We start from the raw sequence: 124,690 nt of genomic DNA, 5'->3' as shown, positions 1-124,690 counted from the left end.
GTGTGTGTGTGTGTGTGTGTGTGTGTGTGTGTGTGTGTGTGTGTGTGTGTGTGTGTGTGTGTGTGTGTGTGTGTGTATTCAGCTGCATTATGGGGACAAATCGGCAAGTCTACATCACATAGCTCACATTTTTACTCTTTGACTTTCGACTGAGTAATCTTTTTATATAGTTTTATTGTAGGTCTTGTTTATTTGTGTTGTTTTTATACGTTCTACGGTATTTAATTGTTTTATTGTATATTTTATTGTCCATTAGGTCACACATTTTTATGTCTGATGTACAGCACTTTCCTGAAGAGAGGGTTTTTCAAGGGTTCTTGGTAACACTAATGGTTCCACTAAGAACCATTGTGATCCAGAGAACCCTTTAAAACGCCTTTTCTGAATAAAGGGTTTTAAAAGAGTTAATGGTGGAATACTCCAAAAGGGTGGAACCAAAAATGGTTCTCCTATGAGGACAAGCCGAAGAACTACTTACTTACTTTTATTTCTAAGAGTGTAGTTCCCTCAGAAAGAGTCATCTCCACAAAACCTTTTTACACACAGCCTGTGTGTTTTTTTTTTTTATATATCCAGCTCTTCATTTTCAATTTGTGTTATTTTATTTTGGCACAACAGCCTGTCTGACACTGCTCCTTTAATATTAATTCTACATTTTTGACATGTCTTTTTTGTCTGTTGTGTCAAACAGGGAAATACCAATGAATCTGATTTGATTTGAACTGACTAAGAAACTAACTAACAATGTCTACCATCGTGGAGTTTTCACAGAAAATTGTCTTTTTTTTCTTTTGCACAATAAAAAAAGAGAGAAAATGCACAAAGTGTCCACTTTTAACATGAGCTGAAAATTACAGGTTGTCTCACTCCTACACTGCTCGACTCTACCCTCAGTAATTATACTTCATATGAAGCATACATTTGTGCAGAACCAACACTTACCAGGCACGGTGAGACTTTTGCTCATATAGAAATGCTGATAATAAACCATTATTGGACATACAGCCACACGACCACTTCCCTAAATTGCCACCATGTTGGGGTGGAGAGACTGGGGCAGTAGACCATGGTTAGTTCGTTAAAAAATCCTATGAAATGATTGCATGTGTGCTCATCCTCAATATTCTCCAAGTCCTTTCCTAAAGGCAGACTGTATTTTCTGTTGAAACAGTAAACGATTACATCTCAGACACAAGAGGATCATTTAAGACACTTCATCATCATCTAGCAAAACAAGCCTCGATAAGTAAATGAAGGTAGTGTTTTCCACCACATGCATGATGAGGCCCGAATGAGGCTGGAGCCTTTCTTTTCCCCTGACCTTTACAGCGTCACCGCTACATGTTGCTCATCAAGATTGTATCCACTTTTTTCATTACCATGCACATAAACCACAAGTACACACACACACTGACCTACAAGCAGCAATCACACACTCCAAGACATGACCAGGCCAGAGAGCATGATGGGAGCCTGAGGGCTAAACTATTCAGCCACCACCTTACAGCTTTACGGCTGACTGCTAATATACCAAGCATGTACCAACAGCCACACACACACACACACACATAACACACACACACACTTTGCTTCATAGCTTGATTGTCAAAGCTGCTTTTCATTATTAAATCCAGGACGTAAGATATGAACATCAGTCATGTTTGTTCTGCACTGAAACAATATTAGGGACTAGAATGTGATTCTATCATCTAATCTAATTTATCGCAAAGATATAAGAACTTAAACATATGAATAGCCATGTATGTACAACATTTTAAATTGGCATAAAACATATATAGCAATTTATTGCAAAAGCTGTGACTGCGTCAAAATCAACAAATAAAAACAAAATGAGAAGATACTCATTTCAGAAAACAATCTTCAACATTGAAATCAATCAATGATTCGTGCATAACCTAAACTGCAGCCTTTGAAATGTGCTAATTGTAACTTCAATGTGAAAATTATTCATTGTTCAGCCATAGCTTGTTTACATTCTGATGTATTCCTGGACTGGGACACTTAAACGACACCAAGCTGCCTGATATATCCAGCCATTGGGGCCATAAATGTACTCCCGGTGTTTGTGCGAGGCTGCATAAATGGAGATGGATGCTTTAGGAAGGACAATTGGCATAGAATCAATGCCATAGCAAGAATATAAATGGGAAGCAGTTACAATGTTCACACGATAAATCAGGAAAGGAAAAAAAACAAAACAAAAGATGACTGTAGCACAAATAGAAGAAAATAATCCCTAAATTATTTTATGTCATTATTTCAAATTAGGTTTTTCCATCAATAACAACCAGAAAGATAGTAGGCTTTCATGGGTTATAAGATAAGCACTGGAAAAATGTCACATTTTAAAAGAACATCTTTATAATAGAGCTTCTTTTTACCCAGGTTGACCACAGTAGCTGCATGTGAATGAAAAAAAGGTACAAAACTTCACACAGAGCCAGTTTTCTGCCCTCAGCAGCGCCCGCTGTGACCATATGGCCTCAGTGAATTAAAACATTCCCTATGGCGAGACAGGAGGGACACACAGGGAGGAATCTGCTGTGGAAAAGCACTCAGGAAATCACTAAGGAAATCTACAGAATAAAAGCCAGAGTACCAGGGAAATGTCACCACAAAAGGCATCTCACCTGTTATTCTACCCAACAACCCCAACTTTTGCCTTCATATAGGTTAATTTCTATCTGAAACTTCGTATAAAACTGTATTAGCGACTCCTTGGTGAATGATTTAAAAAGTAAACCGTCACATCTTGACAAATCTTCACTGTGACAGATTAAAAGACCCAAATAAATAAAAATAAAGGGCGCAGGGTGACAATTAACCAGGGATGTATTTCCCACATTTCCTCATTATATAATCCAAATAAGGACAGGATTGAGAGAGGCAGATTAACTATACAGTAACAGGTGGATGGGAGGATTGATAGGAGCAGAGGTGGAGTGGTCGGTCACAATGGAAGAAAGTGCACCTTTGACTCAGCCTAAAGCAGCTTTTACAACCATTAATCTATCAATCAGGGGAATAATTAACATACATTTTTTATGACATAATGCATTTAGCATCTGCAACAAACACAGTCAGAATAAATTGGGGGTGGGCGGAGCAGAGAGAATACAGGCTGGGGAACAAGGTAGTGTGGGACACATACTGTACAGGCGAGTCAAAGCAATCATCTGCGGCCTGGCAGGATAATCACTGCAAAGCTCCACTGTCCCATTCACGGAGGATAAAACCCACTGGATTAATCTGTAGGCCTACAGAACACACACACAAACACACACATGCAAACACAGAGATACCTCACAAAACTTACATAACACATCGACCACTCTGCCTCTGCATCTCTTTACTTTCCCCTCTCTCATAATGTACATGCAACACACACAAAAGCACACATGTACACACACACACACACACACACACACACACACAGGTTTGGTGCAGCTATTCTTCTGAGGACACAACATTGACTTCCATTCATTTGGACAGTCTAAACAAAATGTAGCCACAACCAGTTCACAGCTAACCCTAACCTTAACCTAAACACAATTCAAATCTTAGCCCTAAACTTAACAATGTCCTCAGAAATTAGGTTCTGCCTTATTAGGACCAGGTTTTGGTGACTACTGGTTCTCACAAGACCAGTGTTTATACCAGAAAATGTCCTACAGAGGTGGTAAATACAAGTACACACGCACACGCACTCCACACCCCCTCCTTTCCTTATTTTCTCCTCTACTCTCTCGACATGAGCACATTCAAATGGACACCTGTCATCATGCTGTTCATTTATACACACTCACACACATACATAGTGGTGAGGCACATACAGCAAAGAGCATGCACAGCCACTTTATTAGGTACACCTGTTTAACTGCAAATACAGTACAGACATACAGACATCGATCTGCTGAAATTCAAACCAAGCCAAGGAATGGTGGGGGGGACGTGACATTTAACTGAGAATGGTCCAAAAGGCCTTGTTGATGCCAGAGGTCAAAGGTCAATGGCTAGAGGGGTTCAAGACAACAGCAACTAAAATATATGAATCATAACAATGAAGGGATGCTCGGTGAACCTTGGAACAGATGGGCTACAGCAGCAGAAGGTGGAGTGTGTACCTAATAAAGGGGCTGGTGAGGGTATATCGGTATGCCTACTGTATGTATGAGACGTGTATACACATGGATGCACAATGCACATTCTGCATAATATGCATAATGATTAAAATATACACACATACACACGCTAACAACAAGAGAACAAATGGTTGTCGGGGGAACTTTAAAGGTTGATTTCCATATGCAGTTTTTCCGTTTTGCTCTCATTCGTGCGTGTTTAAGAAAACTGTGTTGAAATGAACAGTATTTGCCACTTTACTGTCAAAGTAAATCAGCCTGAATACCGACAGCAGAAATGCCTGTCATATGTCGCCCACATCTGTGCAGTCATACATGTGAATGATTAAAAAAACACTGTGAAATCCTGAACCAAGATGTAGATCCTACATTTTGTCTTTGAAATCCTTATAATAACTTATCTGGCACAGTTTTTTATTTTTTCCATCATCAGGCTTGGGGAGGATATGAAGTTATTCCATTAAAGCTGCATGTAAATAAATTCTGGTGATTTTTGTTGTTGTTGTTGTTGTTTTTCTTATAGATTCCTCTGATTGGTCTTTGTGAAAAGAAACGATGTCACATTATTTGCATGGAACTCGCTCCAGACTCAACTGAAGATGTTTGACCTGATTTTACTTGGAGCCTTGCATTCTATCGTATTAGAAAGACAGCGAGAAACTTAAACTACTACTGTGACCTCAAGTCCTGCACTTTAAATGTCAAGCGTACCGTTTTGTCTAAAATGGCTGTTTATGACCTCTCTCATAAATCTGTACTATTCACTATGACGTGCGCTGCTGACCTCTTTGGCCACGTTACCGTTGGAAAAAAGAAATTTCAATCTCAGTGGATTATTTATTAAAAATAATAATAATAATAATAAAAAACGCAATACCAGAGCTGCCTGAGAGAGTGTTTGTGTGTATACAGTGGCACACAAACAACGACTTGTTGTCATGTTTTTACTGGGTTCACGTCATGTTGCTGCCTCCGTCTGTCTTGACACACAAAACAACTCGCTTCCTGTGTGCAGCGTGGTACTGAGGTGCGGTGACACAAATCTAAACATTGCCATACAGAGAAATATAAATACAGTGATTTGTGTGAAGCGTTGTGCAAAGCGATTCGATAACGATTGGAACTGACGTTTGTTTGTAAAAGTTACGCACTACATCTTTAAGTCTCAATGAAGTCAAGTCACCGTTTAAATCAAGTTAAAGTTGTGTGAGGCACAAAGATCTGTAAGAAACAAAACTGTAAGCTAAGCCTGCTGCTTGCTTCAATTATAGTTTCCTTTCTTTGAAGTTTTCCTTTCTTACTTTTTTCTTTGACCATCACCAGCAAGTCTCCACAGACTCACATCCTTTTTCAGTTTCACCACCACCAACAGTGTCTGAGCTTTGAGGATTCTATAGCACAAACCTCTCAAGTCAGATATCTCTTCCCCCGATAAAAACTACAAACTGTGTGATGCTTATAACCAGCCAGTGATGACAAATCATTAACAAGTTTAAGGAGTGCAAAATCCAAAAAAACAAATTCCATTGGTGACAATTTATGGACTGCAAATGTCAACCCTCTGCTCTGCAGTGTTTTTTTTTTGTTTTGCTGAAACCTCAGTAAGTGAGCAACAGGCACTGAAAAACAAGACTGTGCATTGTTGGAAATGACTGCATTTCTGCTGGTGGCATTTTTTTTTAGCTGATCAAACTGAAATTCAATGAGGACAATGGAGATAATAGAAAACTGAATATGTAACAAGAGCAACATTTAGCAGGCGCAAACCAAGGCCACTCACTTCCCCACAGTGTCAATACACTCCCTTATGATTAACACATTTATTTTGTATCCGGATCACCACCAACATTTAAACTTGTGGTTTAAACGGAAAAAAAGAGTGCTGAGGAGGAGGAGGAGGAGGAGGGGTGTGGTGATTATTTGTGCTCCCAGGTTCATGTTCTTCCCAGCATCTCATCTCTAGAGAATCAGAATGACATCTCTGATGAGATGTTTACAGTAAAACAGGACGGTGATTTTCCTTCAAGGTGCCCGTTCAGTGACAGCATAACTCAAAATCTGCAGTCACAGAGCGCCTGGGCATGGACACACACACAAGACTTGTTGTAGACGGTGTTGGTTGCTGTATCAGCTCTCTTCCTGGTGGCAGTTTCGCAAGTTCTTTAAGAGAGGCTGAACATCTGATATAAACACGGACCTTGTGAGGACCAAAACCTGGTCCTAGTGAGACAGAACCTCATTTCTGAGGAACTGGGTTAAGTTTAGGGCTAAGATTTGAATTGTGGTTAGTTTAAGGGCTGGGTTAAACAGGTTTGCACAGTTATAGCTGTTCAAATCTGTGTGTGTGTGTGTGTGTGTGTGTGTGCGTGCGTGTGTGTGTGTGTGTGTGTGTGTGTGTGTGTATGCATGTGTTTACTGTTACATTACAGGGACTGTTTTCTTCCTGGAGATCTTTTGAGGATTTGTTTGTAAGTCCTCACAACTTTAAAGGGCTTTGAGGGTTAAGAATTGGTTGTAGGGTTTGTCTCCGTGTGTGTGTGTGTGGCGAGTATTGTGGAGCTGTCCACGGTGCTGAACACGATGCCTTATGCACGAAGCTTTTTCTTCTTCGTTTTTTTTTTTTTTTTTTAATTATATTATTTCCCGAGGCTGAACCATCCCCTAATTTAACCCTCACAACAAACAACTGCCTTAATTCTGTACTACGTTAAAGACGCAAACACTGGATCAGCGCAGAGCAACATTTACACTGATTTATACTTGAACACACGCAAAGACCGAAAGGCGACAACAAACACCAGACAATCACAGGACTGTAAAACAATGAAGAACATGTCCTTTTATGATAAATAATATGAACTTTAGAATTGTGTTTAAAAACAAACTAACTTTAATTAAATGCTGTTCTGTATTAAACAGTCTGATGCGATAGAAAATAAATACACGAGTTAAACTTACCTGCTCGAGTTTCCTCTGCTCGTGCTTTTCTCTTGTTTTCCTCCGTTTGTTTGGATTTGCTTGGACACTCGGTGAAGCGTCCGTCTGTCCTGATGCTCCGTTCAGCGGAATTGTCCCCGGTGAAAAGACGCCGCCCTCCGGCCAAGCGAGCGTCAAGGAGCTGATGTTTAAACACTCCACACTTCCTGTTGGTGTTTGACAAAATAAAACCGTGATGGGAGGAACCTAGTGATCACAACGGCGCTTTAGACTGGTCTGTAAAAACATCTCATATGATACCGAATTGGTCATAACATACATTCTTTGTTAAATAACAAGAAAAATCTAAATTAAAATCCACTTAAATGTGTCTTTGCCTTTTTGTCAATAAAGCACATTTCGTGAATTACGGCAGAGAATCAAGGTGCTGCACAAAAACGAAGTAATTTATACAAAGTTTAAACATACAATGCATTACACATTGTTCACAGAATGATTAAAATACATTTAAAAAGTAAGAAAAGAGATGGAACTCGTAAGAAGGCTCTTTTTAACAGCCTACAATGTGTATCTTAGATTTATAGAAGTTTGTTAGTTTGTTTTTTCGTTTATAGGTTTGTAGATTATTTTTTAATGCTTTTATTTTGACGGTCAGGTCTTCATACTTCCTGTGTCGTTGTGATAATTGATGCCGCTCACAAAATGGCCGCGCCCTCTGACGTCAGACGCAGAGGATAAAAGGTAGGGCAGCTCAGCTGCTCAGATTAGAGTGAAAAACAGGTGCGAAGATACATTGAGAATTATTGTATTCAAGGAAATATATAAGAATATTCGTCCTGGTACTGTCTACTCTTTAAAAAAAACTGTGTGAGGGACTGAGATTAGAATTAAAAAAAAGTTTATCCATTTGTCTGTGCACTAAATATTGTATTGTGACCACCTTGTCAGTATGATGCATGTAACTTCAAACACCATCCACTTTATTAGGTACACCTGTTCAACTGCTCCATAACACAAATATCTAATCAGCCAATCAAATGGCGGGAGTTCCAACTGAGCACTCTTGATATGATACGCAATACATGGTCCATGATACCAATAATATTGCGATATAATGATTCTGTTAAATAATTATCTTTATGAATCTTTAGGCGGGATGATAATTGTACCACTTCATCATTCTTGTCACATGATTTCCATTTCTGGTCTTAATGAAGTTTGAAGGAAAATGCACATCATGGATGAAACAACTCATACTGACAACATCCAGCATCGTAAACAAATGCTGTTAATTATTCCTGTCACTCTGAGTGAGACTGATAAAAGACATGCTGTGAAAAGACGAACGGTTAGGGGAGATATGATTCTATCCCTCTCCTCCTCCGCTCTATCTGTCTGCGACCGTTTCTCACCTCTCTACCAATTGTCACTTTAGTAATTTGAATGTTGAAATCTCTTCTCCTTCATTCCCTTTTTGTTTTACCCCACACACTCAGATCCAGCATCATATTGTGTGTTAAACAACACAGTAATGAAGAATACTTTACAGTTATTATGCCTAACCAAGGTTTTGTAATGTTCTACATTCAGAAGTTGCTATCCTGTCCTGGACACATTAACTTTACTTTTAAAGCTTTTTTTCACAGCAAGCTCAAAGTTAACTAGCCATTTCATGTAGTTACCTCCAGGTGTGATAAGCAGCATCAGTGTGCATCTAATCTGTACCGGTGATGGATTGGCTTAATCCACATATGGGTACAATCTTGAGCAGCGCATTGATGAAACCATCAAAGCCCCTCCTGAAAACAGACGATCCAATAGCCATCAGACTGAGCACGGTGAATCTCTCACTGAAGTGCTTTTCTGTCTCTCCATCTCCATCTCTCTCCTCCTAAGTACAAATGTGTGAGCAACACACACACACACACACACACACACACACACACACACACTACATCCATTAGGAATAAATAAATCACACATTGATTTCTTTCATGTGTAACAGAGGCTGTTGCTCTGGCAGACAGAACGACTGTGAATTATGAGAACATGCACAAAGGAGCTATGAAAAGATTCTCTGCTCAACGGTGATGTGAAAACACGCTCACTGGCCACTTTATTAGGTACAATGTGCTCGTACTGCTACTATCTTTAGCTGTTTGGAATAATAGAAGTTATTTATCACATCGTTCATTCAGTATCGGCATTTGTGGAGGCTTAACGACATAAAAATGCATTGAGAATGAGAATCAATGAGACCAGCTTGAAATCAAGTCAAAGATCATTTTATCCGGCAGTCAGATGTTAGATCTTTTGTACAGGCCACCAGCGAAATTGTATGCACAAGTAAGTGATAAACTGAATGGTTGAAATAGCTAGTGATTTAATTGAATGGTTGAAATGGCTCACGGCTAAAAGTGACTTGATAGATGGTTGAAACACCCAGCCTCCCTTTCTCCTGATCATCTTTCTCTACATCGTAATAATTAGAAATGATCATCCAGAGTAAAAAAGGTTTGAGCTGATCAGGTAAGGACGTGCTTAATGATGGAGCTCATTTATGACAAATGGAGGGAGAAAATTCCTCTTGCGATCGTCTACTTTCGTATTGTGCGGCATATATAGTTTTTCCTGGAGTCACAGGGTGATAAGGTGTATTTATGTTTAATATAAGGCTAAGTGCTTATTTCATTAGTCCTGTCCTCGTTCTGGGTGAAGATGTGCTTGTATGACCTCCTCAACCATTGTGTGTGTGTGTGTGTGTGCACAGACACACCAATGTCGGTTCATGTGTGCAGTCAGCAGAGATGCGATATTCCCAGAGTGAGGGCAGAAAGCTGAAGCAGCATCACTGCCCCGCACTTGTCTGAACATGCCATCGATCGAGCCGCTCTGCTTTCCGCTCCACCCTCCATTATCACTTACATACATATTTCAAGTGGTCCGCTCTTCCTTAGAGCAGTTTGTTGTGCTCTTAGAAGACATCTCTTTTGAACTCATATTAATTAATTTCAAGTGCGGTATATTGGAAGCTTGTGTATGTCGCCAGGTCAAAAATTCCAAATTTTAAGCTGCAGTGCATCTATTTTTTGGTATTTTTTGTTGTTATTGATGTTACTATTCTGCCTCTGTTTGGTTTTCTTAGACATAAATAATGTAACATTATTTAAGAAGCATTTTTTGAGCAGTGTAATTCACTTTCTGTGGGCACCCCTTTGTGTTTTCAGTCATATTCCCAACGTGTTTGCAGCAGTTTCGCTTTACTGGTCCAGTGTTGCAGTTGTCTCAGTCTCGACACAAAACAAATCACTTCCTGTCTGCAGCACCCAAAACGACATTGGGTAACATTGCTATACAGAGAAATATAGAGTTGCTTGTGTGAGGCATTGTGTGAAAGAAATCACCCATCAGCTTTACAGGTCTTTTCTTGTTGTAGCACTGTCAAAATCTGCCTTCAGTGCAAAGAAACATAAACAACTGAAAGAGCCTGAAAGTGAGTGGCACAACAAACGCAATTAAGTGAGTCAATATTGCCAGAGTTGTAGAGATGGAGAGATAGCCTCAGGTTATGTGTCCCGTATGAGACGAGTGTGTCTCTGTATTTTAATATCCTGTGGATGAAACTCGACAATCACCTGTTTTTTTCCAGCGATCCCGCTCACCGCAGCTGCCTGTAACTTGCAAAAGCCGTGACAATGTGTCTGAGGGGTACACGAGGGCACAGAGAGTCACACATCAGTCAACATTTACTGTGAAATGCAACACAATCAAAACAAATTGTAACTTACGACTATACAAAATGGTAGTGGATATTAACACGGAAGCGTCAGTCCTACAAGAGAATCACACAGTGCTTCTGAAGTGAACAGACAAACAAATTCTTTGGACAATGATAGGGGTCCTAGCAAATTCTGATGATGGGAATTAGAAAAACCTATTAAGGACATTCAATTTTGCCATAATTCATGGTTTAAAAATTCATGGTTTAAAAAACAATACAAGTATTACACCTACTCCTCAGCTCAGTTATTTAAGCGTGAAGATTTCAGAAATAAACTCACAACAATGACTCATTGAGTATATCATGTTGACATGTATGCGATGTCCTGTGAGACTCGAGTGTCCTGCTCAAAGACATGTGGCTACTGTTGGGTGTTTTACTGTGACGAGGTCTTCTCTGCTGCTGCAAATGACACATATTACATAGACAAACGTTTTAGATATAACCCTTCAAATGGTCTTCCGTAATCAGTCAAATTAATTGCGTTCATATCATAAATGTTAATACCTCAATGTGAAAAAACGTAGTGGTTCCACAGATATTTAACAATGCTTGTTCTTTAAAAAGCCGGTAAGAGTTTGTAGTTACTTCAAGTCTAAAACTCCTAACTTTTTAAGATTCATCAATGCACACACAGGGATACAATTGTCCAAGTTGGTTTGACTCCTGACAGAGGCACCACATGTAGGTTTGTGTTTTTGTCAGCAAAACGTTGCTGAACAAACCGCGAGTCCATCCTCTGGGCCAAACAACCACAGACAACACATCTCTGCGATTCTCGGTATCCTTACGCAAACACAGAGCTCCAGCACTGTTGCCGCACAAACCTTCAAGATCCACACAAATGATAAATGGATATCTGGCGAAAGCAAAAAGAGGCTTCAGCCCTGGAGGTCAAACATCCGGAGGCAGTGACTGGAACAGCAATAGGCCACAAAACTTACAGTCGTCCTAAAGAGGAGAGAAGACAGGAAACGGGGTGTGAGGTGAACAGTTTTGTGGAGTTCAGCAGATTTAATGCGCAAAATACAAATATGCCTTTCCCGAAGAAAGGGTTTTTCAAGGGTTCTTGGTAACACTAATGGTTCCAGTAAGAACCATTTTGATCCAGAGAACCCTTTAAAACCCCTTTCCTGAATAAAGGGTTTTAAAAGGGTTCTTGGTGGAACCCCCCAAAAGGATTCTCCTATGAGGACAAGCCGAAGAGCCTCATGGTTCTGCTTAGCACTTTTATTTCTAAGAGTGTAGGCGATAAGACAACTTATTTTGGGAGGCAAAGAAGGTATGGTAGTTCTGACCTGCGGTGCACTCCCGCCAGGGCAGTGTCACGAAGGGGGAAGAGTTTGGGGTACATGGTGGTGAACATGGCTTGGCTGCAGCGATGACAGTGGCCCAGCGGGAACTGCAACAGGTCCAGCAGACTCCTTGGGAGGGTGATGGGAGGCAGCAGATTCAGATCTAAATACAACACAGGAAATGCTTGTAACAGATGGTAGAGACTGTATGTTTTTAATGCTTCATACACAGAGGGTACCGTCACCCCTTACCTGTCGGGCAGTGGTGGTAGATGCGGTGCAGAGTCCTCATGGCAAGCTCCTCCAGCGGAACCACGTTATCCGTCTCTGAGCCGACCACTTTGACTTCAGGTGGCAACCCTACCAGAGCTTGACTCAGTGCCTCGCTCCGGTCACTCTCCAACACACGTGACGACACGCCACACCTGCACAAAACAACACAGTCCAACAACAGTTTTTTATTATAGTGTGCAAAATGATATTAACTACATTTCTTCAAGTTTCTATCATAAACGTTATGTGGTATATCTGTTCAACTGCTTGTTAAGGCAAATACATTAACAGTCAATCACACGGCAGCAACTCAGTACATTTAGGCATATAGACTTGACATGGCAGCCTGGTCTGAGTGTTTAAGAAACTGCTGTTCTACTTAGGTCTTCATGCAAGAACATCTTTAGGGTTTACAGTGCAAAATATTAGAAGAAAATTGTATTATAATATACATTATATGGACAAAGGTTTTTGGATGTCTGACCATTACACTAACAGGGACTGTAATAACCCATTCACATACTTTTTACAGGATCTTATATGGAGTTGGTCCCTGTTTTGCAGCTTCATCTAACCACGTCTTCATAGTCCTTATTGGAATAGAAACTGTTACCACCAAGTTGGAGGCACACAGCATTGTCCAAAATGTCTTGGTATACTGAAGTGTTAATTAAGAATGTCCTTCATTAGAGATAAGGGGCCTAGCCCAAAACTTGATTGAAACACTTGAATTCAAAACTAAACAGGTGTGGCCAAATACTTGTGTGCATACAGTGTATATGGTTATTGAATGATTACAGCAGGAAACCACACCTGGTGTCCTGTGTACCTAATAAAGTGTCAGGAGACGTGGCATCTGGTGTGGTCTCGAGCCAAGGCTTTTCCTTCTCAAGTTCTACCGTGAAATCAATATATGGCTAAACTACTTCATAGTACTCCATATCAACCTGAGGTGAGCTCAGCTTCAGCTAATGTGGTTAGCTTCATTACCCGCTGCAGCCGATGACCTTGTTATACAAGTAGGAGGGGAGGCCTTTCAGGTTCACGTTGCTGTCCACAAACACAAACTGAAGCTCTCGTGACCTGCCCAGGTCTGAAAAACAAATATGTTAACATTGCCTTGCTCCCCACATGTACATAAATCACTATGACAACACAAAAATAAATCAGGTGATGTGCAGACCGAGCGGTAGAAAGGTCAGCTGGTTGGCAGCCATGGAGAGCTGGTTGAGACGGTGGAGCCAGCAGAGCTGACGGGGGAAGTGGCTCAGCAGGTTGTGGTCCGCAGTCAGATTCTGCAGGGACAGACATCGATGTAGCCGATCAGGCAAAGACATGAGCTGGTTCATGGACACGTCCAGAGTCTCCAGGTCCTGTAGATCACCGATCTCTGATACCATCAGGCAAACATGAGAGAGATGGTCAGAGTCAGTCTTTCTTGTTTTATCTTTACTGAGTCATTTTATCAAAACAGTTTAGACTGACTAAACCCTTTGTAAAAAAAAATGTAATGCTGACTATCAACAGGTCATTTAATGTCACATTCATGTCTGGAATAAAGTCTGGAATCAAAAAAGACACTCAGAAAATCAGGCTGAAATGTGGGGGCACATAAGTGTTGACAAGTCAAAGAAATCAGACAAACACCTGGGTCTTCTTCTTATCAAACAGGTTTGTTAATTGAAATGAGCACATTTCAATGCTTAAAACAACTGGAATTAAACATGTCTAACCAATTAAGGATCACAAATAATTGTCTGTATGTAAATTAGTAACAACTGAAACATAGTAGATGGACAACATTTTTACATTCACATGACTTATCACCAGTGATTTTTAGTTATTTGCAAATTTACTGTGACTGAAAGAGAATTGTAATTTTATTTTTCCTTCATTTAGCCATATTGCTGTACAAAATAATAATAAAAAAAATTACTAATTGAAAAATATGCCATTAAAAAAACAATTTATGTGGATATAAGCATTTAGCTGTGATGGATTATGTTATGTATCCATGTTGGACACATTCAGTCAGTCGCAGCAGCTCTGATCAACCCTCCATCAGTCCTAATTTCATTGTGCACTTCCAATTGCATAATGATATTTAATTTCCTTTCTTTTCCCTTCCTTTATTTGCATCAAACACAGTGTGAACAGTTAGGTTCTCTTAATAACTTGTTCTGTCAGGCTTTTCATTTCTTATAAATCTCTGTCGCCCCCTGCTGGCAGACAAGATACAAGTCAACGGCAGACAGTAGTTTAACCTCAGAAAGGTCAATGTCCAGTTTGCAAAACATGACTTTGTACCACACAAACTGACAGAATCTGTTATTAAGTGAGTGAAGCAGGTGAGCTGTTTGGTGCATAAATGGACAAATATATTTGATATAAATATACAAATAGTGATAAAGGTAACTTGAATTACCTGGAGGAAGACATTTCAGCTGGTTGTTGGACAATCTCAGTTGCCGCAGTGACCTCAGTCTTCCAAACGCTGGACAGAGGAACTGGAGGGCATTATTGCTCAGGTCTAAAGATTGAAGCCTGGCCAGGTTTCCAATTGCTGGAATCAAACCACACAATCATCAGGTTGATTCTTTAAAATTAATTAATTAATTTATTTAAAAAGACATTAGTTAAAGAGTGGCATGTGTTCATCATGACATAATGGACTGCTTACCTTCAGGAATAATGACTATGTTGTTTGAGTGCAAATACCTTGAAAGGAGATAGAAAAATCACGATTTGAGTCGACCAAACCATTTGATATGTTACAGGACACTGTTGACCAATATATTCATGTCACTGAGGTTAAGCTTTCAAGTGTTACGCATTAATTAACATGTCTGTCAGAGTTAAAAAGGATTACAGCACATAGAAATTACACATAGGCCACATTTACATTGCAGGTCTTAGTGTCCAATTCAGATTTGCTTCTTTTTTGTTTCCCCTGCTTACACTTTCATGGGTGAAATCTGATTTGTGCTACATGGTAGGAAAAGTGGGTCACTCCATACAGTGTAAATGTAGCCATAGTTCATAATGCAATTATTTTTGACTGATATCACAACTGCAATATGATTTTGATATGATTCTGCAGCACTCCTGTTTTGTCACATATTCCATCATTATCGAATAAATGTAGTGTCTTTTGATTTGAATTAGGGCTACGACAATTAACAGAAAAATCAATTATCTCTTATCGTCAGCTTTTTAAATGTGAATATTTTCTGATTTCTTTGGTCCATATAACAAATAATTGATTAATCATTTGGGTATACCCATCAACATTTTTCAGAAGGTTATGGACCAAACAACTAATTGATTAATTGAGGAAATAATCAACAGGTGTGGAGGCCTAGCAGTCAATAACAAAACACACTGTTATTTGCTGTCAAATAATGAAATTGTAAAAACAAATAGAAAGATTAATTGTACAAAAATTCGAGTTTAGCAGAGTACTCACAGTTCAATTAGATTTGGGAGCTTCTGCGCAAGATTGTCAGGCTGAGGGAGGGAGAGACAGACAGACAGGAACAATAAGTAAAATACATTTATTTTGTCAGCCTGCCCACTGCAGCATGTGCAAAATAACAGTCAGTCAGTCACTCTGCCATTTTTGTTTACACAAGACTATACAATAAACTGCATGACATGGCATTGACACTGGACAAAGTGAACCCAGCATATGTGTGGATTTACCAGTGTTGTGAGTGAATTCCTCTTCATGTAGAGTCTTTCCAGAAACTGCAGACCTTCATCTTTTAGCAACTCCACGGGGAAAATATTCAGGTTTCTGTAGTTTAAAAACAGGTTTTTGTGGCGATCCTGCTTGGCCATGAATATCGTCTCGTGGAGTTCAGTTCCCATTGTTGTGGAGACTTCCTGATGGAGAAGACAGCAATGTCTCCTTCTTCTATGGCATTACTGAAAGATAAACAGGGGCAAAATCACAATCAGCACACAGACTTCATTCAATTCAATCGATTGCTAACTTAGGGTACAGCCAATCAAACCAAGGCTTATACTGAACTTGTGTGCCAGTAGTGCAACCTATTTCAGTGCCAGATGTTCTTAGCTTAATAAAAACAACTTTTCTTATGAGTGTTTTGTTACTGTTTTCGTTCCCATGTCATTCAAATGTAATAAATACATCTTGGAAGCAGTTCAGATATTTAATTTCTCACTTCTGTGTCATTATCCATCTTTCATATAGTGCATTGTTTTAAGAAAACAAAAAAGAGCGACCCTCACGTGGAGGATAAAGCGGTAGAGGATGATGTATGGATGGATATCTCATGTGATACATGTTTTTAAATCCACTACACATCGCTCTCACAATCGTGATAACGGTCTGAAAATCGCGATGACATTGTTTTCCCCCCCATATCGCTAATCCGGAGTATTACTGACTGCAGTTCCTGTTTGTGTGAGCTTGACGGACACATCTACAGAAGGTGTTCAGAAGGGACACACCTTCTCAGAAAGAACATCCACATTCAAACTGTCCTTTTTCCCACACGACGTCAATGGGAGCGAGAAGAAAGTGTTGCTGAAGCCTGATGTCACTATCATTCCAAATACCGTTAGCATGCTAGCTAAAGTTTCTGCCCCGAGTACCCTACGTTCAATGACAAGACATTCGGTATTTACCTGAAGAGAACACGGCTGTTTTTATTTCATTTTAGTTCCCACATACGCTCAGTGACACTGTTGTAACTACGGCGTAACTTTAAGCATGTAAACACCTAAAGCTATGGAGGTAAAGGGTTGTTTCACTGCCGGTCGTAAACAACGTATGACGTAACGACGACGTCGACCCGTTTTATTCTTCGTCTCGTTTTAGGGACACTGGGGACCGGATGCGCCAGCTGGCGGTTTGCTGCCACCTGCTGTCACAATAGCACATGTACGCATTTTGTGCCACAAGTCTTATTTTATGTCTTTTGTTTAATGCTCCCACTACGTCATTCAAAAGTTCAGCTGAATAACATAATTGCTTATATATATATTTTTTTCTAATTTACACATGAGTTCCACAGATGTAAAGAACTTAATTTGAACTTCAAAACTATTGCTATCGTGAGTGTCTATTTTACTACTTTTATTATCCTCTTTCATTTTGTGTCTTGAGTTCATTCTTTCATGTCTGAATGACATGTTGGCATGACAAAAAAGCACCTTGAATCCTTTGAGTTCTTTAATTAATGTGGACATTATTCAGTCTATTCAGAAGTTTGGTATATTCGCTACATACTTTTGGAAATATTCAAATTAATTGAAACACCGTTCACATTTTCAGCTACTCCCTGGTTCCACATACCTCAATGTAGAAGCTTCATTCAAACTTGTGCTTGTATTTTTTTCTAATTTACACATTTCTCTATAAATAGTGATTGAAAACATATTCAAAGACACACATTTTCAGGGTCATCACTAGTTCCACAGATGTAAATGTAGAAAACTTCATTCAAACTTCAAAATTTTAGGCTCAGTTTGGACATAATTCAGTCTGAATTTTGGAAAATATTCCAGGATCTTACATTGGTGTGTATTGTGTGGAAGGTACAGAGCTGGAATAAAGAGAGGCTGTTCTCTTCAATATCACTCTCCGTACATGATTTTCTACCAGCGTGTAGACAAATTTGCCTTGTTTCATACAATGTGACTACCATAACTGCTCTGCATTTAATGAGGTGCCCGTCACTATAGCAACCACAAAGTGCAAATACGTAAGACAGAATAAATGTAACTAAATGTAACCACACCCTCAGAAAAAGACGAGTGATTTCTTCAGTCACAATAAAGCAATCGTTCACCGCTGCATCGTATTTGATTGTGACTTTTGTGAACACATTCTGCTGCAATCAGTTTGCCTTTTAATTCTTTTGACAATTTGTTGTTTTTCTTGTAGGCTAACTTTGGCATACTTGGCTCCTTGTTTGGTGTCAAAATGCCGACGTAGATTGTACTCTTTGACGACCACCTCATAAAAGACATACCGGATTTTCTCATTTGTGGATATTTCAATCTCAATTTCATTCGTCGCATGATGTATATACAATGTTACACTGCAAACTAGTGGCAGGATGCCATCACTTGTAACACAATCACAATGCATTGTAATGTAGTTTATGGTCAACACAGCAGCATAGACCTTGCGGGCCACATAAAATGATGTGGCGGGCCACATCTGGCCCCGGGGCCTTGAGTTTGACACATGTGCTTTAAAGTTATTATTTTAAAAATCCTGCTATCTAACAGCATTGCACAAAAAAATCCCCAGTAGCAAGCGGTGTTGAAAAAGGAGCCCGCAAAACAGTTTGCATACATTTTTATTCATCTTAAATCTTGTGTAGAAAAAAGAACAAGAGAAACAGACATTCTCTTTCCCTTCAGCCATTGTCCGAGTACTCAGAATATATTGATATCAGGAAATATTCTTACAACAGCATGTACAAAAGAAAACCAAAAAAAAATTAAACCTTACTATAACAGATCATTTAATTTAAAACACGAGTTGGAAAGCGATGAATAATAATTTATACACATCAATATCTGAGTAACAAATTGGGCATTGTGTAATGAAAAAAAAAAAAGAAATTTGTTCTATTTTACGTCCGCTCTGTGAGGTAATCCAGTGGTAAATAAGAGGTAAAAATCAGACCACAAACTGTGAAATACCCATTCTGACCTCATCACATCAGTCCAATCTGGCACCAGATCACTGCAGTGAATGGTCTGCTGTGGTCAGAGTGGGCCAGAGGACTCCGTCCACATCAGCACCCACATCACTGAGACTCCCAGGCTGAAATTACAAAACTGCCTTGTGAGAAAGAAGACTCACAAAGAAGAAAAAAAAAAAGAGGGAACAGTAAGGATGATTTCTAATGGGTTTACAATCACCATAGCAACATGTCTAAGCACAAGCAGCAGTACCAAATTCCTGTAATGGCAGTAAAATAAACCCCTCGAGAGTATTCTGTCAACAGACATGAAGGAAAGAAACAAACAAACATTTTTAATTTGATCCACAGTCACCAGAGTTGTCTCTATAGCAACAAAGTACAGCTCAAACACATCTCATATGACATTTGTCTCACTGGTACCACACTCATTAAAAACAAGAAACAGACTGCTCTCTGGAAGGATTTAAGCCCATTCGAGTGTGAGACAATGCAGACTAATGTCATCCTTTTTTTGGGGGGGGGGGGGGGGGTGCAAAGGGACAATGTCCTACCCCTTTTAGCAGACATCCCATAATAGTTTTGTATGTGAAGTGAAGTAGTATGATTGGTCAGTTATGTTCTCAAACGACGCCCTTTCCCGGATCCAAACAAAATGGTAGCTGGAAATTATATAATTGTAATAAATGTTTCTATTTAATTTGTACGATAACAAAAAAATAGACTTAAAGATTTAGTATGAGCTACTTTATATTATTCCCAGAGCCCCAGTTGGAACAAGGGCCTTGGAGTTTGCATGTTCTCCACATGGGTGCGTGGGTTTTCTCTGGGTTCGCCGGCTTCTTCCCACAGACCAAAAACATGGTGAATGGTTGTTTGTCTATGTCTGTATGTGGCCCTGCGATGGACTGGCGAACTGTCCAGGGTGTACCCCTCCTATTTCCCTATGTTAGCTAAGATATGCAAAGCACCCCCCTACGATCCTCTGGTGGAGGATAAAGCGATAGGTGATGGATGGATATTAGTCCCATTCAAAATAAAGTGGTAACATTTTGTTGATATTTCACAGCTACCTGGACAGCAACATCTTTCATGAAGATGGTTCAAAGAGGATTTGAATGTTCTGGAAATAACAGAACATTATATAATAGTAGACAATTTTACAATCTGGGTTTTTTTTTTCAGGGGGTGTCCTTCGAGTAAAAAAAAAAAGAAGGATGCATTCAGTAATGAAATTGGAATGCATGCAAACAAACTGGGACTAGACTTCAAGCTGAAGGTCTGAACACAGAGCAGTGTGAAGAGGAGATGGAGGGTGTGGAGAAATGGTAAGAGGTCAGGAGGTTTTAATAACGCGGAGAAACACAACTCGTCTGACAGCAGAGTATCCGAGAAATACACCCGTCTTCGCATCTATCCAAAAATCCTCATCGCGGTTACCGAGACCTCTTTCTTATATCAGCAGCAGCTGTTGTTGTTATCTGTTCAAGAACTGAATAATAACAAGAGATCTTCATATGAGCTAAAACCACGGACAGAACGGTTTGGTTTGTGGTTTGAATTTGACCATATTGACCATATATCATCACAGACAGACGACAGAGATGAGATGCTTTTCTGTACATGTGAATAAACTGAAGAAAAAACAAAATGAAAGAAAAAACTGAGGTAGATGAATGGTTGAGGGAGTATTAAGAAAACTGTACCCCTAAAAAGCAAAAGAACATGAGAGGGAAAAAAGGAACTTGTGGGGAATTTGTACAGTGATTTACACTTCACATGAAAAGAAACACAAGAAATAAGCGAGAAACATCTGGGCTGGGAATCCAAATAAAGTTTGGATGAGCCTTTATAATCTGTTCCATGTGGTCCTTCCTCTCGGATTATACAGTTACAGTTGGTACTGTGCAAAGGTGCCCTTTTGAAGGTGGATTCAGTTTTGTAGGAAAATAAACAAATCCAGGAAGGAGGAGGAGCTCGTCAGCATTTGTTCATGGTATTTAGTGTCAATTCTATTTTTCTGAAAGCATTGTTAAAAAATATTCTCAGTGCTGCAAGATAATTCCACTCATTTCTCAAACCAACTTAAATTTCAGCAATCTTATAACAAACACGGTGAAAAAAGACATATATGGATTTGTCCAGCAGCACCCTTGATTCAAGAGACGTCGATTAAGTGAAATTATCCAAACACTTGCCTTCAGAAAAATATTTGTTCACGCTATTAAATAAATTCTATTTTACTTTGTATCCAGAAACCAGTGACACTACAAGACACAGATATATGGAAACCTGACAGTGACAAAAAAACAACAAATAAGGGTTATCAGACTCGTCAAACTGAGCTCATTAGTGAAAGGAAAATACAGTGGAAAGTTTAATACAATTCTTAAAATAATTCTGATTTATTTTACTCTTCTGCTTTCACTTGCTCATTTTATTTTTAATGACACCAGTTTTCCTTTTTTTTGTCTTAACACAAATTAAATCAATTAATTATCCTGCTTTCTCTGCACTTACATGAAAAGCATTTATTTGTGGTGATGCTACAACAAAATGCTTTAAATAGCATTAGCTTGCCAAATCTGTTAGGTGTGTTGACAAGGTTTTTGAATAATAATGTGTGAAAAACAAGCAGCACTTGAATGAAACAAATCTGCTGACTATTAACAAAAATAAAGAAAAAAAAAACTAGCTAGTGGAGCAGAGAGGTTAGATTGAATTTTTTGAAATTTTAGCCACTGAGGGACAAAGCAAAGGAAAACAACACAAAAGTGTGTCTTTTAGCTGTTGTTCGACTGATCCGATAACATTTTACTGCATTTTGTCACTATTGAGTCTCCATATCATAAGTGCAAGCCCATTTTTTTTTTTAAATTTCAGACTGATATAAGAGTGCTCTGGTCTAATTACTTGAGCAGAGAAGATGCAATAACAGCATTGGAAGGGACATCAAATCAGACAAACAGAAGACAGCATGTCTCTGGGTGTGACAGCAACCAAAAAAAAGGATTTAACTTCTCTCTTAGACCTGAGATTTAGGTGGGACTCAGCAGTTGATGTTTGACCTCCAAGGATGATGATGGGTAGAGCTGGTCCAGTCCAAACCTTAGAGGACTGAGGTCTTAACATGTCCTGGGAGAACACTGATGGTCACTGGCACTACTCGTCCTCTAATCTGATGGAAGGGACGTAACCATTGCAGTGCTTTTGAAAACACAAGGTGAATTGTCAAACACAGAAATGAAACTAGGTCAGATATATATGTATATAAAAATGGACTGTAGTGGAAAACGTTCATAGATCCAACCTGAAGGAGTTCTCTTTTTATATATGCGTGTATATATATATATATACGTATATATATGTGTGTATATATATATATATATATATATATATATTTATTAACTATATTACAACCACAAGAGAAATAAAGAATAGCAGCCTCTTTCTGTACACAATAAATGTCTCCAACCATATAAAAGTTAAAAAAGTGACACAAATTACTGGTGTACATAAATGCTCTGCCCATGTTGAGATGGTGTTAATGTAAGGTGACTATCTAGTCCAAAAAAACTTTGTATGTAGCAAGGATGCCTCTGAGCATTGAGCACAACCCAACTGAGACATACAACTAGAGTTGTTTCCCCCCATTTTTATACATTTCCCTTTGCAATCTTCATCTTTATTTCTTTCTTTTTTTGCTTCTTTGCTGATTGGATTTGGCAGTTAAACTGTAAATAAACAGCACTGTGACTGGATGTGGCTCGATTTCAGACGCGCCGATCTAACTTCAAGGTCTACGATATCAATCTGATAGAATAGAGGAGCTGTACAATATTGAATAGCAACACAAGGAGTGATGCAAGACTGTAGAGGGACGTCAGAACCGTGTGAAAACAGATCAAATTTTGGCAACGAGTTTGGCAGATTTGACCTCTCTCCCTCTGGTTGTTAAGTTTCAGCAGACTGGCTGTTAACCTGGCATTACGTGGACACCCAGCCTGCAGAGCACAAGACGACTGAGGGAGACACTGACCTCTTTTTTCATTTGATATGCTTCACCATAATGCCCGCCCAAAAGCCATCAAAACGCCATGTCTTTTATAAAGGCCTTTTCCCATTTGGAAATACATATAAAAAAGTAGCAAACAACAATTTATAAAATAAGTTCAGCTATTAACAGAGAGAGAGATACTGAGATTTCTCCCAATTCTTTTTTTTTTTTTTTTATATCACTTTTTCCTTTCCTTCACTCAGCAGCAAGGGCAGTGTCATACCTGACAGCCAGCTGGTAGAAACCAAAAGTTAAATAATATGGAAAAAAAAGTGTGTGGAGTTACAGCAGAGCATGAAATAACATTTCTTTCTCCACCTTCCTGTGAGTCTTTGCTCCTCACCGAGTAGCCACACCCAGCTGGTAGACGGTAGTGTCTTATCTAAAAATAACAAACAAAAAAACAAAGAGAGATATGCCCCACTGTGACATCGGCCTCTGTTGAGCAGCAGGAGGCAGGGTTTGCAGTCTGGTGGGTGTCCCTGTCCTATCAGCAGGCAGAGGACTGCGGGAGGGGCATGGCACGTTCATTTTTGCGCCCTCCGTTCATGTGCGCATACGGCGGCAGTTCTTCCAAAGACGGCCGCATTGCAACACCTGCACTTGTCCCGAGCCCCGATCCTGCTGCGAGACTTGGACCCGACAGCCCGTTGGCCGCCTGCTGGGTGGACGCTTGCTTGTCCATGGCAGCAGCTGACGTACAGGGAAAGGAAGGGGAGGCGGGGCTTAGTGACGGGGCAGGTGGAACCTCTGAGCTCGGTGAGGGTGGGGTCTGTTGGGGGGTGGGGGGTGGCTGCGGCTGTGTGGAAGAAGGGGGGTCCAGGGGAACGTCATCCATGGTGTCCATTTTCTCCAAGTGGACCTGTTGTGGGTTTTCGGTTGGCTTGTGATCAGCGCTGTAGAAGAAACTAACCTCTTTGAAAGACGGTTCGAGTTCGTCCTTTATGCTGCTGATGATCTCCACAAAAGCGGGCCGCATCTTAGGATTGTACTGCCAACACATTCGCATCAGCTCGAACCTACACACAAACCACACAAAGGTTAGGTCAGTCAGTGTGACACAGGAGCTTTTAAGACTTTTAAGACCTTCTCAAAATATTTTAAGACCTTATCACCCTTCAAGCTGTAATCGGCAACACAAACTTACAAGACTAAACTAAATCTACAGAGCACAACATTACGAAGGAACTCATAAGCTGGAAAGGAACAAAGCATGAAAGAATAAATTAAACCAAAGGCATGGTTTATTAAAATAAACAAGTAACACTTGCTGCATGTTCACTGTCACAAGATGTGTGACGTCACGCGCACGCGCACGGCCCCGAGCCGATCTTACAGGGAGCATGCCTATGCATCATTGTTTTTAACAAAAGCAGGGAGGAAAATAAATACATTCATGCATACTTTTTGCAGTCAAACTCTATGGACAAAATGTTATACCTCATGAAATTTTAATACTTTTTAAAGGCCTTAATTTTCCAAATTGATTCATCAACTTTTAATACTTTTTAAGACCCCGTGTTCAACTTTAACAATGTCAGTGAAGAAGAAAGTAGTTCTCTCCTCAACTTCTTATTGGCTGATAAACACAGTGGCTGCTATCTCTCTCAACGGCGACACCATAATGCCGCTGTAATTGCAGACTTTAGGTCCGATGGGCGGTATAATCTACCCGGGGCGCGGCTGGCAAGGGATAGACACTAATGTGAGCCACTGGAGTTAGATGTACAGTGCAGCTGTCACAAAGTGCTGAGTAATTCAAATAAAGCACACCACCTTATAAACAGAATCATTTGATATTAACTTGATTGCGCACACATAAACAGCACACTCCCTCTCACCAGCACAAATGAAGATCATCATTCTCACAGCAAACCCCTTGCAGCTTCACATTTGTTCTCCTCATGACTCCCCTATCGTCAGTGTTTTGTGGTCGGTGGCCAAATAAATTTTCCACATTCACTACTCCTTTGATGGGGCCTTTTTCAGATTGAGTGCAAGCACATCACAGAAGTCAAAAGAGCCCATAGTGACAAACAGGCCGCAGATATCTAGAATTGTTTCAATAGCTGTGAGAATGAATAGAAGGGACTAACTAGTAAAGCAGAAATGATAATCAGGACACAAAGCAAGAAGAGAGAATGTTTGCTGCTGGCAGTTAGCTTGAGGTGCTAATAAATTAGTGTGTGTGTGTGTGTGCGTCTCTTACAGCATGTCAGGACAGTTCTGAGGTTTGTCCAGAAGCCCGCCCTCCATGACAAAGCGCAGAACCTGCTCATTGGACAGACCCTGGTAGGGCTGCTCTGCCAGAGTGGCAATCTCCCACAGTACAACCCCGAACGACCTATGGAGAGGAAATGACGGTAGGGGGTAAACAAGTGTGTCTTCCATTATCACAATTATGATCAAAAGACATTTTCTGAGAGCAGTACACGCAGACAATTAGGTCCCCATGTTTGTTTGTTTGTTTGCAGGTTTGCTTACCAAACATCAGAGTTAGTGGTGAAGACTCCGTCTTTCAGAGACTCTGGTGACATCCAGCGCACGGGGAGCAAACCCTTGCCACCTTTGCGGTAGTAATCTGTCTCATAGATATCTCTGGTCATGCCGAAATCTACGAATACACACAAACACACACAAAGAGAAGTCAAGCACTGACAATGTCATCTCTCATCTAAGAGGCTTCTTCAGTTCTGACTGTCTGGTGGAAAAATCCAGGCATTTAGCCTCCGAAGGCTGAAAAACCTGTCTAGAGGCTCGTTAAGTTGAACAATGCAGATCGTTCAGCACGCTGACCCAGTTTCAGGTTTTTGCTGTTCACCTGAATCAAGATGTGAAAGAGGGTCGCTGAGACAGAGTCTGCTATTGTGTGAGTGTTGGAGAAAGTGAACTCTAGTGGCGTTCACTCGGTCTGAACGCTCTGGCTGCACGAATCAGAGTTAAAATTGTCTTATGCAATATCTGTCTCTACTGTCCTTGGAGTTCTTATTGTGAGTTCTGCACAATGACATCTGTAGAGCAAGACGATGCACCTCTTGATTACTTTTAAAAAATAGTGCAAAAAAAGTGCAAAAAGAACTGACATAAAATAAAAATTGACATGCCTGCAGTCTGAACCTATCCTTTGTGTAGGCATAATCTGTGCTGGTATAATAAACCTGTAAAATGCCACACTCTAAAAGTAATTTAAGTTCAATTCATTTCTCAAAGAGTTTAAACATTTGAAATTATTCAGTTTTATGAGACATATACGACAGGAAGCAAATGGTCCGTATTTATACTGTGCCTTTTGTAGTCATGATGACCACACAAAGCGCTTTACCTCCAGTTTTTATTGGGAGGAACTTATGGTCGAGTGTGTTGCCCAGATGAACAACAGCATGTAGACTAGGACAACTCTCTTGTACCAATCCAATTCTGGATTATACATACGTTAATGTTTTGTCTACCTGTGTAGATTATATTAATGTGATGACTTTTGTGTCTTGATCATCACCCGTTTCAGTTTTGTAGGTGGCAGTGAACTCTGACCTCCCCGTGGTGCTTTACCTCCTATTTTAACGGCGAAGTCCTCGGCCACCATGCAGTTCCTGGCTGCTAGATCTCTGTGGACAAACTTGTTGGCGTTGAGGTACGCCATTCCATCGGCGATCTGTCCTGCCATCTGAAGCATCTTTTTCAGTGGAGGGAGAGATAGGCTCGACCACTGTTGCTAGAGATAGACAGACAAACAGGACAGAATTGTCAGTATCTCCATAAATAACAAGGTCTTGATGATTATTATAATATTTGTGTTATCTGTGTACAGGATAGGGTTAATCAGTTGAGAATGCTGAGTAAGAATTTCAGAAATCTGGGCCGAGGGATTTTTTTTTTCACCGACACCGACTAAATTTCACCAACACCGACTAAATTTTCCAGACTATTATAACACAGAGACAGAAAAACACACCACAAGATGACTCTGCATTTTCTGGGGGGAAATGCACATGTTCTACTTGGAATTTCTGTCTCTTATTTTGTAAAGAATCTCAAACCTCTGTGGCTATGATAGAATTACCCTGCACTGCAGCTTTACTCAGCAAATTCATAGAGGCTTCTTATCATTCCACTTCTTTTTTCTGGAATTCCTCCAAATGTTAGACGACTCCATTTATCATGTTTTAAGTAAGTCATCAAATGTCTTGAAGTCCTGGAAGCAGGCAAAGGACTATCACAGCTTGAAAAATCCAAGGAGAAACACAGCTTCTTCCCTTTATAGCACTAGTTGAATCCCATTATTAATCAATTACTAAATGAATTGCCCAACTATTGTGATAATCAATAATAATATCACTTCACAATAATAAATACAAGCTTTCAGATATTCCAGCTTCTTACATGTTAATATTCCGATGGACATTTTTCAACATTTAAGGGAACAAACAAGTATTCGACCGATAAAATAATACACAGATGAATCGATTATGCCCAAGATGGCACTACTAAACACTGCTGCTGTCTTCCACTATTTAAAAATAATGTGCAAGATGTTTATTTTTATTATTATGATTTGTTTTTAATACGCTCAACTACAACAAAGAGGTAATAGAGAAATAAAGGCTAGATGTTTAATTTTCATTAACTCACTATAATAAAACCACCAAAACCACCAAAACATCATCACCATGATAAACCATTACCCTGAAAAGGGAGGCTGATCAACACCATTTGTCTCTACACATTTCTGGTGACTTGGTTGGGGCAAAAAAAAAAAGATAATAAATCAGACAGTACCTCTTTAGGTCGGAGGGAGCGTAGGTAACTCTTCAGGTCTCCTCGTGTCATCAGCTCCATGATAACCAGAGTGGGCTGGCCCTGAGAAACCACTCCCAGGAGACGGACCTGCAATGAACGCAGCACATCACCATGAGACATGAAGAATGAATGCACAACCTTGTCTCCTAGAAAAGGATATGACCTTGTTTTTTTTGTTTTTTTTCCATCATTCTGATCTCTTGAATGTGTGCATTTGTGTGTGTTTACGCACCACATGGTGACAGTTAAACTCTTTCATGACGGAGGCTTCGTTGAGAAACTCGATCCTCTCCCTCATGCTGGCCGACTCGTTGACGGTCTTGATGGCGACTCTCGTCTCTGGCTCGTCCTTGACCACGCCCTTTGCCAAGCCCTCGTACACCATGCCGAACGAGCCCTGGCCGAGCTCGCGGCTGAGGGCGATCTTCTCCCGCGCCACCTCCCATTCGTCTGGTACGTACACTACACAGAATGAAATGAAATGTCAAATGAGGTCTTTATACCGAGAAATACCTTTTCAATTCAGTTCCTGACAACACACAAAACAATTCCACCCACTTTCTGCAGCACTGAAGTACTCGGGGTTGACAGAGGCATACAGGACTCCATTCCCAAGACGGTCACTGTTCCTGCTCCAAAACAACAAAAAAAAAGCATTTACAAACACACAAACTTATACAATACACCTCTATGTCCAAATGCATGCACACTTTCCAAACATTTCCCTTTCAAAGCATACAGGGATTACAGCAATTTGATGGAGCAATAAGTGACTCAAGATTAAAACATTTGCAGAGATTATTCCTAAAGGGATCATTACAGCTTGGCATTTGCTCACTTCCTACAGTAATTCGCCAGTTTGTATTACATGCTTTTGTATTTTATTTCACATGGGTAGGATTTTTATTTATTCATTTATTTATAGGAAATTTAAGTGTAGATTTAGGTAAATATTTTCACACAGAGGAACTTTATTTACCACTAAATTGTAATAGACTTTTTGCATGATTGGGTTTTTATGTTTTGTATGATTGGGTTTTTATGTGATTTGCCTGATGTTTCCCTGAGATCTTTGTTTAAGTTCAGTATCATTGAAAATAAGATTCTCCCTAATTGACGTTTAAATTATTCTTACATAAAAAAATTGAAAATGCCTCTATAGTTCTCTAGTTATCAGTTGTGCTGGTTTGATTTAGCTTAGCTTGGTGACTCAGGTTAAGCAAACTTATATTTATACTATTATATTATATTTTTCTGACACACATTTCTATTCGTTAAAATGAAATATATTGTATCATTCATTCATTCAAACAACAGTGGTGCTCTGTACCCAAAACTACAATCACACACCTTTTCTTGTTGAAGACCACCAGCATTGTGACGAAAAGGCAGATGAAGAGGATGATGGCGACCGGAACAAAGATCATAGCATAGAGGGCGTTTTCATATCCTGTTGGGTCAAAACATATTTGGATTACAGCGATTGTTATAATTAGCATCTTTTAGGTATTATTAGAAACCGTGAACAGACAGAGCGGCGCGACGATGAGTGAGAATGCAAGTCTTACGTTCAGCCACATAAAGATCCACAGACTGTGTCCAGGAGCCGTTGCCAGCCAGTGACGTGGCTCTCACTCTCACAGAGTAGTTTCCCGGACTGAGGTTGGAAAGCCGAACGCCACGCTGGGCTTGATACATCTGACCAGAGACGCACTCGTGTTTTTCAGCCTGACACACACACACACCACAGAGACAAAAAAAAAGAGAAAGCATATTATGGAAAAAGTTGCGATGATCCAAAGAAGAATCCAAGGCCTGCTGTTTTTAATCCTTACAGTGCAGTAAATATTCACAGAGTTTAAAGTGAGAAACCTAATTTACTTCATTGCTCATAAATAATAAGATTCATCAATCGTCACTGGGCCAGATGATTGTATAATATGGCTTGATGTAACCAGTTGACACTTAAATAGCAGATCGTTTTGGTTGATGACTATGTTTCTAATGTTTCACTCTTTTTTATGTACCGAGTGAATCTGCTCTGTGTCCAATATCTTATTCTGCCCTCTTCCCTCACTCCACGACTCTCCAAAGCAAAAGCCTTGGCCACCACCTGCTCCACCTTTTGCCCTCAGGGAGGCGATATAGGTCAATTAAATTATGCCCAACCAGATTAATTATAAGGGTTTTTTTCCTCCCCAAGACCATCCACTCTTTCAAAAAGCACACACACTGATCATAACACCCAAGAATTTTATTGGACAGCAACGTTTTATGTATGCCTATTTGTATTTCCTTTATTTATATTACAGTGACATACTTGTTTTTTGATAGGTACGTTTGTTTATGATTGGAATATGCCAACACATTATTTGTTTATAATATGCTAATTGGAATGAGGTACTTTTGTTCAAAAAAGGTTTCTATTCTATATATTTTATTTTATCTCTTGGATACCGGATATCTTACTTCTATGTTTGTTCGGACAAATGAAGATGTGTCTGTGAAGTCATGTATGAAAAGGATATATATTTTATTTCAGACAGACAGAGAAATCAAACAATATGCATGTCAAATTTTAGGTTCACATTCCTTAATCCTTTTTAAACTCACCAGGTCCTAATTAATGATGTCATCTTACCTCAGTCGCTAGTTTAAACTTGATCTCGTACATCAGAATGAGTCCGTTGGGGTGAGAAGGTTCAGGCCAGCGCAGAAACACCCAGTCCTCATGGCCCTCCCAGGTCACCGGACCCGGTATGTCGTCGGCCTTTTCTGTAGAACACAGGAAAACAGGTCACCAAAAAGACTAAACATTGAGATCATTAGTAGTTGATATAACCAAAAAAAAAAAAGAAAAGATGACCCTGTGGTTGCGAAAACATTTCAGGTGCATTTCTTTTCTAACCTGCAGGCTTGGTTCTGGAGAAGACAAACTCTGCTGCACTGCAACGCTGAACCTGTCGATTGCAGGCGTGTATGTCAATGCGGTATACCGTGAATGGCTGCAGGCCAGAGATCTGCAACTCGCGCTCCATCACAGATTTCTCCTTGAACTCGTACTCCCTGTCTGCTGGCTCCACGTAAGCGGTGGTGCTGCTGTTGCCAGCGCCTTGGAGAGGAGGCACAGTGGTGCTGTTGGTGTGCTGACGGTTGTGGCGGGAGTGAGTGGCGTTGGCGATGCCAAAGAGATCTCTACGGCGACGATCTGGTGGCCTGGAAGAGAGACAGAGTGAGTACTAAAACATCAAACTTATAGTTATTCATTTTACTCTCCAAAAGTCAACAATGACTTGAAGTCATTTAATTGTTTAGTAAACGGTAAATGAAAGTTTAACATTACAAAAAGATGCCGAAGGTTTATAGAGTTATAGAGGTTTATGATATATCACAAACAAGTAGCATTTGTTCATTAATATCTTAGTCTTCATATAGATGCCAGACTTATTGAAAAACCTCATTCTTCTCATTCAGCTTTGAGCGTGTGAGTGAGCTGCTTTCGTTGTCATGTGGCAGTAATTTCACAAGATGGGACTAAACTTGGTAGGCAATAAATGAAAAGAACAGCTGAATTGTTTTGCACTTTCAAAAGCGACATTCAGCGTAAGCCAACATGTGACATACCACAGCCACTGCGACAACATCTGACCAGAGTGCAACAGAAACTTACCAAGCTGCTCCTCAGGCATACGTGTTCAATTTTATGTTATTTGTTTTAAGGGAAGAGGAGTTTTTGTATAACCTCACAACAAAAAAGTTTTGTCATGTGGACCATTAGTTTCATCGAGAGCCAAATATGAAGCATTTCCATCTTTTCAAATAAACATATCTTTCTTTCAGAGCGACTGAACAAAATAAATGATTCGTACATAAATCATATTTGCTATCACCAATAGTTTCGAACAATTCTATCAAATTCAAAAAACAATCGCATCACCAATTTACAAAGTGACACACTGCAGAGGCTAAGGGGGGATTAAAATGAAATGCAATGTGGTGACCACGATTTTCTCAGAGGAACCGAGAACATCTGCAAAACATCGGCAACAGGAAACTAAACAACATCAACTGGTCAGAACCCTGTGTGTGTGCAAGTAAATTTGATGCAGGTGTCTGATTGTACGACGAAGCACACAGAGTCCTACAGCAGCAAAAAGACAGAGAGATAAATTGGACCCACTCCATCCTATTTTTTTTTTATTATTATTTTATTTTTTACATATGCTTTATTGTACAATGACCCTAAATAAATAAATCAAATACTCATTTAAGCTCTGTTTATAGCTTGTGCTAATTCTGGTCCTTCTCAGGGTAGCTTTGACCAAAAACACTGCAGTTGATAGAGAGCAGGTGCTTCTTTGGTCTAATACAAGACAACTACACTTCTACTACAACTGCTCAGGTGCCCCTGGTGGAATGATAGCTATTTCAGCAGCCACAACTTCCTATGCTGAAAAAAAACCAAAAAAAAACAAAAGAGTCTAAAAGAGAATTAAACAATAAACACCATAAAACACTAGTCAATAACAGCAAAGATTACATCTGGTGATCCATCTAGTATGAAATGAGTGAGTCTGTCAGTGCTCATTTGATCAGAGGAACTCAGGGAGAGCTGCTCCGCCAAAAGTGTATAAAGATGAACAGTATAGTGGTCAGTGCATACCTTAGCTATAGCTTATTATGACAATATGTAGCTTACCGTGGTGTAAAGATTGAGTTGTGCAGGAAATTTTCAAAGACTTTTCGGTAGGAGGCATCAGCAGCTTCTGCCTCCAGGTCCTCCACTGACTTGGGGCAGGGACAACACGGACCTTTATCTGCCCCCTCAGTATCTGGCTTCATAGGCTTGGTGTCCTCTTCCTGATCTCCCACACCGATAGCAGCGATCCTTATGGGGATCTTCAGCTCTGCAGGGGAGAGGAGAAGGATGGGTTTCATTACCGGTACAAGATTAACAGCTGGCAGTAAAGTTGGGTGTTTAAGAGTGTGTGTGTGCTTGTATTTGTTACTCTTGAGGGTATTTTCTGGCATAAACATGTTGCAACCAGTAGTCCTTGTGGAGAACAAAACTGGTACCTAATGAAGCAGAGCCTCTTTTCCTGAAGAACTGGTTAAGTTTTGGGATAAATAATGAGTTTACATTTCTATTTACTATTAGTTTTCCTCTGATCTGATGACTACTTAATTAGCAGTGCATCTATTACCACAAGGTGGCAACAGCAGCATTTGCTTGTTGGTATAGTGCACATGTGTTTGCAGAAGTGATTTCATTTACTGGGATCCTTGAAAACACCTTGAACCTGTTCCTCTTAGCTCTGTACCTGCAAGGAGATATGGCACATGAGCCATAACGTGCTTGTGCGAGAGAGTATACCTTTGGAGCAGTAGTTGTGCTGGTACAGCTCTCTGTCTTCAGCTTGTTGCTGCCATCTAACCAGGTAGTATGTCTGGTTTCCATTTGGTGAGACAGGGGGAGACCAACGCACTACCAGCTGCGTTGAGGAGTTAGAATATGCTCGCACATCCTGAGGCATGGAGGGCGCTGAGAAAGAGAGAGAAAATTCTGAACTCAGTATCATCACATATGGCCCTTTGATAAAACCTGATTTCCAACAGCCTCTATGAAAGCCCTCTCCTTCAGGGTGGGTTGCAGATTCTACCCGTGCAGATGTCACATCTGACATCACAGAACTGCTGGGTCTTTCCACTGCAGCTGGATTTGTTTAAAGCCGTCTTGCATTTCATTTAATTGTATTATAGTTTTAGTAAATACATTTTGTCCATCTCTTTGAATTCCAGCTGTGTTTAGTCAAAAGTCTTTTCAGCTACATCCCTTTACAGTGCACCAGGATCAAAATCAGAAATGTTACTCCAATTCCAGTGCCACATGTATTAAAAAAAACAAGGAACGTGAACAGAATATTACCTGTCAGACAGTATGTTAATAATACAGTTTAACAAGTGAAATCTCATGTCCATTATACGCTCATATAGTTCAGTTCTCAGCCTACAGACTGCGTCCTTTCTCTTGTCAGAGTATAATGTTTACCTGAGGGGCTGGTCCGGATGTAGACCACCTTGCTCTTGGCACTTGGCATATGTTTGTCTTCCACCATCAGCGTGATGGCTTTGACAAAAATGGCGTACTGCGTCCAGGGTTTCAGGGCAGACAGCAAAACTCCGGGGTCGGAGTCCTTTTCTGGTCTCAGCTCCACATCCACCATGTTCCAGCTGTTGGAGCCACAGCCATCCTGCCCCTCGAACTCTGTGATGTTCTGGTACGGTCTGGAAGGAGAACAGACGGTTCATAATCTATTAATAAGAATGAAGTCATGTTAATTACAAACCTTTTGGCTATTTTTGTTAATTGCAGTTATTCAATCCATCCATTCATTATTTAAAACGGATGTAAACAAACCCGTTATAGTGTTAGATCTATTTCGATCCACATCATTTCATTTGAGGTTTGACTAGATGAGAGCTCACTTAATTATTAATCATCTCCTGCAACAGTTGGATGGCTCCAAAGAATTTGTGCAGATTTAAACTGGTAATACTTTATATTTTTTTATCTATTGTTAAGTATAATAAAGCTAGGAAAACTGATTTTCTATTCCTGTCACAGCTAATGGTTGGGGATACTGTAGTACTTACGCCTCCTTGTAGTAAACAATAAAACTGATGAGGTCTCTATAGTCCGGGGGCCGGTACCGTTGCCAGGTCAGTTTGATCCTTGTGTTGCTGGTGCTGTTGGACTTAAACTTAAGGATCGTACTTTCACCTGGCAGGAAGCAGAGCAGAGTTAACATCAAAGTACTTCAATATGTTTCTCTTAAAATGTGCAGGAATTAGTCTTGTTGACAAAGTAATGCAGTAAATACAGACACATGGTGGTGCAGAGCAAGATCAGGCTGGAGGCTTTTACTGGCTGTGATGAAACTACAGTACCTCCTGCACATGTACTAGATATAGGCATTCAGATACTTGTTTGGTTTTAACACTGAAGCTCATTTGACCCTTACAGCTCGCTCGGTCTCCATTGTTTCGGAAATCGCTCTCATCAAAGTGGCCCTGGATGCCCGTTTTTTCCCACATGCTGCGGATCTCAGACATGCAGAGCTTTGGGTTGGCTCTGAAGAACAGCTTTCCTGTTTTGATGGTGAGATTGTGCTGTTTCCAGTCCCAAAGATATTGTAGCTGCTGGTTGTCGAATGCTGAGAAGGCGTACATGCTAGAGGGCAGAGAAAGGAAGGATGAACGAATGATAGTCAGCAACACATCTTTTTTACATTCACCGTGTAGTGTTTTTGCTTCAGGTTATGTGGGTATTCAAGACAAGCTGAAGCCAGAGGAGATATGAGTTTGTCTTTAACTATTTCTCTAATAATTACAGGAGAGGAGAGTTTTTATGAGTCAGTGGGTAACACCCAGACATCCGGGAATGACAGTAATCTGTGCCTTGGGATAGTAAGATTCCTGTGAGCTCAAGGAGAAGCAGACGATTGAGGGAGTGAAGGCCACTCCATGACCCTGAGAAAACCTTTCCTTGGACTGTTGCAAGTTATGCTGCAGTCTAGGTCTTATAAATAAAAAAAAGGGGGGGGGGGGGGGCAGAATACGCGGTTAGCTTCAGTCTCTTGATTTACTTTTCAAATTAAAACAAGATTCTCTCAGTTTTAGATACTTTATCACAATTAACATTTCAAAACATGCAAGTCTGTCTTCATTCCAGGCGCCCACCTCAGAGTCAAAGCAAACTTTCAGTGTTGACCTTGACCAGCAAAATTAGAACACAAACACTGATAGTGGTATGAAGTGCTTGTTACGAGAGTAAACAACTTTTCAGGAGAATCCTCTTTAAGAGTATAGATTAGTGAGAAGAACTGCCATTAGGGGCTAAAACTGTGATTGTATGTCTGTATGTGCTCATAGAGTAAAATACCATACAAATGCGTGATTTGTGTGTCTCTTACTCCTCCGGAAGGTTTTCTCCATCGATGTATCTGAGACTGCGGAGGAAGGCCAGGGAGCTCAGAGTGTGAGAGTGGCTGATCTTCACGTAGCCCGTCACCCTCTGGATTAAACCTGTGAAACTCTCCAGCTCTGCCCCCATGTTGTCTAAATACAGATTAACTTCAGTTAGTGCAAATTATTCCAAGTATCGTTTCAGTCCATTTATGCAATTATTCTCTTTTATTTTTTATTCTCTATTTATTATCGAGTCATTTTGTATTGCCTCACTTAGGGTCATCAAGTAATTATTGACTGAACAGTAAATCTTGATTAAATAATGCCATGCTGTGTAAAGGTTATTGAAAGTGTGAAAGCATTTTAGAGATATGTTTTGCAGAACACTTATACGGTTAAATAATTAATAAGTAACTTCTTACCTGAATTACCTAATCTATTTGTTTTCTACTTATTTGGCTCATTTGTTCATTTCCCACTTAGTCCTTAAACTGGATTTTTCCAGTTATGCAGTTTATAGTATAGATCAAATAATCTCAGGGTGCTATTATATCTGTATTTCATTCCGATTCAGGGAGTAATATGTCACAACATTGCACTTAACCTTAGTGATTTGTTTTCACACTGCAGTCTGGACTCGACATACCCTCGATGCTACATGCTTGTAAACAGTTTTGTGATTGGTCAGATGTTTTTGGGAAATTTGCCTTTTTCTGGATGGTGATAGATTGTATACACGAACCGCTCCGTGGAGCGATTGCAACCAAGCTCAGCCCAATTGATTTGTGCCACTACGACATGCGATTGCTGTGCTCACACAATTCCATTAAAACCAATCTAGGGGAGAAACACCCCCCGGTTTCAGAACAAGTTAGGTATGAAAGCACACTAACTAATGACCAGCACTGAGATAGTTATAGTTTTTTCTAAATATAAAAAGATAATACAATATCTTTATTATACATGGGTCATTGGCACCCTGCTTTTTAAATATCATCAGCCACTCAAAAACATCCATAGTTGTCAACTATTCCTCAAATCTCCATTTTGCTGATGTTCTCAGACAAAAGTCGACTCCTTTTGATGACATAATTCATGTGGTTCAATGAAGGCATGCAACTAACAGGTCGTTATAAGAGATTAGCCAAAAAAACATGCAGGATATGGCGAAGTAAAGATAAACTTATCTGCCCTCCATTAACTAACACAGGCTGCAGTAGAAATGTTAGGATCGGTGTTATTGCTGTGTTGTTGTGGTTCACTGCAGTACTTACGGCCTCTGCGGATGTTGATATGCAGGTTGCCTTTGATAACAGTGCAGCCTTTGAGAGACTGAGCAGCATCCATGTTGTCGATGACCTTCTCTTCACATACTTTATCACACAGACCATCGCAGGCTGTACAGTACATACTGGCGACAGACAGACAGACAGACATAGATGTAAGAGACAGGATATGGTTAATGTGCACAAAGTCATCTCACAAGCACACATTGTTAAACCGGAGTCCTTCAGCTCTACCATGACCTTTTATTTTTCATTTCTGTCCCCGACACAGTTTGTGTCAATGGTTTTACAGGAACAGCTAAATGCTTTCTGGGAGAGTCTCCAAGGTTTAACCAGAAACGTCTACGCTATAAACTCATGGCCTTTAATTGCAGCTGTTGTATTGTACTCTGTTCTTGCCTTAATGAGACTTTGATATTAAAACCAGTTGCTGATGTGGGACTGGTATTGATGTAAATGGTAAATGGTCAGTATTTATATAGCACTTTTCTAGTCTTGATGACCACTCAAAGCTGCGTTGCACTATAGTGCAATTACTATCATTCATCTTTCATACCCGTTCAGGGGTTAAGCGTATTACACATTGGAATGTAAACTAGTGAAGCAGGGAATCGAACACACAACATGTCAGGTAAACAATAGAAGTGCTTCCACCCAATAGCCCTTTCTCAGCCTAGCTCTGTGTAGAATGTATCTCACCTGTTGGGTGCAGTGCGTGTGTACCCAGATGGGCATTCTGGCATACACTCTCCATCGTGGATGATAAAGCTGTAATATTCGGGGAGGTGGAACTTGGAGCATAGATCAGCACCGATGCAGCGCCAGCCCTCAAACTTGTAGGTTCCAGGAGGGCAGTCAGCCACACAGCGCCCTTGATGGTAGTAATGCACACATGCGGCACATGCTGTGTCACTATCAGGAACTGTGCAGCTGCCTAGACACTGAGGGTGGCAGCACTCGCCCTCTGCTGTGCACACTTTTCGTTCACACTTCTCGGGGCATTCTGGCAGGGAGACAGAAACAGGGAAAATGATTTACTGACATGAACAAAAACACACATATACCGTATGCCTGTGATCCCATTTGTGTACTTTTGTTAGAATATCCAGTAATCTGATACATACTACAATTGTACAGAATACAACGATTAAGCTTCCCTATCAAAAATTATCAATGGTCTTCAATAATGTTTAATGCTTTAGGTCCGATAGTTTTTTCAATTTGGTATGTCAGCATAGATGCATGCTGTAGCAGAAGGGACTGATCCACTGCTTACCCACAGAATGCACCTCAGAGATATTACACCTTCTGCGGATGGGTATTTCTTCTCCCAAAATGCGATTTGAATATCAATGGTGTTATTTGCAGAATATTCTTAACTTCTACTGAATATAATGCGAGGTTCACGGTGTTTAATTAGCATTTAAAGATCCTAGAAATGTCATCACCTCTTGGGAATCTACAGCATGTTAATAAGCTTATAGGAGCAGCTTATAGGAGCGGCTTGAATTTCATTACTTCTGCAAACACACATGAAGTTTGTTTTAATACATTATGAATGCTGACAGTAAGAGATTCACTTTTCTTTTAATCAAGCAAATAATTGAATACTCATGACCCATTCCTCACAACAAAGTGTCAACACCGAGAACTAGGACACAGTTCTTGCATGATACTGCGCAAATGATGGACGATTCCATAAATTGATTAAAATAGGTTGAAAATCAGTCGCTGAGTTTGTTTTTTTCATTGTTGATTTATCATTCTTGAGAAAATATATTTTACATTGGAACTTTGGAGGTTTGGATTGTTGACTTGACAAAACAAGACCACCAAGAAAGTTGCAATGGTCTCTTTTTCATCTTCTTGGATGTCATAAACCACAAATACAAAAATGTCAACAAATAGCCAGATCTATAACAATACTGATGTTGTACATTTGTTTTTCAGGGTAACACTGACAACCTGCATGAACATGCGCTCACTTTTGAACATTTCTAATAGCCAATAACACAATTGTTCCCACACTGTAAAGCAGCACTTGACTACCAGCATGAGAAATAATCGCAAACAGTGAAATATCAGCTTGATTTAGCCTCTGGCAGGATGCTACTGGCTACAGTCCTGAACAAATGATTCAAATTTACTGGAGAATGACTGACAAAGAATGTGTAAACACATGTGAACCTGCCCAGAATAGAGCTCTTAAAACACTAAACAAAAACAGGCACTCACAGGGACGAGTTCAGACTGCTTCATATCCAAACAACAACTCTGTATGTGTTTCTTTTGTCTCAGAAATGTTAATGCGGCCAACAAATCCAAATGTAGCAAACAGCAAGTCGAAGCTTTTGTTCTACTCAGTTGTTGGTGTTGAGCCCAGTAGTACTGTGAGGCTCATCCCAGATCCACGCCGACAATGGCATCTACTGTCCAGGTTTTCCAATATGCAGTGCTTCAAATAACTCGCTAGTTGCTGTGGTGTCCCTCTAAATAAGAGGATACTGTAACCGATGAGAGGAAAATCTGATTGGGAGCTACTGCAGGAAAACACTGGACTGACCCACGTACGGAACAGAGCTGGACCTCACTGTTGATTTGGTCTTTGTAGTAGGTGAATTGTTATCAAATATGAAGGAGACAGAGAGCAACAGAAAACTGGAATGGGAAAATTTGATATTTTTACCAAGTTACACGCATTGTGAGAGTGGGAAGGTTAATAATGCCATTTTTGGCACCAGTGTTGGCCTCCATGAACTTAACTGACACTCGTAGGAAATATCAACAATATAAGTTTGGTTTAGCACATTCCAATTACAGTCATGGGGAAGAGAGGAAGGAAGGAAGGAAGGAGGGAAGGAAGGAAGGAAGGAAATAAGGAAAAGAAGCATAAACATGCAAATGCAGGAAAAAGGTAAAGCTTGACTTAAGCTAGACTAAAGCTTGACTGACAAATGTGCTTATCCACAGAACCTTCAAAGTGTTCACATTATCTGCCAAAGAAACAATTGACCACTATGGAATAACTCGAAAAACCCCAGCTTGAAGTCATTGGTGTGTGTTACTAATGTGTCGTCTGTAGGGCACAAACAAAAGGAGCATGGATATCTTGGGGGAAAAACAAGAATAAAGACTGTAATTTAGATTATGTCATCTGCTTAGGTTAACCATAGGGCTGTGTTTAAAGAGAAACCGACCAGGCAAAGTTAAGTTACAGGAAATTATGTGTTGTTTACAGGATGTTGACAGATAAAAACACAGACACATGTTTCAGCATGTTGCCCCTATTAGCTCTGTCAAATAGATACACCAGACCAAAGGCGATGCCTACTGCTACTGTAGTAACAATAGCATATTTCACCGTTTCACCCGGAATGACTTCAGAATCAACATTTTTAGTCCTCATCATTCAGGAAGCCTGTTCTTGTTTCAGTACAGTATTCAAAATGGATGAATGGGTGCTGAAAGAGCCACACACACCAACTGTAAGGGCCTTTGAAGAAAAACCTCCAAAAAACAGATGTCAAATTAGAGTCATTCCCAGGGCCTGAGACACAACAGAAAGTTTCCAACCATCTGGTTGATCTTTTACTTCTCTACCTCAGAGCTCAGCACCAAAAGGAAGTGTGTTTATGGGAAACATAGTCTTCACAGCTGTGTGCAAGCAGCTCGCTGTACAGGAAAATACTTCACTAATTAACCAATCATTGCAGCTCTCGCACAAAACAAAAGGTTTCTTGAACAGCATTTTGGGACACACTAGGTCCATCACAAGGTTTTCTGCTTTAAGATATAGAGAGAGACTCCTCTCTCTAAAGCACCAACCCCCCCCCCCCCATTTTTTTGTGGAGAGTGTGCAGTGTGCACTGAATACCCAATAATAACCTATAGGCTGGCTCAGAGTTCTCAGCCGCAGGTAATGTAAACAAAAAAGACAGCCAAACTCGATCTCCCAATCAGGTTGACAGACTTAGGTTTCGGGTAACTATTATTAGTAATGTGGAGCATTTTTAACAAAGAAGATGTAACAGATCATTATTACATTTTAGTTAAAAGCAGCCAGAGCTTCCTCCTGGTGTCAGTGATCTCTGGTTACGGGAGTGTTATTACACTGTACTACACTACTGAGTGCTGCGCACCCTTTATTCGTTACTAATCAGATCCACATTAGCTGCCACCAAGGTTGTTGTCCAAAAATAAGGGTCATTATAAATTTGTTTGAGCTTGATTTTAGGGCGAAGTGACAGCCCAGCATTTACTTGATTAAAACAATTACTATTATTATATTGTGTTATGTTCATTAATTCATTAAGAATGCAATTTCAGTACGATGGGTTTTCTTTCCGTTTCACATATCACCAAATCAGAAATGAAGTTTAGGAAAAAAATGCAGTCTTTGCTGGCTCAGCAGCAGCTGGATGAGTGGCAGTGTGTTTAAAATAATAAAATGAGCCTGGTCTTCATGTTGGGCTTGACATTTGTCCATCATTAAATTTGAGAGCTGAGACTTGGAGTTATTTTCAGTTGTGCAGGGTCTGCTTTACTCTCCGTTTGTGTCCATGTGAAATGTGAAGTCATGCTAACATGAGAGAAAGAGAAAAGAACACCATGGTATCAGACCAATAGTCAACACTGGTATAGGCTGGCATCAGTGTGTCACTAACTGCAAACACAATCTAATGCAGTAACTGTGTGTGTGTAATTACAGTAGTAAGTGTCTCCTAATCCAGACACCCATCCACAGCCTTCATACAACATTCATCAACCGGCAGTGACCATGTGATGACCTTCCACCTGAAACAGAAGCCAATCAGAACGTTCAGACATTCTAGCTCAGTTTGTGCTCAGCAGGAGAAAACCAGTGCAAATCTCTGGTACAGAATGTTCTTTCTCTGCTACCCCTCCTGACTCCATATTACCCTCCGACCTATGCATGGAGTTGATGGGACCTTGGAAAGGTAACATTTTTGTGACGTACTGTCGAGAGCAAGGGGAGATCATCTCTGACTGGAGATTGCGTCGCTCTGGAGGTAGTAGTTCAAAGCTTCTTCATTTCCTGACTGACCACTATACGGTGGACAGAGGTGGATGGCGTGATACAACATGTACAGTACATGAGCATTTCACTGAAAGCTTGCTACATAATAGTCCCCAGCTTAAAATAGGGTCACAGCACCAGAGGAGGAGGTGAAGGATTATAAGCAAAAAGTAGAAAATCAGGGTCACGTGGAAGGATTGAATGGTAGTATGGATGGATGATGTTTAAAGAAAAAAAACAGGGGAAGGACATGATGAATTTAAGGACTGAGAAAGAGTAAGAATGGAGAAGGTAGTGTCTTACACAAACACACAGTGGTGTGTGCCAGCTGGGAGAGCCAGAAAACAAAAACTACCATAAACAGAGACTGTATGGAGCTCAATAAGTAATAGTGGGCCACATGTGATTCATTAGCATGTTATTATTACTTAGGACATTTAATGCAATTGTATGAATTTAAATCAATATATGTATAAACAGGAAGTTATTAATTCCTGTGTAGCCGTTAGTCAATCAGGGGTATGAGAAACTTCATGGCTTCACAAAGTCATTAAATGACGTACTCAAGCAATTCATCTTTTCCATTCTGTCATTGCTCGGTGATACAGATCGCTCCAGTGGGTCGAGAAGCCAATACCCCGTTACCAGAGAAACAAAAATACCAGCCCAGCAGGAATGTCAGCTGGGAAACCCACACCAGTCACTGTCTGATTGGCAGGAAAATATCTGTTTGTTGTTCCTCAACTAATTTACTCCAGAACCCGTGTGGCATGAAAAGCCATACAGAAATTCAGTCGCACTCGATCGTCTGTTCAACTGCACGACAGGCAATGATTCAGTCGAGAGCACTGGAGATTCAGACATTGGCCTTCCTTCACCACCGACAAAATCAACAGGACCATGTTTATTAGCATTTAGCTGCTCTTCACACTGTATTCTTTTTGCAGGCAAAACATTTACGTTTTCTCTGCATATATACACAATATGAGACACTCGAAACTTAAAATATTTGTTTCCCTTTTTTACTATTTGTTGACAGTGGCTGACTGCATTACTCAAGTGTCCAAACTCTACACCAGACACAGTGTGATCCAGTACTCACAGGGAAACGCCACCAACACAGTCATCAAACTGAAAAATAAGTTGATAATGGACAGAAAACACAACAATATTTCAGTGTTTCCCGTCTGATACAAAGCATGCTCTGTTACGAGCAGACAGTCTGTCAGTGTTAAGGTTCAGTCAGTGCATCAGTCATTCAGAAGATCAGTCAGTCAGTGGTGTGTGTCTGCAGGCTGATTCTCATTACTAAGACAAGGATCCCCATTCATTCACTCCATTCATGACTGAGCAGTACTTTCAGGTTCAGATACGAGACGTCAAAACCTGCCAATCGTTCCATCCTGACAAACAGACGGGTCACAAAGCTTTGAGCAACAAAGAGTGAGTACATCATTGACTCTCCGCTGCGATCCTGTTACATCTCTTGATTTCGTGAGCTCGATCACTGTTGTACTCCCGTCTATACGCTTACATTCTAACACTTTTAACCTGTGTAATCTATCACTTTCGGAGCCAAGAGCCCAACAGGTTATCTGTTAAACTTTAGTTGTTATAGTTGGTAGAGTTTTAGAGTTGTCTGCTTTCGCTCACTTATAACCTACCTTAGCGTATTTTAGCGTATTGAACACAGTCTAGATTCATTAGCATTTAATTAATCTCTCTGGTAAAATACGATATGGCGTCAACATGGGGGGCTTTTATTCTGGAAAAAACAGACACTTGATGTTGTATCAGTATTTGGCTTCCTGTCCTGCTCATGCTGTTGTGCTCCATCATCCGACAAATATAGAATACTCGCATATTTTCTGCAGGAGCAACGGACTGACTGAACGACGACATAGCCCGTATGCGATTATTAGACAATTATTCGACTAATTAGATACAACTTTTTAAATAGTTCACTAAGTATATTATCTTTTACCGAAACTTCCAAATTTGTAACCAAACATATGTTAATGATAAGAAGAGATTTCAGAAATGGGCTTTAAAAACCACTCACAGCACATTGATGAAGAAAATGGCTTTGGTTACTGAACAAGATGGAAGACATTGTATTGTTTTCAGTGGCTGGTGGAAAGTATTTGTGCAGATGCCTATTTGATGACTCAGGCAGCCTCATTGGGTCTCTTTGAGAGTTAAATCATTTAATAGTTATTAGAGGGAAAAAATACACAAGGTGTCACTTTCCTGTCAAAATAAACAAGTACAGACAGTGTTCACATCTTGCACCAACTGCTCAGTACGTAAAGAGCTGTAGTTTGTGCACAGCATCTGACAAGAATATCAAAAGGTGTTCTGAATTTCCTCCTCCTCCCTCTGCACTTTTAAGCGTATGAAGGTGTCCCACAGGGACTGTGTGGTCTGAAGCATCCTGTTGATAATTACAGTGTGGTCAGAGGGAAAAACACTTACACAGATGAAGCATGAGCAGAACATATTTCCTGTTTGTGATGAAAACCGTGACATGCTTCTCTACCTGGCTGATGTTCAATAAAATGACGTTGTCATAGGGTGTGAAGATTCTGCTGCCGGTTGTTTTCACACCAATACAAAAATGTTCTGTAGTTCCTGTGATGATATATCTAATTTAATTGTGCTCACTGATTGATATGACAGCATACAGTCCAAATATTATATCCGATTGTCAAGAGTGGTGGTTTCCAAATAGGTAAAAGGGGTACATGTGCAGTTACTTAGTATGTAAGTAGTATGTGAAACGAGATACATTCACTGGTAGCCCTCCCTTTAAAGCTAATGTGATATCTGCACCAGAACAGCAGACCATAGCATCTTCTCTGTCAATGACAAAAACGCTGATATCGCACACGCAATCGCCGACTTTATTACCAAAGACACGGGGCAATTACGCACAGTGGAAAATAATGGATTTAAACCGCCGATAAAAGTAATTGACCCTTGTTACCAACCCTAAATCCATTTAATCCACCTAAAGTCATTTGCAGAATGTGCTACAGTTGTCATGTTCAGCTCAACTCACAAAAATAAATCACAAAACAATATTTAAAACAAAATAACCTTTTCCTCTCTTTACATTTCACTTCAGTAAAGAGAAGTGACATTTTTCTTCATCACCAAACCCTACATACAACATTTCAAAACCATAAGTATTTCTACATAGAGTAATTTACACCGCACGGACACTACCAGGGTATAATACCTGTAGAGCTGCTACCATTTTTGCTCTAAGATGGAAATAATAGGATTCCCTTGCACAGCGGTTTGCCACAACATTTACACATATACATCTTTTGCACTTGTTGGCTCAGCAGATTGGTTAGTGAGAGAGAAGGAGGGAGAGAGAAAGATCACCACAGCTGTTCATGTGTGTTGAGACATTAAGACATCCTGCTTTTCTGCTGCAAAACTCACATCGTCTACATGAACCATTTTAAGCTTTTTGGTTAACAGTTGACGAATAATTTTCAGATTATCAAGCAGTCACATTTAAAATTTTTACTCCAGGCTATTTGAACGGAGAGAGTGTAACTGAAGTTGCACTGGTTCCTGTAGGTTTGAGATGTTTCTTTCCTTTAAAAAATAAATACATTTTTGAAAACTCATAGGTGTATTGTATTCATGATATAATGAGATTTCTTGTGTCATTTAAATCTGTGTCTTAATGTGTAAAGCATAGTGATTGTCAAATTTGATTTGGCACCAGTAATTACAACTAAACATTTTCATAGTGAGAAGAGTGATTGCATCGGTTAAAGAGGCTGTTTTACATGGATTTGCCTACAGGTGCATCCTTGGCTTAGCCTTTGGTGAGCCCTGGGTAAAAAAAAAAAGTTTGAAAACCACTGGTCTACATGATTGGTGGGAAACACGGAATAAAGCTCCACTTCTTCATAGTGAATCTTGTCTTGTTTTCCACATGTTGTTGACTAAGAGAGAGAGAGAGAGAGGGAGAGAGAGAGAGAGAGAGAGAGAGGCACAGACAGAGTGAAGATCAGAAGGAGTTGTCTACATTCCTAAGTCTTTGTGTTAGTGTGTTTATTTGGCGTGGGAAGACAGAAATATCCCTGGAATTCGATGGAAAGGGTGAAGGAGGCAGAGTATAAGATTGCCATTCACCTTGTGGCAGCCTGGCCTGGTTGGCTGTGTGACTCACTCACAGCCTTTAAAAATCTTGGACAACGTATTACAACCAGGTTTCAAGGCCCGGATGTTCTGCACTGATTTTTTTTTTTTTACTTTTACGATTACCTGCTGGACTGGGTGGAGCTGGGTCACCAGGTACTGAATACATGTGTCGTTAACAAATGTATTTGACCAATCGCAACTGGCCCATATGGCCAAAAATGACTTCCAAATCAGTCGAATGTCAACCCTGAATGAAGATTGAAGCAATCAGTTATTATTGTACCAACTGTTTTGCTATTGATATTGTACAAAAATATACTAGAATACTTTTTTTCTTTTTGTTTTAGTGCCTCCTTCTACAACTAATATGATAAAAACATGGTAGCTAATTGGTGTCAACAAAGAATTCAATTTAAGCTGCAATTATATCTTTACAACACAAGGCGAGATGTTCATTTCAGACATGGCACGTGAAACAGGAAAAGCCAAAAACTGCTAGACAGATTAATAGATTACTATTAATCTGTCTGTTCCATTTCTAATAAATGGAACAAAAACCTAAAAACAGACACCTACTTTTTATTGTGTTTAGTTTGTTTACATTGAGTGCCACTTTCACTCCTCTCTGCATCACTATCGTGGGGAAAAAGAGAACTGGAAATTCATTTTCAGTGAATTATTTGCAAACTGTTAATGGTTTTGCTCTTTGTAACACAGTATGATGGCTTGTTTTATCCATGATGATATAGAAAATGAAAAAGCCTAGCCAGGAAAGAAGACAAAAACCAAAAACGGGGCAAAGGTACTTTGCCTTTTTCACTCTTTTGTTTTCCCGTGATTGCGGCGGAATGAAATGATGAAAAACTTAAACTTTATAACAAAACAAACTATTCCCACTGAATCCAACAAGCCTCAAATCCACAAACAAGCGACTCATTTCAGTCCCTGGTCACAGCTCATCCCAATCTGACGGTGTTAACAGAGCACAATTAAAGGCCACATAATTACAGTAGGCATTTCATCGCAGCCAAACCAGTAATGTTCACTTCCAGGAATTCCAGGGATGGGTGTGACTGTTCACTAAAAGTAGTCATGGATGTGCCTGGTTTACTAGCAGTCCCTATAATTACCAGGCCTGACAGCCTCTAGGATCTGGGTGAGGGTAAAGGGGGCATAACTAGTTGTTTATCGTCATATGTAAAAACCAAAAAAAAAAATATATATATATACATAATTTTTAAGCTGTGGAAAGAAAAGAGTTGAAAGGCATACTAGAATTACAGACATTTGCCAGATATTTTAAAACCACATCCTGTCACATTACCTTACAGTTGGTATTGGTATGATATGAACATTTTATGTCATGATTGTCATGATAAAGGATGAAAGAAAGGTTATTAAACCCCTTCACTATTAACCTGATGATGGAACTACATCAAAACAGATTTTTTTTGTAAATGCTTTTTATCACAATGCATAATATCGTCCCAACACTAGTTAGGAGCTGCATAAATCCTATGCTTTTTTGACTGTGAAAGATCCCAGAGTAATATGAAAGATCTGCTATAAGATTAAAACATAAATTATATCTTTGCTAGAAGAGATGTAACAGTGATCATTAGTCTTCACACAAAGTATCTGTAATTGTATCACAATTTGGGGAGGAGAAAGTAAACTATGTCACCCCCATCATAAGCCTCGAAGCAAGAGTTTCAGATTCATGGAGGAATTTGCTTTAGTATGTTCATCTCCCCCGAAGACGGGGTGTGACACCTGCATGCTTCTCTCTTTGAGGCATTTTATACGATGCATTGTGAGGGGGAATTATATGGTGTTTGTTTTAGCACACAAACACATTTTAAAACCTAACTGAGGGCAGTGACAGAGTCCGAGTTGACTGCCCAAATCCCAAACCCTACACAACAATCTTTTAATTTGATCAGCACAACTCTATTTGAACCTTTTTGGATGTTTGACATGTTGACACATCGAAACGTAATCCACAGCAGTAACGCAAGTCCCTACCTGACGCAATTACACTAAGTATACTTTGGACTCAACTCATTCCAGGTCCCAGGTTGTGTCTCATTAAATTGAGAACTAGGGCTGTTTTTATTCGAAATTTGATATCATTTAAAAAATAAAATAAAAAATGCCTATTTAAGTATAGTAGTACACCTTTGAGTCTGGCAGAGGGCTCACATAAGGTTTCCTACCATATCATATGACGTGTCAGCCGCAGCAGCGACAGCATCTTGGATACAAGCCTACATGAGTCCACTCTATGCAGAGTGAAACCCCCTACTTTGGCAGAGAGACGTGGGGTGCTCAAAGTAACCACAACTCTCTGTAAACCGGCTCATAAATATCTGTGTGTGCCAGGGACATCTGTGTGTACAAATTTATCTCGAGTTGTACACACCAAGTCTACACATGCACAATACTATTTTTGACCTCAGAATATTAATACATTAGGTCCACTGCTTCGTAAGGAGAACATGTTCGCTAAGTAACAATAAAAACTAAAACTGAAAAGTTTGACCCAAGGTCACCAACAAAATCTAATTATTTCCTCCTTGGGTCATAAACTAAATCCCCAGAAAAGGTCATCAGAAAAACTTGATTTTCTGAGCTATGCTCGTGACAGGCAGACAAACGAGGACAAAACACACCCTCCTTGGCAGCAGTAATATATGACCAAACACTGACATGTCAAATATGATCAAATCTCACACCAGGCTAAACAACAACCCAGAAGACAATCTTCCAGGTTTAATGTGTAATCCCTTCAGTCAGGGGTTAACAAAAGCAAAAATTCCTTCCAGTAAATCCCAGAAGACCTACTTTGTACTTTAATGATGTGCTTTCATCTCTTCAGACCGTACAAAGCACCGGAAAAACATCCCCCATGCTGTTCAATGTGTGATCGTGTGTGGGTGGGTTTGTGCGTGTCTGTGAGAGGGGGAATAGCGAGAGAGAGAGGCAGAGTTTGTGTCCCAGCATGCACAGACATGGCTCTACTTTAGAAGGAGTCTACAAGAAGTGAGTTATGAATGAGACAAAACACCCAAACCAGATTCCAAACAACAAATGAGGGAAGTAAACATAGGAGAATGCAGCCCCCACCACTACAACTAAAAAACACTCCACTTTCCCAGAGAGGGAAAGAGGCCTCAAACCCTCTTTTCCCTGTAACACTTTTATGGATGCATTCAGGCTGAAAGCATGTCCTTTGTATCAACTCGACAAAAACAAGGCTACCACTTTTCCCTTCTGTCATTTATTGATCTGATGAATAACCTGGTCAGATATTAAACTTTTTTTCTGAGCTGACTTTCATGTGAGCACAGCATAGGGGCTGTGAACATATTTACGCAACAGATCCAAGATAAGACTACTGAAGCTAAATACAGAGCCTTTTCAGGAGAAGAAAATGCCAATCATAATGATATGATCTACTATGCTCACAGCTTCTGCACAAGTTCAAATAAACATACACAGCAACACCAGGCTTTTGTCATTCTACTATTACTCTTTTTTTCATTATTTTATGCATCGCCAGCTTTTGTTTTGTTTTAAATGCTTGTTCTGTAAAGTGTCCTTGGGTGTCTTTAAAAGGCCCTTCAAATAAAAGTGTTATCATTATCAATGCCTCATATTTACTAATCCACAGGCAGTGCAGCTGCCAGACAACAGCTTGAGGAAATCAGCAGTGTTTGGTCAGCCACCTCAACCACTTAGCCATTGGCCCTCCTCACTTTAATGAAGCCTGGCTTTACTACCACCAGACTTCTCCAATAAACCACCTAATAAATAGCCCAACAATGCAGTCTCTGCAAGCGCAGAGAGCATGTTGTCTGAGATCAATTCTGTTTTAAAGCAGCGGCAGCAGCAACTGATGGCCCATTTGCCCTGGCTGACACACTCCCTCTGGAGCCCGTTAGACTGCTTGTGCATCTTCATGGGTTCATTCTCCACTTGTTCTATATTTAGTCTACTTAAACTGACTTGCCAAGCAATGTCAACTTCATAGATAGAACACAAACACATTAGCCATGCCTGAAACTATCCTGTCCAGTGAGTCAGGTCCTGAGACTGCCTGTGGGGCAGCAAAAGTGGTGAAATGGTCTGGACCCCCATGTGTAGAGTAGTGGACAAATCTACCTTTATTAAAAAGGTAGATTTGTCCACTACTCAAAAAAAAATTAAAATTAAACTTATTTTACATCAAGGTAAACACCAAGTTGATGTTGAATTACACCACCTTGAATTGTGCTGGCAAAGACGTAAGTATGAAGTTGAAAGTCTCTAAAACAGTTGAGGAGTGGATAATAGAGCTGAAAACCATGTCGTGTGAACTAGACTGAAGTGTAACAGTTACTGGTATTATCACAACAAGCATGGCCCGAGCGCCAGGGCTTGCAGTGGTGTTAAATGGTGGATTTAGTAGCAGCAAGAGATAGGTGTAACTGCTGGCTTCTTACTGGGAAAAGTACTATTAGCAGTAGTAATAAAAGAAGTTGTAGTAGCACTAGCAGATGGCTAAGTAACCGAGGCAGTTGTAAGAGAAACAGAAGTAGCAGCAGCTGTTAATATTTCCACTTAAGGTATTTTGTATAAGAAGTTGACTTATTTAAAAATGGTATGGAAATCTATTTACCATAATTTACCACCCCCAACCTCTGAAAAACAACATGTTTCCATCTAGTCACAGAGTGGAGACAGAAAGATGGCCTCTTACCAGCAGACACTTCACTGTTACTCTTGACCTCCATACCACTGTCTGCTTGTGCAACTGGTACACATTCCTTAATTCCTTTATGTCAATATTTTTACAAACAGTCAGATTACTTTCAAAAATATAGAACTGTTTTATTAGGGCACTGAGTTGAGGAATTCTAAACATTTGCATCACCCAAATCACAGCCAAATCCTAGTCCTAGTCATGAAACCCAAGATGCTACAGACAAAAATAATTTGTTTTTTCCAGCATGTAAAGACAACTGTACACAGGACTTATTGTGGACATTATAAGCCGCCATTCATATGATGATTGGCTACAGGACCTGGATTCATGCTGTGTCTCATAAAATGAAAAAAATAAACTTGTGTACATTTAAACAAATAAAGAAAAATAAGAGGTCTGTGTTGTGTCATTGTGGAGTCTCTGTAGAGTTTTCCTGTTTAAGGTAAAATAAACAAAAAATAGCACCGAGTCCTGCTCTTCCACTTGACACCTCCATCCTCCAACATACTCCACCTCCTCCTGGATTTTTTTTCCATCATACCCACACTCTGCAACTCAAAACAACCTACAAAACAGACCAGGCGAGGCGAATGTGTGCAAATCAGACAAACATCTCTGTAATTTGCATGTTTGTGCGTGTGTGTGCGTGTGTGTGTGCCCGTCTTTGTTTCAAGTGTGTTTAATGAGAACAAGTGTGTGTGAGTGTGCGCATACATTCGAGGCCAGTCCTGCAACAGTTTCATGTCACAAGACAGAAAACATCAACATGCTGAGTCTGCAGCAAGGCGCCAGTCACCAGGGAAACAATTCAGCAAGACACACACACCAAGTCAGCCAAAACACATAGTCTGAAACACACCAGCAAAACAAGAAACCTAAAACACTGCAGTCTTCAACAGAAAATTAGGGGGACACTTCAAAGTCAACGTTCTCAGAGCGGTTTAATTACACTCTGACAATACCCACAGATTCTGCTATGAATGCACCTGCCGTCCACACTACACCAAAGGTTTTGAGAACGGAAAAGTGAGAGATTTGTTTTCTGTTAAAACTCACGGGCTACAAGTTAGTCTGGACTGGCAGAAACAACAAAGACACCCAGTGTCACTTTTGGATTGTTTTTTAGTGGTCACAACTCATCAATCACCTGAGAAAGAAAAGGCTCTATTAAGACTTACTTTCAGTGTCACCAACATTTCTTCTTATTAATATTTTCTGAAACTACAGCAAAGGAGAGAATCTGCTTCCAGCTTACACTGGCGCATGTGTGCTTGATGTACTTGAATGGTCACATGAAATATGTTTTAGGGTGTGTTAGTATGAACGCAGACTATTTCCGATGCAGAGATGACACTCTAGTCCGGCCACGGGTTGTTTTCCATCTGAAACACTAGTGAAAATACTAGTATGACTGCAGTCTTAGAAGCATTCATTCAGTCAATTTGTCAAAGCTGACAGGTGGGGACCCTTGCATTGAATCAAATGCCAATCTACACATAGACCTTCTGCTTCTTTTGAAACAAATTGCACACTCTTTTTGCACTGTGTAACTAAACGTAAAGAACCTAAAACACAATATTTGCACATAAAGCTGAGGTGTGGCCTCAAATAGTTGGTCATAATGAGAAAAGGTTGCACATCAACACCAACATGGAGCTAGGCACTCCTAACAAATTAGCAAAATACACGGAAGGAATGGCTAAATCCTCTTAAAAAAGGAGCCAACATGTTTCGACTAGAGACATTCATCAAGGCTACATCACAAGTCACAAGCCCGAATGCCTGGATTACCTTCTTGTTTTGAAACAGAACTGGGGCATAATATAATAACAAGATACACTCTACTGCAATTTCTTTTCAATATCAATATAACAAAAGGTAACCCTAACCCGATATCACCCAGCCCTTTGTGAGCACCTTGTTTCCACATTTTCCAAGAGGATCTGACAAATAGACAACCATCTTTGCATTATGGATGTCACCTGTGCTGTTATCTCTCATTTTTAGAACATGGATTGAGGCACTGTCTTAAGTGATACCTAAGAAAATGTTTTTCTTTAAGTCTTCTTTACTGAGATACAGACAAGTCAATCATGTATAACAACATTCTAACGCTTCTCCCTTTCCTCCAGCTGAAAACAAATGTCTAAAGCTATAGGCGTTGATTACAATCCTAAATTCATACAGGCCAAAGGTTAGACTCTCAACACAGTGTATTAGCAATTCGAATCTCTGATAAGCTTTCATGTGTAACAGCCTGCTTACCTTTCTGGCAGTGATAGGAGTTCCAGCAGCGGTAGTTGTAGTTGTCGTTAAACATAGTCTTCCTGCACTGTGGGTTGTTCTTCATGATGCCTGGACAAACATCACTGCACTCCTTGGACTGCTTGTTCCCTGCAATGTAATTGTTGAACTCAGCATCCATGATGAGGGACCAGTCGACAGAGTCCAGGTAGCAGAGCTCCGGGTTCTTCTCAATGCGGATGGCACCACGGGTGATATTCCGCAGGCTGTACAGACCGATGTCCTTTAGGCTGGTCATCTCAAAGATTACCAGAGCGTAGTTGTAGAATAGGTTGCGTCCGCGTATGACAGTGAGGTTGGGAAAGAGCGTGCTCAGACTGTCCAGGCCGGACACCCTGAACAGCAGCAGGTAGTCGGTGATCATGGTTAACTTGGGGAAGCTGAGGGTGCGGAAGACTTCCTGGTTGATGTTGTTGTTGTTTTTGTCACCGATGAGGAGGATCTGCAAGGAGCCCTCCACCACTGTGCAGTTCTCTAAACGCCTGAATTCACTGATATCATTGCCAATGTCGATGCTGGGACCACAGACTGCAGGGGAAAACAAAAGGAGAGGCGGTAAATTTAACCGTAACAATAATGTCTGCAAACCAATTTAAGTTTTATGTTTTAATAGCTGTATCCTTTAATTTAATGTTCTCCACAGGAATATCAACAGAAAAATCATCATGTCATTTCATTCAAATCAAAAGGCTCTGCTTTTAAACTAAGCATTAACACATAGTAAAATAAGAATAAATCATACTGGTTTAATCATTTACTGACCAACTCTTTGCAATAAATAACCATTAAGTGCAAAAACATGTAACACAATGCTCTCCAGCTCAGAAATAGTGATATTAGCAAATGAATATTTGCACAGTTGCTCTTTAAGTATTGACGGCACACTTGAGCTGTCCTATTGTTGACAGACCGTGAACTTGCTGTTCACATTTTTCGATGCGACAAAGTCGGTGTCTAATCAAGCTTAATTTAACAGCTCAGTTTATTCATTGCTTTTATGAAACTGTCACTATAGAAAATTAATCATTACAGGACAACATTAACATTAAAGGCCTATGAAGTACTGTGTCTTAAAATACATTACCCACATGACATGTATGTAAATAAACGTGTTAAACTAAGAGCAGAAAGACTCATTGTAGGCATGACAGCAACATCATTCTTCACGAAACAACAGTGTTCTATGAGCTACAGCCTATCGCCATACTTGCATTATCACTACCGCAATCTCGATGTTTGACAAATACATTTTCTGTGCTTTATGTGTTACTTTAGTTTCTTAGTATGCTAATTATCACAAAACCCAAAGCATGGCGGGGGCTGATGGGGGGGAAAGCATTTGTTTCACAGGCTTTCATCACAAATCAATGTAAAAATGTTGCCCTGCTAATTGAGCTAGTTGAAAAGGCCAAGAAATCATCCATCATCTTTTAGTAGATGTTGAGATACTTAAACCAGTGCCAGTGGCACTATATTAAATATTAGCAGATAAAAACCATTGGCAGGATTCATTCTTTGGACACCATAAGTGCACTGTCAATTCTCCAAATCGTCAAATTAATAGCCTGACACTGTGGTCTGCCTGGAAAAAAACTTGGGGAAGACATTGCCATCATCCCACCTTAGTTTACTTATGTAGTTTTACACAAAAACTGTTTACCTTTGCAATCCAACACAAGCTATTGTATTTATTTATAATGTCAGGCAACACTGTGTACACAAAGTAAAAACTTGGTTAATGACAACAGTAAAAAATCCCAGAATGAATTACTTTTCTCAATGTAGTTTAAATTGTATTCAATTCAGTACTAGTATTTTGGTAAGGTATTTAAATGGTCAATGTTGATAGGTTTGCCTATAGCTTTATACTCCCACTGAATGGTGTAAACACATCCCTCTGAGAAAGACTTTTAGAAGCTGCAGAGCATCATGGCATGGATAGCTCTTACCAACCAGATAACAGGTTGTCACACCCATACTATACATATATATTTATATTTGAATCTATATATATACTATAATGCAGGTTTTACTGTACAAAGGTGACACTAAGAGGGTGCTGAAATATGACGCAAACTATAAATTGTTTGAAAATAATGTTTTTTAAGAATAGAAACTAGGGCTGGCGAAGTTAAATAATCTAATTTCAATAGATATTCTGGTTTAAAAGAGGTTTTCTCGTGTCCCACAGCTATAATACACATCACCATAATTTTAAAAGACGAAGTAATAGTGCAATATCTAACACAGACGCAGGTTAACGAGAAGAAAGAATGAATGTTAAAAATGAATATTAAACGTGAAATAAGTCAGCATCTGCCAATCTGTTAGAACATACAGTGACTGCTGATATCAATATCTGTTCCTCTCCAAAACTTATGGTGTACTCTGAAAAACCAGCGAGTTGGAACACCGTTTCATTTCCAAAAGGAACACTCTGAACCTTTGAGCTGGCAAAGTTTTCCTCATTCCTACTGCATATGACAGCTTCACAAATGATGACATTTGATGACTAATTAATTCATTAACTCACTCTTGACCATTTTTATATTTTCAAAAAACACTTTATCCTAGTGTTTATCTCTAAACAATCAAGCCTAATTTATTGCTGGAATGCAAACATTAAAAATAGGCAAACATGCTTTCCAAACTAAGACTGATAACCATGACCGAACACTATAAAAAAAACTCAAACTACCCTAACTGCTGTCAAGTCAGGACATAAGAGCCTTTTGTGTGTGATTATTAAATGTCTTTGGTTTGAGGCAGTGTGCTGGTATGGTGCTTATGTCTTTGTCTGTAATCTACTTGTCACTGCACACTGCCAGCAGCCCTCAGCAAGCTGCATACCTGTTAATTCAATCCCAACAACCGGGCCTGTAAAAAAGACACACTGCCTAGTGATGTTACATCACCACAGCCTCAACGCTTCACCCTCTGCGGCCTCACTGCAACACCAGCATGGCCACCTTTCACGGGAAATTCTCCTGACCACGCTTGAGAAAACCCTAAACAAACCTTTCTGATCAAATTGTGACCTTGTGCAGCAGCGCCGTGAAAATATCAATAGCAAATGCAGCAGTTCTGTATTTGCCATTGACATATTCTAAAACAGCTAACTAAACAAGCTTATCTCTGCAACGCTGTTAAGGCCCCAGATCAAATACTTACTTTTGATAACCTTTCCTGGCAGACTGCGGCACCCTGAGTGTCCACAGACAATCAGAGGAAATCCACTACAAGCCCCACATGACAAGACATAGGAAGCAATACATCTCTAAGCTGGTGCTTTATTCACTGCCACTAGACTGCAGCAAGTCTGTTTGCTCCTCATTTACATCCCGTTAGTGACAGACTGCCCAAGGGGGAATGTATTCACAAATACTTTTCCACATGAGAAGAAATGCACAGGGAAACCTGAGCCAAAGATCGTTCCAGACAGATCAAACTTGTTTGGTACACCTGTAAAGCTGAGGCTGCAGCAGCAGCAAAGCGGAATCTGATTGACCTAAACCTGCCAGCTGCTTTTCAGACCCAACTGATACAGTAAACCAGCAGGAATGTTCAGAGTTTAACCACACAAGGGAGCTTCAGACAGCTCCACGTTGGAGTGAGAATAAATGTAGGATTCCGATGGGAGCACCCCTGCTTTTCACAGGTTTGTCCTGTAACCACTAGGGCTAACAGTAAACCTTATAAGAAACAGTTCACAGGCTCCTCACTCTTTCCAATCAACAGAACTTAGTCTGTTTTGCTTGTGAATGTACTTTGGCTTGTTCTATTTTAAAACCCAGACCCGGTTCAACCCCATGACCCAGCCCTCCCCAACACGTCCAATGAACGGGATGAATCGGGAAGCCTAGTTTACAGTGTAGCAGGAAATAGGGAGAAATACATTTAAATCTGAAGGTTTCCAAGCTGATGGAAATGTCTCACTGTACTGCTGCATTTGGGTCACTACAATGTCCTCTGTTGTCTGTGTAAAAGTTAACTATATGGCTCACATCTTCTTTCTGATGGGAGGATGTTGTTCTGCCGGATCGGTGCAACTGCAGCAGTCTGGTTTACATGGAATGTTTTTCCAAGGTCAAGTTGTCCCAGGTTTGTTTCGCAAAGGATAATAATTGACGGTTTACTACTCGGGGAGAAGCACAGTGATACTGATGAACAAATAGTGTTCATTGCTATGGTTGCCGCTAGCTTTGAGGGAATGATATCAGCATGGACAGCCTCAGGTTAAGAACGCCTAAATACCCCTACATATGACAAACAGTACTGTGTCTTTCAACCCAAATTAGACGCATGTCTCATCGGAAATCTTGGAAAGTTCACAATATACGCCTGTGCCATGCCAAGTTCTTTTCATTGTGCTAAATTAGATCTAAACCTTTAACTTTTATCGAAGATCCTGAATGAAGAGGCGGACTCTGAACCAACAAGAAGAACAAGAACACAATTATAGCGCCATTGCTTACAAGTTCTGACCCACAACAGTGAAAACAGTGCATGTGTGCTTATTTATTGAATGTTGAAATTAGTAGTGAAAAAAACCTCAGACATTTTAAGATCAGTTTTTGCAAACAGATCCAATGACAACACACTTGTATTTCCCAACATTTTTGCAGACGATTTCGACACGTAAATAATGTCTTAATCATTTTTTTTGGGAAGTAGCACCTCTAAACCACATTTTCCACTTTTCTTTTTATTTCTCAATTCATATTTCTGGCTGGACTACCCAAACTGTATTTTTTTTTTTCTTGAGATCACAGATACCATCCACGTTTGTTGATTCTTACTCACCACATTGAGTTCAGAGTCGTGTGTGTATAAGGAGGAGATTAAGTGGAGTTCTCCACTGGCTGAGTCATGGTTAAATACCTTCCTTGCTAACATGTTTAACTCATTTATTTGTGTGTAACGTTCAAAAGCTGAACTTCAGTATTACAATGTGACATTTGTCAGTGGTGCACAATACATCAAACATGTAGCATTATCACAATATCAACATATACAACTTAGATTTACCTAATTTCACTCCATTCTTAAACTCTTTTTAGCTGTTTGTAGTGCTATACAAATAAAATGTGTTATTATTATTATTATTATTAATAATAATAATAATAATAATAATAATAATAATAATAATAATAATAATAATAATAGCATGTGCAATATACATATTACAAAATATATACCAGTATGGTATAATAAAGTACAGTATAGTTTATAGTCTTAGGGCATCACCAGCTTTGTTGTTTGCATCCGTGTCAAATTATATGATCACTGTTACTTGGATTGGAATGATATGACTGAAAGCTGTCAATAAGTAATGCTCAAGCATGTAATGAATAAACCTGGTATAACAGACTTTTCTCTGCAGATATTTCTCTACATGAAGTGCTCAATCCCATTGACCCCTTCATTGTTTTATCAGTAGGCATTGCAATAAGAGAAATTAGAAGATCATTTGTTAAATACAATTTCAATAAGAGTAGTAGTAATTGTAGTTGGATTTAAATTCTTTTGTTTACATTTATTCATCAAAATGACACTTGTTTTTGTTCGTGTCTAAATAAAAGCATGTTGATGGAATTGAAATAATGCAGCTCATTATCTTTGGACTGTCTGCATAAACTTATCACACTGTTTTGTGATCCCAAAGTAGAATGAAGTGACAGAAGTTTGCAATAATATAATCAATTTCCTTAACTATTTTTAAGATTTAAAATGAAAGAAAAATAACCAGAAACGAAAACACTTTGATTGCAGCGTAATTATATTCTAAACTACACTGAGTGACGTTTACAAATTATTCCGTTATTCAGTTTTTCACAATAAATGCAATCGAAGTGTTAGTTAACATTATTCCCCATATGCGATCTAAGAACATATAAATAAGGTACAGTGCAGACAATGTGTTCAGACAACTGTGGACAGTACTGAGACAAATGTCTGCGTGTCTGGTGTTGTGGAGTGGCACTACTTACTCTCTGTGGTGGCGGGCCGGAGGCAGGACGACAGACCCAGCATCAGACCCCAAAACAAGGTCAAGCGGTTCCTTTCCGTTCGTGACCTCATTCCTGATTGAGTAAACCCGCCCAAATGTAGACGATAAATATGACGAGGGGTCGGATAGAGTACCGACAAAAACGGGTCGAAATTATTTAAAAACGACCAGTCTCCAACCAGCACCTTTAGCAGATAGCCGGCCAGAGGAGCTAAAGCTAACGCTACTACAAATAAGCTAGCAGCGTAGCGCTCACGTTTCCTAATGGGAGTCCAGTCGTGTTCCGAAAACAATCACCGCTTTACCCCTCCAGAAAGAAAATGCGTATGCATGGCTGTTTATTCATGCCAGAAAAAAACAACACCGCGTTGACGTGTGCAATGAAATCGATGCGGTTAAACCAATAACGGGAATTCCTCTGTAATCCGCATCTTCACACTCCATATCGGGAAAGAAAAAAACGTTCGGCGTCCCGCTGCTGGAGGATCCTCAACCGGGAGGCAGAAAACGACCAGAACCCCTTCTTCTTAAAAACGGGATGGAAATAGTTGGTCCGAGTCACACAACATCATATTATGTTTATACACAGCTCCCTTGTGTGAGCGACGTTAGTTAGTGTCGAAGTATCCAGGGTAAAATGTGGTTTCAGACCGCAGCCTCCCTCTACACCACCTCCTCCTTCTCCTCAGCCTCTCATCATGCACACACGCACCGCGTTGTTGTGGTAGCGACAGTACACTTTCATACAAAGGGAACGCGCAGTATTTGACCTTGCTGCTCCAGGGTCGCACGGGTCCTCTTGCTTATCCAATGCCCTCCGTCGATAGCACGAAGGGCCGCGTCGTTGGACAGATTAATGTGAAGGTACAATCACAGCAGCCTCTCCAGCTCAGTCTGCAGTCTGTCGTGTTCGCTGTAAACACGGCGCCGTGCGCAGAGATCGTCTCTATTTCAAAAGATGAATCACTCGAGCTTTTTGCCCCGCCTTCCAGTCTGTGAGGTGTGGGCGTCGCTCTGTTACTGCAGTTTAGCCGCAGTTACCATAGAGACAGGTCTGGTATTTATCACATGAAGCAGGCTACATTTATTTTTCTGCGTTAACAGTGGCCTGGACCCAACACACCATACACGGTATCTGCACAATGTGTCGTAGCTATACCTTGTTTGTTTGTTCATTTTCAACAACAGAGCAGAATAGGTCTCCTTTCTAGTCGCACAGCGGTCCAGTGAGAATGAGAATCTACACAGATACACATCGGTCCAACATTTAGCACACACCTACACCAACATTTCCCGAAAACACGAACGCATTTGCTCGCCACATTTTTTCTAAAAGTCCACATCAAAGTCCAGGAGATTTTTTTTTAAAATAGACAAAGTGAGACCTCGTGCTTCCTTCTACTCTCTGGTCACCGGTGTCCCGCCCCCGTTTACGACGCGGTGTAATGGGAATCCTGGAAGCTGATCCGGGATCAGGGTTGTTTTGCTTCTCACAAAAACACAGCAGAGGGCTGCAGTCTCAGACAGTGGATTTACGGATTTACATTAATTTTATCACTCTTCCTATATTTCAATAACTGCTGCCTATATCAATTAACCAGAGAGGTTGCATTATTGTAGCCTTATTATTCAAATGTATGTCATGTGGCCACACATTCAGGCTGCTTAACTATTCTGCATGTACTGCAATATAATTCATGTGGCATTTCATCTGCCTAATCAAATCACGAGGACAAAAATTAGGACATTTCCCACATTGACGTTTAACATTTTGGGAAAAATTTTCTCCGTCAAATTCATGTAGTCACGAGAAGACACCGAAATGCTGCCATCTTGAGGACATAGCAACCAACTGCAGCGTTTTAATCTGCAGTAGAAGAGGAACGAGGTCAGGACTCAGGAGTGAAATTTATACCACATATCTGAATAAATAGTGTGTGTTCCTTCTAACTTATTGTTATTACTATTATTTACTTTCTCTGGATCTGTCTATCTTTCTTTCTTTCTATCTATCTATCTATCTATCTATCTATCTATCTATCTATCTATCTATCTATCTATCTATCTATCTATCTATCTATCTATCTATCTATCTATCTATCTATCTATCTATCTATCTGTCTGTCTGTCTGTTGGCCCGTCCATCCATCCATCCATCGATCCATCCATCCATCTTTTCATGCCATATGTAGTTAAACAGAGGCAGGACACAGTGGGTATCGACCTCCTAACTACTGGTGTTGGTGATCTGTCTGACCAAAACCTGCTGAGCAAAAAAGCCACAACACTAAGTTATGCCTTATCTAGTTGAACTGAACATATAGACACAGAAAAATCATGTTGTGTCCCAAATGTGTGGATATCTGGGACCACTCAATCACACTGTCTTTGTCTACTTTGTCTGAGACACAGACAGGTATACAGTTGCAACCATCCCAAGCTGAGAAAGTGGCTGCCCAGCATCTTGTGATGCTGCGGGAGAAGTAGACAGTAAACAAAACCATCCATAGAAGAGCCCCTGACAGTTTTGATTATCCCTGTAATTACAGACTGCTTTCATCACTTCACAGGGCAGAGCACAGAGGCATTATTTGGATGCCACACATTACCTCAGCTCTGGCAGACAGCGCTTGGCATCCATCACAATCCAACAATTAGCACTGTGAGAGGAAAAAAGAAAAACACATTAAAAAATGAAGCAAATATCAGTGACCACCCAAGAGTCCAAATACAGTGAGTCACCCTCTAACAAGTGCTCACTGTACCAACATGACCCCCACTGTGCCAGAGAACGTTGTGCTTGTCCACTTGCATTTGTTAAGTGCCTGTTAAAGTCCCCATGAAGGCAGCCGGCGGGCCCACCTACCTCGACTGTCCTGGTGGAATACATTCTCATGCCGCACTCATGTGGAAATAAGCCTGTTTACCACCAATGGGTCACACATGCTAATGAGTGTCTGTTTGTTTTCTACTGTGCTCGTGCAGGAGGAAGGGAATTTAGTGGGCAAATAATAGATGTTATGCAGATCACAGTCCAGTGGCTTTGCAGCACTAATGATGAAAAACATAAAACAGAGAATTAATGGCTATGAACTCAGAGCAGGAAATGTGGTCTGATACTTTGATGTAGCTGGGACTGATCCCACAAAAATACTGTCTAGAGTGCTGTCTGGCCCAGGTTAAACGTGCCTTAGTTGTGGTTTAAGGCAGAGTGACTTTAGAACCACAGATACCCAAATGGATATTCTGATGCATTCTAGCTCTTAAGTAAGAAGTAAAATAGGATGTTATGCGGAATTATATTCTTGTTTAGTTCATAAACTAGAGCTACTGTGTTCATAGTCTATTTGACATCACATTACGTCACTGAGGAACAGTTAGCGTTTACATTTGTACTTTGAAAACAGTTCATCAATAAATTTACATTTTTCAGAATCAGCCTTTGTTTCTCCAGTTAGTTTTTCAAACATATTCAATCCACACACGACTATTCCCTGAGAGCTGAGATTTAAGTCAGACTAATCAGCACTGTTTACTGTATGCACTTGAGTAAAATATTATCCTTCAGCTACACAGAGAAGGGCTTTGCTCATTAAGTGAGTCTGTCTTTAATACTATCATGCATAATTCAATGTTACAAATGCAGTGTCATATTTAAGTCACAATCACTGCAACAATTCAAACAGGTGTAAGACCCTGAAAGGCATATTAATGTAGCTCAAGCGGAAACTTTTTAATAAGTGATATTGTCAAACTTTATTTAACCCTAAACCATTTAGAATAACTCAAAAGTAACACTTAAAAACTAATAAAAAATATGAGATGACTTTAGGCATATTTTGTGACAATTAATAGAGGAAGTGTGTGAAATGACATATAGAAAGTTTGGTGATTTGAACAGGAATGGAATAAAATAATAAATAATCAAATAAGGATTTTAGGAATATTGTCCTTACAACAAAACTTCCATACATTACAGTAAAAACACATACTTGAAAAGCATTAATATCACAACGAATGAGACTCTTCAATTTCTTAAATAAAAGAGCAAATGATACATGAGACTCAGATTGGGATATCAACAAACCGATTTTATGCTAAATACAATTTCCAACTTTTTCAGTGTAGTTAAGAAAAATAACATATGTGGGAGAGTCTGTTTGTGTCTTGACTGATTCAGTTTGACTGTGTCTGATTTCAATAGACAGATACAAAAAATAAAGTGCATATCCGGAACGAAAGATATGCGGAGTTTGTTGTTCGAGGACGGCGGCTGAATGTGGAGACCCAACCGGAAGGTTTTAATTGAGTTATCCGAGTAGCTAAGAGGCTGTCATCCTCGAGCTAACGCTCTTAGCATAGCGAAAATCTTTATATTCTATCAATTATTTCCTGTTGTGGTCTAATAACTGTACAGGATAACAATGATTAAAGCTATCCTGATATTCAACAACCACGGTAAACCGCGGCTGATTAGGTTCTATCAATATTTTGTAAGTATCTTTGCGATTGCTCCTCTAAACATTGTCATGTTTTGCAATGCAGCTGTTTTGGCAGCCAGCTGTCAGTGTGTGTTTAGTTTATTATGTCGGCTGTGACTCACATATGTAACCAAAATATACATCGATGAGTTCAAAAACCACGACGCTGCTCAATATAAACATTTGCTAATGCTAGTGTGCAGCTAAGCTAGACTTAAGTAAGCTAGCTACTTCTTATATTTATTCACAAATTAGAAAGTGTTTTAAAGACTCTATAGCCTCTCTAGCACAATCCAGTCCAGGTTGGACAAGTCTAGGTACTGAGGTTTTTGATCTCGATGTGGTCTAGCTGCAGAACAAGCATTGATATGTCAATTGTTCTGTATTTTTTTCCAGTATCACAATTAAAACAAAAGTAGTGGGGGTTGGGGCAGGGATTCAGAAAACATTAAAGTTGATTTCAAATGCCTAAAATGCACGGTCAAGCAGTAAGAGGTGAAATAAATGAAGGATCAGCTGCTCAGCGGGTTACCCTGGGTTAGGGTTAGGGTTAGGGTAACCCTTTCCCCAGAACTCCCAAATCGGAGGCAGCAACTCGGATGCCAATTTCAGCATCGTCACAAATTGGATGTAACCTAGTGTTACTAATATGTACTCTACTAATGATGTACTGTATTTACTGTTGTATTGTCTGTGGTGCTGCAACACTGCACATTATCTCATATCATGTCATATTATCTTATATCATCTTATCTCAACTGAGTTTGTCTAGTAATCTAGTAGATATTGGTTTTAGATCAGCTTGTTACCATAGGTAAACATGTGCTCACGTCTTTCACAGTGAAACACAGATTTCACAAAAACAAAATCCAAAAGTCCTGCTACATTGACGTTAATGCTGCAGACGACTCTCTGATAGACCTTCATGAAGTGTCAGGGTCTGACCCTGGTGAAGACTTGGAGTTGAGATAAGAGAGTAGACCTTAATGAAGAGTCAGGGTCTGACCCTGGTGAAGACTTGGAGTTGAGATAAGAGAGTAGACCTTAATGAAGTGTCAGGGTCTGACCCTGGTGGAGACTTTGAGTTGATGCTGTTTGTTGGTCTGTATGCATGTAAAATAGGTTTGATATGTAATTTGATATTAAGATGGAGAACCTTAGTCCATGGTTGTCTGCAGTATTAACAACCAGCAGGACCTCTTGGTTGTTTTGTTGTGTGAGTGTTTTCTTTTTTTTTTTTTTTTACCTGCCTTGCAAAGTGTCAGCTGTAGCATAACGGGCTGTCTTCATGCCTGTTCTTTTTGTGGACTTTTTAAACCAGAAACCGTAGTAGTAGTAGTAACATGTTTTCTTGCAGACGGAGGACATGCAGCAGCAGATCATCCGGGAGACTTTTCATTTGGTGTCTAAGAGAGACGACAATGTCTGCAACTTCCTGGAGGGTGGAAGGCAAGTAGTGCCGCTTGCTAATAATGTGAAAATCATACTGTGACATCAACAACAAAGCAGGAATTTCTATATTTTGTGTTTCTAAAAAAACAACGTTCCTCTGATGTGTTTGTTACTGTTTCTGTATAGCTTAACCTCTTTATGCTGTGATTTTGTGATAATGGAAAGTCTGAGATACTGTCTGTGCCAAAACAAATGTATGATTATGTGCCATGTGGAGAAAGTTTATATTCTGGCAGAGACTAAAAGGCAGCCCTGTAATTTAATTTATGACATTTTATGACATTTGACAGGATGTTTAAGAATGACTACTGTAAACTCTGGGCCATTTTTTTCCCCCACTTACTTTGCTGTCTTAATGGACGTTGACATCACTTGGCAGCAGCTGACTGAGCTGCAGTAGCCCTTTTTTAACCATTAGATGGAGCAAACACACAAGTATCAGCTTTGTCTCTGTAATAAAGCTACTTTACATGATAGACCGACATGTGTTGATTTGATTATAGCTGTCGTTTATTTGTTTGACCCAGTAGACCAGTAGAATTTTCTATAAATAATGTTCATATGTGTTTTCAGTCTCATTGGTGGTTCAGATTACAAACTAATCTACCGGCACTATGCAACCCTTTACTTTGTCTTCTGTGTGGACTCATCTGAGAGCGAGCTTGGCATTCTGGACCTGATACAGGTCAGCCTCTACTCCATGAGCATATTTAATATGTAATTATTGAATGGAATTGAATGGAATTGAATGGAATTGAATGGAATTGAATGGAATTGAATGGAATTGAATTGAATTGAATTGAATTGAATGATCTCATCTTTTCCACATCACATTCTGTTTGTTTCTCCTATCAATGTTTTGATGATACGTTTGAGTTCACATTTCCCTATGTGTAAGTGTTTGATTTATAAATTATATTTTTTTTTACTGAAATCCTCTTCTCTGTAGGTGTTTGTGGAAACACTGGATAAATGCTTTGAAAACGTCTGTGAGCTGGACCTCATATTCCACATGGACAAGGTGAGTCAAAGTTTGAACAAATTTAAAACTAGTTTTATGCAAGTAAACTGCCGAAGACCTATTAAAAGCGTACTGTGTCATTCTCTTCTTCAAACGATTACACTGTATGGTTCACCCTCTGATATTGGCACATGGAGCAGTTAATATAGCATTGGTGAGCAGGCGGCTTTGTACTCCATGTGTGTAATTTTCATCTAAAATAATAAGGAAAAAACAATATTGGCTACGGGCCACACAGGTTGGCGGCTGTCACTGTTGCCTCTCAGCAAGAAGGTCTGGCTTTGGCTTTCTGTGTGGAGTTTGCATGCTCTCCCTGTGTGCGTGTGGATTTTCTCTGCGTACTTCCGGTTTCCTCCCACATGCAGAGGTCAATTAAGACACTCTAAATTGACCCTAAGTGTGAATGTGCCCTGCGATAGACTGGGAATCTTTTGACCACCATGTGGAGGAGAAAGCAGTAAATGATAAATGAAATTGGCAAATTTGACAGTGTAATATACAGTAGATGTTTTTTTCTTTTCGTATTGAATAAACGTCCACACATGGGTGCATTTTTTATTTCACAAAGGAGCTGTAGGGAGACATAACCCAGAGTTATTGTGTTGCTTAATGGTATGTTTTAACTCACTTCTCTGCAGCTGGTTGCATTTCAGGAACAGCTGCATTGTTGTAATCAGTCCAGGGCTTTTTACTGTGTGAATTTTTGATACCTTTGGACTTAGGGCCATATTTTGTTTTAACATGGGAGTTTTGTTTGCAAGGAAATGTGAAAATAAATATATCTATGTCCAAGGTTTCCTTTTTAGATGATGGATTTGAAAAAAACAACAACATTTAATTCCTAGAATGAAGCCCTGTATTATTTAGGTTACAATAAAACCTCGTTTCACTTCAAGAAACTTGGAACTGAGTAAAACGGGTTGCTGTAGTTTAATTTGAAACATCTTCAGCCATCTTGATTCAATTTTCCCAGCAGGAAATTGATGTCATGTGGTGTATTGGGGTTTGGCCTGAGGAATGTTCCCAAGAAGAAGTGTGGAAATATTTCTGCCAGGATGAAAAGCCGTTGCTTTTATAAAGCCCCACCAGCTGGACAACACTGCCGTACATGGCATTGTAAAATTGTAATTTATATATCTACGTGTAGGGATTAAATATAGACTTAATATTTAGACACGCGCCTTTAATGTGCATGTCTAGGTCACAGATTTAGACTGCTTCACCAATCTTTCTCATGTCACTTCATGTAGCTATTTCAGATCTACTGTGTAAGGACACATCTCAGGATTGTTTGTGAAATACCATACCAATATCAAAGCTGTTTCAGGAATTTATTTTTAGATCATCATGCTTGATTCCCAAAGTAGGTCTATAATGGAAGGCAGACTTATCCTTCCCACCCACAAGAATTCACAAATGTAAACTTCATTGTGAATTTGAGACTCTTTCAAAGTGAGCCGTCAGCAACAGCTTGTTTCCAGAGAGAAACAAGCTTATTCTTCAAGAATAAGACAATTTGTAAACACACAACTTCAAAGAGATGGCCTATTTTGAGGAGCCAGTATGTTGTGTTGTGTAATCTATATTTTTATTCAATTTTCCACATGTCAGGAGATCTGTTGAAATGGCTCTAATTTTTGCACAAGCTGTTGCTGTGTATTAACCGCTCATGTCGTCTTGATGTGCAGGTACACTACATCTTGCAGGAAGTGGTGATGGGAGGCATGGTGTTGGAGACCAACATGAATGAGATCGTAGCTCAGGTGGAGGTGCAGAACCGCATGGAGAAGTCAGAGGTGAGAGTCATTCATTTAGCCTTATCTATTTTTTGGTCACATTCGGGCATTGTCTCAGACAGATGTGGCCACATTCAGCGCCACATTGAAGGACTGATATTTATCTGACCTGCTATAGATTCATATTTTACTTGTTTTAATCATCAAATATTGATTTAACTTATTTTATACCATAGTAGAGCTGCAAACCACACATTCAGATGATCACTCAGCCTCTCCCGACTCTCACTATCTTTTTTGTTTGTGCCAACACACTGACAAGTGCTCACTGTTTGTGTGTCGGTATGTTCGGCACAGTATGTTGTCAACAACAGACACATGCACAGTCGCACTTGGCTATAAACAACCTCAGATTTCATGGAGTGTACACTCACTGAGCAGCCATAACATTTGCACCAGTCATCTGTTTTAATAACACGTATGACAAGTGCATGTGTAACACTTGTGGTGAATAGCAGGAAGGATAATGCTACAACAACACGTCAATATTCAAGATTAATTTTCCAGTGAGCCTCTTAGGACTGTAATTATGTCTCCAAGCGCTGTCTCTGTTTGATTTTCCCTTTGCTTAAATGATTTTAGCTGCAGGGAGACTTGGCACCTCAGACACAAAACCCTTTTTGTCTTGATAATGAAACAACCACACAAGATGAGGGATCCCTTGTCACTACTGGGTGTTGAAGGGTTATGCTGGTTTATGTACTGCATGACATGAATGAAAAGGAAATGTGATAAATTAAAGGAGTAATTTGACTTTTTGTGAAAACCCACCAATGGGCGTTCTGAACAAGCTTTGAACCTCGGGAAACAACTGCCCTGCCTTGTCTGTATGTCGCACTTTCTGCAAAGCTGTCGTCAACCTGTTCACAAAGTCAGGCCAGTTGTTTCCTCGTCAAGGATAAAAATAAAATATTTTATGTAAAGTATCCTTTGGTAAATAATCTCATGGGAATCACCCGAGGCTTTCACTGCAACTCTCTCCTCTCTGGTCTCCCTCACAAATCCCTCCATAAACATTCAACTTTCAACTGCCCGCATCATCACCAGAATCCCCCTCGTTCCACCACATCACCCCCATCCTACAACAATTCCACTGGCCGGTTCTTTTCAGAATTCAATTACAAATCCTCCTGTATGCTTTCAAGGCCATCCACAACCTCTCCCCTCCGTATCTCTCCGACCTCCTCCACGTCGCCACCCTCCCCTCCATCTATCTCAATGTGCCCTCCGCCCGTCTCAGCACCACAGGGACCAGAGCTTTCAGCCGCTCTGCTCCCCATCTCTGGAATTCACTCCCACCAGACATCCATAACTCTGACTCTCTTCAAATCCAGATTCAAAACCCACCTGTTCAAAACAGCCTACTCTCTGTAATTTCACTCCATTATCTGTTTACTGTGTTGTCTGTTTTCTTTTGACTGTTTGTCTTTGTAAAGTGTCCTCGAGTCTTGGAAAGGCGCTTATTAACAATAGTATTTCACCATTTTCTGCAAAATCTTCTGGTGTAATAACTGTAAAGGTAAATATGTCATACGCAAGATTTGCACACAACCGATCTAAAGTTGACATCTGTGTCATTTTGGTTGGGGCAGGGTGGCCTGTCTGCAGCTCCAGCTCGCGCTGTCTCCGCTGTGAAAAACATGAACCTGCCAGAGATTCCTCGAAATATCAACATCGGAGACATCAATATCAAAGTACCGAGCCTCTCCCCGTTCTGAGAAGCCTCCCAGCTGATCTCTACTGGGCTGATGTACTACAGACGTCTCTGTTTCCCTACACCCAGCTCTCTAACTAAGACAGTAACTGTGTGTGTGCGTGTGTGCGCGTGTGTGTGTGTATAAATATATATATATCAGTCCTTCCACATGTTCTGGATTATTTTTGAGTTCTGTTGCTAACAGTTACTCCAGTTAAAGCATTTGCACAATAATGTAAATTATCTTTCTATAAAGCTTTAGCAGTTATATTGCTATCTTGACACTGTCTGCTATTCCCGGTGTGTCCTGTAGATCTGCTCTAGATTTCCTGCTCTGTCCAAAAGAAAAACGACTGCTGATCCAGTGTGTATTTTTCTGCAGGTTTTTTTTTTTTTTTTTTTTCCAAGCTCCGACATTCATCGTTTGTTCTGCCTAAGTTCTGAAAAACATTCCCTCCTGTCTGAAGCTGTTCACTGTACCCTTTGGCCTCTGCAGTATGCTGCAAACGTTCCAAATGTGTGCTCTTGCAGAATGGGATCAGACTCATCTCAGTCCCCCCCCCCCCTTCTCTGTGATATACTGCGTCTGTGATGTCCTTGTGATTTGTGACTAATATAATTGTTCTCCTGGGTACAGATTGTGCTCAGCTTAGGAAAATGTAAATGCTGTGTATTTCTAGCCAGCTTTTAATGTGCAGTGATAGGATTCTTCCAACATCTGTTCCGAGATGCGAGATGCTTATGTTAACTAATGTTTTTTGAAGCGTATTTGTGTTTGTTTGGTCTGATGCGATCAGTCAGATTGATGTCAAAACTGTACCCTGTAAGTAGTTTTACCATAAATTCCTGTCAATCCTCCTGAGGAAAGAAATACGTCTCTGTGTCAAAGACTTTTCTTGCCAAGAAATTAAATGAATGAAAATACCAACGATATGGCTGTGCTTTCTTCTAACAATTTTTTTTTTCTTTCTATGAGCCAAGCCCGCTGAGTCATTGTGCCAGTGGTTATCCGTCATCACTAGAAACTTTTCATCAAATTGGTGAGGACGCTCTGTTCCTTGTGCTTAGATCGCACAAGTTTTTTTTTCTTGTGCTGAACAACATTCTTTCATCCCCCCCCCGTCCCTCAAATATATTTATTTTTTTTAAAATTGAGGAGGTAGCTCTCACCACCTCCCACCTCCACCCTCAGAGACGCAGACTGCAAGGATTTTACATCAGCCCTGATCACTCTGGCTCAACTTGTGCGTCCCATGCAGACTTCCATCAGAGTCTGCGTTGAATATCCCGCTTCACAGGGCTTGGTATGTACTGTTTTACTCCCGTTTGACTAACGTGCTGCATGTCGAGTCATTTTTTTTTCGTTTCAAAGGTTTTGTATTTGCCTAAGCATCCGTTTTACAGCTTTTGGCATCCAGTTCAAAGTTGCCTTGTATGTTCTTTTTTTTTCACACTGAAGAAAGCTTCTCTGAATTGATTTGCAGCAAAGAAGTTGATCCTTGTCATTAACAAATGGTGTATGAATTCAGAGTAGACAATATATTCCCTGTGAAAAGCAGCGGATATAAGCAGTTTTTTGATGCTGGATGATAATCTCTGAAGATCGCTGGTCTTTAAAAGTAATGCAAGTCATCCAGTTGTTGCCTCTCCTCCATAATCCCTGCATTCTGAGTTTTACCTGTCTGCATTTAACAAGGATAGTACCTACCCTTTTATGTAAACTGTAAATAGAATGTGTGCAACACCAATGTAAGGTGATAGTTATTTTAATAAGAATAGGCTATGTACAAGTTCCAGCCTTACTTCTTGGTATGGTTTGTCTGAAGGCTCCGGTTCAGCTCAGAAGCTTATCAGTAGTTTGGCACTGAAACCACACAAAGCTGACAAGTTACAGTTTCAAGTGCAGGTAGAATGATACGGTGTCTGAAGTGTATGAATCTCCACATTGTTGAGATAAGATTGACTTAATTTATCCCAAACATGGAATTTAGTTGAATAGGAAAGGACAACTTTGGTGTAAAAGAAGAGATTAAAGTGAGTGAGTTTTCCATGTTTGGCTATAAAACGAGATTTTAACTGTTGTTTGTTACCAGATTTTGAAAGATACATGGAAGAAAAATACGTAGAAGTGTAATCATTTGTAATAACACAATATATTGCAGGTAACCAGAGAACAGTGTGTGCTAGAGTGTACACATTCAAACGAAATAGGTCATATGACTACTTTTGATGACTTTCAGTTTCCACTCAATATTATTCCTCTCTCTGCTGGCACAGGGAAAGTGCTAGTATTTTGTTTGTCTTGACTTACTGATGAACATGGCCTAACTGTTAATTTGAAAGATTAGATGGACACTGAAGATAGTGTTCTTATCAACTTCCACAAGCTGATTGTGCTGTGCTCTAAAAAAAAAGATTATTAAATTATGTTCTACCTAAAGGAAGCAGCTGTAAGAGAATCAATCTAGCCAGGATTCAAGTTTGTGTGCGTTCTGTATATAATGTCATTCACTCTGGTTCCGCTAGGTGAAATAAATCATAGCTATACATCATACTAGCTATCAAGGGAAAATATATATGTATATAGCTTTCCATGTGGCTTCTATTTTTATTGGACTGAGCTCAGTTTATGTATTCATTTTTAAAGTTTCGCTAACTGAATAGAATGTGTGTTTTTGGTGATGTGACATAAATAATTTTAAATAAACACACAACTGGGACTGCTTGTAAACAAATAGGGCCATCCTTAAATCACCAAAATGGCGGACAGACATTGTAAGGCGGTAAGCTCTCCTCTCTTCTTCTGTGTTGGGACTATCGAGGCGTTACTTTTAACTTTCTTTTTATTCAGTTAAGTTGCTGAACACCAACAAGTAGAGTAACTAGCCACTGACTCCACCTGTTGGACTCTCACGTGATGCTTGGCTATTAGCAGAGCGGTGTCATGGCTGACTATGTAGCAGGAGTTGCTAATGTTGCTAAAGTGACGGGGCAGGAATTGTGTCCAAGAGCTCTGTTTGAGCTGTGTACTGATTGAACTAAATGCAAATGTGATTTTATTGTCAGCAGCTCCGTTGTTATATTTTCACAATGCGTCTTGGGTGTTTGGAAGGTTGAATATATTTCCCATCACCTGTCACATGCATCACAACACACCCACAATGCAATTCTGCAAATCCTGACAGTGCCATAGGAAAAAAAAGGTTCCCAACGAGTTTGTGGTCCAGCCTGAAAACATAAGTGTCATCTTCTGTAATTACTGTCGTTTATATGGCAGAGTGATGTACAGCTACAGTAGTTAAATAAGTAATTGTTCTGATTTGATGTTCAGGGCATAACTACAGCGTTACCACTTCCGAAACAACTTAAGTGTTTTTATCCTTCAGGCACAGGCGGCTGTGAGCTGAGCTTGCCTTAGATCACATGTGTCAAACTCAAGGCCCGGGGGCCAGATGTGGCCCGCCAGGTCATTTTATGTGGCCCGCGAGTCTTAACAATCTGTGTTAAAATAGGTCTATGCTGCTTTAAGGCGTGTGTTGACCATAAACTACATTTCCCACAATGCATGTCGATTGCGTTCACGACGAGTGAAATTGAATAAGTAACAAATACAGAAAGTTATTTAGCAATATGTTACAGAGTAGTTTCCTTCATTTTACATTATATTTGGTTATACTTAGTTACATTTATTCTGTAACACAGTTAGCCCTTCGAGGGTAACCATTATGCTGATGTGGCCCTCAGTGAAAATGAGTTTGACACCCCTGCCTTAGATGATGGAGAGATCCCAGAATGTCTTCGCTTGTGAGGTCTGCAGAGAGTTTCAGGAGATCATTTCCAGATGTTCTGGACATGTAGGTTGTTGAGTTCACATGGCAATAACTGTGGAAGATCTTTCTGTCATTATTATGCCTACAAGAGTTATTGATCTTTTCAGCCTTCCTGTTGCGCTTTAAAGGTATCTATAAATAACCCAATACAGTCAGTGCTGCAGCCTGATTAGTGACACTGATTTGGAGACGCTGGTTTATTGTTAGTACTGGCATAAAATATGTACGTTTCCTAAAGTGAGAATTGTCTATATGTAAAATGTCTAGATATAATGTTGCTGACTGGATGAGACAGCTGAGATAGACATCCAAGTTTAGGTTCCTATCACAAGACGAGGCTGTATTTCCAGCTGCCTCTCGCTTCCTCAGTCACAGACGAGGATTTTTTGGGACACATGTCTTTTGCAGAGAATTATCTTCTTCGATGTACTACATGTCCGAACACAGTGTACGGCACGGTACTGAATTATCAGGCCTGATCCCTGGTGACTTACTGATAATGCCGAGTAAGGCCAAAATAATTATTTCCCCGGCAAAATGTCGATAAAGGGCTGTAATTTATGTCAAGAAGTTTAAAGAACAAATAAAACTAAATACAGGCGATCGTTGCGATTATCCTGGTTTATTATTTAAAAAAATATTTACACAGAGAAGGCTTAATGACAATAGGAAATGAAAAGTATTGCTACTTGGTAATTAACTAAAAAATTTTAACACAAAGCGAACAACACACAGAAAATACTTGTGCTTTTGACTTTAGATTCATATTTCACCCCTCAATACACAAGAGTACTCTGGTAAAATCCAAACAACAACATCTATTCTGCTTTGTACTTGGAGCTGAGTCACTGGATTAAGAACACTTTCCAGTTTTGTGTGTGTCTTTCACATGTGTTAATGTAGTGTTTGTCTGTTTGTTTTCCACACTGTAGAGGTCAGGACACTCATTACATTTGCACTGCATAAACCACATTGCTCTGTTTGTGTCTGGGGATTTTTTTCCTTAGTCTTTAAAGTGTTGCAGGGTTAGAGATGCACTGGGATGTGGTCTTTGTCATACAAACACTCCGGCAATACATGGAATAACAATGTTGTTCTGTCTTCTTCTTTATCAAACGTTCTCCTTTTGGAGGTTTTGATGAAGGCCCAGTTTGGGTAACCACAGGTTTTCCTTTGTTTTGGAAAAAACATGTACGTGTATTCACTTTCTTGTTGAGATGTATATTTTATGCTGCATCATAAAATCAGCTCGTTCACTTAGTGTAGCATACAAGATTAAAGACAACACATCCCGGCTCTGTCCAAAAGTATCCAAAGTATCCTGAACAACAAGTTGGGGTCATCACTGTGACATTGCCAGACAACCACAGGAGACTCCAAGAAGTGACAGTGTGCAACTAAGAAATGTCTGGTAAATATTTGTGTATCCCAGTGAGACCACAAATTGAGGTTGTAATGCTTACACATGGTTTTCAAAGTCGTTACACAAATGTGACATAATATGTTAATAAGTGTGCTTTCGAGCTCATGGTTTTAGGCAGGCCATGTTTGCAACCGTCGTATTAAGCTTGGCCGAAATGTTAAAACACAGTCTTGCTCAATTCAATACACTCAGAGGTTTAGCAGTCCCAGCTTTGCTTGGTACAGACATTAAGAGATTATAAGAAAAGTCGCCACAATTTTGGGGGCATGGGAATGTTGATGTTGGCCTCACATACATAATTCTTGTGGCCTGAGACACAAACCCAATGACACAAGATGCCACTCACCCATTTGGTACTCCATAAAGCAGGGGTCTCAAACTTGCGGCCCATGGGCCACATGTGGCCCCCAAATCGATTGCATGTGGCCCGCCAATATACTGATAATGAGTTTAGAGCTGAAACGATTAATCGATTATTAATCCACAGATTAATCGATTACAAAAATAATCGTTAGTTGCACCTCTAAATTAGTTATTTCTGTATGTTTTTATTACTATGTTAAAATTGCATCATAAATACTTCTACTAATACTACTACTAATATTGTCAACTTTTTTTCCTGTTCCATATCAAAACAATCACTTTTAATGTGAAATTATGTGAAATATCATCATATTGTTATTTCCATGTGTTTTTCTCAAAAAGTTGGCCTTTTTTTTTTACTTCACCGGCCCCCGACTGATCAAACTAGACACCCAGTGGCCCCCAGGTCATTGGATTTTGAGAGCCCTCCCATAAAGTATGACCAGCAGCTTATTGGGTTTGATAGATAGTGCTCAATGTATCATTACACTCCTGAAATGTACATCTCAAAAGGACTGATCTTTGTTTGTTTGACTGCTTTTGATATTCCTTGTTAACAATTATGTCATCCTATGGCAGGAATAGCAGTTGGAAACCTTCTATTGATGTTGCATATTGTCCTTCTTTAGTAGGCAACTGGACTTGCTAGCGCTGAGTTGAAGATGTTTCACCTCTTATCCAAGAGGCTTCGTCCATTCCGACTAACCGGTGGTCAAAACCAGGTATTTAGCCTCTGAGGCAGAAACCTGCCTACAGGGTCGTTAAGTTGACATCCAGATGTCTTCATCTCAACTCTAGTGAGTCCAGTTGCCTACAGCTAACTGCAGACACGTTTAAGACGTGTTTGTTGAAGTCCACAAACAGTGCAATGTTGCTTGACGTTCACAAGTCTGAGAGCTGCCATGCTGCAAACTAAATGATCACAGTATTCCAATGTTTCCCTTTCTCCGTAGGTGTTATCATTTCTGTTTTTTGCCATGTTAATAGTTCAGCAATTAACTGAGGAGGGGAGAGACCTGCTGTGCTGACTAAACACCGACTGAGATCACTCACACTTCTGCTCTGACCTCCTGAGCTAGACATGGGGAAAGTCTACTATATCAGTAAAAATGTGGGCCTTGGCATGCTTGTCCTGGCCGCCATCGCTTTGACCACTATAATTGCTCTGTCCATTGCCTACCACAAAGAAAGGGCCAAGAATCAAGGCAGGCCTGGGAACGGTGCATCAGACAACACCAGCGTGCCTACACCTTCCACCACCCCCTTTACTTCAAAGGATCCCTGGGACCACTACAGACTTCCTGACTCCCTTTTCCCCATCTCTTACAATTTGACCCTGTGGCCCCGACTGGAGCCCAATGCAGATGGCCTGTACATTTTCACTGGAAATTCAGCAGTGGTCTTCAAATGTGTGAAGGAAACAGACCTCATCATCATCCATTCCAATAAGCTGAACCTCACTGGGAACCAGGCAAAACTGAGTGGCCTGGGTGACGCCAGTGCTCCCACCGTTGATAAGCTTTGGTTTGTGGTGAAGACGGAGTATCTGGTTCTTCAGCTGCGCAGCAGACTGGCTGTGGGAGCAACTTATATTCTTCACACTGAATTTCAGGGAGAGCTGGCAGACGACCTGGAAGGCTTTTACAGGAGTGAATACACTGAGGATGGTGTCAAGAAGTAAGCAATTACACGTATTCACAAGTGGGATGGTGCGCCATCTTTCTTCTCGAGATAGTGAGAGTTATCTTTCATGGTACACACTAAGAAATCAAAGTACGAGACTGTACCTTTTGCTGTTGCTCCAGATGTACCCTATCAGGGTACAAGCACTGTACCTTTCTCAGTGTGTACAGGTACATTTTTGTCACTAGGGGTGCATAAATGTTTCTTTAGAGGTACAAACAAGCTGGTACAAATTTCAAAGGTGCTGTGCTTGTACCCTGATAGGGTACAACTGGAGCGACAAAGCATTTGTACCTTTTTAGGTACAGTCTCGTACTTTGATTTCTTAGTGTGTACCAGCCTCTTGGTGGGACTTGGGAGAAATTGACAAGATTGAAGTGATATTTTGAGTATTTTGATGTTCATTGAAACTTTTTGCAGAATTGTTGCTACCTCGCAGATGCAAGCAACCTACGCCAGGCAAGCCTTCCCTTGCTTTGATGAACCAGCCATGAAAGCTGTCTTCAATGTCACCATCATCCACGACCGTGGCACTGTGGCTCTGTCCAACGGCAGGGAAATCGGTTCGTTTTTTTATATCTTAAGTCTCTGTGGTGAGCACAGACACACACACAGTTAAGTCCAATACGGGAGGCAAAATATTGCGCAAATGCAAAACAAAGACCACAAATAGTGAGGGGAAAGTGTGTGTGTGACAGTTTCACTGTGAATCATTAATAACTTGGAAAAACAGATACTGCTTATGCTAGCAGTGTCAAAGGTCTGACTCATCCTCTCTCTATACAGATACTGCAGACTCTGTCATTGATGGCATTCCCATCAAAGTAACTACATTTGAGCCCACCAAGAGAATGTCCTCATATCTGTTGGCATTTATCGTCAGTGACTTTGTTAGCATCCAGTCAAACCAAAACGATAATTTGTTGGTAAGAAATGTATTTGTATCTAACAGTTTTTTTCGGTGTCATTGTTGTTGAGACGTACAGTACACATACAGTAGTACACATATATATGTCATTTGGATCCCAGAACACCCAAAATCCAAACATTGTTAATCATATGAGTCAAATGAGGTTTTTACTGTAGCTTTTTTTTAATTAATCGATGTGGATTGTTTCAAAAATCTTTGCAGATCCGAATCTGGGCTCGGAAAAAAGCCATAACTGATGGACAGGGTGACTATGCTCTCAGCGTAACAGGATCAATCCTTCAGTTCTATGAGGAATACTACAGCGCAGCATACCCGCTCTCTAAGTCAGGTAAAGCCAACAAGTTTTTACAAAGTAGCCTACAGGTGAAGCTTTGTGGCGTAGCTCAAAAATCTGTGCCCCACATTGCAGCAGGACCCATTCCAACTTTTACTATATTCAATTGACAATAAGATTTTGCGATTATCACAGTAATCATTGATTAAGTGTTATATGGAGAGTAAAACATTGCAAATAGAAAATTAAAAGATTGCAAATGTTGTTAAAAGTATTCCAGACTATTTGTAGTACATATTTTTGACTTTAATAATCAATGAGCCATTTTGCTAAAAGTCACAAATGTCAGCCTCATGGTGACAATAAGGTAAATGTCAGGGGTGTCACAAAAGTTATTATGGTTTATCAACTAAATGACTGTGCACAAGAATACTAACGGCTTCAAGGTGTGTTGGCGTGTTGTACACTCAGAAATGGTTTTCTGCATACCTTGGATGCAATGAGTGGTTAAATTACCGCAAGTCTTTCGAAACCCTAGAGTGTCGTATGACAATTCCAGGAAATCAGTTTCTGAAATACTCAGACCAGCCTGTCTGACGCCAACAAGCATGTCACATTAACACAAGTCAATAAAAATGTCTTTCTTTTCTTCCTCATTCTGATGCTTGGACTGAACTTGCAGGTCATTTGATGCCTAAATGCTTTGAGTCCCTGCCATGCGATTGGCTGATTTGATACTGTATATTAACTCGGCAAATGCCCTGATGTCATGTTGACATGTAACGCTGACTTGATCAAACATCCTCTTAGTTCAGAAGGAATTTAATCATAATTAGCTGGGTGTACTGATTAGGTTTTGTTGGTTCTTTTTAAAACACACGTGACATATTTTTGAATGACTTTATATCCTTGTTCCCTGTAGACCAAATCGCTCTGCCTGACTTCAATGCTGGGGCAATGGAGAACTGGGGTCTGGTCACATACAGGGAGACGGCCCTGCTCTATGACCCCATTATATCCTCCACCGCCAACAAAGAGGGAGTTACTTCCATCATTGCCCATGAACTTGCACACATGGTAGGCCGTGATGTTTCTGTCAATGACACATAGTAAGCAAGAACAGGAGGATATGATCAGATGATCATCCATCAGCTGCTGATTAATCAGTGCTGTTGAGAAACTAAATCTTTTCCAGTAAAGTTTCTCTGTCATCCAGGTCATAGTCACCCTCTGTGGTTAGCTGTAGTTGAATGGACTTGCTTGAGTTAAAGTAATTAAGTAAAATACTCTTCCAGACTGATTAACCTATCACTGTAAAATAAATGATGACAGATTATCACCTGGGGACAAATTAACCCTGCACCCTTTCTTAAGCCTCCCTGATTTGTTTTTTATATTCTATGTAAAATGATTTTAGTAGTAAAGCCTGCCAAAAACACGATATGAAGTGATGAATTTACCCTTTATTTCTCTACTTTTAGTGGTTTGGCAACCTGGTGACAACACGATGGTGGAATGACCTGTGGCTGAACGAGGGCTTTGCATCATATGTGGAATATCTAGGAGCTGACCATGCTGAGCCCACTTGGGACATGGTAAGCGCCATACTTGACCCTCAAAGATAGGGACTCTTCAGACCTAAATTGTTCAAGCTATATATGGTGGTCTAATTTACCTCTCTGCTTGGTTGTAGAAAGACCAAATCGTTCTGTATGACGTGCACAAGGTGTTTGCTGTTGACGCCCTGGCCTCCTCTCACCCACTCTCCCGACGAGAGGAGGAAGTAAACGAGCCTTCTCAGATCACCGAGATGTTTAACACCATCTCCTACAACAAGGTCTGCGCCTTCTGATGGAATTAAACAACTGTGTTACACTTTATTTGAAAGTTTTTGTATGTATCATTCCCATTGCCTTTTCCCCAGTAACGTCCTTGAGTCACATTCTGCCATCTGGGCAACATGCTGTTTTAATATTTGCTTTGGATTACAACACAGATGCTTAGCTTTGATGAGAAATTCAAACCAAGGAAGTTCTTGTGGTGTTTTTACTTGTTGTTTTCAGGGGGCGGCTGTGCTCAGGATGCTGTCAGAGTTTCTCACAGAACCTGTGTTTGCCAGAGGACTAAGTGTGAGGATTAACCCCGTTATATAACTACATCACTTTAGCACAACTAATACTCTTGAGTGTTTGTGTCGGAGCACTGGTGGTGTGAGAGTCTGTGGGCAAGCAAATGTATCTTCTCTTAAATTATAAACAAAGTACTCAAGGTGTTTAACTATAATCTAAATAGCTCTCCTTTCTTGTGTTGCAAATGTGCATTTTCCTTAACAGATTAGTTGCACACAACTCTCATTTGGTTTAGGTGTATTAGTAATATCACATTCATATAACTAATAATAGACAGATAAAACAGATATTACCTGGATATCCTGTTTTTTTTTGTTTTTTTTTATAGATGCATTTTATAATTCTACTACAAGGATTAGCAGGATTAGGATGTATCTGTCCTGCTCTCTGCCTGAGCTATGTCCAGGAAAATGTGCAGCTGTCATGACTTGCTTCACATCGTTTTGATGCTCTTTGACTTCTTCTTCTGCTAATCACATTAATGTTGTGTGCCCTCTGCTGGTGTAAATCTTAAATACGCAGCACGTGTGCTCCAGACATGAGGCACAAACGAAAAGGAACAAACATGTTGTTTAATTAAGTATTAAGAAGGGGTCCATTCTTAATGTCAATTAACCAACAGTTTTTTCGGCTTTCTCTCCTCAGTCTTACTTGAACACTTTTGCCTACAGCAACACAGTGTATACAGACCTGTGGGACCATCTCCAACAGGTTGGTTGTGCCAAAAAGAACGAACACACGACTGAAAGACAGTTTGACACGTTGCTTTCATGTTGTGATCTGATTTGACCTGACAATTTATGTCAGTGGGCTTGGGTGCTGCTTCTAAATTCCTGCTACTTTCTGTTTCCTCTCAGGCAGTTGAAAACACTCCAAGTGTTCATATTCCACACACTGTCCATGACATCATGAACCGCTGGACTCTCCAGATGGGCTTCCCAGTTATCACTATTGACACGCAGACAGGAAGCATCACTCAGAAACACTTCCTGTTGGATCCAGAGTCTGTCGTGCACAGGACCTCTCAGTTCAAGTAGGAATCAGTTTAACCTTTTCCTGTAAGTTTCATGTAGACAATAAATCACCCCAGATCTTTTCCTCAGTGCAACATCCTCCATTTGGATATACACTCAGGTCCATAAATATTGGGACATCGACACAATTCTCTTCTTTTTGGCTCTATATGCCACTACAATGGATTTGAAATGAAACGACCAATATGTGCTTTAACTGCACACTTTCAGCTTTAATTTGAGGGTATTTACATCCAAATCAATTGAACGGTGTAGGAATTACAACACTTTCTATATGTGCCTCCCACTTTTTAGGTGGTATTTCATGAAGAGGTGTGTGCTAGTCCTTCGTTATGTCATCTTCAATTAAGCAATTAAGCATCTATGGACCTGAGTGTATGTCTGTTTTTGTAAATAGTCAAACCTGCTGGGTTTTTTGAGACTACTCACTAAATGACAATCCTATAATGCTGATGTTACCCACCAAAGTCGCAACACAATTATTGTTTATTTATTCATTTATTTTCTCACCACTGTATGTTTCTGTCCAGCTACACGTGGTTTGTCCCGATTAAATGGATGAAAACAGGCGTGGAGCAGCAACAATACTGGCTCCTTCAAAAGACAGGTACAGAACGACGGTGCGTTCACACCAAAGGCCGAGCAGTTTTTCACAGATCATTTGTATTTACATTGTATTACTAATAAGTACTAATCCATGTGAGGAACCGGCAACCAACAAACTAATAACCGTGTGACAACAGTTGTAATCAAATGACACACACACATTATTTCCAGAAGTTACCTTGCTCATTTTTGCACACTTACAGCAACTGTCCTCCATTTCTGATACTGCAGTAAGTAAGACTACTGAGTAATGGACTTTGTATATAATCTCATTGCCTTGAGTTTGGCGTGAAAGCACTGTTACACTTATACTGCCCAGCTACAGTCTGTTTGACTTGTAATACACAGTGACCACCCTTGATTGTTAATTGAATATATTGATTTTTTTTGGTGTCTCTTTTTTTTAAAATATATTTGATAAGACACGAACAGTCTGATGAGAGTGTCAGGAAATGACTGGGTGTTGGCAAACACCAATGTATCCGGATACTTCAGGGTGAACTATGATCAGGGCAACTGGGAACGTCTCCTTTCTTTGCTCAGCACCAACCATCAGGTGAATCACACTCTCTGCAACATCTATAGTTCATTCTCTTCATAATTAATTCAGCATGTACTGAAGCCCAGGTATTTTCCTGAAATTGTATGGCGGGGACAATTTTTGATCATTTTCCTATAACCTTTCTTGCCAAGTGCCTGTGAGTCAGATTTCTGGAAAATGTAAGAATATAGCGGGAAAATTCTGCAGACAATCCACAGTGTGCAAGTGTGCGAGTGTCCTGTCTCCTGCATGCTCGTCCCAATTTCCACCACTTGCCTGAATGTTCTCACGGCTCTTCAGTCAGCTTTACCACAGTTTTTTTTTTGTGTGTGTGTGAACCTGGACACATAATTTGTTTCTTTCAGGCTTTATCAGTAATCAACAGAGCACAGATCATAGATGACGCATTCAACCTAGCAAGGTGAGAATTTGATGAGCCACACTCACTTTGTGTCTGTAAAATAAATGAATAATTGTATAATTTTACATTTTGCAGAGCCAAAATAGTAAGTACAACGTTGGCCCTGACAACTACCAAATACCTGTACAAGGAGAGAGACTACATCCCTTGGGAATCAGCTTTAAGAAATCTGGACTACTACATCCTCATGCTTGATCGAACTGAAGTCTATGGAGCTTTCCAGGTTAGAACTGCGTAAACACAAATACAAAAAGTGTACATGGCTGAATATTAAAACCATCTCTGATTTTCTTTTAGGCATATCTCAAGAAACAAATAAAACCCCTTTTTGAGCACTTCACATCAATTACAGCGAACTGGACCAAAATACCAGAAGGCCACACCGACCAGTAAGAATTCTTACACTTGCTTGTTTGCGCAACATTCAAAGTGTAGTAGACATAATGCCTAACCTTAAAACCAGGCCTTAACCCCAAAAAGCCCTTTAAAGATGTGAGGACCGGCCAAATAGGCCTCACTTTCCCAAAAAATGTCCTCACTCCCTATGGTTTATATGTTTTTTGGTCCACACACAGCTACACATACATGATCATACACACAAATATATACATGTATATATACACAGTATATGTGTGTGAAAAATAATCCTTATCTATTCCCAGGTATAATCAGATTAATGCCATTAATATAGCTTGTGGTGTGGATGTGGAGGGCTGCCGAGAGCTGATCAAAGGCTGGTACAGACAGTGGATGGAAAATCCAAGCCAGAACCCGTGAGTACAGTTCTTTTGCCTCTGAATGTTTCTTGATCACACAAAGTAGACGGCTGGTCGTCTGTAGTCTGTGATTCAGCTGATCAAATGTTAGTTTGGTGGTTTTATACACCATCTCCAACTAAATCTGCGTGTTCAGTGATTTGTGCTCAGTTTCCTGATCTCCTTAATCTTTACCTTGACGTTGATCAGGATCCATCCCAACTTGAAGAGCACAGTTTACTGCAGTGCCATACGGTATGGTGGCGTAAAGGAGTGGGACTTTGCCTGGGCGATGTTCAAGAATGCCACTTTGGCATCTGAAGCTTCCCGGCTCAGGTCAGCCATGGCCTGCACCAGATTACCATGGCTTTTGAACAGGTACTTGTATGTGCAGAGATTATACATAAGAACTGTACTTGATGGTGTCTGTGAATGACACACTTGTTTTAAAGCCAGTGAAGCTTATGTTAAACCCCCAAATGTCTGAATTTGAGCGACGATACATGACTTATCACTTACTGTACACTCGTAGATATAAAAGTGCTAAGTAGAACCATATAAGGTTCTTCGGCTTGTCCACATAGGAGAACCCTTTTTGGGCTCCAGGTAGAACCTTTTTATAAAGGTTCCACCAAGAACCCTTTTAAAACCCTTTATTCGTGAAAGGGGTTTTAAAGGGTTCTCTGGAACCTGTTGGAGATGGTCCCACAGGTCTGGAAGCAAATGGTTCCAGGTAGAACCTCAGAGTGTATGTGCCCAGAGCTCCCTGTGAGTGTATATTTGTGTAGTTATTTTGTGTTTTCTATCCTCTCACACTTGTTTTTCTCTGTTGACTTAATGCCATCATGTGATTATTAAGAACACACGTGTAAAAAGAATGACTGATATTTTGAGATGGCAGTTCTCCCTAAGAAAAGGACAGCAAGTCTACTAGCATTTTTCAAAATGTGTAAATATTGAATGATCTTGATTTATATTTTTCTACTGAAGTAAACTGGTGATTATTGAAGTGATTTCTTTGTAAGGCAATGCTTTGGTTGAGCCAGGTATCTGGAGTACACCTTAGATCCCAAGAAGATCCGCAAGCAAGACACCGCCTCAACCATCACTGTGATTTCACACAATGTTGTGGGGATGCCCCTGGCCTGGAACTTCATCAGAGCCAAGTGGAATTACATTTTCCAGCAGTAAGTGCTAATTTCTTCAGAGGGAGATTTGTTAACAAACAGTCAAAAAAAACTCAAAGTATTTTTCCCTTTCGTTATTAGTTTGCTGATCATTTCTCTAGCCACAGAAAAAGAACAATACAAATGAAATACAAGGCTGACAAATACTCTTATCTTTTGTTGAGGCTCACATGTGTTTTGGTGTTTTATTATATCCCTTCATCTTTAAAAGTGCATAATCTGCATCCGTCTGTGTGTTTTAGGTACGGAAAGGGATCGTTTTCCTTCGCGAACCTTGTCGTCGGAGTCACGATGAGATTTTCCACAGAGTTTGAGTTACAGGAGGTTTGCAGCCCACACAGCACTGCACTTCATTACGGCTGTCTGTTCATAAACAAATGAAGAAATTCACTTTTCTGTCTTTCCCGTTTTCTTTTTTTTTTTTGTCTCCAGTTGAAGAAATTCAAAGAAGACAACCGTGACGTCGGGTTTGGCTCAGCCACCATGGCCTTAGAGCAGGCCATAGAAAAGATCACGTCCAACATCAAATGGGTGAGAGACAACAAAGCCCACGTGCACAAGTGGTTTACTGATGAGTCCACATGAGAAGAGAAACTACTGAAGCTTCCAGAAGTCCAAATGACATCAATTAATGAATGAATATCAGGAACAATACGTGACTGTTACACAACAGGAACATGATAAATCCCTGGATAAGAGCTTCATTGTTTTAGGTCAGGCGATTTTTCTTTTTCTTCATACTTAACTTTATAATTCGCTGCCACTACAACGTATGTATTCCATTTAAATTGTGAAGATGAGCCAATAATCACTGTGTAGCAAGTCGTGTGAAACGCCAGGCAGCTTCAGCAATTATTAACACAGGTCAGACGGTGACTGCAATGTGTGACCTAAAGTATCTGTGTTACATACACAGTCAGATGATGGTTAGGTGTGTATCTGCGTGGTGGCTCCACGTTAAGTCATAACTAAACACCTGGAATCTGAGAATCAATTTGCACTTCATTAATAACAGAGAATGGATGTAAAAAAAAAAGGTATTTTCTTGAATAAATGTACCTGATTTATAGGTTTCTTGTTGTTTTGTCATTATTATTGGATTAGATCTTAAAGGGATAGGTCAGGTTTTCTAAACAGCACTATGAGGTACTGACATAGTCCCTGCTGACTGTTCTGTGGGGGCTCCTTGTCCTGGCTTTACTACATTACCTCATTGTATTTCATTTGTTTTATATATATATATATATACTTGCAGCCAAGTAAAGATGTAGTGGTAGTTTGTCGCTCATAATTTTTCATGATATAATTACAGTTTTATGATCCCGACTTCTTCTAGCACAACTATAACTACCACCTTAAAACTACTGCTGCTGCAATCCAAACTCTACTGATAAAATTGAATGTATCGGTTATGAAGTATCATGTACAATTCACAACAACCAGACTGTTCATGAAATCTTGGTTCAGCTGTCATTTGCCTTGTTTGATTCTATGCTGCCCTCTGCTGGAGTCCAAAGTCACCTCAGGTTAATAATGCAGCGTTATTGTGCAGATTATCAATGAATGCCAGAATTGGCCTCAAGGTCATAAAGCCCCTTAAGGTCAATTCTGGTTTTTTTTGCAGTGGAATCTTCGATTTTGACATAAATTGCTTGCGAAATTATAACGGACCTTGTATTATTTACTTATTAGTCAGTCTGTTTTTTGTTTTTGTTTTGTTCTTTTTTTGTACAGTTTCTTTTTACATTGTTCGTTGGAATAAGTAAACTGTCAAGCTTAATGAGTGGTCCGGTGGATTAATTTTGCGGATTGTAACGAGAGGCTGAGGCTTCATACAGTGGAAACTTGATGGCTCCCACATGAAAATATGGTTATTAAATTATTTGCACAATTAACACTATGACAAACTACACATTTTCTGAAAACGCAGATGTAAAAAAAAAAACACTGAAATATTTTTTTATATTATATTTTATATAATATTTTTAGACCAAAGAGAATTGGGGCCTGATCACCTACACCAGGGTTTCTCACTCCTGATCCTGTGGAGCCACTGTCCTGCATGTTTTAGATGTTTCCCTGCTCCAACATACCTGATAAGTAAGACCCATTTATTTGAATCAGGTGTGTTGGAGCAGCTAAAACATGCAGGACAGGACCAGGAGTGAGAAACAACTGCTGACCTACACAGAGACCACCCCTCTTTCTTGTGGTCACCATCGACACCACGACCACATAGATCACCCAGAATCGCTTCCTGTTGGATCCAAATTCATGGGTGTAGTCACATTTCTGTGGGTTTCTTGGCAATATATGAAGTTGCAAGTAGAACGTCCAAACTATCTTTGCTGTTACATTTTATTTAGGTGTTATCTGCATTACTACTACATTTTTGAGTCACACTCTCACTCTCAGACACACTGTATTTTTTGTCACATCTGTGGGAGACTTTAGTTTCCACATCTATGTGTGTCGTTCATGAGAGTATTAACACATAAGTATTGCAACACAACCATTGTGATATTCTGCGGTTGCAGCTGCTCTGTCAACAAAATTTTTTGGGGGAAATTTTGTCCTCCTCCCCACATATTTAAAGAGCAAAATGCCTGAGGACGACACGAAGGAGACAGAGACACCAAGCTGAAAGACATCTAGATAACACTGTACATGACACTGTTGACTCAAGCGCAGTATGGAACATCAATTCAGTGTGGGGCAGCCATCTTCCATCACAACCTGACATAGTTTATAACCATATTAAGTTCGAAGTCAGGTCCAAACACAACAGAGGTGGGATGACAGCATCATGAATTAAGCTTTTTTTTTCTTTTTTTTTTGGAGGGATGTCAAACATCTGACCCGTTTAAACTGGTTAGAAAAGGTGCCAATTAACAGCTCCCAGTTCAGCTGTCACCTCTCACAGTGGGGGTCTTTCCTTAAAGACTTTAGAGGGGATGTGCTGCCTGTTTAACGCTGACAGCTCCTGCGGACAGCTGCTATGTTTGTGTAAGGAAGTGGACTTACGCATACGTCTGCTCGAGCTCGCGTGTATAGTGTGGCTGGATAAACAAAAATGCAACAACAAACCCAGTGATTATTATCAATATTAATTTATTCAGATGCCATAGTTTAAAAAAATCAATAAATACAAATATTTTATGTAAAAAAAAAAAAAAATACAGACATAGATTTTGTTTAAAATAACAAAATGTAGCATTGTCCATGAACTGTGTTCAAGATCATTGTTGCAATGAATATACTGGTGTGGACGGACAGTCTTAAGTCTCCAGAGTCAGCAATGTCCAGGGAAAGTGACGTTTTGAAGTTGTTGCTGTGACATCCAGTGCTGCTCGCTGGTGAAGCCATCTTCACTGGAAACCTGGTGACACAGAACAGATTTTGGTTAAGAAGTCATTCAGATTTAGTGCCGTCAAGGAACGTTTTATCTTCAATTTGACATTAAAAAAAAAAAAAATCACAAGCCATGACTGAACATACCTGATATGTGTGCTGCAGAGAGGACTGCTGGGTCGTGCTCATTCTGTTATAGCTGGACTCCTGAGGGCCATTGCAGGCTGTTGGCTGACCCAGAAACTGGCTGAGGGTTTGAGGCTGCTCCATTAAGCCTGGCGAGCTCCTCGTCTCCAGCACCTCCTCGCTGAGGCCCAGCTGAGCTGACAGGTAGGAGATGTATCGGATTGTGAGGCGCAGGGTCTCGATCTTGGTCAGGGTCTGTCCTGCAGGAGCCGCTGAGTTTGGGAGGTATGATCTGAGATGATGAAGAGCCTTGGTCAGATCCCTCATCCTCAGCTTCTCCCTCTCGCTGGCTGTCTCGCGTTTCTTCCCAGGATACCTGGACCTTGACCTCTTTGTGGTGGAGCTGGTTGTGGCGGTGGAGGACCTCGAGTAGGGCAGGGTCTGTGTCTTGTACGAATCACAAGGTGCTTCAGGGCAGCTGAAGATGAAACGCTCAAGGGCATCTTGTTCATTTCCGGCTGTCTGGATGGCAGTAGGGGAGAAGCAAAAAGAGTCCACAGACGAAGTGGGAGACAGACTACTGCCTGCGCTGAAGTAACCAGGGTCTGTGGCTGGATCATAGGCCACAGGGTTGTAGGATTTCTCCAGCAGGGACTCACAGTCAAACAGGAAAGAGTTGTCCTGGAGCTGGAGAGGAGCACAGAAGGACATCTCCATGGCTGATGTTGTAGTTTTGGTAGTTGCTGCTGTGGTTGTGAGGATCTTCCTTGAGTGTGTTGCTGGTGAGGCAGTCAGAGACTAGTGAGGAGGATTAGGGAGGCTGCTCCATATATGTGCTGGGAGGTGTGATGTTGCACCTCCAGCAGCCTCCTCAGGACCTGAGAAGCTCTGGGAGCAGGGCTGACACCTAGGCCAGGGGGTCCCATGGGAAACGGGCCAGCTCCGGGACAAGGTGTGACCTGACAGCTTGCACGATTATCATAAAGTAGAAAAACTCAGGCTGCACACTCCTGTGACCTGGGAGCACGACCCTGCCGTGACAGTGGTTTCACCTGAGGTCTGGGCCTCAATCTGAGGGATTTTCATGGAAATTCAATGAGTAGTCACCAACTGTCATTAGAAGCAGCTTTATGTATCTGTTACAGGACATGTCCACTAATGTCAGCTCTCAATATTCAATGAATTGACCACAGAAATAACATAATTTCAATCTTCAGTCAAACACACTGACCAGGGCTATGCCAAAATCCCTATCATACAACTGTATTTATGTTGTTAAGTGTGTCTCTGCACATAATTTGACCACATTTAAGAACATTTACTTTCTCTAAATCCCTGAGAGGTCAGGCTGGAAAAGTGTGCCAGGGCAGCTGTGAGGAGGTGTGAGGTGTGAAGTGTGAGGAGTTTACACCTCGTCCTCTTTGGACAGAGAGGTCAGCTTCCCTGGTCTGGGAACCTGCATCCTCCAGAACATCAAGAATGAGCGGCATCCATAAAAACTGCAGAGCGCATTATATATCCATTATGTATTGATGCCGTTCAGAGCTCCAGATGGGGTTCATGGTAAAGTAATTGTATTGTCATCCATCAATTGATGCCAAAAATAGTAATTTAAACTGGACATTGGAGTTGGAAGCAAATATTGTTCATGCTATGATATTGAATTTAATGCAGATGCATGTGTCGTCTCCTCATCATTGGATTCTCTATGAGAACTCAGTGGATTTGAGTGTCAGGTGTGGGCTGTGGATGCGAGTCGTGGGCAGCATTCCCACAAACCACCGCGTCACATTTGACTCCTGCTGAAGCCCATAATTGGGACGTGTGAATCGGTCTCGCACAGCTAGCTCTCCGCCAACTGACTTATGCAATTTATGTAAAGAAGAAGAAAAGAAGACTCGTGTATAGGTGAAAAATATCCAAAGTAAAAATCAAAGTCTCCCAAAGACTTGTTGAGTTGTTGAACTCTCAGCGAAATAGGTTTAAGTTTAAGTTTCCATTTTGCTTATTTTTCTAGAGCAGGAAAAGTGTGTGAGGCGACACCAGACATGACAGCTGACCTGACTTGTTCCCACAGCGATCTTCGAACCCCCGTCTGACTTTAGTGACAGTGCATTATAATGGCAACTCACCATTTATATTTCTGTCATTGTTTTTGTTTTTCACATTGATTTCACCCCCATTTCACCCACTGTTGCTCTGTAACTTACAGAAGTGTTTATTAATAAGGAGCGACTTTCATTTCAGCTCCTCGCTTTCTAACATTTTAAAGTGTGGCTGAATTTCAGAGCTTGTATGGATTTGATCTTTTCTTTTATTAATTGTTCCGGCTAAATATTTATTGCATTTATGATTTTATTTGCCTTATTAGAGGCAAGTGTTTTACTAATTCTTCTTCTGTATCAAATTATGAACTGTTATCCTGTAATTATTTGTGCATCATTGATTTCCCCAGCTGTCAACTATATTTTTTCCCTTCCCAGGCTGATGATCGAGAGGATTTTCCTTCTCTTAATCCACATTAGCTCTGACAGTGTTTACTCACATGTAATGAGTGAATAATCAGCACCGCAGTGTGAACCCTTTCATCCTGAACCCTCTTAGCCTGGGGAGTTTATTAGCTTTGCTGTGATGAAAGACCTAAGTGAGTATATTAGGCTTTGTCTAAGGCTTGCTGCTTGCATATCAAATGAACTGCATGTATGTGGCAAACTAAACACTCGGGCCTAATTCTCCAGCCTGATATGCAGATCCACACTTCTCTATGAATATTAAAGCCCTCTCCGTTGGCTTTAGGGGGTAATTAGGGCCTTAGGTGAGAGCAAGGGGGAAAAGAGCAGAGAGGATCATTCATCTTTGGTCTAGACTTAGCGGTGCCATGGAACTCCGCGTGTGTTTGCTGAGCCACATTAACACTACAACACAGATACACTAAATAAACTAGATATCCTGTGGCAGAGGCTGATCTCTGGTCTGCTTGACTCAAATGCTGCCAACCTTGACAGGAAATTGTTGTAATGGCAAAACGAGGGTGTCGGGAAAGGCTTAAGCCTCTGTCTCTGATTTATTTAGTAATGTTACTTGAGCCTTCTTTCAGTATAATTACAGTAATATTCACACACTTGACTTTAGGAATACATAATGTGTCCCTTTGTGACCAAACACCAATTAAAATTAAATTAAAATAATAGCATGGTAATAATTTTGTAATTGGGTAGTACTATTATCGTATTTCCATCGTATGTCTGTTGTAATCACTAAGTAATCGCTTGGTAATAAGAACAATGATGTGAAAATGTGTGTGGGACATAAAGGAGGATACAACTTTTCAATATGGTGATCGGTGTTCATTTTGACGAAGACTCGACTAAAACATGAATTATTGTTGGCGAAAAAAAACCACAAGACTAAATTGTTATGCATGAAATAAAAAGTCATATAAAATCCGTCTTTCTTATTGTCAACAAAATGAGGAGACAGATATCCAACCGTTACGCGTTCTGAATATATTCCGAAGCAGCTTTATTTCCGGTACGTGCTGTTGCTGCAACACAAAACTAGAACAAGTTGATCACTGGTGTCAAACGTGTCTCTTAAATCAGCAAACCAGACACTTTAAGAATTCAACAAGTGCATTTTCTAAAGGGAATTTTGACATTTAATCGATATTTGACTTGTGTGAAACACTAGTTGATTGAAATGATAATTATAAATAATCTCAGAAATCATTTTTAAGTTTTTTTTGTATTCAATAAAGACTAAAACGTTTTGTCTAAAACTTGACAAAGATACCTCGAGTTGCCGTTTAAATAAAACTTGACTAACATGACGAGACGTTTAGTCGTTTAAAACTTGACTGACCCAAAAGGGTATGTTTTAATGACTAAATAGGGCATTTAAAACAATCATTTTGATGCGTAATCATGTGAAGGTATTATACTAAAATGGCTATACCACAATAATATAATTAAGTAAAGTATAAAATGTTATAACTTTCATCTGGCAGCTTCTGTGAGATGCAGTTATGCATTCAGGTGTTGAGCTGGAAGTACAAGATCAGGTCAAGAAATGAATAAATGCAAATGATCAGTCAATTTCAGTAACTGTCACAATAAAATGTCACATCATTAAAGATTAAGTGTTGCTCTTGAGTGCAAATTGAAGAAACGGCGCTTAATGGACCGAAAACAACAAACATTTTCATAAAAAGTGTGTGTGTTTGCACGGTGCATTAACATTATATCAATATACTGAGCCGTTGATGTATTGATAGTGAATTAAGCTCCATATAATGTTACCCTGCATGTCATAACACAACACAAACAGTTTTCACTTCATCTCACATTAAGTTACCATGGCAACTGCAACAGGATTTAACAAGACTCAAACAGGAAGACCTGCTGTTTGTTTCAAATGTGTATCTTTGTGCTTTATTGTGCATATATTATGAATAAACACAGACATTCTTGTGCTTGTGCGGGTTGCACTGTGAATAACAACGTGCAGACCATAATGAATATCTGCCCTGCATGATGGAGAGAAAATTGAGCTGCCATAACAGGACATAGTGACAACAAGAACACAAGGACATTTTTGAATAGTTTATTATAAATAGTAGTATAAAGAAATATAAAAATAGTTGTCAGACATATCAATATTTACAAGGGACACAAATAAATAAAACGTAGACTTTATAGCTCAAATAAATTACTTGATTCACAGTGAGACAGTAAAAACAGTGAAGTAGTTTGTGTCTGTTGTTGGATGATGATCATTCAGTGTTGAAGTGTTTTTAACCCCAATACTCTCTTGGAGCCAACGGGATGCAGAAGTCATTGCCATACATCTGTAAAAAATAAATAAATAAAAATAAATTAGGATTAAAATGAGCAGTTTGTACAAAGATGCACCACGTGTCATTGTTGTAAATGAATTATTATATATAATAACAGGTTATGGTTGACATACCTGACAGGAGGACTGTGTTGTGTTGATGGGAGCCATGCTGATGTCTCCCTGAGGAGCTCCACTGTACTGCTTATTATACTGATCGGCTCCAAAACTACAGCTCCCAGAATGCAGCATGGTGTCCGGACTGTGACACTGGATCGGATACAGACTTTGGCTCAGGTTCTGGCTCTGGAGCTGAGCTTCCTGGCCTTCCATGGAGCTGTGCTGGAAGTAGCTGAGGATGTCAGGTGAAGAGGTGCCACTGGCCGAGGGGTCTCCTTGTTCCCTTCGCTGAAACAACGCCTCCTCGCTGAGGCCCAGCTGAGCCGACAAGTAGGAGATGTAGCTTATGGTGAGGCGGAGCGTCTCGATCTTTGTCAGGGTCTGTCCGGCGGGGGCTACAGAGGGAGGTAGATAGGACCTGAGGTGATGCAGGGCCTTGGTCAGATCCCTCATCCTCAGCTTCTCCTTCTCGCTGGCGCTCTCCCTCTGTTTGCTGCGGATACGGGTGGCTCGGCCTGACCTCCGGCCACGTCCAGACAGGGAGTAGGGCGAGGAACTGTCGCTCTGAGAATATCCAGTTTTAGCTGTCTTTGGAGTGGACTGAGGAGGCTGCTGGTAGGATGGAGACAGGCTGGAGTCCATAGAGTGGACGGGGGAGAGGGTTTCTGAAGAGGAGATGCTGGAGAGGTCCGAGTCCGAGCACCACTGGTACTGCAGGCTGTAGTTGAGCAGAGGCACTGAGGAGGTATCCATGTTGTGTGGAAGGAACTCAGTGGTCTGACTGGTGCTATTGGAAGGCTGTGTGTGCTGCTCAGCTCCTCCGAACTGGTTTATAAGTCCAGGCCTGGCCACAGAGGTGTTAAGTGACACCTCCACAGATTCTCACAAACCATCAGTGTCCAAGGCAGAGGCCACTGCCCCTATCAACACACACACACACCCACCCTCAGGCTCCCTCTGCCTCTCTCCCTGCTCCTCTATGTCTGGGAAAGTTCAGCTATACACAACGAGAAGTGTGAATTTCGACTCCTGTTCAAAACAATAAACAATTTAGCTTCTTTGGGGGTTCTTCGGATGCTTTTTGCACATGTTGAGGGGATTGAATAATCCCGCATTCACTGTTTTTTTTTCATATCGATTTGCAAACTAAATACTATAACATGGAATTTGATGTAATTTTACATCACTATAAAATTCATGTTCATGTCAAGATAACCATATACTTCACTCAATTAGTAATCCAGAACTTCACTAGGATTTTGGCAATAAACATAAATCTGGTTTATATGCATACACATACACATACACAATAATCATGTGTGGTTAAATGTACACAAATAATGTAGATACAACTTTACGGTACTTAATAATTAAATTACATAAAGCATTTCAGGGAGAAAATGTCATATTTGCAATATTTATCTGCTACTCATCCAGATGAAGGTTATAACATACAATGCACTGCTACAGGAAATAAAGTCTGCATCAGCCAGCGCCGACATAAAAGAGACAGTCTTCGTAAAGTTTGACTAATCTAAATAACCAGCCACAAACACATTACAGCACAAGTCACGTTTCACAGTGTATATGCAGTGTTGTATACAGTACATGCGTGAATGACGGCCAGGTTAACATGGTCATTTTGAATTATGATTATATTTATTGTACATTCTACTGATATAGTCTCAGCCCCTCTTTTATCATTAAGCTAAGAAATAGATAGTAAAATAGGTAGACACATGGGTCTTTGATTACAATCAAATCAACAGAATGACCATTAGACCATAGAACATTACTTTTTTAAGCAGTCTATGAAGAGAGACATCATCTAAACCAGGGGTTCTCAAAGTTTTGATACCTGAGGGCAAATTTAGGAACCCAACATTGGACTGAGGGCCGCCAAAGAAAAAAAACAGAAAAAAATCCCATTTGTAATCATTTTAATGACCAGATTGCAGTTCTACAGTTTAGCGTTAAGTAATATAAGCGTTAATATAATAACGCATTATAGTTTACTGGGTAATTACCCAGTATTTTGGCCATTGTTCTTAAATTCTAATTACAGGTTTATACCAAGAAACACATTTCTGTTACCATATATTTACTGGTTAAATAGCTAGTAATTGGGGGCTGTAGCTACCTGCTTATTACCAGCTTATAACCCAATAAAACACTAAAATACACTATATAGAAACCAGGTAAATACCCGGTATTTTTGTTTACAGTTATTGGTCTGTATCCAGTAATGTCCAATAAACATTTAACAAGCTTAGTAGCTCCTGGATTAAAACTATCAACTATAAATTAATTGTGGGCCGCCAGAAATGTTTCTGCGGGCCGCCATTGGCCCACTGATCCAGTCATTTTAGACAATTTATGAACTATAAAGCAGCAACAACAGCAACAATTTGTGTCACAAATATTGTTCTCCCAATATATTGGGATAGGATTTTGGATATTGGATTGTATGGGATTTTACATTTTTATCAGTCTGATATCCGATCCAGTGACTTTAATTGATGTGTGTTGATGAGTTTTCATAACTGAGTTAAAAAGAACAAATACTTCCTGTATAGCTTTAAAATTGGGAGATGCGTGATATTTACTGTAATAGAGCAGACATGATTGGGGTGGAGTGTTTCGTCTTCCAGCCAGAAATTCAGGGGCTTCAATCCTTACCTTCTTAATTCTTCTTAAGTGTCACTTAACCTTAAATTATGCTGGGGATTGAGTGATGTGTGATTTAAAAAGTGGTACATATACTGCAGATGTGCTGTAAGAATGTGTGTGTGTGTGAATGGCACAAACTTTAAAGTGCTTTTGAGTTGTCAACAAGATGAGAAAAGCACTATAGAGTAAGTACAGACCATTTACTGTCGTGTCCTCACTTCGCTCCAACCTTGAACCTGACAGCCGCATCTTCCGCCCGTCTCTTCATCTTCTCCGTTTTATTTCCCGCCATTTCTCACCGACATGATCGTTTTATAGCCACCAGCAACTCATGCGTGAGCTGTCATCTCTGACCCCCCTCATTTTCTTTATCGCAACCCGAGGAAGTGAAGCGTATGCACTGCTGCTGCTGCTGCTGCTGCTGCTGCTGTTCTCCAATGCTGTGGATCGAACACCTCTACAGATTATGTCCCTAAAATGTTGAAGTAAATACACAGAGGCTTAATGAAGCATAATGACTCGTATTATCCAGTCAAAGCAGAGGTGTGATGGTTTCACGCTGATGAGAACTGATGAGTCTCGAGGTGTCACTTCACACCTCAGCTGTGAGAACCTGAAATGCTGGTAAACACTAGACACTGCTGACCTTCTCTCTCTCCTGACTCTGCTCTGTTTTCCTCACATTTTGGCTGCAACTTCAGATCTCGTGCAAAAGATTTTTCGGTATGTCATAGAAATCACCTCTGATGACTAAATCACGTGCCTTTGGTCGTTCTTTTTGCAAAAGTGTCCTTTAAAAATGACTGAATGAATGAGTGAGTGCAAATCCATGCTCGTTTCTTGAGTCGCTGTTGGTTATTACACATTATTAAAATCAAACCTGTCATAAATCATAAACCTTGACATTACAGGGCATAAATGTGTATGTTTATCAGCTCAATTTCATCAAAGCTGGGCCTCAGTGTCAAGATGTTTCCCTCCCTGATGGAGAGGTGGCTTGCAGCAATGTGAAAACAAAGTAAAATGCTGGCTCGGGTGTTAGATAATGAAAAAATAGTGAGAGGTGTTAAAGTGTGTATAACAATTTTACTTAATGAAACAGAGGATAAAAGACATTACTAATGTGCTGTGTCAGGCAGAGGGCAGCCTGAACTGGGGCTGAACCCACTGTGCGACCTCGCCACTCACCCTGACCAAGGTGAGGCTGTGGGAGCCTGGCTGTGAGGTTGGCACCTCTGGGCCGATGCCCACCCACAGCAAGCTCCGAGGCTGGGCTGCCTGCCACCTGTCTGGGGCTCCCATGTCTACAATCAACCCCACCACGACCTCTGGTAATCTCTCTCTGCTTGGAATAAAATCAGATTTAGACACAGTTTAAATGATTCCCGTGTGGAAATTGGGTCAGTAAATACAGTAAATAGTGATACAATTCATTTGGGAAAAAGGGGGAAAGAACTGAAACAGTTGATCACATAAAGTTTTAATGCATCAAGAAAAAAAAAATATATATATAGAAAATGAACATTTTACTGATACTACTTGGATACTTACAAATAAAAAAGGTCTAACACTTCGTCTTATAAGTGCATCTGGAACCACAAAGACTTTATGCAATTGTATTTCTCCTCTCAAATAACTTTCCTGACTAAAATCGTAGGAGTTTCCCTGTAAAATATTTTTTTAAGGAAGATTAAATGCTTGCTCAGGGGCCCTTGAGTTCTGACAATGAAATAATAATAATAATAATTAAAAAAACACCCCTAATTCTTTGACGAGTAAAAACCAGCATTTCCACTCAAATAGTATAAACAGGAATCATATACCAAAATAATTTGCTTCAGACAAACTACTAAACACATTTAGTATTTTTTTTTATCTGGATTCAGCCCTGGTCCTTGGTTGTAAGTAAGTTACTTGTGTACTTTGGCTTGTCCTTTTTGTAAAAACCTTAACAACGGGCCCCTCATTTTTCGCACATTCATCGGTCATGACTTTACTTTTTAATTCTATCTATAATACAAATATGTTTTCATTTGAAACTGTCGTATTCTGCCACCAGATAAGCATTTCATATCAAAAGTAATCTATGTTCATACCACTACTAGTAAAAGTAAAAAAAAAAGTGGCTGATAAACCAGGAAGTGAATGCAGAAAACCTTAGTATAGCTAGAGCCTTACTTTCAGTCGTACATCTCTTCTCCTGGTGCAAGCAAAAAAAGAAAATCTCACTTTCTGCCTTTGCTGTGTACTTCTTGTGTTCATGTCAGCATTATTAAATTATTTATGATAAGGACGGAGATTGTATTTGCGTTAAAAGTGTAGAGTCACTGTATGGCTATATGATAAAAATAAAACCTTGGGGTAACACTTAAGATTACCATTAAGATCACCATTAACTAGGTGCTTACCAACATGCATATAAGTAGCGTACTAGCCCTTTAGTAAATATTATTAAATATTAAGCACGTATTAACACCTTATGCAGGAAAAATCTTAATTCATGTCATAATAGAGGTAGAATAAGGTGTTAATATGTGCTTAATGATTACTAATAAAGGGCCAGTATGCAACTTATATGCATGTTAGCAAGCACCTAGTCATCATATACCATTTTTTATGTGAAATAGACTATTTGTGTGATGGTAGTTTTAAAGCTGAGTGTTCTTTGTATGTATTTGTGGCTTTGTGAGGACCAAACATGATATAAACCATACAGATTGAGGACATTCTGGCTTCTCCTCACATGACCTGGTTTTAGGGTTAGGGTTAGAATTTAGTTTAAGTTAAGTTTAGGGACTTATTTGTGATGGTTAAGGTTAGGGTAAGGAGTAAGGGAATGCACTATATCTAGGGTATATCGAGGGTCCTTACTATGAATGAAGCGCAAACGTGTGTGTGTGTGTGTGTGTGTGTGTGTGTGTGTGTGTGTGTGTGTGTGTGTGTGTGTGTGTGTGTGTGTGTGTGTGTGTGTGTGTGTGTGTGTGTGTGTGTGTGTGTGTGTGTGTGTCAGTGGGTGAGATGGCAGGTGAGGGTAATACATTTTACACCCTAGGTGTGAAACATAGCTGGTGCTGGAGGGGTTAGCCAGAGGTGGACAGTTAAATGTCATCTAATTGTGAGACGTAAGTGATGTAACACACAATTACAGAGAAAGATAAAATAAAAATAAATGTAACTGTTGAGCAAGAAACGAAGCGTCGATTACTGGATATGTTATTTAATTTCTCTTTCTTGAATGTTAAAAGCATTATCTGTCATTAATGTGAGCAGCGCTGGTCAGCCAAACCTCCCTCTGTAATTAACAAGACGATTTTTTAAAAATATTGATTCCAGAGAAAACATGATGACTCTCATGCTCGCTTGACCTCCAGTCTGCCAGTGTGTGATAAATCCAGTGGACAGATTCTTCACACCTCTGCCAGAGTAAACACACACTCCTGCTCCCAGCACTTGCTCACTCTTGTATCCTACCATGTTTTTACAAGGCCTTCATATCCCCCAACACACAGCTGCCACTGACATGGGAACAGTAACGTTCTGCTCCCCCTCACTGCTGAAGTACAAGGTGAGGTCAATTACACAGCATAGATAATAAATTATACAGTTATTTGGACTTTTTTCTTTATACAGTCACATTTTATTAGCCATTATGTTTGCACTGCAAAATAAATCATAAAAATCTCAAGGTTTGTATTTCCCTTTTATTATCTCTATCTGTTCCTGAAGTGCTTTATTAAAGCTCTGGGATATGAGAGAATTGTTTCATTCAGTTTGAAATATTGCAATCTCACATGGATGTTAAATCTGTGTCTAACTGTGTCTTAGCATTTGGCTTGACCTGTTTAACCCTTAGTGCTCACGTAGCGATCCGTGCCACAAGCTCACTCTTGATAAACAGGCGTGGGAATAAATAAATAAATACACAAATCCTTATATGGACATCCTGGGGTGTGTGTTTATACGTCATAGGCTTTACAAAATGCAATATATTTTTTTTTTAATCCAAATAACAGTGTTGCCATACTTGTTTAGCAGTCTCAAAATAGATGATGAATAGACTGATTTTTACTTTATCTGTGTTCATAAAAATTTGCCAAGTGAACATTTGATACATCTCGGGATTACCCTTAAAGTGGACATATACCCTATTAAGTTAAACAAGTTCCCTTGTGTCCTTAAGAACATCTCTAATGAAGCACCACAGCAGTTCAATTACCCTGCCAAAACAGCCCTGTTCAGAATGCTCTGTTTAGTAGTATCTCTTTAGGTCCACCTTAAAAAAAAGTAAAACGAAACGGTAACGCTTTCTTTTACAGTCCCCTAATTACCAGGTATTTACCTGGTAAATTCATGGTAACACCAAAGTGTTACTAGGTAATTACCAATGGTAATAAGAAAGTAAATACAGTGAAACTGTTGCCAAAATACTGGGCATTTACCTGGTAACTATATAGTTAATTATAGCGTGTTATTACTGCTGTTAATAAGAAGGTATGTACAGCTAAACTATGGCAAAACTATGGTAAATGTAAGTGTATTATTGGGTTATAAACTGGTAATAAGCAGGTACCTACAGTCCCCTAATTACTAGCTATTTACCCAAGGGGTAATCTAACAAACCTAACCCTAAAAATGTGTGTAATTACATGGAAACAAGCTTGGCTTTCTTTTACAGTACAGTTTTACTTTACTTACCGAGTACATTACCGTGCATTACCCAGTATTTTGGCAACGGTTTCACTGTATTTACTTATCTTATTACCCTTGGTAATTACCTAGCAACACTTTAGTGTTACCATGAATTTACCAGCTAAATACCAGGTAATTAGGGGACTGTAAAAGAAAGCGTTACCAACGAAACTTAAGGGACAGGGAATTACATCAGCCACAGAGGCTACTGGGAGCTAACAGCAGCTAGGAAAAGTGATCATTTGCAGGCTCTAGCAGGCACATTTGCCGTCACATGTATCCACTGGACAGATAAATCCTCTGAGGCTGGAGGTTTGTGTAGAACTCTGTGCTGCACTGTGGAGCCAAGAATAGAACTTTTCGCAGACAACAATTCCAGGAATTTAGCGCATCGAGTCACTCATTCATCCCAATGAGTGCGGAAGTCAACAATACATGTTGTATCTCCTGTACCTGTACTGAGGAGGACCACAAAAACATGAGTGAGTCAACTTTTTTCACACTTTGCCAACTGATAGGTCCTCCAGAAAGGATTTAAATGATGTTTATATGTTTATGATGTTTGTAAATCATGTTTCTTGTATCCTGTTTTATTGTGAAACTTAGCTCTCCTCTTGTTGCAGATTGCTTCACTTCCTGTTTTCCCCTTCTGTCTTGATTGTCTGCCCCGCCCTCATTAGATTCACCTGTGTCTCGTTGTCTCCCTCCACCTCGTGTGTATTTAAGCTGTGTTTCCTGTCCGTGCTGGTTTGTCTTTGTACTTTCATGTCAAACGGCCCAGCTTTCTAGTAATTCCTTGTGATCTGCGCTTGCTTTGCTTTAGTATACTTTTTGCTCAGGTCTGTTTATATGAAAATGAAACAAAAAAAAACTTCATCAGATTGCCTAAATGCTCTGATTTGTAATATTCTGCATTAACCAGGAAAAAAAACAAGATCACAAGCAACTTTATTCAAGTGATGATGGAGTTACTATATTACAGCTAATATACACAGGTCTACGTTATGTACAACAACACATATAGTATCGGTAATCAGACTGTTGTGCTTCATTGAATTCACAGAAACACAATCACACACACGTACACGTGGCTCAGATTTGCCAAAAAAAACCAGACAAAACAAAAAAAAAACCACAACATGCTTCTTAGAAACGTTGACACGTGTTGTCAGAAATGCAGCCGGTTCAGTAAAACATCAGAACCATAAAATAAGAGCGTAATATCAAAACATGAAATCTCACAGTTTTGTAACATTCTCTCTTTTTTTTTTTAGAAAATAAAGACAAAAAAAATCAATAAACAAACAGTTCAGTTACACGTTGTCATGGCAAGATGTGACAGAAAAGACAGATTCTACGTTATCACCATCTACAGAACACAGCGCTAAACTTAAGGACATGACACAATGTCTCAGAGTCGAGAATAAGACGAATAACAGGAGGAAAAATCAAGTTGGCTCTTCAGATTGGATTTGGATCAGGTTGAAGAAATGACTTGATCCTATAAAAAAAAAAACATCTCCTACATAAAACAAGACGGTCAATCCAGGTTTTTGTCTAGAGAGAACAAACTGAGCAATAACATGTATTTTTAGAAGACTATAGACACCACAGGATAGTGCAGAATATATAAAGACAGAGAGAATGAATGAAAGAGGTGAAATTCTCTCAACAACACCAGCAGTGATATTGTTGAGCCGAGGCTGTGAGGCTTCAAATCCACTTCCAGTTATAACTCACATTCTCCTTTTTTTTTTGTCCAGCAGGGGATGAAATCAAAGCACAACATGGTAACATGAACTACATCACCTTTCACGCACAGACACAATTTCACCCTGTATTTAATTTTATATAAACAAGTCTCAAACCAAACTAAGTTTGCTACCTTGTGTGTGTGTGTGTGTGTGGGGGCAGTAAATAGGAAATAAAAGGAAACAACAAACATTAGTTTCTGTCAGAAAAGCTGTTACAGCCTGTGGAGCTCACTGAAGGAACAGAAAGCAACAACAGGTCCATGTAGGCAACCAAACAGGTTTTCAACATTTTATAGATAAATAACCACGAGAGACTGATGAACACAGCAAGTACAGGACGGCCTTTTGTTTTCTTGGCATCCCATTCCAGTTTACGCTGATAACAACAAAATGCTTTTTTTCCCCTGTGTTTGAGGCCTGGAGGCTGCAGGTCTTTGGCTTTTCACGACAGGATCTTCTCCCGGGTTTCGGGCAGTTTGAGAGCAACCAGACCACCGCAGACGAGAGCAACGAAGGCCAGGAAGATGGGGACGATCTTAGTGATGCCGATGAAGGCCGCAAAGATGAAGCTGGCAATAATGGCTGCAAACTTACAGACTCCATTCAGGATACCGAATGCCGTGCCCCTGAAAAAATCAGAAGGAAGGAATGCTTAGTTGCATGTAGTTTCATGTGTAAAGTAAGAGTTAGGAGGAGAATTTACTTATGCATGGCAGCACTGCTTAACAGGGTGCTGTTAAACCAGAGACACTGCAGCCACAGCTTCATTTAATACACTCCATGGGAAACACACATTAGACACTGCTGCTTACAATGCAAGCCATGACTGTTACGACTATTACATAACATCCACTATTACGGTAACTAACTTGTGCAGGTCCTCTGAGAACTGTGCACTTTTGTCACTTTTGCAGCCCACAGCAAATAACTTTTATGTAACACATTTACCAACCAAAGGACCTTGCAAGAAATGTCCATCACTGGCAGAAACACCAACCCAAAAAAAATCTTCTATTTTACCAGTCTTTACGGCAACTGTATGGTTACTGTAAATAGTTAAAGGTAGAGTGGGAGCATTTGTTTTACTGTATTGCTTAATTCTCTTCACACCCCCGAGTGAACATCTGAGCTGCATTTAAACAGTGGTGACAAAGCCACTAAAAGCCCAGAAAGGCCTGCAAAGTGATACCACCATGGCTCTGTTTCTACTGGACAGGTAGATTAACTTCATGTCTTTGTGATCTTTTGAGAGTATTTGTATTTCGTCTACCAAAAAAGTTATCTCCAACAAAGGATCTCCAACCCTGCCTTTTAATGTAAATTGTGAAAACATAGGTTTGTGATCCACCAGGATAGGATGTGCTTTTGGCAGCATTTAGCCTATGTGTGACTGTCATCAGCATAACTCAAAAAAGTAAATAAAAAAGAAAGAATTTTGATACAGATGAAGGGAAAAAGAAGTCAAATGATGGTGGTGCTGGAACAGAAACAGTTGAACCGTACCTCTTAGAGGATGGATAGAGTTCCACGGAAATGACCTGTAGTCCATTCCAGGCTGCCACACTGACACCGTAGAAGACGCACTGCCAACATATTACAGCTCCTTGACTGAAACTTAACAGCAGCAGGAAAGTGCAGGCAGACGATGCCAGCATCGAACCACCTGTAGTTCGGACAGAAGGAAAGAAAGAAAGAAATAAAACTGTTATAGCAAAATCCTCTATCTTTACATTACTGTACTCATGCTGCTTTTGGCACTTTTTACCTATAATTCTGATCCTTCCTATCTTGTCCATGAATAATGCTGAGATGATGTTGCCAGGCAACACAGCCAAACTGCCCAGGAAGCTGACGATGTAGATGACAATGTCATTTTCCTCCTGGAAGTTCAGGTGGCAGCCCTTCTTTGGGTGGAGGAAGGTGGTGTTCTCCATTCGACATTCTTTGAACTTTTCGTGCCAGAGATCTGGAGGTAGGAGAAGAGGAGGATTCATATCCTCATCAACACTTTCACAATAATGTAAATCACATGAGTGAGCCTCTATACCTGTGTTGTAGAAGACGGTGTTTTTCAAGGTGCAGTTCTCAAAGAAGGTGTTGGTCGACTTGATGTCCTCAAAGTAGCAGTTCTCAAACAGAGAATCCTCAAACTTCACAGACTTGATCTCAATGTTTGCAAACCTGAGTGAAAGCGGAAAGAGACGACATCAAAGCAGCAGGGAGACGTATTTTGAAGTGTGACCTGAAATATTTGGATGCCGCAGAGAGCCGGTGTTGAGGGAACCTACTTGTCATGGATGTACTCTCCCTCCCGGTGTATTTGGTTGACAAGAGAGAAGTTGAAGTGGAAGCGTTCCACGCGTTCCCGGTGGAACACTCGCACCTTTGATTCGTATTCCTCATACTGCATGTACTTGATCATATCAGGGAACCACACTCCCAGCCCGTGATAGCTAATGCACACAGAAACAACAGGGAGGCTTATTTAGGAGACACGAAAAAAATGAACCTGCATACAGCAAAACAAAACCTCAAAACCCATCAGCTGTGTAGGGCTGGTGTCACAGCCAATAGAGTGGGGCTTTCTGTGTAGATAAACATTCTATTATAAATGCCATCTAATATTTACAGTCTTTTATTTTTGTTATACGAGCACATTTTTGTAATTTCCTGTTTTATTTTGAAATTCATATGTCATCTTGCTTCAGGTGTCTTCACTTCCTGCCCTCCTGCGTTTCCCGCCCCCTTGATTACCTGCACCTGCCCCAATGCGTTCCACCCATGTCTCATTATCTCCACTCAACTGCAATAGTAGAGTGAAACTTATTATGCATTTAGTCCATGTTTCTGCCTCTTGACTACAGTTTTTGGCCACTGTTTTTGGATACCTCTCCCATTATTATTGACTTTAAACGTGTCTACAACCACATTTTTCCACAGCTAGTGAGTTAGCCATTGTCTATGAACAGCTATCTATGCTAAGCTATGTATGAATGCCCATGAACTGTTGCATTTGTGTTTATCTGTCACACTTCCTCTGTTCTGCACATGGATTGTTTACCAGGAAGTGACATATAAGACTTAACATAACCATATAAGACTACCAGCTCCCAAATATTGTCCCTTGTGCAACATGAAACATAGCAACACAGCAACAAAATAGGAATGGAGTAACTGAGGAAATGTTAGCTCTGATTTGTACATTTATTTTATTTACATAACCAAGTCAGTCCCAGACTAAACCTGACCAAGATAGCAGTAAGTAAAGTAAAAGTCAAAAACATGTAAATTAACGACCATGACTCCAAAATCTTCGCCACAGCGAAGATTCTAACCTTTTCTTAGGGTAGAGAACACAGTGGTGGTTTCACCAGTTTCTGTTTCAGACTAAAAGAAAATCAAGATTTGTGTCTTTGGCAAAAACCTAAAATTAACTTCAGCTTTTCTTTTTTAGTATGTCATAAAAAACGACATCACTTAAGAATCCTAGACGTTTAAATGTATATACTGACTCAATCTGTTCACCATTTCTATTTGTGTGATTGCAATTTCAGCAACAAGCTAGAAGAAAACCTGTAGGTTTATGCTAAATGGTTTTAAGCTCTACATTTGATTGTGGATTAAATGAACGTGATGTCCCATAAGAGTGATGTCCCAACTCGTTCAGAGGCATCACCAACAACCAGGCTCCTACTCAACAATAGGTTACTGTAGCTGTCAAGCACACAAATCATGCTTTATTAAAGAATTGTTAACATCAACTGATCACAGAGATGTTTACTGATGTTGTAAATCAAGGAAACCTGAAGACTGTGTCCATTTTTAATCTGGTTAAAAAAAAACATATTTTTGTACCTGAAAGCCAAGCAGAACCAGACAATAACCAGGAAGAGACCTTGCAGTCTGAGCTCAGGCGCTGATAATGACATGATGTTAGCCATCACCTGAAAGGACGACAAGAGAGGCAGATGTTATTCCTGCACGAAAACGAACGGGGGTGTTGGCATATTCTGTTCTAGTGTGATTTGGCGAACCTGTTGCATCATAGTCATGTGTCTGACGGTCCATCGCTGGAAGGCAGTGCCGGTGTCGCTCTGGATCTCTATGAACTCATCCTCCTGTGTCTGTGGGGTCTTAATGTTGGTCGCCTTCAAAAAGAGACAAAGATGGTAACATGCGTATAACCCTTTCCTCTTCATTAACTCCTGTAGTCCAGAAAATGTTTTTACTCATGACATCAGCCACAGAGGCTACTGGGAGCTACCAGCATTTAGCATTTGGAAAAGTGATCATTTGCAGGCTCAAGCAGGCACATTGCCGTCATATATAATGTGTATTCACTGGACAGATAAATCCTCTGAGGCTGGAAGTTTGTGTAGAACTCTGTGCTGCACGGTGGAGCCAAGAATAGAACTTTTCACAGACTTCGAAGACTTCTGGTTTTTCGGATACTGTTGCACTCGCCAGCACTCTCTTGTTTTTTTATGGACAAAGCAGAGCTCTGCGAGACAACAATTCCAGGAATTTAGCTGATTGTGACGTCCCAGTGAGTGTGGAAGTCAACATCGCATGTTTTATCTCCTGTACTCAGACTGAGGATGACCACAAAAACATGAGTGAGTCATCTTTTTTCACACTTTGTTCACTGATAGGACCTCCAGAGTCCCAAATATAAGGATTTAAATGATTACAAAGTTGATTTTGCAAAATATGTCCCCTTTAAGTCTTACAGTGAAAACTCTCTCTGGCTCCCCCTTGGCCTTCCAGTTGGTGTCATGAACTCGTCTCAGGATCATCCAGGCCTCATCATGTCGTGCGCTCTATAACAAATGAAAAGAAAGAAAAGTCACACACACACAAACGTTCCTGTGACTGAAAAATGTCCCCATACACAGAGTTTTCAGTCAGTCTGTCTTTGTGTACACAGCATAACTCAAAAACTTAGGAATGGTTTCAAATGTTCTGATGGTGTCGGTTAAGGAAGACATTTTTTGTTTTTTAGTGGTGATGCAGATTCAGGATTTTGGTAAATTCTGGATCAAGGCCTGGATCTGAAGCATGAAAAACACGCCAAAAAGAGTGTGTTTACACTGTGGGGAACAGATCAGCCCTGAGTGATTTATCTTACTTTATTATGTAGTTATACTTTTGACAATTTCCCACATAAACCAGATAAGGACAATATTCCCATGAGGTCTGCCTCTTATCAGAATTGGCCAATGTGTGATAAGTTGGGGGTTTGTGTGATATGAGCATGTTGCAGCAGTAACATACAAACACAATACCACATGTGGTTAAAGGTCTGACATTGTCCTGGACGGGAAACAGGGGCGGGTGGTGTTCGGGTGATATCTTAACAGTCCTTCGTTACCTTTGCACGGCAGTGGGATGTTGCTGTGGTGTCTGATGACTCATCGTTTTTTTTTTTAACCAATCACAGCTCGATGTTTAAGACTGTACACTGGCTTTTTTTTTGGAAGACCTAGTTTATGTATTTAGTAAGTGAGTTTTTAGTTCATACATTATTACCTCCGCCAAGGAGGTTATGTTTTCGCCTGTCTCTCTGTTAGTTAGCAACATAACTCGAAAAGTCACAGACGGATTTGGATGAAATTATTAGGAAATATCCGCAATTGGACCAGGAAGTAATTCAATTTTTGGGTGATCAGTAGACGCTATCACTGGTTACAACTCTCGCTGTCTGGCCCATGGCAGGGTGTATTTTTTTTACCTCCGCCAAGGAGGTTATGTTGCCAAAATATCAATTCTAAGAGTAGATTTTCAAAGTCCAAAGGGGGGATGGGGCTGAGCTGCCTTGGAGGAGGTCTGCGCTCTCCATGTGCTTTTCTACTGCATTGTAGACACAAATTACAGATCGTAATCTCGCTTTGTGAAAAGTGTTGCTTGAAAATACTGACACAAATCTAATTCCATACGTATCTCCCAAATACATTTTTTTAAAAAGTCAGGCATTAGCCGATAATTGGTGCAGCTTTCGGATTTCTAAGATCGATTTTGGCATGAGCCATAGAAAAACCTTGTATCAGCCAGCCTCTAGTTCTAGTTATCTCACCTCCAGGAGGAAACGTGGGCTCTCTGGCATGAAGATGACTCCGATGAGTGCAGCCAGCGCAGGGAAGAGACACACAAAGATAAACAGTCTCCAGCTGTGCATCTGGAACTCTGAACCGATAGCAAAGCCCCAACCTAGAAAACCATTCGACGAGTTAAAGTTAAGACTTCACTGAAGCGCGAGCCAAAATGACAGAATCAGTGAAGAGCTGCATTTGCACCAGTTTGTAGACTTTTGCGTGTGACATTTGCATTTGAAAGATTTCACTTGATCAAAAGTTGATGGCAAGAAAAATTGTTTTTGTTGAAAATGCCAAGATGCTTAATTGCTTTATGATGAATTATTCATACAACGTAAGAAACTGTGGAGATTAGATTCGGGGCATTAGCAAGCACAAAAAAATAAATAAAAATAATGTAGCCACATTCTGTTGTTTCTGCAGGCTGAAGAAATTAGTCCGACATTTCATTCGAATTTTAATTAAAAGTCACATAAACATTATCTCTGTTGTCTGACTTTATGGTATATTTAAACCTTTGTGAATCGTGCGTCAGTATACTGTGAGTTTTACCGTAGTGAGGGATGATTCCCCAGGCAGTGAAGGAGGCGTACAGGCCGCCTAACATCCAGAACATGCAGAGCCAGCTCAGATGTTCTCCACGTTTGTCCATCTGCAGGAACTCAGTGAAGTAGGTGTACACTATTGGGATGGAGCCACCGATTCTGTAGGAGGAAACCACAGGATGTTGGAGACTTCAAAAATAACACATAATAAAACATTCTGAGAACATTTACTTTGATCTCTGGAATTTGAGCTCTTTCGCCCCCAAGATACTCTTAATGTGGAGAGTATTTTATGGATGTATTTTTCGGACATGTTTATCAGGTAATTTGGTAAGTTGAGGACATGGTTCATAATAATTCAGAAATTGTCAAAATAAGATTGGTGGTTTAATGGTTGTATTTATTCAGATTTTAATATCAATATATATATATAGAAGAGATAAAAATGGAGATGTGAATTGTGCTGGCTTTTTGTGTTCTGTGAAGCCAGCAAATATTACTGACACTGGCCTCATTTTTAATCAATGACAAGTGAACATTTCTTTTTTTTTGATGACCGTAGAGTTTTTTTTTTTTTTTTTTTGATTGTTCTGGCTCGGGAAAGAGCTCAAACATCGATATTGCAGGTCTGGGAAGGGTCATGCTGCAATCACTATCAAAAGAAACAACTTTGAAAGTTGTAAAAGCAAAGTGTGTGCAGCAAAAAAAAAATAAAAAATGCATCACCCTAAGGTGCTGGCGACAGCAGGAATTCCAACTCAGCAATAAAACTCAAATTGTTCTCTTGTTTTAATTAGTGTCATAAAGAAATGCTCTGATAAGGTAAATAAGTCGAGTTCTGCTACAGTTAATGTGTCTTAAATGGGTTTGTGTGAACAAGCGTAGCAGTGCACGTGAATGTGTGGTGGTTTTTACAGGAAAAGCCATACGATTAAATTATTCACCCAATATTTAATAATGAAGTGCTTTGAGAGGCTGGTAATGATCAGGAAGAACATCTGGAGAGGAGGGAGGCTGCTCTGACTGGGTTTTAGTTCTGCTTTTAAAACAAGCATCATCCCAAAACACTCTGATATTCCGTTTTGGACTTCTTAACTAACTGACCCCAGTCTGTCAGAATTGAAAACCTCACATTCTCATTTATTACTCTTAACACTGGCTCCCCATCAGGGCTGCATCCTCAGCCTGCTCCTCCTGCCCACTATGAGACAGCAACCTTATGGTGAAGGTTTGCAGACGTTACTGCAACAGTGGAACTAATAACCAACAGGATTGAGTCAGCGCACATGGCAGGAGGTAGACAGACTGGGATTGTGGTGTAGGAAGAACAGTGGAGGTGTGTGGACGTCCAGAAGACCTGAATTATCCGTCTGTCTCTCTATATAGACGGTGGCAGCTGCTGTGGAGATGGAGAGTAGCTTTAAATACCTCAGGGTGCACCTCTCCAACACCCTCACCTGGCAGGATAACGCACAGAACATCATAAAAATGGCTCGTCGTCACTGAGGAAGAAGGTTGAAGAAGGCGGTGCTCAACTGTGACTTCCTCAGCTCCTTCCACAGGTGTGTGCTGCTGCATAGTAGGCGACTACTGGATGCAGTTTACCTGCCCCCTTTCAGAAGACTACATCTACACCAGCAGATGCAGAGACAGAGCAGTCTGCAACACCCTCTCTTGTTAGGTAGGAGGCTGCACAGTGTCTGAGCAAGGACCACATAACTGAAAAACATCTTCTTTAGGGAACAGTTCCACTTTTAAAAAATGCACACTTCATTTTATAATATTGCATTGATCGATTTCCTGGTTTTATTTATTTCTTGATTGTTTGTAGGTTTTTATTAGATACTTGGAAATGTTGGAGACCAAGACCTGGGTGCCATATATCGTCCCTTGTGTTCCTTACATGACAAATAAAGCCCCTTGATTAAAATGCAAGACCGGTGTGTTTCTCTGCCTCTATTACTCATTTTATTTAAATGTCATGATTTCATTTCAGGAACGAATATCGAATACAAATATTTTTTTTTGACTCAATAATATACAGCAGACGTATTTATTTCAACTAAAAGGATTAGAGTATTAATGGGAAAAGGTCAGCCTATGTAAAAATCCGTGGTTTGAGCGAGGTCTGGAAACGTGAACACACATTTAAATGCATGTATGTGTGTGTCTCACCCAAAGCCTGAGCAGATCCTGAAGAAGAGGAAGAAGCCGTAGCTCTGGGCGAAGCAGGACAGGAAGGAGAAGACCAGGTCGATGGTCAGGACGTAGATCAGACACTTCCTCCTGCCCATCTTGTCACACAGACCCCCCCAAATCAGGGCCCCCACCATCATGGCCACATACACCAGCAGACCTGCAAGAGAGATTAGATTTATAATCCAGTTCTATGTTTTCCTCACACGGTAGATCTTAGTGAAGCAAACAGTGTAGGACAACAGATGCATATAAAACACCAATGACATTATAATATTAGAGAGAAGGCAAAAATCAAGGTCAGAACTCCTCATGCCCACAAGGGGGCTCCCTTTACCTTTTCATGAACACAGAATCGCAGAGCCCATCATACTTGTAGTGTAATTCAACATTGCATGCTCAGATACACATCTCTGAATAATTAGAATGGTTCTCCATCATCCCAACAACATTGTTTCTCTGTTTGCTTTTCTCTGTCAGCCTTTTATTACTGCAAAACAAATTGTCTTCTTTATTTTACCTGCAGATGTATTCTGCTGTTTGTCATTGTTGAAAGGCGAGAGGCAAGCCCATAAAAATGACCAACAGTGCTGCCCATTACTGCACCAAGGAGATAATAAAGAGTGTGTACTTCCTTTTTTATGTCTCTGGGGAGAGTAATATGCTTTCCCCTCCCCTTTATTGGTGTCACAACTGCAACCTACAACCTCAAGCATCCTCTCCATCATGTTGTTTAAACCTTTAGGCGCACACCTTCTGCTTCCCCTGTGTTTTTACTACACACATCCCTAATTACAGTGGGATTAAGCGCCTTAACGGCACGTGAAGACGCCGTTTGCACCCTCCCAATGGATTATTGGCCTGTCCTCACGGCAAGCTGAAGTGTCCTCAGCTCATTCAACAAGTGGCTGCTCATTGGAAACGAATAGTCAAGGCTGATAATGTCACTTAGCGTATATTGGTCAAGTTGTTGCTTAAGGCAACGTGTATGTCCTTGATGTGTACAAGAAGGAATTGACAGGTGACCTTGTGGTCAGAAATCCTTCAGAGGGCCTCAAGTATGAGGTGGAGGTCAAGGATGTTCCCCTGCAGCAACAAGCTTCAGGCTGTTTGAGTGTCCTTGAGGGAAAAATCTATTTTGTCCCCCTCCCCATTTTTTGCGTTACACACAAACATACACGCACACACATGAAGTAACATTTAACCTCCTGAAAAAAACAGTTCTCAGAATAATGTTCCTGGTAAAATCGCCAAATATCTGCTGTGAAAAAGGTCTATTACGCCTGGTTTATTCAAGACATTTTGGTTCGACTCACTGACAGTTTACTAATATCTAAAACAACTTTCAGTCACGTCATCCCAATCCAAATGCAAATGGTCACAGACATAAAAACAATATAGCTTTTGTTGAAACAAATCCATGTTTGTAATTAACACATTCTATTACTGTGAGCATATAAAAACATGTAAATGTATTCTGACTGAAAGTGATTGAGCACTTCTCCTAATATTCAATATTTAATTTTTTTTTTTTTTTAATAACACAGCAGAATGGAAAGACAAACCGGTGAGATAACGGTGTAAAGTTATCTTTTTCATATCCCTATCAGTTGCTGCTATTATCATATATCTACACAGGAGATGGCGACACAAGACTTAATTTTCAGCTACTAAATGAAAGTTCATATTCTAAATTCAAACTTTACCTATACCTGTTCTTTAGATCACTTTAAAATATATATATATATATATATATATATATATATATATATATATATTATTACAAATGCGCAGTAAACATTGCTCCCTCTGATCTATACATGTATGCTGTTGCAAACTGTGATTATTTAACATTAAATCGTACATGAATTAATAAATGAATCTGTGAATTTCAATGATGCCAGCTTTTTAAGCATTATCAGATGTATCAAATCATCCATTGATGCATAAAAACACTAAGCCTGAAACTGCGTTTGTCCATGAAAGTACTTAAAATCATTTCTGTAATGATGAGGTTTTGGCAGTCAGGGTTACCTTTCCAAACAAGAGTGTTGCATTCTACATGTCATACAAAAGGATATAACATAAAACATAATGAGCTCGTCGAGCTAGATCGCTGGAGCATACAGTGCAAAACACTAAAATGAAATGCTATGCACCACACATATTCTGGATTAATATTTTAATAGCACGAGGGAAGCGTCATAAAACCTCCTCGTAGTTTTTATGCATCACCTTTTTAACTGCAGTTTGGGCAGTTTGTTCCGGAAATGCATCAGCTGCATTCACATAATTCCCTTGAGATATCAACATCAGGAGGTTAAAGGTGGCATATGTAAGAATGTGGCCAAAAACGGTTACAACATTCAAATTCAAAATACCGAGGTCTTTTAGGTTTCTGTAACTGGCAACCCGTGGTTGCTCGGCAGCTGAGACTCTACTGACTGCAATGATTGGTAGACGGTGGTAGGTGGCGCCACATGCCAAAACATGATTTCAAAACATAAACATGATTTGCAGTTTGCAAAATGTTTTTTTTAGTGCAAATATTTTGGCTGTACTGTTGTTGTTGGTGAGTTCAGTTTGTTGTATGAACATTATTCCTGAGTCTCCGTGACATATTAGGAGGATTTTATGGCCAGGGTTAGGGTTAGATTTAGATTTATTACATAATGCACCTTTAAATCTAAGCAAACAGATGAAGTCTTGGATTAAAAACCTGACAGAAGAGAACATCCTCCTCCTCACTGTGTCTCCCTCTATACGCCTCTTGTATGTTCTATTCTTATCGAGTAAACACGACCGCTTTAAAGGTAAGAGCAGAAACCCACTCCCCTCTGTTTGACAAAAGTCTATCCGCTGTCCAAGCAGATTGAACACATCTCAGCTCCTGTGTTCTTGGTGAGCATGAGCATGGGCATGAATCAAGCAGTGTCATTCTCCATATCTACTCCATATTCTCAGCCAATGATCTGTGCTCCCCACTTCACTCTGCACAAACAGATACTGTCAGCTTGTCAGAGGCCTGAAGAAGTGTCTGACAGCTCTGCACCGGGCACCGCAGGCCGCCAGGCTCCTCCACTTCTGCATCATGCACCATATTAGCCTGGGAGCACACACTGAACGCTATCACCACCTGTTTCATCATCATCAGTCTCTTGCAAAGCTTCGACTCAGGTGCCTGTTGTTAAGATGAAATGAGCAATGTGCAGTCTACCACATCGCCTGGCTACACACAAGGAGAGGGATATAAGGTGAGAGGATTTCATTTGCAGTTTAGATGTCTACACGGGAAGTGAGAATCCGATTTATTCCAAATTTGCAATTAAGCTGTGTCTGTGTTTCATATAATTTCCTTTCTCTTTTGCCTGTTTACTATTATGGTCCATGTTTTGAAGCAGGTGAAACTTACAATCACAAGGAAATACTCCAATGAATGCACAATATTCTTTTTCTCGATTAGTGTCGAATGTAATTAAACACACATATCGTGAGTTGTGGCACCTCTCAAATTGCCTTTGAGACATTATGTAGCACCAGTGCTAATGCTCAGCGATGCTAATCTGATGGCTCTCATTCGACACATTCTCTTTTAGGACACAATGGTTTTATTCTTTTTTTTTTTTTTTTTTATGCATTTGCAATATGATCCAAGCCTTGTTTTCCCTAATTTATCCCAGTGGCTGGAGAATATTTCTGCTCGAATCAGTGGTCTGCAACCATTTCCCATCAAGAGCCAAACACATGCAGGCTGTGTTTCTGCCAAGAACAATGGCAGATCATTTCACTGATGAGTTCCTCTTCCCTGGGTAAAGATTGGAAGTCTTTGACAGATGATTGCAATTATCTAGTCTAGGTTTTCGAAAGGTTGTTTATCGGTCTGGGGGAAATGTGTGTGGGGAATCTGTTTTCAGCTGTGCTGGATGCATGACGGTGGTCTATCAGTAAGTTCACCTTTGGTCCAGACTCAAATATATCAACAACGGTGTAATGGGTCGCCATTTTCTTCCAGCTCCATAATCAGGTCAGGTCAATTTTCATTTCCCCAGTTCTGTGGTTTAGGACCATACTAATGACTTTCTCATCAGCCTCTGCAACACTTCTCTCCTCTGTGTAATGATTTTTACAAGCACTAAATTCCTTTACATTAATTGTTATGCCATTTTGGAATTGATAACTAGACATACACTCAACAGAGACCTTTAACTCACATTAGAGACCTCACCGTTTCTCTCACCTTCCCTGTCTATGCCCTCACTTACCCAGCAATCCTTTGTCAGCGTTGGATATGCACATGTCTTTCTCAGCACTGGGCAGAACGAAGCCCACCACAAAACCATCCACTCCATCGGCCATTAGTGCCAGGCCGAGCACGAAGAACAGCATCCATTGGAAGCGCCCGTGGCCGCAGTCCTCCATGATGGCCTCGTACTGCTCTGGCAGGTTGTCCTCCTCGTCAACCTGCTGGGCAGCCTGACGGGCTTTCCTCCTGGCCTCCATCCGGGCTGCCCGCCGTGCCTCCTTGATCTCGTCGGGGTGGGGGATGCCCTGGTACTCCCCCTCATACATCTGGTCGTTGTCATCTGCCCCCTCAGTGGCATCACTGGCAGCATCCTCATCCTGTGGAGGGTAGTCCGTTTGGTAAGGGTAGCTGTCGTGACCTCCTCCATCCTGGGTGTAGGTGTACTCGCCGCCCTCTGTCACCTGCTGGTTCACATTGTTGTGATCCATGGTTCCTGCCGAGTGTCTGGAGAGCAGGTACTGGTTTTGCCTGGTAGCTGTTGAACACTGGAGAAGCCCAAGTCGTCAGCTATAATGACATAATCCTCACTAGGAGCTCTAAGTTGCTCTCGGAGTCCCAGGTGTCCAGAGGGAGCCGCAGGTTTTCTCGTCGTAAGAGGGTCTGTTTCAGGTTTGAGGCCTCAGCAGCTGAGTTGATTTATCTTCCTTCATGTGCAATGTGCTGCATGCTGAACCTGAAACACAATGTACAACACACATCACTAATTGTCAGCACAACAGCAAAGAAGAAAATGTTTTTTAGAGAAGATGCTTTTTGTGTCTTTGCTTCAATTAATTCTGTTTTTGCGTTATACTAAAGTGCTTAAAAGTCTAATTAAGTCCTGTAAGTGATCCTAGTCAGAAATGAAGTGTTATTAGGTCAGAGGATGCAGTTCAGTTCCATCCCATTCTGCCCCTGCAGGCCGCTTGTCTTTCCACACACCCAGATAATCTCATCATCTCCCTCGCTCAAATGCTGTGACGCCATTTTGATCCGCACGGCACAGCACTGCTGCGGTGGTGTGTCACACATCCAGACCTGTCTTGATTTTTATACTCAAAGGCCAGAAACACAGTTGACAGGATGACAGTTACACTATATAAGCTATATAACTTTTTTAAAAGTCTGCAGCTGTCACATTCATTACGGTCATGACTTAACAGAAGTGCACAATGAGATACAGCATTCAATATAAGAAAAACAGGTTTTTCCGGCTTAGATTAGTCAGTCAGTTTTAATATTAAACAAACTTTGATTAAGTCTTTGTGTCAAACCTTCAGTCCAAATGTGAGATACTTTGTATGATCACACTGGGAGAAGGAGTGATGGCTGGGCTTTGTGGCACAATTTGACGAACTGTCTTTATTTAAATGTCACAGATGGTTGAAGAAACAATGTAAAACTGCTTCACAACAGCAAATAGGAAGATGGAGACATCTCTCTCTCAACAAGCCCCAGTTAAAGGTCCAGTGTGAAAGAATCATCTAATGGTGAGACAGCAGACTCCTCCATACTAGAAAGGACATCAGTCTTCTTCGTTTGTGAACTACGCTTCCGCTTCAAAACACGAAATATACACTCTAGAAACATCGTGGTACAAGATGGCTGCCTCCATAAAGCAAAGTCCTTGCCAAAAGTAAATGTTAAAGCCTTTTCTAACACTTTCAGTTCAGCTCAGTTCAGTTTAGTTTATTTCAAACATGTGAATCATAACAACAACGAAAGAAGAAATTAAAATAAAAAAACAACAACAATAAAAATAAAAATAAATATACAAAATAATAATTATTATATTCATTATATGTCAACTGTGTATACATGCATACTATTTTCAACACACTATACCATAGGAAGCAAAGGAGTTTGAGTAAAAAGTGTTTTTCATTATAATGCAGGTCTTTTTGAGGTTTAAATGACAGAACTGTTTGAAACTGAACATTGTCTGATACAGATTCCATTTCATTCATTCATTTTCTACCACTTTACCCCATGAGGGTCTTATAGGACTGGAGCCACCCTGTGTCAGCAATGGTTGCCATATGATGGTCACCAGTCCATCATAGGGCAACCATTCACTCTCCTATAGTCAAAGAATCCACTTAACCTTTTCTGCATGTGTTTTTTTTAACTGTGGGAGAAAGACACAGTCCAAAAAAAGTGAACCCATGTGCACATAGGGAGAACATGTAAACTCTGTGAATGTTCTGTTATCTTCTGTAGTTGCTTGAGTTGATGACTTTCACCTCTCATCCAAGAGGTTTCTTTAACGTCAAGCATCGTCAACTTAACTCAAGCAATTGAATAATAATATTGAGACAGAACCTTTTTTTAATTGCAGTATTTGTGCACAACATTTTAAAAATGCTGTGAGCCTATTTATATGAGAGACATACAGACAGACAGTCACTGGAAGGTTTGGTATGAACTGGTATGTTCTGATTTATATCCAGGATGATGAACGCTATGATTTAATCCAGATTAACTGCAGATTTTTTTTTTCCCCCGGTCTTGCCCCATCTCTCATCATTGTTTCATCACGAAACACACAGTTGGTTGCCGATGGCAGCGGTGGATTACCGAGTCTGGATTGAAGCACTGAAATGTACTCACAGCTTTTGGATATGCAGTTTTTGAAATCCCATCATCAGTGTGAAAATATATGTATGAATCTGTTTCGCTGCCATGGGTAATGAGAGAGGCACTGCAGTGCCATGATGTGATTTTTTTCCTATTTGTTGTTTCCTTCAGTAACTTGAATAATACATGCACAATTCAGGAAAGTAAAGTGAGAGGATGGATGCTCTGTCTGGATGAGGGAAGCAGTGTTGCTTTCATCATCCCCGCTGCAGCAGCTCCTCCACTCACACAGCTGGCTCTTACATAACAGTTAGACTGCCTGTACTCACACTGTCTCCCTTCCTATCCTCTCCTCCTCCTCCTCTAAGTTATTGATCTGTGTAAGTATTTGTGAGCGTATCAACTTGATCACACACACACACACACACACACACACACACACACACACACACACACACACACACACACACACACACACACACACACACACACACACACACACACACACACACACACATCAAATCAGCATTTATGCCACTGCACAATCTGCCTCCTTCCTCTTTCAGTGTCCCAGTGTTGAAAAGTCAAAAGTGCTGCTCTGAATCACGGAAATCGATGTGTGTCTGAGGTTTTAACAGGAAGCAGTGAGGTCACCGTGCAATTTACAGGAAGCTGTTTCAATCTCGCCAAGTGACCTTTTACTGTTCACGTTTTAATTTATTATTTTGACTGAGCCAAACTCTGTCGTTGTGCTCCATCAGTTCCTGTGGCTTGTGTTCTTCTGCAGAGAGCAACGCGGCCGTACACTCACACTGTGGAGTTAATGCTGTCACAGTGGATGCGATGTGGTAGTAAATTAATTTCCTCTCATTTTATTTATTTAACCTTTAACCTGAACCTATACTTGATCAGCTTGACCTAAAAGCATTTATTCACCTTTGATTCTAATGCCATTGATTTGTGTTAAGAAGTCTCCATAAAGAGACTGTATGTAAACAGATCTCTTATGTCTTAAACCAGACTACACACACACACACACACACACACACACACACACACACACACACACACACACACACACACACACACACACACACACACACACACACACACACACACACACACACACACACACACACACACTGTGTGGTCAGCAGTTTGAGACTTTTTCCAGCCAAGGCTCTTGTATGTAATTTAACCCAGAACAACCACAGTCTCCTGCTGTTGTCGGCTCCGAATGCCTTGTTCAACATGACTGTGTTTAGCTGTGGCTGCCTTGCTTAAAGGCACCCACAGCTAATTTTGAAAAAAAAAAAATGCTTATTCATTCTTCACGTATATCAGCCAACACTAAAACCCACAACTTTTTTTCCCCCCCATCTGCTTTCTTGGGATTCTTACATTAACTATGAAGTGGGCATCTTCTTCTGTTTTGGGGATCTTTGTAATCTTATGTAACGTAGTAACAATCTCTGAGGATAATACCTGTGTGTGTTTTACATGAGGGTTGTCGTTTCTAACTCAGTTTTCTTTCATCCATAGTTGTATCTCTACTAAACTCACACACATGTTTGTCCTAAAGCAGATTTACTTGTTGATGAATGCATGCCTTTTTTTTTTTGGTCTTAATAACCAAAATTGTACATTATGTCATCAGCATACATGTAATATCAGATTGCCTCTACCAGTGTCAGTTGGTTAAAAAATTGCCAGACTGTAATTGTCTGGCCACTAAACCAACGCAGTTTAGTTTAAACTCATCTCCTCTGCGACCTCAGGGGTTCAAGAGGGCGACCTGGGGCATTATCAGACACATCACATTGTATTCTCCTAAAAGTATGAATGCATAACATTGAAAAGATCCTGATAACACAAGTGGATTCATCGTTCATTGAGCGTACAGAAGCTTATTCATCCTGGTAAGAACATATCCTCTTTTTATGCAGAGGCTTTAATCAAAATCTGAACAAACTATACAAGGTACTGTATATTAGAATAAGAGCAGCAGTGTGACTTGAGGTTGACCCCGAGGATCATTTCTTATTGCACTGAAATGCAAATGTTCTGAAAAGAAACTGTTGCTTTATGCTGAAGTTGATGCAAAAAGAAAAAAAAAAAGATGTAGCACTGCAAGTATATAATACGTCCTCACACATTTGTATGGCAAAACAGAAAATTCAATAGAACGCTGAAGCCAGCATAAGTATACAAGCATAAAACAAACAAATAAATACAATATTGCCTTACCGGTGTTGACATCCCCCTATAGTGCAAAAAATTTACTTTTCTTTAAAAAAAAAAACATAAATAAAAAAAATGTTATTGTCCAAGTGACATTTTCACATGTCCAAAGCCTACATGTCAGTTTATCCTCAGGACGTGATGCAGCCAAGCCTGAGGGATTAGGATACAAACTCAACCCCCCCCCCCCTTCCCCAAACACCACACACACACCATGGCTCATCTCCACAGGAAACTCCCGGAACTGACCCCTGCACCCGCCCTCCCTCCCCCCCAGATCTGGGCCACAATGGTACAGTCCTGAAGGTTGCAATAGCAACAGGCTACGCTGACACTCAGTGTAAACTGTATTGATACTCAACAGGATTACATGTCCTTCTCTTGATTTACAAAAAAGAGGGCAGAGGTCTGTGTCTCATGCCAGAACACGAACCCTGGTTAAGTCTGTATTGTCTTCTTCTTCTTTTTCCACGAGGACGCTTCACAGCAGAAACGATGCTTGTTGTCATGGAATCTAGGCCTTCGGTCGTCTGCTGTATCATTGGATGAAGTGTGCAAGTTTTAAGCACTTAGGAACCACGCCAGGCAGGCAGTTTATCAAATGCATTTGATATATTGGATGATTATTATCTACAGTTATTCCAGCCAGGGCAAACGCCTCTGCCTCATATAGGCAAAAATGGTGCATCAGTTTAATACCTGCACACTCTGTCAAGTGTCCTTGAATGAGACCTAGCCTCGCTACAGCAGCTGCTCATCTATCCTGAGTCACTTTTGACAAGCCTCAGCGAAAAACGGCTAAAATATTCATTTTGCCTCAAATCGGGATGGAAGGGCTGCTGGTTTTATTTCTCAGGGCGTGGATGAGTGCAGAGGGGGATTATGGATGTGTCTAAGTGGCACCTGCTGGAGATGGATAATCATAACTCTCCTGCACCACACATCATTCCCGTGGTTTACATACAGAGAATATATGGAATCAGAGGGAAGGAGGGAGTGACACCACAGATGGAGCAGCACGGCTGACTGATATGATGGATTGATGTCAGATTTTTTTTAACTAAATTATAGTATGTATGCATGTATACATATATATATATATATATATATATATATATATGTGGGTAGCCAATAAAATTCCCTAAACTAATTATAAAGTATATGTACTTCACTATCATATAAGGCAAAGAAAGAAGGTGGAACTAAGGATTATTTAGCATTTTGTCAAAGAAAACTCAAATAACTTAGACACTTATCATGTGGACATCTAACTACCCCACGGACAAACAACAAATTCTATGTATGAAAACAGTACAATATATTATTAAAAACAACATTTGGGCAGTTTATTCTTTTCCACTTCATAAAAACTCACTGTCATTTTTTTTTACCACCATATCGTAAAAGTTTACTGTCAGTCTAAATGCACAAAAAAAAATGGTAATGACACCACTGCATTGCGAACATAGTGAATGATTTTGTCCCATTAAACGAATTCTTTATTCATTGCAGCAGTCAGTCTGATGACTCACCGTCCCCTGCCTGGAGACATGGTGTAGCCCACTGCGGGACATCATTATAGAGAGTAGATGTCTTGCATAGAGGCAAAGCTCTCTAATCCGAAGGCCAGATAATTCGAGTGCAAAGAGGATTAGCTCCACCCCAGCAGAGCCATTGGCTAAATTTAGCCCCCATACTCTCTGTCTTTACTAGTCTCCATTTAACTGCTCCTCCAGGCCACGCCTTTGACTCGCTTCACCCGGCCGTCCAGACACGCTTCCCTCCCACACGCGGTGCAGCTCGTCATTGCCCACTCATTGGACCTCTCCAGTCAAATAATACTGTCTTATATCTGGCCCTATGCACCCTGTCAGGACACCATCTTGTCATCTATGTGATTGTGTAGATGTCAGGTTTCCGCTGAGATAAAAAAAAAAAGTTTCCCTGTGTCCTTTCTTCCCTTCATCTGCAAAGACTTCCCTCTGATGAACACACTGGGATTAAAACTGACGATGCCCGCTTGCACAATCCCTGTAATGGCGAGTAAACTGCATCACAGAGACGCCTTTGTGTAAGCATCCAGGAAATGAATGGCTCCCACGAGGAGGATTCTGGGAGGGAGTGATAAGCCCACTCCCTGCAACCTTTTCGTAACTTGAAATCGCTGTGTGCTTCTTTGCTCCGTGTGGATTTCATTATGACCTCAAGGTCACATGGGGACCGTTGATCTTCACCGGTAGGTAATGTTGAAGAGATTTTAAGGCTCCTTTACTGAGCCTTAAAGGTGGTAGGTGGCGCCACATGCCAAAACATGATTTCAAAAACATAAACATGATTTGCAGTCCGCAAAATTTTTTTTTTAATGCAAATATTTTGGCTGTACTGTTGTTGTTGGTGAGTTAAGTATGTTATATGAACATTATTCCTGAGTCGCTGTGACATATTAGGAGGCTTTTATGGCCAGTTGCTTTAGATTTATTACATACTACATCAGTCCCTCCCTTTTCCATATCCTAAACTGTGCTTCTTTGAACTATATCCCCGCTGATGTTACTCCTTCACTCCTGTGTGTTGCTAATTAGAGAGCAGAGATCTGTCTGAGGTAATTTGCTGGGCTTTAGTGAATGGAGGTGGTGGGAGACAGTGTTTCGTCCAAACTCCACAATGTACTCACACCAGTTTGGCTTAGGTCACCTGACTTGTTCGCTATACAGTCGTGTGCATGCAGGATTGAATATGTGGACGCCATCACAGATACATGATGTAGATGTACACAAAGATGCATAGGTTTGGGAAAATTTGAACTCTAAACATCAGGCAAAAGCCAGTGGTAGAGACAGATTTCATCCATCCATCCATTATCTACCGCTTTATCCTCCACCAGAGGGTCACGGGGGGTGCTGTGCCTATCTCAGCTGACATAGGGCGATAGACGGGGTACACCCTGGACAGTTTGCTAGTTCATCGCAGGGACACATGTAGAAACAAACAACCATTCACTCACACTCTCACAGCTACGGTCAATTTAGTGTGACCAATTCACCTAATCCCCAAATTGCATGTTTTTGGACTGTGGGAGGAAGCCGGAGCACCTGGAGAAAACCCATGCATACACAGGGAGACCAAACTCATGCAGAAAGGCCCTTGTTCCAACCAGGTCAATTCAATTAAATTTTATTTGTATAGCGCCAAATCACAACATACATTATCTCAAGGCACTGTATGTAGACAACATTATAGAGAGCAGAGAAACAATTCACACAATGAGCCAGAACTAGGCATCAGTGGAGAGAGAAAACACTGACAGAACCAGACTCAAAGATGTGCAGCCATCTGCCTCGACCGTTTGGGGTGAAATGGGTCTGACAGATGTGTGATACAGTCGAAAAAAGTGCTGAATGTTAATGTGTTGTAAAAAAAACAAAACAAGTGTGTGATTGAATGGGTAAAAGCACTTTGAATGGTCATCGTCTAGAGAGGCACTATAAAGTAAATATGGTAGTGTGCAAAAGTCCACCAGCTTTGCTGTCTGTGATCATTTGGATTGGAATGATGTGACTCACTGAAAGTTGCTCTTATATATTGACAAACTCTCAGTGAGTTTAACTCACATGACACGTGCAAGCCGGTAAATTAATTAATTAAGGTTCCTCTCCAGATTTAAGGTTGTTCAAGTGTATGTCAACTGCAAATTGTGTTATTTTAAACCTACATTTTTTGAGGATTTTCTGGGTGTGTTCCAATAAAGTTATTTTAAGAATAATTATAATGTATGGTCATGATGGCATTAATAAAACAACAAATCTAATGGTGGCCTAAGGCTTTTGCACAGTACTGTAAACACAAACACAAAGCCTTTATGCTGCACTGCACTGCACTTGATATTTGATTCTTAACATCCAGGAGATACAGAGAGAGAAAGAGAGAGATGGTTTGACTCTGATTTGTGTAGTGGTGTGTTCAGGCTCACCAAATCCCAGTTGAGAGGATTAACTGGATTTAGTGACGTCCTGCACCACAGACACTGCCATCTTGTGGACAATGACTGGGGCTGAGATTATTCACAAGTCTCAGTAGTTACA

The 124,690-nt window shown here is 40.2% G+C and overlaps 5 protein-coding genes across 6 annotated transcripts; 2 read left to right on the top strand and 3 right to left on the bottom strand.

The window, feature by feature from the left end:
- Nucleotides 1–11,743: 11,743 nt before the first annotated feature.
- On the bottom strand, nt 11,744–17,228 carry lrrc28 (leucine rich repeat containing 28). Its single transcript, XM_083900763.1, has 10 exons — nt 17,103–17,228; nt 16,152–16,376; nt 15,916–15,956; nt 15,130–15,167; nt 14,875–15,012; nt 13,633–13,839; nt 13,440–13,542; nt 12,429–12,601; nt 12,180–12,339; nt 11,744–11,832 (listed from the first exon to the last, which is right to left on the bottom strand). Exons 2-10 carry the CDS (start codon nt 16,317–16,319, stop codon nt 11,763–11,765), a joined length of 1,098 nt encoding a protein of 365 aa, XP_083756889.1. The 5' UTR covers nt 16,320–16,376; nt 17,103–17,228; the 3' UTR covers nt 11,744–11,762.
- Nucleotides 17,229–23,682: 6,454 nt separating this feature from the next.
- On the bottom strand, nt 23,683–59,580 carry igf1rb (insulin-like growth factor 1b receptor; the record flags this gene model as incomplete). Its single annotated transcript, XM_083900642.1, has 21 exons — nt 23,683–24,211; nt 25,402–25,536; nt 25,677–25,806; nt 26,742–26,904; nt 27,969–28,076; nt 28,222–28,451; nt 28,548–28,618; nt 29,340–29,439; nt 29,558–29,717; nt 30,631–30,764; nt 30,898–31,205; nt 32,689–32,896; nt 33,364–33,531; nt 34,039–34,274; nt 34,644–34,770; nt 35,012–35,220; nt 35,963–36,107; nt 37,232–37,368; nt 37,943–38,246; nt 53,461–54,027; nt 59,490–59,580. 21 exons carry the CDS (start codon nt 59,578–59,580, stop codon nt 23,683–23,685), a joined length of 4,260 nt encoding a protein of 1,419 aa, XP_083756768.1.
- A 4,250-nt stretch (nt 59,581–63,830) lies between these two features.
- On the top strand, nt 63,831–70,871 carry ap3s2 (adaptor related protein complex 3 subunit sigma 2). The gene is made up of 6 exons (XM_083900660.1): nt 63,831–64,002; nt 65,348–65,439; nt 66,016–66,127; nt 66,392–66,463; nt 68,152–68,259; nt 69,852–70,871. Exons 1-6 carry the CDS (start codon nt 63,934–63,936, stop codon nt 69,975–69,977), a joined length of 579 nt encoding a protein of 192 aa, XP_083756786.1. The 5' UTR covers nt 63,831–63,933; the 3' UTR covers nt 69,978–70,871.
- Nucleotides 70,872–71,152: 281 nt separating this feature from the next.
- Nucleotides 71,153–86,201, top strand: LOC310936921 (aminopeptidase N-like). 2 transcript variants are annotated; one of them, XM_083901082.1, is made up of 21 exons: nt 71,153–71,259; nt 76,525–77,248; nt 77,675–77,817; nt 78,041–78,180; nt 78,387–78,513; nt 79,382–79,536; nt 79,941–80,054; nt 80,153–80,296; nt 80,523–80,588; nt 81,234–81,299; nt 81,446–81,621; nt 82,153–82,229; nt 82,651–82,784; nt 83,135–83,190; nt 83,266–83,413; nt 83,488–83,579; nt 83,853–83,963; nt 84,156–84,323; nt 84,992–85,132; nt 85,375–85,456; nt 85,565–86,201. In XM_083901082.1, the coding sequence occupies exons 2-21, from the start codon at nt 76,653–76,655 to the stop codon at nt 85,715–85,717; spliced, it is 2,889 nt and encodes a 962-aa protein (XP_083757208.1). In that variant the 5' UTR covers nt 71,153–71,259; nt 76,525–76,652; the 3' UTR covers nt 85,718–86,201. The 2 variants fall into 2 exon arrangements, with proteins under 2 accessions (XP_083757208.1, XP_083757209.1); XM_083901083.1 differs by lacking the exon at nt 80,523–80,588.
- Nucleotides 86,202–103,117: 16,916 nt separating this feature from the next.
- On the bottom strand, nt 103,118–116,239 carry sv2ba (synaptic vesicle glycoprotein 2Ba; the record flags this gene model as incomplete). Its single annotated transcript, XM_083900572.1, has 12 exons — nt 103,118–103,301; nt 104,179–104,338; nt 104,441–104,641; nt 104,723–104,856; nt 104,964–105,128; nt 106,531–106,619; nt 106,710–106,823; nt 107,406–107,495; nt 108,749–108,882; nt 109,320–109,471; nt 111,488–111,668; nt 115,771–116,239. 12 exons carry the CDS (start codon nt 116,237–116,239, stop codon nt 103,118–103,120), a joined length of 2,073 nt encoding a protein of 690 aa, XP_083756698.1.
- Between the last annotated feature and the right edge of the window lie 8,451 nt (nt 116,240–124,690).

The sequence above is a fragment of the Microchirus variegatus genome (assembly GCF_963457635.1).
Source record: "Microchirus variegatus genome assembly, chromosome: 14".
Lineage (NCBI taxonomy): Eukaryota > Metazoa > Chordata > Actinopteri > Pleuronectiformes > Soleidae > Microchirus > Microchirus variegatus.
The sequence above is the reverse complement of the archived record's forward strand: the minus strand, read 5'-3'. Positions and strand labels throughout refer to the sequence as shown.

Excerpts from the sequence above, each read along its gene's own strand:
- lrrc28 (XM_083900763.1), bottom strand. The coding sequence starts at position 16,319 with ATGGGAACTGAACTCCACGAGACGATATTCATGGCCAAGCAGGATCGC. Across the intron at positions 15,168-15,915 it reads CTCCCAAATCTAATTGAACT|GTATTTGCACTCAAACAACA; the intron begins GTGAGTACTCTG and ends TCTCCTTTCAAG. Across the intron at positions 13,543-13,632 it reads GCTGACCTTTCTACCGCTCG|ACCTGGGCAGGTCACGAGAG; the intron begins GTCTGCACATCA and ends TTTGTTTTTCAG.
- ap3s2 (XM_083900660.1), top strand. The coding sequence starts at position 63,934 with ATGATTAAAGCTATCCTGATATTCAACAACCACGGTAAACCGCGGCTG. Across the intron at positions 66,128-66,391 it reads GCATTCTGGACCTGATACAG|GTGTTTGTGGAAACACTGGA; the intron begins GTCAGCCTCTAC and ends TCTTCTCTGTAG. Across the intron at positions 68,260-69,851 it reads ACCGCATGGAGAAGTCAGAG|GGTGGCCTGTCTGCAGCTCC; the intron begins GTGAGAGTCATT and ends TGGTTGGGGCAG.
- LOC310936921 (XM_083901082.1), top strand. The coding sequence starts at position 76,653 with ATGGGGAAAGTCTACTATATCAGTAAAAATGTGGGCCTTGGCATGCTT. Across the intron at positions 78,514-79,381 it reads ATACCCGCTCTCTAAGTCAG|ACCAAATCGCTCTGCCTGAC; the intron begins GTAAAGCCAACA and ends TGTTCCCTGTAG. Across the intron at positions 80,055-80,152 it reads CTGAGCCCACTTGGGACATG|AAAGACCAAATCGTTCTGTA; the intron begins GTAAGCGCCATA and ends GCTTGGTTGTAG.